Source organism: Paroedura picta, chromosome 6 (assembly GCF_049243985.1).
Source record: "Paroedura picta isolate Pp20150507F chromosome 6, Ppicta_v3.0, whole genome shotgun sequence".
Taxonomy (NCBI): domain Eukaryota; kingdom Metazoa; phylum Chordata; class Lepidosauria; order Squamata; family Gekkonidae; genus Paroedura; species Paroedura picta.
The window spans coordinates 129,067,904-129,212,082 of NC_135374.1; positions in this window are offsets into that span (position 1 = coordinate 129,067,904).

Here is a 144,179-nt window from a genome sequence, read left to right on the forward strand (position 1 = left end):
CTCCACATTACATAAATGCTGTGAAAATCCAAAATTTGCCAAAGTAAATGGCAAGATGGATGAGATGGAAATGCGTACCGCTTTTCACAAATTGTTCTGACAGTTGATCCCTTCCTGTCTCACACCATGGCTCCGGGCAAGAAGGTGATTTATTGGCTCTGTCTGAAATATAAGCAGTAGGCACCAATTAAATTAATTAATACCAATAGAAAAAAATAATCATGCACACAGGTGGAATTCTTCACATCTTCACATCTAAAAAGAGGCTAGGGGAGGGATACTTGAGGCTGGGGGAGGGGAGTCCCCTTCTTTGGGATTGGAATGTAAACTGACCTTTTCCAATCCTGTGGCCATTGTTGAGTTTTGGACAGGAATGGGTGAATTTAATCCAGATGACCATGAGGTATACTACTGTGGGCAATTATATCTCAGAAGAAATAGAGTACCTTTCATACTCAATAAAAGAGTAGGAAAAGCAGTATTGGGATAAAATCCCTAAAATGACAGAATGCTCTCAGTTCGAATCCAAGGCAAACTATTCAATATCACAGCAATCTAGGTCTATGCCCCAACAACTACTGCTGAAGAGGATGGAGTTGACCAGTTTTATGAAGCCCTACAACACCTTCTAGAAGCAACGCCCAAAAATGCTGTGCTTATCATCATGGGGGATTGGAATGCTAAAGTAGGAAGCCAAAAGATTACCGGGATAACAGGCAAATTTGGCCTTGGAGTACAAAATGAAGCAGGGCACAAGCTGGTAGAATTTTGTCAAGAGAATACAATGGCCATAACAAACACTCTTTTCCATCAACCTAAGAGATGACTCTACACATGGACAACACCAGACGATCAACACAGAAATCAGATTGATTATTTGCTCTGCAGCCAAAGATGGAGAAGTTCTATACAGTCAGTAAAAACAAGACCGGGAGCAGATTGTGGTTCAGATCATCAGCTTCTTGTTGCAAAATTTAGGCTCAAATTGAAGAAAGTAGGGGAAAGCACTAGGCCACTCAGGTATGGACTAAATCATATCCCTAACGAATATACAGTACAGGTGACAAATAGATTTAAGGAATTAGATCTGATAGACAGAGTGCCTGAAGAACTATGGACAGAGGTTCGCAACATTGTACAAGAGGTAGCAACTAAAACCATCCCAAAGAAAAAGAAATGCAAGAAAGCAAAATGGCTGTCTGAGGAAGCTTTACAAATAGCTGAAGAGAGAAGGGAAGTGAAAGGCAAAGGAGAAAGAGAAAGATACACCCAACTGAACGCTGAATTCCAGAGAAAAGCTAGAAGAGATAAGAATGCCTTCTTAAATGAACAGTGCAAACAAATAAACAGAAGAAAACAAAAGAATAGGGAGGACCAGAGATCTTTTCAAGAAAATTGGAGATATGAAGAGAACATTTCATGCAAAGATGGGTATGATAAAGTACCAAAATGGTAGGGACCTCACAGAAGCAGAAGAGATTTTAAAAAGGTGGCAAAATTATACAGAGGAGCTATACAAGAGCAAGCTTAACACCCCTGATAATCACGATGGGGTAGTTATTGACCTGGAGCCAGACATCCTGGAATGTGAAGTCAAATGGGCCTTAGGAAATCTGAGCAGAAATAAAGCTAGTGGTGGTGACAGCATTCCAGTTGAACTATTCAAAATCTTAAAAGACGATGCAGTAAAAGTGCTACACTCAATATGCCAGCAAATTTGGAAAACTGTGGCCACAGGATTGGAAAAGGTCAGTTTACATTCCAATCCCAAAGAAGGGAAATGCCAAAGAATGTTCAAATTACCGCACCATTGCACTCATTTCTCATGCTAGCAAAGTTATGCTCAATATCCTACAAACTAGGCTCCAGCAATATATAGACTGAGAACTTCCAGAAGTACATGCAGGATTTCAAAGAGGCAGAGGAACTAGAGATCAATTTGCCAACATATGCTGGATCATGGAGAAAGCTAGGGAGTTCAAGAAGAACATTTACTTCTGCTTCATTGACTATGCTAAAGACTTTGATTGTGTGCAGCACAGCAAATTATGGCAAGTTCTTAAAGAGATGGGAATACCAGAGCATCTTATCTGTCTCTTGAGAAACCTATATGCAGGTCAAGAAGCAACAGTGAGAACCGGGCATGGAATCACTGATTGGTTCAAAATTGAGAAAGGAGTTTGGCAAGACTGTACGCTGTCGCCTTTGCCTATTTAACTTGTATGCGGAGCACATCATGAGAAAGGCGGGGTTAGATGAGTCACAAATTGGGATCAGGATTGCAGGGAGAAATATTAACAACCTCAGATATGCAGATGATACCACTCTAACGGCAGAAAGCGAAGAGGAATTAAAGAGCCTGTTGATGCGGGTGAAGGACGAGAGTGCAAAAGTTGGCTTGAAACTCAACATCAAAAAAACGAAGATCATGGCATCCGGTCCTCTCAATTCCTGGCAAATAGATGGGGAAGAAATGGAGGTAGTGACATATTTTATTTTCCTGGGCTCTAGGATCACTGAAGATGGGGACTGCAGCAAAGAAATTAAAAGACGCTTGCTCCTGGGGAGGAAAGCTATGGCAAATCTAGACAGCATCCTAAAAAGCAGAGACATCACCCTGCCAACAAAATGGCGTCTAGTCAAGGCTATGGTCTTCCCAGTTGCAATGTATGGCTGTGAAAGTTGGACCATAAGGAAGGCCGAGCGTCAAAGAATTGAGGCTTTTGAACTCTGGTGCTGGAGAAGACTCTTGCGAGTCCCTTGGACTGCAAGGCGAACAAACCAGTCAGTCCTAGAGGAGATCAGCCCTGACTGCTCCTTAGAAGGCCAGATCCTGAAGATGAAACTCAAATACTTTGGCCACCTCAAGAGAAGGAAGGACTCCCTGGCGAAGAGACTAATGCTGGGATCGATTGAGGGCAAAAGAAGAAGGGGACGACAAAGAATGAGGTGGCTGGATGGAGTCACTGAAGCAGTAGGTGCAAACTTAAATGGACTTCGAGGAATGGTAGAGGACAGGAAGGCCTGGAGGATCATTCTCCATGGGGTCACGATCGGTCGGGCATGACTTCGCACCTAACAACAACAAGCTGCACCGACCTTTTATTCCAATCCCAGATCGATTAAATCCCTACCATCTGCTCTGAAATCGATTTCCGTTTTGATTTGGGTCGATGGAAATTTTCCATCTGCAATCTTCAAGCCTCGAGCCGCTTTGACCCTATCTTTTAACCGGAATATCAGGGAATGCTTATTTTCCAGGATATCCAACTAACGTAACCCGGGATTCCAATATATTAAAGTGTAGATGTCCTTGGCTTCGGATTAACTAGCACTCCTCCTCCCCCTGCATTTCCAATGGTGACGTAGCCCGGGGCAGTGTTTCCTGTGCAGCTGGCTGGGGGCAGGGGGGGAGCGGGGCTGCCAGGCAGGCAGGCAGGTGGACATGCGCCGGGTGTTTCCCCCCTCGTTCATAGTGTCTCCTCACTGTAGCCGCTGTGGGGGCAAGGGGCGCGACCCGGCGTGGCACATGGAAGGAGCCGCACTTACAGTGCCGGCCAGCCTGAGCCTGAGCCGCATCCGCACAGAGGCAGGCTCGGGCCAGGCGCCCTCCTCCATTCCCCGCTGGGGGCTGCCGGCTGAGTAGTGGCTCTGCCACTTCCTCGCTTTCCTTTGTGTGCATGAAGGGGTCCGAGGTGGTGGGGGAGGGGTGGTGGGGGAGGGGTGGTGGGGGAGGGGTGGTGTGATCGGGAAGTACTAAGGAGGGCTACAGTTTGGTGGGGGAGCCCACCCAGATGCAGATGGCGAAAGTGACGGAAGGCTGATTCCGTTCAGGGAAACTGTTTTTTGCAGATCACTCACTATGTCTGGGCCAAATCGAATGGAGATCACTAAGAATGAAAGCAGGAAAAATCAACCAATGCAGAATAGGCATTTTTTTAAAAAATCAGAAACAATGTTTTCATGAGAAGATTTTTAAAAGCTTTCCCACCTCTTATATGACCATTGAGATAGAATGTTGGCAAATCATTTGCAAACAGCTTATCATATTAATGGGTTTATAGTGGAACTTCATGGATGGGAAATATTGTCCAACTTGTTCCTCTAATTCCCACAGAACCCAGGTCTGAACCACTCTGCTAACTATATTGGACATCTGCCTACTCTGTACTATCCCAAGCCTGATCTTGTTGGATTTGATGGTTTAAAAATGATGCCTATCCAACTTCAGACAAGTTTTGCCTAAGCAAAGACCTGAAGGACTGGGCACCTCTGCAATAGTCACCAGGATCATGCTGTTTTGGTCCATCTCCATAGAACTTCCCTGGTTCAAACCTTCATTTTTACGCACCTTTCTTAGTTTCAGCCTGGATTTTTCTCCTTCAAGGCACTCCCAGTGCTGACACTCCCAGGAATTGACTGTGTTGGCTGGGTGTGAGATCGTGGACTGATGAACCGCCTAATTCCTTATGCTCCTTTCAGAGGCTTGTGCTCTACAAGTTCTTACAGGCTGGCGATCCCTGGTCCAGAAGTGCACCTGAACTCGACCAGGACCAGAGCCTTTTCAGCTTTGGTCCCTGCTTGGTGGAATGAGCTCCCAGAAGAGCTAAGGGCCCTGACAGAACTTACACAGTTCCACCGGTGCTTTAAGACAGAGATGCTTTGCCAGGCATTTGGTTGAGGTCAGGGCAAGGTTAGACCTTGGGCCCCTCTGCTAAGTACCAAATTTGTCACCAACTCTGAGAAAATACGTCTTGTGGTTTTTTTGTGGTGGGTGGGTAGATTGGGTTTTATTTTGTTTTCGATTATTGTGTTTTTAGCCTTCTTGCCAACTGCCATGGCCAGGAGTGGTTATATGTAGGGATGTGTGCTTCCGTGTGGCTTGGCAATTGCCAGGGTGGCTGCAACGTGGTGAGACACACATCCCTAGTTGTATGCTGTCCTTTCACAACTTTTTGCTGTTGAGAAACACCTGAAACATTCTTCAGGCTTCAAGGAGCCCCTAAAGCGGTGCGATTGTGCAGAACATGGTTGGGAAGCAGAGCCGGACACACACTAACCCAGGGCCTCTCTGCTTTCCACCCTCTCCTGGCCCATTATCGGCCATTTTGGGAGGGGACGGGAGGGGCCAGTAAACAGGACCATATATGGTCATATCATCCAATAAATGTTTAACAAATTTAGAAAATGTATTAAAAATTAAATTACTCTTACCCATTCAGGAAACCATTCCAGGGCTGTCAAGAAATACCAGGGTTTCAGGAAAACCTGGTTTATACCCAGAATCAAACTTTGTTGGTCTTAAAGGTGTCTCTGGACTAAAACTAATCATTTTAAGATCTGTTTCGTCATGTAAACCCATTTTATTATTTTGTTGAAATTTTAAACCCTATTTTTATATGTCTTATACATTTTATGCCAATAAAAGGTTACTGACTGACTGACTGAAAACTGTTTGACTATCTACCTGAAACTCTAACTTATATGCAAAGATAAGATGAGCCCCTCCCCATCTTTGATATCATACCTGTAAGTGTGTGTGTGGGGGGGGGGAGACTAGTGTTCTGTTTGAAGAAGAGTTGGTTCTTATATACTGCTTTTCTGTATCAGAAGGAGTCTCAAAGTGGCTTACAATCACATTCCTTTCTTCTCCCCACAACAGACACCCCGTGAGGTAGGTGAGGCTGAGAAGAAATACTGCTAGGAAATACTGTGAGGAAATACTTTGAATGCTTCTACAACTAAAAATTCACCTCCAACTTTCTTCTTCTTTTAGGGTTTAATCCTGAAGGCAGACATAAAACCTGCTACTGTTTGATAGTGTTTGAACATACTTTATTTAAAGAATGCCATAGCTTTCATGTGCACTTTATCAAGTTTGGTGTAGTGGTTAGGAGTGCGGACTTCTAATCTGGCATGCCGGGTTACATTCTACGCTCCCCCACATGCAACCAGCTGGGTGACCTTGGGCTCGCCACGGCACTGATAAAACTGTTCTGACCGAGCAGTGATATCAGGGCTCTCTCAGCCTCACCCACCCCACAGGGTGTCTGTTGTGGGGAAAGGAAAAGAAAGGCGACTGTAAGCCGCTTTGAGCCTCCTTCAGGTAGGGAAAAGCAGCATATAAGAACCAACTTTTCTTCTTCTTCTTCAGTAATCTCAGGGCTCTCTCAGCCTCCCTCCCTCACAGGGTGTCTGTTGTGGGGAGAGGAATGGGAAGGCGACTGTAAGCCGCTTTGAGACTCCAACTTGTCCTTGTTAATGTCTTTTATTTTTATAAAGATTTTTTTTAAATACATTTCATTCTAACGATCTCAATAACAATTAGCAAAAAAAGGAGATGAAGGCAGTGCAAAAATGCTGGGGGATCATAAACGTGGTAGCATCGTCAGCTTTCCCACTCTCTGTTGTGCTAATATTTGGAATTTAATGCTTAAGCAAGCCATTCTTGTTCGACTCATGGCTGCAGCTGTCTGGTTAATTCCCGTGGGTGGGTTTTTAAAAAAATGTCATTAAGGTATAAAACAATGCCTTTCAATACCGGCATAATAGATACTTTTAAGCATCCTTTTTAGGGGTAGTGGTGAAAATGTCTTAAATAAGAGAAAATTTAATATCTATGAGGAACAAAGCAATTCACAGCTTTGAAAAGCCTTTGGAATAGTGGCAAAGCAGCATCACATTATGTATTAAATCCCCCATTAAGGTTCATTAATGTCTGGTGATAATGGGAGAAGGTTTGAAAAGTAGATTTGCAGTGAGTTTGTAATTTCTCATTTTCTGTGGTTTTGTATCTCATTTTCAATACACCTCAAGTTTTAGTTTTCCATATCTAGTTAAATCAGCCTTTTCCAACTTTTTGACTGTGGAGGAGTGGCTGAAATAATGTTCCAGGCTTTGAGGAGCCCCAAGAGTGATGTCAGCCAGCCAGAACTCCCTGCTGTGCCTCCCAGGAATGCTATGTCACCAGATGACGACCATTGCATGGATCTCTGTAGCCAGGTGCTCCTGGGACAGATAAGGCATTAGTAGCCTTGCCTGGTGTAGGTGGAAGAGTGGACTACTCTCATGACCTGGACCTCCATAGAAAGGGAGGTATCCAGAATCACACCCAAATTCCTAGTGGTGTGTGAGATCTTTAGTTGCACCCCATCCAGGCAGGGTAGATGCACTTCCTGATCTGGCCCTTTCCTACCAAGCCACAAGGCCTCCATCTTGTCAGGGCTGAGTTTCAGCCACTTTTGATTGAACCAGGCTATCATTACTACCAAGCAACTGGCAAAGGTCTGGGGGGGGGGGGGAGTTAGGGCAGCTGCCCATCAGGAGAAACCTCTCCAAAACTCTGTACCAGCTGGGCAGAGGACAGAGGAGGATGTTCAACAATATGATGCTTTGATGCTTTGGGCTGATCCTGCGTTGAGCAGGGGGTTGGACTAGATGGCCTGTATGGCCCCTTCCAACTCTATGATTCTATGATTCTATGATTCTATAATATGGGGGAGAGTATTGTGCCCTGTTATGAGCCTCTTGTAGCGCAGAGTGGTAAGGCAGCAGACATGACTCCTAACCCACCCCGTATGGAGTCTGCCATGAAAATGCTAGAGGGTGTCACCTCAAGAGGCAGACATGACTTGGTGCTTGCACAGGGGATACCTTTACCTTTACCTTTTATTGCACCCTGTGGGGTCCCACAAGTGAGTTGGTAACTGTGCAACTGTCTCTCCCCTCCCACCGCCACCCTCTGTGTCTGGTTCTGAAGCAGTCCAGACACTGCAAGGCTGTCCTCCAAATTCTCATCCCAGTGAGGCAGTGGACCAACAACTCATGGTTGACACCATCAAACATTGCTGACAGATTGAGTAACACAAGAAGGGCTGACCCATCTCGATCCAGCTGGAAGCAGATATCAACCATCAGGGTGACAAGTACTGTTTCCATCCCATGGCCTGGTCAGAAGCCCAACTGGAATGGGTCAAGGGCCAAAGTTTCCTTCAAGTATGCTAGAAGCTGATCTGTCATGGCCCTTTCAACCACCTTCCCCAGAAATGCTAAATACAAGATGGGGCAGTAGTTGGCCAGGACATGAGGATCAAGTGATGACTTCTGGAGCAGGCAGACCACGTGGATGGAATACCACCAAAGAAGTTCAGGATTGCGATGCAGAGGCAGGCAATGGCAAAGTACCTCTGGCTGGCTCTTGCATGGAAATCCTTATAGGGCCATAGATCAGCTACAACTTGATGGCACATTCCACCACCACACATCTTAATTTACTCTGATGTGTGCCTGGCCTCATAGTGTGCACCTAGAATCCATATTATAATATGTTCTAGCAAAATATCGGTTTGATGCCAGCTCAATTGTAACAGCATCTCCTAAAGAATTCTGGGAATTATTCAATGTGTGAAGAATGAGCCCTGCTGAAGTCTGCAGTGGAGATACATGAAGCTATGCATGTCTGTAATAACATGTCTTCACAGAGTCCCTGATCGTTTGCTGCCTTCAATAAGTAAGATATAAACAAGATCAAATAATATAACATTCTTGGGGCTAAATCCTATGGGCTTATTCCACTAACAGTAGCAGTCTACCTTCTGTAGCAGAACCTCTATATGACTTCTTTGTTTTGACTGGCATTTCCTTAGTGATTGCACCCTCCGGCCATAGGTTTTAATTGCTGCTTTTAGACATTTACATGTTGTAATCGTTGTTTTGTTTTAATTGTTGTCCTCACATTTTTGCATGTGGAATCATAGAATCATAGAATCATAGAGCTGGAAGGGGCCATACAGGCCATCTAGTCCAACCCCCTGCAACGCAGGATCAGCCCAAAACATCCTAAAGCATCCAAGAAAAGTGTGTATCCAACCTTTGCTTGAAGACTGCCAGTGAGGGGGAGCTCACCACCTCCTTAGGCAGCCTATTCCACTGCTGAACTACTCTGACTGAAATTTTTTTCCTGATATCTAGCCGATATCGTTGTATTTGTAGTTTAAACCCATTACTGCATGTCCTCTCCTCTGCAGCCAACGGAAACAGCATCCTGCCCTCCTCCAAGTGACAACCTTTCAAATACTTAAAGAGGGCTATCATGTCCCCTCTCAACCTCCTTTTCTCCAGGCTGAACATTCCCAAGTCCCTCAACCTATCTTCATAGGGCTTGGTCCCTTGGCCCCAGATCATTTTCGTCGCTCTCCTATGTACCATTTCAATTTTATCGACGTCCTTCTTGAAGTGAGGCCTCCAGAACTGCACACAGTACTCCAGGTGTGGTCTGACCAGTGCTGTATACAATGGCACTATGACATAGTGTGATTTTGATGTGACTTTACTTAAGTTTTAATTCTTTGCTTGGTTTACAAGATGCATTTTAATTATGTGCATTTTTAAAATGTGTTTGCTGCTTTGGTGGGCCTGATGAGTGCTGAAAGCTGGGGTAGAAACTGTCTAAATATATCAAGAGTGTATGGGTGCCATGAAATGACTCCTGCAGGAGGTGTAGCCAGGCACAAAGTGGCTGCCACAGCTTACCTTCAATCACACTGCGATGATCTTTATGCTGTGGTGGCAATTCCTCCCCCTAAAAATCTGTGCTGCCAATCAAATCTCCAATGGCCAATCAGAATGTGTACTGTGCAAAAGTTCCACCTGGCCCCACCTACTTTCTAAAAACTCTTGACGGGTACCAGGAAATGTGCTGATGGGCCCAGGTCACCAGCAAACATCACATTGGGGGCGCTCTGTTCTAAGGTTAAAGATACAATGGCTTCATCTAAAAAGTCATGCTGGACATTCATGCAGCAAAATAGGAGAGGAAACTGGCATATCAGAGTCTTGTGAGAGACTGATGCGCCTCTTGCTTATTGTGCATCTGGGGCACAGAACTGGGAGTCCTTAAAGAATTGTAAATTCACACAGCCGAGTAGCAGATGCATGCCTCGTAGCCAGAATAATTCCCTTGCCTGCCCATGCCTCTACCCTTCTTCATCATAGTTAATAATATTAAGCATATTCTTAACTGTACATAGTTCACCCACATCAGATTGTGTGCTGGTAATGAAGAGGATATGTCACTCGCAGGAGTCTATTAGCACCTTATTGGTTGTCCATAAATAAGTAGCTCCTAATGCACCAGGCGGCATCTGTGAAGAAACTATTAAATAGTGGAGAAAGATAATTAGGATGTGAGACAGAGAAACACCACCAACCCACAGCAACATCAATAGCTCGACGATTAATGTATATTGCATACAAACTAGGGAGGCTGAAACGTCCAACCAGCTTCCCATCTTGGCTAATGCAGGGCTGGCCTTATTCTACCTGTTCAGCAACCCAAACATCGTTGTTGCTCCAGATAATACATTTACTTTAATATTTAAAGGTAAAGGTATCCCCTCTGAAAGCACCGAGTCATGTCTGACCCTTGGGGTGACGCCCTCCAGCGTTTTCATGGCAGACTCAATACGGGGTGGTTTGCCAGTGCCTTCCCCAGTCATTACCGTTTACCGCCCAGCAAGCTGGGTACTCATTTTACCGACCTCGGAAGGATGGAAGGCTGAGTCAACCTTGAGCCGGCTGCTGGGATTGAACTACCAGCCTCATGGTCAGAGCTTCAGACAGCATGTCGGCTGCCTTACCACTCTGTGCCACAAGGGGCTCTTACTTTAATATTTACTTTAATATTAAGCATTGTGTGTGCAAACCACTGCCAAGTTGCAGGCAGTTTATGGTGACCCCACCAAGGGACTTTCAAGGGAAACGGGAATCAGAGGTGGTTTATCATTTCTTCCCTCTGCAGAGTCTTCCTCAGTGGTCTCCCTTCCCATTATTGACCCTGCTTAACTTGTGAGGTCTGATGAGATTGGGCTCTGCCATGCTGACTTCCCTCCCAGTGTTAAGCAATTACAATTTAGGAAAGTGACATTCAGTAAATAATAAAAAGGGATTAGACAGATTCATGAATGGTTGGTGTGGTACCAAAAAGAGAGAGAAAAGAAAAATAAGTGGGTTCTAGATCGAATCAAGTCTGAACTTTCCCTAGAAGCTAAAATGACTAAACTCATGCTGTTGTACTGATGTAATGTCATGAGATTGTAAGACTCACTGGGAAATAATGCTAGAAAAGATTTAGGAGGCAGCAGGGGGAAAAAGGAAGACCAGACAGGAAATAGAAAGACTTGATAAAGGAAACCACGGCCCTCAGTTTGCAAGGCCTGAGCAAGGCTCTTAATCAGAGGACATCTCAGAGCTCTTTAATTCATAAGATCACCATAATTCAGAAGCAACTGGATATAAGTTAACATACAAGTCTCGATAGAATTTGATAGAACTTGATAGAACATACATGTCTATGAGTTTGTAATTCATGCTTTTAGTTAGCCTCTGTGTGAGACAGGATGCTGGGCTTGATCATAGAATCATAGAATCATAGAATCATAGAGTTGAAAGGGACCTCATGGGTCATCTAGTCCAACCCCCTGCACTATGCAGGACACTCACAATCCAATTGCTCATCTACTGGAACCTGCCACCCCTTTGCCTGCACAGAATCAGCCTCTCCGTCAGATGGCTATTTAGCCTGTGTTTAAAAATTTCCAAAGATGGTGAAACCACCACCTCCCGAGGAAGCCTGTTCCACTGAGAAACCGCTCTAACTGTCAGGAATGTCTTCCGGATGTTTAGATGGAATTTCTTTTGAATTAATTTCATCCCATTCGTTCTGGTCTGTCCCTCTGGGGCCAGAGAGAACAATTCTGCTTCATCCTCCATATGGCACCCTTTTAAACACTTGAAGACGGTTATCAGATCCCCTCTCAGTCGTCTCCTCTCTAAGCTAAACAGACCAAGCTCCCCCAACCTTTCTTCATATGTCTTGGTCTCTAAACCCCTCACCATCTTTGTTGCCCTCCTCTGGACATGTTCCAGTTTGTCAACATCCCTCTTCAATTGGGGTGCCCAAAACTGAACACAGTACTCCAAGTGAGGCCGAACGAGAGCAGAGTAAAGTGGTACCATCACCTCCCGTGATTTGGACACAATACTCCGTTTGATACAGCCCAAAATCCCATTTGCCTTTTTAGCCACTGAGTCACACTTCTGACCCATGTTCAATGTATGGTCTACTAAGACTCCTAGATCCTTTTTGCACATGCTACTCCCCCCCCCCCCATCTTATATTGGTGTGTTTGGTTTTTCCTACCTAAATGCAGAACTTTACATTTGTCTCTATTGAACTTCATTTTATTCAGTTTAGCCCACGTCTCGAGCCTTGAGATCTTCTCATGTTCAGATCTTGCCATCACACCAAGTTGTGAATTTACATCTCGCTCCCCCTTTGTGTCTAGTTTAAAGCCCTATTCACCAGGTGTGCAAGGGTTCTCCCAAAAATACTTTTTCCATCCCTTGTGAGGTGCACACCATCTCCTGATAATAGCCCCTCATATAGACATCGTTGACCATGTTCCAGAAATCCAAATTGTTCCAGTCGACACCATTGACGTAGCCAGTCATTTACCTGCATAATTTTTCTCTCTCTTCCTATGCCTCGGCCATTTACAGGAAGGACTGATGAAAACACAACTTGTGCCCCCAGGTCCTTTACCATTTCCCCCAGATCCGCAAAGTCTTTTTTAATATGTTCCATCCTCTGCTGGGCAGTATTATTTGTTCCTACATGGGTGAGGAGGAAGGGGTCATGATCTGTGGGCTTGATGAGCCTGTCCAGCCGTTCTGTCACATCCTTGATGCGTGCACCAGGTAGGCAGCAAACCTCTCAAAACAACAAGTCTGGTCTGCACACTTCAGCCTATACACATCTTAGCAAGGAATCCCCAATTACCAGTACCCGTTTCTTCGTACCCTCGGGAGCAGAGCTAAAACTCTTTCTTGTGGGGGATTGTGAAGTGGTTCCTGAGCTTTGTGGGGTTGGTGGGGGAGAAGACCTAGAACTCTCACCTGTGGGGGACTGTGACTTTTTTCCTGGTCTACGTTGGGGCTTATTCTTCATGGGGGATTGCACATACTCCTGGGTTCCTGAATCAACCTCTTCAGGCAGACCTTGGAACCGATTGCTGAGCATCAGTGGGTCAAACCTTCTACTTATTCTTCTGCTCCTATGTGTAACATTCTTCCAATTATGACCCTCCTGGATTAGGTTCTGATTTTGTTTCGATGCACCTCTGTTCTAATCTAGCAGGGTTCTTTTTATTCTCTTAACAAATTACAGATGGTTTTGGTTTCATTATTGTGATTACTATTTTATGCAGCACATCTTGTTTCTATATTGCAAATTGTAGATAGCTAGATCTCTCTATACCCCAACCATTTAAAATCAACAACAAAAGAAAGTAATTGTAAATTAATTCTAGTCATGCTATTTTCCTGCAGGACAAACATTTACAACATATAGTTTGATAACTGAGGGTCTTAGACTGCAACAGGAGCTCAACCCCCCCCCCCCAAACAAGCACTAAACTTTGTCTAGGAATTGGCTATTGATTTAGAACAGTAGTTCTCAACCTTTTCTTCGCCGTGACCCTAACTTCAGCACTGAAGTCCAGCAGGGACCCAGCGAGAGGAGGTGACAGCTAGCACTCTAGAGGCACTTCCACCAGCCTCCCCAACCATGGCCATGGGTGACCCCCCTGCAGGAGGTGACTGGAGGGGGGTGAGGGCCCTGGCCGGGGAAGGGGAAGGGGGCTGCTGCTGCCACCGCCACCACATCTACATTGCTCACTGTCCCACTCTGGGCTGGGCTTGGGCATGCATCTTGCTCCCTTGGCTCTCCGTTTCTCTCCTTTCTCCCTTCTTTTAACCATGGAGGGGGAGGTTACATGGCGGCCCTGCTGCAGAGCATGCAGGGCTTGCCAGATGGAGTCGGGTGGGATGGGGTGACTTTGGACCCACGGGGGGAGGGGGTCACATTTTTGCCAGCTCTGAAAGAGCTCAGCAAAGCGTTTCAGCGCATTCCTCAGCAGGCGCAGCTGTGACCTTCCAGTGTGCCGTGGCTCCACCACCTCCACCCACCTCCGCCGGCCACTGGTTGCCGCCCCTGTCTGCCTCCACCATCATCCCCCACCTCCACACATCGCCGCACACCGCCTGCTGCTGCCACCACATGCCTCCACATGCTGCTGCCTACCACTGTGGTAGCGGGCAACCTGGTGACCCTGGGGAAGGGGCCAGGCGACCCAAAATGTAAGGTTGACTGAGCTTCCCTCCTGGTCCTATTAAGTTCCACTTCATACCCCAGCAGTTGCCTTGCAACTGCTTTAGTCTGGGGGTCATGTATAGCAGTGGTCCCCAACCCCTGGTCCGGGGACCCGTACTGGTCCGTGGATCATTTGGTACCAGGCTGCAGCTCCTCCACATCCTCCTCCCCAGCTGCTGCCTTGGGGGCTGCTCTGCTACTCTGCTGCTGACTCACCTTTGGTGCTCTCCAGAGGCTAGCATGGCTGGGGCTCCCCCTTGGCGTGGCACTGTGCAGCTGCTGCTGGCAATGCCCCCCAGTGGGTGGCGGGAAGTCAGGGGAAAGCAAGTGGAGCAGGGGCTCAGGCGGCAGCAACACCCCTCAGCAGAAGACTGCCCCCCCCCCCCGGGCCTCAGTAAAATTGTCAAGCGTTGACCAGTCCCCCGGTGATAAAAAGGTTCGGGACCACTGATGTATAGCATCAGGCGGACCAAATGAGATTAACTTTGTTGTCATCTAGGTCACACAGTTGAACACAACAACAGTATGGTCTATTGCCTTGTGTGAACTCATTGTGCTACCCTGTTGCAGACGCTTCTATCATCCCAGTGGTTCTGTGACTCAGGACTCCCTGTTGAGACTCATTAAAGCAAAATTTGCTGTGTAAGACACATGAGGCTTGGAAAGATTGTTTCGGTGGTGGCAGTCCTGTAAGCTTCCCAGATCCCAGATCCCTACCTTCATTCCTATAGGAACCCAATATACTTAGCAGCCTCAGCTGCTAGAACATTCTTTGCCACTGAGGACTCAGGCAAGAAGATGAGCATGTATCTCATTACTCTTTTTTTTTTTAAGCCTATCTTTTGCAGGGCCCTGAGGCAAACTGAGGCTATCGGGGCCAACGATTTGCATCTTACTGACAGGATGAGACTTGTAATCTTCACCTTGCTGCTTCTGAGCCCTCGGGCTAACACTCATGTGCAAATAATGAGGCATTTTATGGGACGTTTGCCGGTAAGTATAGCTGAGTGTGTTCTTGCAATTGGAGAAGTTCTTTTTCCTGGCAATCAGACTTTCAAATTTGTCTGGACACACCAGGATTTTTTGCCATTAGGGTTTTTAAAAAGAACAGTGTTTTAGACAAAAAAATTTAATATCTAACAGTATTAACATTTAACATTAAGGGGAAGTTAATCCACTAGTGTGTTTTTCCTGCTCTTTTGGTATGGCGATCTTCTGTCCTATTTAGTAGTGACATTCTAGGTAGGGTTCCTCAGTTATTTTTTATTCAGAGAGATTTGTATGAAGGCTGGAACAGGAAGGGAGCGAGCAGGAAATTCAGTGTGGAATTCTTTGAGCATGGACGCCAGTAATTGATACGCTCCCCTGTGTGATTGTGTGTGACAAATTGTGCATATTTTCACACACACTCCTGGGTTGCTGGGAAGTCCAATTGATGGAAGTAACATACATACCTATGTTAACAATAGTTTGCATGACTAGAAAAAACATAGCATTGGTAAGTGGGATTTACTGGAGATTATTTGGAGGGAGGGGACACCTTCTGACTCTTAACTGGCTGCCTGAATACATCTCTTCAAGATCTCTGGTTCTGAGGAGTGGATTGAGAAGAGAATATACAGGAGTATATATTCGTAGATAATCCAGTCCAGGATCACTGAAGGATGATGAAGAAGCTAAACCACAAGATTACCTTTTAACAATTTATTTTAGATTGCAGAGTTCTCTGGACACTTTATGAGCTCCAGGAGGGGAGAATATTATTTTTATTAGGAGAAATCAGTTCAACAGTTCTAATGTTTTTATTAGAGGAAGTTGTGTGTGTGTGTGTGTATGTGTGTGTGAGAGAGAGAGAGAGATGGTTTCTTTATACCCTGCTTTTTACTACCCAAAGGAGTCTCAAAGCACCTTACAATCACCTACCCTTCCTTTCTCCACAACTGACACCCTGTGAGGTAGGTGGGGCTGACACAGCTCTGAGGGAACTGTCCTGTGAGAACAGCTCTAATGGGACTGTGACTAGCCCAAGGTCACCCAGCTGTCTGCATATGGAGGAATGAGGAATCACACCCGGTTCTCTCTTAGTCACTACACCATGCTGTAGAAGTTAATGTTTTTATTAATATTGTATGATTGTTTTGAAGTTAGTTATTACCTGCTCTGAGCCAACCAGGGAAGGGTGGGATATAACAACAACAAAAATTATTATTATTATTATATTATTGATCTTGAATCTAACTACTATAATACATGGCCCAATCCTTGAAAACAATCCAGAAACTGCAACTGGTGCAAAACCCACTGAACAAAGTTGGGCAACCCTAATCTAAACTGTAGCCATAGCTACAGGAATCTGCCCTGTGATTGTGTGTGGTTTCTTACTAATTTATTGCAAGTGATAATAAATGCTTTGGAATACACTTTACTGGAATGACAATAGTGAGGTTGCCATTCATAAATAGTGGAACCCAAAATATTTGTGTACTAGAAATCAAGCCCGCTGTAGAAGAGATACAGCGGGTGCTAGCAGGGAGTGGGTGGCTGGGGGAGGGCACCCCGTGGGAGCGGGCCCCCCCTAAGGGAGGGGAGGAAGGCAGGCAGGCACAGAGAAAGGTAGAAGGAGATAGAGAGAGAGGGGGAGAGAGAGAAAGGAGAGTAAGCAATGTGAAATAGAATGGGAGAGAGGCAGAAGAGAAACAGATGGATGGGAGGGAGAAAGAAGAGTAATGGGTGGGTGGATGGATGAAGAGAAGGAAGGGGAAAGGGAAGAAAGGCAGAAAGACAGGAAGGGAGGAAGCGAGAGGGGGGGAAAGAGGCAGAAAGGTGAGAGAGAAAGGAAGGAAGGAAGGAAGGAAGGTGCAGTATAAAGGGATGGGGAAGGAGGGGGTAGGGATGGCGAGGGGGCGAGTTTTGGGGAGCGTGGGGGACTGGGTCGGAGTAGAGATGGGTGGTTGGGTGGGTGTCTGGTGGGGGGGGGCAGAGGGTGGGCACGGGGTTAGTGGGGGAGGGGGAGGGCCGGGGGAGTGTAATGGCGGGCTGGGAAGCACAGGCGCCGCGTCAGCGACGTGAGCGGCATGCTCCTCGGGTCCACGGGAGCGGCTGGGTTCATGGGGGAGGGGGAGGGTTGGGGAAGGTTGTTGCCAGCCAGGGAAGCACAGGCACCAGTGGGGTGGGTGGGTTGGGAGGCTTTTTGCGCCTCCTGATTCGTCAGTCCAAGGGCAAGGCGCCAATATCAGTTTAAAACACCTTTATGGCACCTTTCCACCCAATCAGAGTGCCCAGGTTCGAGAATATTTAAAAAATACACACGTTCAAACTCTTATACAATTAAAAATACTGTTAATGTTATACAATAATACAATTAAAACATACATAAACAACATCACTAGAAGGTTGGCCAATAATTGTTATTGTTTTTTTAAAGTCTTCTCCTGTTGGTAGGGTTGCCAGTTCCAGATTGGAGAACTTTTGGAGATCTTTGGGGTAGGCAGGGTTGGGGAGGGGACAGAGATTTCAGTGGGGTATAATGCCATTGAGTCCACCTTCCAAAGTGGCCATTTTCTACAGATGTTTCTCGTTTAGCTTGTGGGTTCCTAACTTTTGTTCAGGTTAGGTTTCGGTCCCCTTTTTTGGTTTCGCATTGATTAATTTCTGGACATGACATCATTCCATAGTTCTTTTCTGGTACAGATAAGATACTCCTACCTGAAATACTACTTGTTCCTTTTTACAACTGACTGTGACTCTGCTGTTCACTTGTTTTGGAAAACCTTTAATTTTTCTATTGCCTCTCATGGTTCCTTCATTTATTTGTATATATCATGTGGCCCATTTTGACAACCCTGCCTGCTTTCTTCTTACAATAGCAGTGAAAGCGCACTCAAGTGCAGGAGGAACTGTGTTTAATTATGATGTTTTCCAAGAGTCTCCCGATACCCATAAAGTCAGAACCAGTTCCACCAGGAACTCACACACTAAAATAGGGGCCCTTGATACAGAACAACATGTTTCTTGCCAGATGATGCTGAGGAAGCCAACACAAGGTGAATCACGCCATGCACAAGATAAATGAAGGTGGACTGTGTGGTTCATGTATACCAAAGAATTAATGAGTAGCTTAGGGAAGGAAAGGAAGGTTTGTTTTGGCCTTGAATCACTGAGCAGATGTCTCAGGTCACTCGAGATACTTTTACTCAGCATTTCCCTGGGCTTAGCCTTGAGATGCTGGAGTTCAGTAACTGGAAAGGCAGATGTATTAGTGCATTCAGAAAAGCAGCTGCAGATGAACCTGCAGAGTTATGAATTACGATTGCAAGCTCTGGGTTGGGAAATATCTGGATATTCTGAGGATGGGCCCTGAGGAGGTGGGATTTGAGAGTGGGGGGGACTTCAGTGGGGTAAAATGTCATAAAGTCCACCTTCCAAAGTGGCAATTTCTTCTGTTTCAAAAACCAGTTGCACCACCTGGAGATGGGCAGTTATGCTAGGCAAATGGGGGTCCTGTCACCCCAGTACTGTTTCCCTGCTTAAAAAATGCCCCATATTGCTTTATGCCTTGTTAGTAAACAAGATATGAAATATTGAGCTTGCCTTTATTCCTTAATATCTAGAGAGCAAAACCAGCTCAAGACACCCAGCCTCAAAGATGTTAAAAGGGTTTAACCAAGGCAGGGCCTTTTCAGCCCTTGCCCCAGCCTGCTGTGATGCTTTCCCTGGTTAAGATCAGGACCTCAAAGGACCTTGGACAGTTCCTCAGGGACTATAAAATAAAAGCTGTTCTGCCAGGCCGATTGCTAAGGTTTAAAAAAAAAGTATTGAAATCCCTGTTCAAAACACCAGCCAAATTATATTTCAGCCAGAATATTCAATCTGGATCAGCCCTCCCTCTACAAGAGCAGAAGCAGTTAGAACTATTTCAAGGGATCCATTATGTTTTGAATATATAAAATATGATAATACTGTTGTTGTTTTTCTTGTCGTTGGAACTGAAGGAGGTATTTCCAATCATAAGAATGGCATAGGGAAGATTAAAATGGGATGGATTCTACATTGAATACAGGGATGGGGGTACCGTCTTCGGGAGCACCTATTATTATTATTATTATTATTATTATTATTATTATTATTATTATTATTATTATTATTATTATTATTATTATTTTGATTTATTTCCCGCCACTCCCAAATAGCTCGTGGTGGGTTACAGTGTCTTAAAACCCCATTAAACTCCCATTAAAAGACTTAAAAACATCACAGCATGGCGGCACAATAATAAAATCCCCTTCCTACACCCCTTCCTAAAAAGGGGGGGTGGAGGAGAAGGAGGTCAATGGTGTCCAAGAAGAAGCCCGGGGGAGACCAGTCAATGTACCACCGCAGACCCAGCCTCAACCATAGACCTGGAGGAAGAGCTCCGTCTTGCAGGCCCTGCGGAACATTGAAAGGTCCCACAGGGCCCGCAGCTCTCCCGGGAGCTCATTCCACCAAGTGGGGGCCAGGACCAAAAAGGCCCTGGTCCTGAGGCCGGGAACGTGCTTCCCTAGGGCCTAGAAGTGGATTCCCTTGGACCAATCATTTTGAAATTCGGAGGGGAGTCAGGGAAGAGCCTCCCAGAGCTACCCTGAAAGTTTGAAAGCTGTACCTCAGACTCCTAAGCCCCAGGAAAGGCAGGAATGCAAAAATTCCCTTTATAGTCTAAGGCAGCATTGACTTTCATGGGTGCTGAAGCCGAGGTGGCCAATCAGCCCATTCATGCACAAGCCTACTTGTCATCCCTTAAGGGTTGGCGTTCAAAAGCACTATGCATCTAGGATTATATGCATAGACATTGCAACAAAGAAGTATGATTTTAAAAAAATTAGAGGGCATAGCAGGACTTTTAAATTGCATCAGAATATGGAGGAAGGGGATTGGTTGCCTGAATTGATTGACAGGCAGAAATGTGATGTGTATAAGGCACATTGCTGTCTTCTGCCTCTTCCAGCAGCAGCTGAGGAGGGTAAGACGTGCAAAAAGAAGGCAGACAAAAGTGAGAAAGCAAAAAGGTAAGGAGGGCCTCGGTGGTGTGATATAATTTAGTGCTTTGCCATTCCATGGACATGACGCTATGTGTGGAAATGCCCTAAATCAGTGGTCCCCAACCTTTTTATCACTGAGGACTGGTCAACGCTTGACAGCCTTGCTGAGGCCCACGGGGGGGGGGGGTAATCTTTTTCTGAGGGATGTCACCACCGCTGCCTGAGCCCCTGCTCCACTTGCTTTCCCACCGCCCGCTAGGTGGTGCTACCAGTGGCAGCTTCGCAGTGCCACACTGAGGGGAAGCCCCAACCATGGCAGCCACCAGAGAGCACCATAGGTGAGCCGGCGGCAGAGTGGCAGGGCAGCCCCTAAGGCAGCAGCCAGGGATGAGGACAAGGAGGAGCCGTGGCCCGGTACCGACTGATCCACGGGCCGGTACCAGTCCCCGGACTGGGGGTTGGGGACCACTGCCTTAAGTGACTTCCCCTCATACGTGATCCATGGCAGGTTTTGACATATTCCTGGATTGGAGAGACTTTGCCTCCAAGGTTGTGGTGTCCTCCTTCCACAATCATCCTGGTCTCCTTGGCTCTTTGCAGCCAACACATCCTGATTCAAGACTAAATAACCACATTGGGGCTGAATTGCAGAAATGAATGGCATATTCTTAAAGCTCTGCATCAGGTTTCAATGTAAATCACATGTGTCCATCTGTTTTGTGGTTATCTGCATTTATTTGAATTTTATTCCATTAAAGGTAATTGATATCTACACGTCAAAATAGCGAACATACCTGGGCCTTCTGTACTCACCCAAAATATAGATAGGCTCACTGCCTTTCTAATCTCCATCCAATCCCGAGAAATACCAGGGGTGAGGTTAAGGGATATAACCAGCCTCTGACATTGATGCTATGTAATACTAGATACATCAACAACAAGTCCTACACTCTGCAATCATATTTTGCAGAGTACAAGGTGGATCTGGAGTGTGTGACTGAGACCTGGGTGAAAGAGAGTGAGGCAGGTGCCCTGAAAGATTTTGCTCCCCCAGGGATCTCAGTCCTGCATTAATGACTAATCTTATGAGGGGGAGGGGGAGGGGGTGGCTATCCTGGTTCAGGAGGATTCCTCCTTCAGAGCACTCCCCATGCATTCCTCATGCCAATGATTCCAGAACTTGAGTGTGTTGGCCTGGGGTGGGACATAGTTGAGAACTTGGCCATCTGGCTGGTGTACCATCCACTGAATGTACCAGCATATGCCCTGTCAGGCATGCTAGGCTAAACTTTATTCAGTGCTTTAAAAGAACAAACTTAAAGTTACAATTCTACAAAAGTTTTATATAATTGCAGGAATGCTGCTGGAAATCCAAAATCCAGATGAGGCAAAGCCTGAAGTTTGCTTGCAGCTGCTTGTTCACTGGACCCCAACTGGAAACTATTTGCTGCACAATAGCTTAGAGGCCTCTAGACCAGTGGTCCCCAACCTTTCCGAGGCTGGGGACCGGCAGGGCATCGGGCCGCGCCCCCGCGGACCGCGCCCGTGCGGGCCACGCCCGCGGATCGGGCCGCGCCCGCGGGCTGCACCCACGGATCGGGCCACGCCCACGCCGCGCCCGCGGATCGGGCCGCGCCCGGGCCGCGCCCGCGAGCCGCGCCCGGGCCGCGCCCACGGATCGGCCCGCGCCCACGGGCCGCGCCCGCGGATCGGGCCGAGCGGGCGTGGCCCGCACAGGCGCGGCCCGGCCCTGATTCCCTCTCCCCGCCTCCCGCAGTAAGAAGCTTCCCGGGCCGCAAGCTTGCGGCCTGGGAAGTTTTTTACTGCGGGGGCGGGGCGGGGAGAGGGAGCCGCGGCCCGGTGCCATGGCCTTTGCGGCCCGGCACCAGGCCGCGGCCCGCAGGTTGGGGACCACTGCTCTAGACAACATTCATAACTAATAGTAATCTTCATGGTTTTATTACAGAGTGACTGCTCCTAAAACAGTCCTTTACATGTTTTAGGAGAAGTAACTCTGTAATAAAACCATGAAGATTACTATTAAGATCTGAATGTTATCTAGAGGTCCCTAAGCACTCATGCAGCAAAAGGTTTTCGGTTGGGGTTCACTGAGAGAGTAGCTAGAAGCAAAATGCAGGCTTTATCAGTTCCTCATTGGGATTTTAAATTTCCAGTGGCATTCCTAACAACAATTTTGCAGAGCTGTAATGCTATGTTTTTTTTTAATGCATTGGACAAACTTTCTCTATATTGTGTAAATTCTTATTAAGTGTTGTCATTACAAAATGGGTTTTCCTCTCTTTTTTACAGCAACAGTACATGATGTATCCCATTTGGTATCTTTTGACCTGCTACAAGCAGCAGCCAAGTGGCCACTGTGATTTCCAAGACTAATTGTCCCGGGGGACTTTAATGTCTATGCAAATGCACCTGCCTCTGGTTCAGGCCCAGACCTGGTGGCATCCATGGCCATGCTGGGGCTCAGATAATTTGTTACCAGTCTTACCCATCAAGCAGGCCATTCCCTGGACTTGATATTTGGTGCAGGGCTAGAGGTAGATCTGATAGTGACTAACGTGGTGCCATGGTCAGACTAATATGTCCTGAAAGCTTGACTATGGATTCCATGCCCCCCCTGCCGATAGAGACATAGAACCAGAAGGATTCCTGAATGCTCTATGGGACCCACAGTCACTCATGAGATGGTTGATGACTGGCACAGCTGATGTCAGCCGTCATCAATGAGGTTGCTTCCAAATGCCCTGTCTCCTCCCACTTTAAGCCAGCTCCTCGGTACATTGATAAACTGTGCAAATAGAAATGGGAGCTGAGATAGCTAAAGCAAGGACTCACAACAAAGCTTTGAGAACATTTCATAGGACACTTACGAGGGCCTATGAAATAGTAGTGAAGATAGCTAAATATGAGTTTTATGTCTCCTCCATTGCATCTGATAGCTCATGCCTGGCTCAGTTATTTACAGTAATTTGCCCTGCAGTAAGGGTATGTGTAGCCAATTGAAGATGATCTATGAGGCTTTTGCGAGTTATTTCGCAGATACAATCTCATCATTCCACCACAACCTCCCTTTGACAGGCCCCATGGCTGCCTTTGGAGGAATGGTTTGACAGTTTCAGATGTCTTATGCAGAATGATGTAGACAGACTGCAAGCTTCAATAAGGCCTATCACTTGTCCACTAGATTCCTGCCCCATGTGGCTCCTAACAAACAACAAGAAGGTAAGAGGAGCTCTATAGGAGATCCACAGTGACCTTCCCAGACACTCTGAAAAAGGCAGTAGTTTGTCCCTTGTTGTGGAAACCATCATTGAACCCATGGGACCCAGTCAATTACCACTCAGGTTGGCATCTCACATTTCTGGGGGAGATGATTGAAAGGGCTGCTGTGGACCAACTTCTAGCATTCCTGGATGAAAGATTGGTTCTGGATCCATTTGTCAGGAAGCAAGCAGTTTAGACCCCGTAGAGTCACTCCACAGACATCACTCTCAGGCTTCGAGTTGAAGCTTTAAGTAAAAGTCTTTATTCAGAATAAAAGTCCAATCCAGAATGGGCCAGCGCATTTTTTTTCTCCTGAAAAACTCTTTTTGGATTGCTTTCTTTTGATTGACTCTTATGTCTTGTAGCTTTGGAATGGCCATTTCAACATTGATGTCCTTGTCCGGCAAATACTGTTCAGAAAAAAATAATGAGTTCTTGTCACCGGTCTTGTTTTCTAAAAGTTTCTAACGCTCCTTTTTCCTGTCTCCAAAACTTCAAGTTTCTCTTCTGCTTGCAGTTCTTCAATTCCGATCCCCTGATCTTGTAACTGATTAGTGACAGTAGCTATCTTTAGTCCATCACTTCTTCCTTTAAATTCTTTCTTGCTGTTTTGGATTTCCTTAAAAGTATCCTTGAGCAAATCTTCTGTAAAAGCTTTCAAGTCCATGGTCTGTTTTTCCAAAAGATGGACCATTTGACTCCTTGTTATCACAGGCATATTGATAGCAGGCAGTGAATTTTTCCAAAAGGGATAGTCAAATTTTGTTCCGAGCCAGAAGAATAGACTTTTCAGGTTACCGGGTTGCCTTTCAGTGACCGTCTTGAAGCAGAAATAGTGAAGGCTCTCGTCCTGGTGTCTGGAAGTCTTCGGGAACTATATATCTTGCCATTGATCTCCGAAACATAAACAACAAGAAGAGAGGGGTTCTGCCCTTCAGAAATGCCTTGGCCTTGATCTCCGCCTGTCACAATGTCTCTCCCAACTCTAGATAGCCTCAGCTTGTGCTGAAAGAGACCATAAATAAAGGAAAGAGGGGGAGGAAAGAGCCCAACTCACGGCGCAGCGATAACGGTGAGCAAAAAGAGACTCCAGAAATCTTTGAGTGTGATGATAATTGGACACCAAGCAACGAGGTAAAATCCAGTCTACGAGACGGAGGGTTTTTCTTCTTTTTTTATATAAAATAAGGAATTCAGAAAGATGGCGACTGAAGTCCTCTTGTCCCATAGCATAGGCAGCTTAATATCTGGGAAAAGAAACATTCCCCAAGGATCAGAGATGGCCCCAGGAGCTTCTACAAGCTTCCCTGGGTAGAAAGTGCGGGAAGTTAGTGAACCTCATTCTCTTCTGTTGACTGCTACAGCAAATCAACACCTGCCTGGCTGCGGAGTCCCCAAACAAGTGGACTCTTCAGGACTCCGACTAGCCCTGCCTCCAGTGTTCCAAAATGTTTTATGTAAAGCATCCAGAGCTGTAGGGAAGGACAGTATAAAAAGATGGATGGATGGATGGATGGATGGATAGATAGATGGATAGATGGATAGATGGATAGATAGATAGATAGATAGATAGATAGATAGATAGATAGATAGATAGATAGATAGATGATAGATAGATAGATAGATAGATAGATAGATAGATAGATAGATAGATAGATAGATAGATAGATAGATAGATAGATAGATAGATAGATAGATAGATAGATAGATAGATAGATAGATAGATAGATAGATAGATAGATAGATAGATACTGCAAGGCCCAGGGAAGGTAGCAAGGTGATAAGAGCCAGAGAACAGAGTGGGCGTTTGACATGCAGGCCGGCAAGAGATGGGAGGGGCACTTCCCAGAGGACCCAGGGAGGTGTCATAGCCGAGCAGGAGATCCGGGAGTATGAGGGGGATAAAACAATCTTGAAAGATGACTTGGGGTACTTGTGGATTGTAAACTAAACATGAGCAGGCAGTGTGATGCAGCGGTAAAAAAGGCGAATGCCATTTTGGGCTGTATCAACAGGGGCATCGCATCAAAATCACAAGATGTCATAGTCCCATTGTATACGGCACTGGTCAGACCACACCTGGAGTACTGTGTGCAGTTCTGGAGGCCTCACTTCAAGAAGGACGAAGATAAAATTGAAAGGAGAACGACAAAAATGATCTGGGGCCAAGGGACCAAGCCCTATGAAGGTAGGTTGAGGGACTTGGGAATGTTCAGCCTGGAGAAAAGGAGGTTGAGAGAAATATATTTGAGAGAAATATATTTGGCGTGGCCAAAGTTAAGATGCACCCACCGCGAGGTCTCTTTTTCCCTGTGATACCCTTCAAATTGGAGGACAAACTTCTGTTCCCATTGTGTCGCACATGGGCAGATGCTAAGCAGAGGTGAGATGTCTGCACTCGTCTCAGGAAAGGGCTCTAGAAGGGACATGGTGTACTGTAGAACTTATGAAAGCTATAGAGAAGGGGTACAGGATCATGTCAATGAGTGAGGTGTGGCATTTTGCATAATGCTCTGAAGAACTGTTTTCAGAATCTATTAAGCTTCACCTCCGCCAAAAACAGGAGGCTTCTGGTTATCCAAGCTGGTGTAAAGATGATGAAAAAAAGGCAAAAGACATTGCAGATAACTTAGAGAAAGAAGGTATTCAACTGTGAGCCGATCACATAGCTGTGAACCCTGCAAAGCAGCAAATTGTAAAACTTTTTCTAATTTCATTGTGGGGAAAGTTTGGTCAGCATTCAAACTTTGTAAACACCTGGGCCTATTCTGCATCTCTTGATTTTCCCGCTTTTATTCTTGCCGATCTCCGCCCAATTCGGGCTCGGGCATTATGAGTGATCTGCAACAAACATTATTTCCGAAACGAAACAGCTTTAACATACTTGCGTCATCTGCATCACGTTAGTTTAAATCGATTCCTGACGTTCTGACGTACTTTCCACCAGAGTGCGCCTGGATATGTTTTTTTTATTACCGTATTTGTACACTTTTCCATTTCTGTGCTGTCTCAAACAATCTAAGCTCTCAAAACAGAGCTGAACAGAGCTGGAAATCGATTTCAGTGCAGACGGGAGGGACTGAATCGACCTGGGAGTGGAATAAAAGCTCCATGCAGTTTACATCCGGCATAGTGAGGGATGCAACCCAGCTTTTAGAATTTGCCTTTTCTCCAGCCTATGATGTTTCTTGCTTTTATATTATTGATGATGCAAGTGTCTCCTGGAAACATGCAAAAGATACAGTTACTTTATCAGGCAATAGAAACGTCCTGGATGCCTGTTTTACAATGGCTTATGCCTGCCTAGAACCTAGCTTCAAGATCGTTGCTTGTACCATGATACTGATTCTGTGATTTTAGGACTGGAATCCTCTTTTAGGGGATTATTTAGGCGATCTCACAAGTAAGACCCCACCAGATGAACATATCACAGAGTTTATGTCGGCTTGTCCCAAAACCAACAGATATACTCTGTCAGGGTGTAAGGCATGCATGAAAGCAAAAGGCATCATGCTCAATGTTTCAAACTCACAAAACAAACAAACAAACAAACAAACAAAAACAACCTTTGAGAACTGGTTCTAAGTTATGGCTCAGAGCAACGTCCTAAGGAGAGCCCAGTCCAACAGCCCTCCATCATAAGAAACAAAAAACAGTTTCTCATATATAATATATTAGGGGCTGAGTGCTCCTAAATATATGAATGAATGAATGAATGAATGAATGAATGAATGAATGAATGAATGAATGAATGAATGAATGAATGAATGAATGAATGAATGCTTGCTTGCTTGCTTGCTTGCTTGCTTGCTTGCTTGCTTGCTTGCTTGCTTGCTTGCGAACAGAGTCTACCTATGCTACTATTTTTACAGGAACTGTCCAGAAGACACAAATCCGCGAGAGATTAGCCAGTTGTCCAAGAGAGACTTTCAACAATTTGCTACCCACTATCAAGCCTCTATTGAGTTCTCAATAAGCAGATCTATTGTAAAAATGAAATGTCTTTTCTGAAAAAAATAGTGAACATAAGCAAGGGTTTCCTTTCTTAGAACTGAAAAACTAAATTACAAGCATATTTTATGCTACCCTTGCAGCAGTAGAATAAGAGTTGGTTTTTATACCCAACTTTTCACTACCCAAAAGAGGTTCAAAGTGGCTTAAAATCAACTTTCCTTCCTATTCCCACATCAGACACCCTGCTAGGCAGATGAAGTTGAGAGAGCTCTGAGAGTAACTACTCTGCGAGAACAGGTCAAACAGGACTGTGACTAGCTCAAGGTCATGCAGTTGGCTGTATGTGGAGGAGGACTGGGGAATCAAATTCGGTTGCCAAAATCACCTGCTGCTTTGCTGTCATGCTGCAACTGTAAAAAGGGAGCCACATGACTCAGCTCTATTTCCAACTACCAGAGGCCTGACAATGGCATGCTCAAGAAGGTTTTTGGGATATGAATGTTCAAATTTGTGATGCTGATGGATTTGGAAGCTCCCGTCCAAAATGGGATCTTCCCAATTTGAAACTTCACTTAATTCAGAACACGGCTCAGCTGTTTCAAATGCAATTGCAGTCCCACAGGGGCTTCTCTCACGAGACAGTCTGGTGTATTGATTAAGAGCAGCAGCTGCTTGATTCCCCATGCCTCTTCCACATGAAGCCAGCTGGGTGACCTTGGCCCAGTCACCTTTCCTCTCAGAATAGGGATGTGTGATTTGGCTCAGATAAGCCTGAAAATACTTGAATGGATGCTGATTCTGGTATATCCAGGCATATCCAAGCCAAATTGTAATCCTCATTAGTTTAAATGGACCGAATCAGAAAATGCCCAAATTGATTTGGGCTTGATTTGGCTGATTCAGACCATTTAAACTTTAAAGAGAAACATACCTTCTTCCCATTCTCTCTGTCTCTTTGTTAACTGGTCTTTCCTGCCTTTTCCCTGGTTTTGGTTGAGTGGTGCACTGTGGTGTTGCCAGGATGATTTAGTGGTTAAGAGAGGCAGATTCTAATTTGGAGGACTGGGCTTGATTCCCCCCTCCTCCAAAGGAGGCCTACCTTGGGCCAGTTACTCTCAGCTCCATCTACCTCACAGGGTGTCTGTTGTAGGGAGAGGAAGGAAAAGCAGTGGTATGCAGTTTTGAGACTTTTTGAGGAGAGAAAAGCAGGTTATTAAAAAGTGGGGTATAAATTTGAGAATAAATTTAATACATGTAGGTGCTTTTTGAGAGATTATATCATGGGGGAGGCAGTGGGACTTGGAATGCTTTCCCTTGTTAAATCACAGATCTCATAAAGTATGAAAGGATGCTAGTTTCTGCATTAGAGAAGAATCAGTTTTGCATTCAGGATATCTGTTTTATTGATTAGGTACTTTAATCAACTGTATGCAAGCAGGTGCTTGAAGGACCTGCATCTCCCATATGAACCTACCTATTCACTCTTGTTATCTTTGGAGTCTCCACCCCCCACCTCCACTCCCCTTTTGAAACTTGAAAAGAGAAAGGGCCTTCTCAATTGTGGAACCAAAATCATGAAACTCTCGCCCCTGTCTCCCTCTATTAGTGTCTTCTGCCAGCAGGTGAAGAAGATTTGTGTGTGTGTTTCTATTATACCAAATAAAGGTTATAGCCCTCCTCCCTGGTGCTGACGTTGTTATTTTTGAGTGTGTTTTTAATGAATAACTAGGGGCACAGCCCATAATATCTAGGAATAAAAGAGGCACTAGGACCCACACCTGGACTGTATTCTTCCTGGGTGCTGGCCCTACTCCCCCTGCTCAAACTTGGGATCCAGCGTGGGGCAGTATTTAAAGATCAGCGGACTCTAATCTCAAGGGCTGGATCTGATCCCCCACCCCACCTCCATGTGCAGGAAGCTGGGTTGCCATATTCCAGGTGGAGGCAGGGAGATCTTCAGGAATAACCACTGATGGTAGATGAGGTGAAGGAGGTGGGGACCCTAGGGGGAAGTGACCATGTCCTCATAGAATTCCTTTTGAGATGGGGGCAAGGAAGCTTGTAGCCAGACGCGGATGTTGGATTTTCGTAGGGCAAACTTTAATAAACTCAGAGACATGATGAGTGTCATATCATGGACGAGAATGCTGGAAGGGAAGGGAGCATGTGAAGGGTGGGCGCTACTCAAACAAGAGCTATTGCATGCGCAATCCATTACTATCTCAGAAAGACGAAAACACTGCAGGAGCTCAAAGAAGCCTATTTGGATGAACACAGAACTTCAAGAGGAACTAAGAAAGAAAAAGGAAATGTTCAGGAAATGGAGGGAAGGACAGAGCTCTAAAGAAGAGTACCTACAGGTTACTAGGCACTGTAGATCAATCATCAGAAAGGCGAAAGCTGAGAGTGAGCTAAGATTGGCCAGGGAAGCCCATTGTAACAAGAAAATATTTTTCAGTTATGTGAGGAGCAAACGTAAAGTAAAGGAGGTAATAGGCCTACTGTTGGGTGCAGATAGACAAACTCGGAAGAAGCAGAGAAAGCAGAAAGGCTCAGCGCCTATTTTACATCTGTTTTTTCCCACAGGTCAAAGGGTTTAGGCACATCCTAGAGATCGCAGTAGCCAAGGGATAGTGCCGGGGTGGCAGGTTGACATGGACAGAGAGGTTGTCGATAGGCATTTAGCTGCACCGGATGAGTTCAAATCCCCTGGGCCTGATGAAATGTTTGAAGAACCTTTTATTACCCTTTTATAATCCTTATGTATCCGCTTCATGCTGTGTTACAATCTTGCAAATGTTTCTCTGTGCTTTGTTATCAGGAAGGGATGACTGTCACCCAAAGTCAGACGGCCCGGCGAGGATCTGGAAGATCGCCCAGAATGGCACCTGTGGAAGGGGGGAACTTCTCCCCCTGGGAATGAGGGGCGTTTGGGCAGGAATGAACCATTGTTAAAGGCTTGCTTTCCATGTATCGATCAGAATTTACTACAGACGTTGAAGTGATCAGAACTTCTAGCAATAAAGCTTTCTATTAATCCAGATGTCTAGTTGTTAGTCTGTCTGACCTTGACAGGAAGATGGAAGGAAAAAAGGAAGATAAAAGAGAAAGAGAGGGAGAAGGAGGGAGAAAGATAAAAAAGTAAGGAGGGAAGGAAGAAAAATGAAAGGAAGGAAGGAAAAGAGAAGAAGGAAGAAGGTAGGGAAGGAAAATGGAAGGAAGAAAAAACAGACAGAGGAAGGGGCAGGCAGGCAGGCAGGCAGGCAGGCAGGAGGGAAGGAAGGAAGGAAGGAAGGAAGGAAGGAAGGAAGGAAGGAAGGAAGGAAGGAAGGAAGGAAGGAAGGAAGGAAGGAAGGAAGGAAGGAAGGAAGGAAGGAAGGAAGAAGGAAATCACAGGGTAGGTAGAGGAGTGCCCAAATGATTCCCTGTACCCTCTGGGATCGGCAGGTGACCTTTTCTCCATCTTCCATGGCCCATCTTCCATCTTGGGGGCTGCATGGAGAAGTGCGGAAATTCCATGCTGACCCCTATGGGGCTAATATGTGGCCTTTTCTGCATCTCCTGACCCCCTGACGTAGGACAGCGCAAAGGCTGCGCTATGTCCCATGGGTCTTTCAGTGGTGTTGGACTCCTTCTCTTAACCCCCACCTCTGGGATCTGGGGCAGTCGTAGAGGCCATGCTTGGTATCCTGGGGCTGGAAGGCAGGCTGAGACTCTTCCGCCCTCCCAGATACTCCAGTCTCTGTCCCAGCTTACCTTTGAGAAGTGGGCTGGCAGAGGGGCTGCTTTTCTTCCAACAGGAAGGAGGAGGAAGCCAGTGGCAGGGCAAACCCAACACTGGCCCTCTATGAAACAGTGGATACTCCCGAGGGCCAATCAAGTATGTTGTGAGTTGTCACTCATGAAACTTGAACTTTATTATGGTTAAAGAAAAGATTATTCTGGTTAAAGATTTTACAATTGTAAATGTTGTTATAAGTTGTTCAAATGTTTTAATGTTTTTAGAAGAAGCAGAAGAGTTGGTTTTTATACCACATTTTTACTGCCTAAAGGAGTATCAAAGCGGCTTACAATCTTCTTCCTTTTCCTCTCCCTACAACAGGCACCCTGTGAGGTAGGGAAGGCTGAAGATCCCTGATATCACTGTTCGGTTAGAACTGCACTATCAGGGCTGTGACTGGCTCAGGGTCAACCAGCTGGCTGTATGTGAAGGAGGAGCAGGGAATCAAATTCGGCTCGCCTGATTAGAAGCCGCTGCTCTTACCCACTAGAAACTGTTTTGAATAGAAATTGTTTCACATAAAAATAATAAATAGAAATATGGTAAGTTTAGAGTATGTTTGTTATACCGTTCAAATGCTTGAAAAGTGGTAGTTTAGAAATAATTCAGCAAAAAAAAGGGGGGGTAAAAGTTCACTTAGGAGAGACACTGGAAAATATGTGTGCATTTGAGTTACTGCATCTCCTTGCATTATGGTTCTGGCAGTAGAGCGGGTGGTCATGTATTCACCTAGGGCCTAGTCTGCACACATAGGATAATGCACTTTCAATGTGCTTTGGCAGCTGGATTCTCCTGTGCAGAACAGGAAAATCTACTTCTAAAGTGCATTGAAAGTGCATTATCTATTGTGTGCAGACTAGGTCCAGGAACATCATTGGAAGGATAGTGATGCCCATCGCTTAACATTGATTTCAGAAAGTGCTCTAAACATGCATATTCTTTCAGTGGCTTGCTGCATGTAACTGCTTTCTCCCCTGCTGGTTGATAATTATTATGCAGAAAACCCTCCCCCTCCTGTGCATAAATTAACATACATTTATCCATGTCGCCCAGGGATACTCCCTGTACCATTGTCAAATATTAGGTCAGTTTTCATCATTCTGTATCCTTGAAGACATTTTATTTTCTACTAAACTTTTATCTCTGTCAATTCATCCTTGTCAAATATGATTTCCCAGCTGACAGTGCACAGTTTGTCAGAGTTAATGCCAGACAGTAGTTTGAAAACAATTTTTGAAAGTTTCTTGTTTTTCCTGCCCTTAATTTCCTCATTATGTTGTTGTCCATAGACTCACATAATCATTTTAATTGGAACAATTCATTTAATGAAACTTCCTTAAATGCTCTAAATATATGAAATTGAAAGAACCATGTGCATGGAGTGTAATGAATCCTATTTCTATTCCCTTTCATTCTGTTTAGCATTGCAAAACGTAATGATGAAATGTGAGCATATAAATACAAATTATTATTATTTGTTTCCATATGCACTGCTACCATGACGTTTGTTTGAGAAAACTGTTCTCAGCATGGGCATGAAAATGATCTCATATCGTTCCCGGCCCCAGGGAAGCACGCCTGGCCCTGACGAGGGCCGGGGCCTTTTTGGTCCTGGCCCCCACCTGGTGGAACGAGCTCCCGGGAGAGCTGCGGGCCCTGCGGGATCTTTCAACGTTCCGCAGGGCCTGCAAAACGGAGCTCTTCTGCCAGGTCTATGGATGAGGCCGGGGCTGGTAAGATAGATCTACGCCCCCCCCCCCAGGATCTGGGATCTGAAGTGAACATCATCGGGACCTCCTTCTCCACCCACTACTAGTGAGGGGGGGGTTGGTTTTACTGATTTTCCACCATGTTGGTAATGTTTTATGTCTTTTAATGGGGTTTAATGGGGATTTTAAGACACTGTAACCCGTCACAATCCGTAAGGGAGTGGTGAAAAATAAATCAAAGAATAAGAATAAGAATAAGAATAAGAATAGGAATAAGAATAAGAATAAGAATAAGAATAAGAATAAGAATAAGAATAAGAATAAGAATAAGAATAAGAATAAGAATAAGAATAAGAATAAGAGAGGCAAAGGTAATTTAATAAGTCAATTTTTTTATAGCAGAATTTTTATTTTCCAAAATTAAAGTTGGTACAGTACGAATAATCTACATTATTAATACAGAAGGTTATGCTCTTTGTTTGATACACTTAATTCCGTTTCAGTCCCCTTTTAGATTATTTTCTTAAGTAATTCAGATAAGGGCCCCATTGTTCTTGAAAGGTCTCTTCTGTTCTTCCATTGACTATCAGTGTCAGTTTGGCCATCTTGACAAAGTCAGCTAGTTTGTTCAACCAGTCTTCTATCGAAAGTAGTTCTTGCATTTTCCATTTCTTGGCCAATTCTAGTCTTGCTGCCGTCGTCGCATAGAAGAATAAGCTTTGTGTGTGAGTTGGGAGGCACTGTGGAGGGATACTTAATAACATAGATTCAGCTTTCACAGGAAATCTAAGACCCCACATTTTCTACATAATGGTGTGTATTTTTGCCCAGAACTTGTAAACTTTTTCACATCTCCACCACATATGAAAGAAAGAACCTAGTTTATCATCACATTTCCAGCATTTATTATCACAGTTTTTAGCAATTTTGGCGATCACTTTTGGTGTCGCGTACCACCTGTAAAACATTTTATACCAATTTTCTTTAAGTATTTGACTGTTAGTATACTTAGGTATTCTAGACCATACTAGTTCCCATTGTTCCATTGCCACATTTGTCTCAATATTTTGCATCCATTTAATCATGCATGACTTGACCTGTTCCCTTTCCGTCTCATACCTTAATAGCAGTTTATATATTTGACCCTGCAAGTGAGGCTTGTCTTGGATTACCAAGTTTTCAAATTCTGGTATTGGAGCCTCTAAATTTAACGGTTGCTGAAACTCTGCTTTGAATCTAGATAGTAATTGGTTGTACTCTAACCATTGAATTTCTACTCCTTTCTTTATTGTTTGCATATCCTTAAACTTGCCGTTTTTTAATATTAAGTCTTTGTACTGGAGACAAGTCAGCCTTTTCTGTTGAGCTTTACCAAAGTATGCTTCAATTGGTGATTTCAATATTTTAAAAAGTATTTTAAAAGCAACTCTTGGCCTTTTCCCACTCCAGATAAATTTATTGATCACTGATTGCCATTTTCTCAGCATTTTCTCCTGGATCTCTATTGGTAACATTTGGAACAAAAAGTTGAATTTAGGCAACGTTCATCTTGACCGCGGCCATTCGAGCTGACCAGGACAGTTTCAAATCATTCCATCTTTTAATATCCAGTTGCATAGTCTTCCATAGTTTTTCATAGTTACCAGTGAAAAGTTCTCGGAAATCTTTGACTAGGTAAATTCCAAGATATTTCACCCATTTGGGATTTATCTCACAGCCTGTTTTTCGGTTGATGTTTTGCACATCAGGATCTGTGATTCCCTGTAGAACAATTTTTGTTTTGTCCTTATTTATTTTATACCCTGAATAATGACCAAAGTCTTTCAATAGCTCCAGGAGAGATGGGATTAACGCTTTTGGATTCATGACGGTACAAACTACATCATCTGCATAACATTTCAATTTAAATTCCTGATCTTCGATTTTAATTCCCATAATCTCCTTTGTAGCTCTTATCTTGGTTGTCAGCATTTCTAATATCAAATTAAATAACAATGGAGACAAAGGACATCCTTGTCTGGTGCCTTTGTCTATTTTAATGGATTGTTTTGTGAGCATTCCATTTATTAATATTCTAGCTTCTTGTTCTGAGTATATTTGTCTGATAAGTTCCAGAAAGGTGCCACCACAATCGGTTGCTTTCAATGTTTCGAACAAAAAGTCCCAACTGACATTATCAAAAGCTTTCTCTGCATCCAGGAATATAAATGCAGCCTGCAACTTTTCTTTATGCACGTAGTCTGCCACATTCAAGACGAATCTTATGTTATTCCTCATTAGCCTTCTTGGCATAAATCCAGTTTGGTCTTGGTGTACAATGTCTCCAATACATTTTTTTCAGTCTTTCTGCTAAGATTTTTGCCAGAATTTTATAGTCCACGTTTAGCAGAGAAATTGGTCTGTATGAATTGGGTGAGTTCGTGTCTCCTCCTTCTTTATGAATGAGTGTTATTGAAGCCTGTTGCCATGATTTTGGAAGAGATTTTTCAGGATTATCTATAACCTCATTCAATAGTTGAAGTAAATGAGGGGAAACAACATGGCTCATCTTCTTATAATATATTGCACTTAATCCATCTGGCCCTGGGGCTTTTTGAGCTTTTATTGCCATTATGGCATCATTTATTTCTTGCATTGTGATTCTTTGATTTACAATTTTCCTGTGATGATCTGTGAATTTGCTCATTGATATTTTTTGGCAAAATGTTCCAGGGTCTATATTTTGTTCCTTTTTTATATATATGTTCTGAAAAAATTGGGTGAGACATGAATGAATTTCTGCTTCATTATTATAGTCCAGGCCTTCGTGTGTTAGCTTTGTGATACTGTGCTTTTGAAAGCTCTTCCTCGGTCTTTGAGCTAGCCATCTTCCAGGTTTATCTGCCCATTCAAAAAAAAATTGTTTGAGATAATCAAGTTTCTTCCTCATTTCTTCCACCTCTATGTTATCTCTCTGTATTCTTAATAATTTTATTTGTTTTGCTAATCCTCTTGTTTGATATTCTTGGTGTTGCCTTTCTGTCTATTGTAATTTTTCTTTTATTTCACTCAGAGTCTTTTCCTTTCTTTTTCTTATTGTGGTGTTTAGTCGCAAAAATATGCCCCTCATATATGCTTTGCTGGCGTCCCACACCGTGGCCAGAGAAGTGTCTGGAGTGGCAAAGTCGATTTTTATTTTGCTTTGAAACCCAAATCAAGGACTTCTACTGTATGCCCCATGAATTTCAAAAGAAGAAAGCCATATGGGTGTTTAGTTCCTTCCCCTTGAAAGCATTGTAGTCCACACAGTGCAATCCTAATTAGTTTTCCATTCTTCTAAGTCAGAATCAGAATCCCACAGGGCTGGAAGAGACCACACACTTCTGACACTTTGGAGCTGATCCTGCGTTGAGCAGGGGGTTGGACTAGATGGCCTGTATGGCCCCTTCCAACTCTATGATTCTATGATTCTATGATTCTATGATTCTATGATTCTATGATTCTATGATTCTATGATTCTATGATTCTATGATTCTATGATTCTATGACAGGTGCTCATCCAATCTCCTCCTAAAATCTTTCAACAAAAGAGACTTCAACATCCTCTGAGGCAGAATATTCCACCTACGAACAGCCCTCGCCATCAGAAAATTCTTTCTAATATTTAAGTGGAACCACTTTTCCTGTAATTTGAATCTCCTGCTCCTAGTTCTCCTCTCTAAAGCTGCAGTAAACAAGTTGGCCCCCTCTTCAACAGGTCTACCCGTTATGTAGTTAAACAGAGTTATCCTGTCCCCCCCCTGCCCTCCTTTCTCCAGGTATCTCAGCCTCTCTTCCTAAGGCAGGGATTCCAACCCCTCCACCCTCCTAACTACCCTTCTCTGAACACATTCCAACTGATTAGTATTCTTCGTGAACTGTGGCACCATTGAGGTGCTTAGGACTATGCTTAGGATGGTCAGCTCTGGGTTGGGAAATACCTGGAGGTTTTTGGGATGGAACCAGGGGATGGTGTGATTTGGAGAGAGATCTCAGAAGGGTATAATGCCCTAGAGTTCACCCTCCAAAGCAGTCATTGTCTTCAGTGGAGCAGATCTCTGTTACCTGGAGTTCAGTTGTAATAACAAGAGATCTCCAGATACCACCTGGAGGTTGGCAACCCTGACTACACAGTTAAATCTTCTTTGCATGGATTGGATCTTAGCTTGTTTTTTTTTTTAAACCACAGCAACAAAACCTAGCTTATTCGGGGAGAAGAAGTGGATAGATGCAGATGATGCTCTTCTTAAGCAGCTGCTTTCATGCCCACAATCCAGTCAAGTTCCCCTTTTATAACTGAATCTCTTGTCTTGTCCATTCAGATCAAATGCCTGTTGGGGCTTCAAGATCTTGTATATCCTTCATGAATTTATGCGCCTGCATTCACTAGCTCCAAGCATTTCCGTTGCCTCTGATCATCTGAGCTCCTTCTTTTATGAAAAATATTTAAGATCTCCCCATGACTCCCTGCCTCACTCCTTGCCCATTAACTGCTTTTGCACCAGGCAGCTGTCCTTGCTGCGGTTAGTCTACACCCCCCTGTGGCGTTATTGCAACAAATCCTTTGGAAAAAATTGGTAAGGGCTCCGAGCCGATACACAAAGCTGGGGTGTATATAATGGAGACCCTTGATTGAATGGCGTTTGAAGAACAGATCCCTGTAGGAAGCTGGTTCACACTTTGGTTTGCTATTCTTCTCTGAGGGCAACAGCTTTGGAACTCGTTTCTGTTTGCAGAAAAGAAGATAAAGGATGTGGGGTGTCTAGGCTTGCCAGCCTCCAGGTGGTGCCTGGAGCAATCCCAGAATTATAACTGGTCTCCAGATGAGAGTGATTAGTTCCCCTGGAGGAAATGGCTGCTTGGGAGGTTGAACTCCCTGACACTGTACCCTACTGAGGTCATTGTTCTCCAATAATCCACCCTCTGTAAACTAGAGATGCCAACCTCCTGGTGAGGCCTGGGGATCCCCTGGAATTCTAACACATCTCTAGGATCAGTTCAATCATATGACCATTGCCAATATGACTAGTGGTAGCCAAATTGGGACCCCAGGGGACAGCCAGTCCTTGGGGGCATCTGGCACTGGGGACTTTTCGGGTTACAGCTCATCCCCGGGAGACCACAGGGACCCAAGAGGGAACGCCCAAGCGGGAAAGAACAGAGAAGCAGGCGTAAACACAGACCCTCCTTGGGTGAATCTTCTTCATGGGAAGGAGAAGAGGATCTGTGGGAGGGCTGGTATTTGCTCAAAGGCACCTATATACCAGGCTTGCTGAGATGGCTCTTGAAGAGGAGCGATGATGCAGCATGGCTGCTTGATGAAGAGGGCATGGCCAAGGCAGATAAGGAGTCTCCAGTGTGGTACAGTGCCAAAGATGCCTCTCCTGGTATTCACTTAACACCAAAGATCATGGAAAGGGCTCTAGAAGGTTTTTTCGTGGATGTTTTTGCCCTGTTCAGGGAGTAAGGCAACGGCGGGGACACTGGGAAGCATAGGAGACCCGCGGGAAGGAGAAGGTAGGTGTGGAAAGGACATTTGACAATTTGTTGCGGGGCCTTACTGAGTACATAGCCCTTGTTACAGCTGCCTATCCCGAATGGTGGCATTCATGGAAATACCTTTCCCATGTGCTGGAGGTGAGGGCAGGCGAAGAGGCAGCCCTGTAATATGACAGGGAGTTCAGGGAGCTTGGTTCACATAACCCTCTCGCCCACTGGGACCTGAAGCACCATGTTCAGGTTGGCCCCAGCATGCAACAGCAAAAGGAGAAGGGGAAAGTGCAGCACCCAGCAGGAAATGGGTGGGATTTGTCTGCTGGGATTCAAACTGGTCTGACTGTAAGCGCAGGAGGTGTTGGTTTGAGCATAAATGTGAGGGCTGTGGTGGGGCCTATGCATTGACTACATGCACCCCAGGGGCAGGGAGTGGCCCCTTTCATGGGACCTGGCTCTCCAGTAAGAAGGACGGAGGGTCGGGTGGCACAGGGTCCTCTGCTGCAGGAACAACTGCCTAATCCACCCTTGGTGCTTAGGAGTGTGGCACCTACGCCCATCAAATTGGGGCCACTAATGGATTGGCTTGAGGTCTACCCCCAGAGGCAGGATGCCCTTTACCTTGCCTAGGGGTTTACTGACGGGTTTGGAATCCTTTACACAGGGGACCATGTTTCCACAATTTGTGGGAATTTATGCTTGGCCCAGGAATACCCTGGCATTGCTGCCGAAAAATAGCAGAAGGAATGCCTGGTAGGGCGGATGGCGGGTCCTTTTGGCAGTCCCCCACTGCCTAGCCTTCAGGTATCCCCATTAGGAGCCGAAGAAGGCGGCTGGGCAATTCCAACTGATCCCCCATTTGTCCTATTGGCATGGTGGATTGGTCAATTATGCCACACCTTCAGCGATGTGCTCTGTGCGCTATGCCTCCTTTGATGAGGCGGCGGCCATGGTACGTGCCTGTGGGCCAGGAGCCCTACACGCCAAAAGTGACACCCAGTTGACATCCATCACAAGGATCTCCAACTACTGGGAATCAAGTTTGGAGAACACTGGTATGTGGACAAAAGCATGCCCCTCGGTTGCTCGGTGGCCTGTGCAGCCTTTGAATAATTTAGCATGTTCCTGTAATGGGCAGTGAAGTGCAAGGGTCGGTTTCAGGAAGTCACTCATGTGGATTATTTTTTTGTTTGTTGGCCCTGGGCCTAGTCTGCACACACAGGATAATGCACTTTCAATGTGCTTTGGCAGCTGGATTTTCCTGTGCAGAACAGGAAAATCTACTTCTAAAGTGCATTGAAAGTGCATTATCTATTGTGTGCAGACTAGGCCCTGGAGGGACTGCAGAGTGGGCTGTTCAACTGGGGATTTTTGGTGGCAGGTACCTCCAGCCTGCCAGCGGACAAATTGGTGACAGGGGGTTGATTCCTCACTCCTCCTCCACATGCAGCCAGCTGGGTGACCTTGGGCCAGTCACAGTTCTCTTAGAGCTCTCTCAGCCCCACCTAGCTCACAGGGTGTCTGTTGTGGGGAGATGAAGGAAAGGCGAATGTCAGCTGTTTGGAGACTTCTTTGGGTAGAGAAAAAGTGGCACATAAAAACCAAGTCATCTTCCTCTTCTTCACTTTGGTGGGCACTAGGAAAGGTTTTGGCAGACACCATGTTGGGGAACCCTGCTGTACTGACAAGTGTTACTTATGTGTCTAATCTAGGATCATTGTCCATGAGGTCACGATTGGTCAGACGCAGCTTCGCACCTAACAACAACCCCAGTTCAAGCACAGAGTGTTTTTGTTGCCACTTCAATGCTACCTAATAAAGAAGTCTGATTTTACAATAATGAGTCTACAGCAACGGGGGGAGGGGATCCTCACCAACATAAGCAAATGTCTGCTTCGAAAGGGGACATCCCTTGATTCTGTCTATCTGAAATTTAGCCATGTGACTATCCTCGGGCAGTACTGCAAACCCTCTGATTTGTGTCTGGTTTGCATGTAAAGCCAATAAGGCAGAGACCTAAGAAAGTGGGAGGAAGGGGAATCTTCCATTGAAACCCAACAGAAATAATATTGAATCCTAATTATGAAAATGAAACAGCAATAATGAAAGACATAATAATGAAAGCAAGCTGCACGAAACCACCCAATAATGAAACCATTTGGGGATTAATAATGAAAATTTAGAAAAGAAACCAGCTTCCTTTCACTGGTCTAATAAATCATATTAATGTCACATGTCTAACTCACCATGGTAGGGTTGTCAGCTCTGGGATGGGAAATACCTGAAGACTTTGGGGGGTAGAACTGAGAGTGAGCAGGATTTGGGGTGAGGAGGACATCAGTGGAGTATAATGCTATGGAGTCCACTCTTGAAAGTAGCCATTTTCTCCAGGGGAATTGATCTCTTTTGTCTAGAGATGACCTATAATTCCAGGGGATCCCCAGGTCCCACCTGGATGCTGTCATCCCTACTTTACAAGCATTGCAGAGCAGTACTTTCCTGCTTCACTCTCATGCTGCAGCTCACCAAGTCCTGTGACGTTTTGGTCTTGCATGGGTTTCGAACTTGGGTCTCACATAGGGTTTCTGATGGTTGATGGTTGACTGGCATGTAGTAATTAGGCTCAGAAAAAGACACGACTCAACTTTTGGCAAAAACAAGGCCACAGTTTTATTTAACAATCCAACCAGGGTTGGCCAGGCACGAGTGGTAGAGTAACCCCACGCAGCCGTCCGGCTGCTGACATGGGCTCAAGGGGCGCCCTGGGTCCGCCTTCCTCCCAGCCAGGAGGAAGGATCCCTTGCCCCTTGCAGCCCTCCACCCGGGAAGAGACTGGTGATGGTTGTTGGGCGTCCACCACACCCAATCATCCCATATCTCCTGGCTCCGAGCCCCTGGCCTTCCTGGCCAGGTAAGGCCATGCTCAGAGTTAGCCAGTCTCTTAAGGAGACCCCCTCCTCAGGGCCCAGTACACAAAATGGACCCTGGCATAACTATTCTACCTCTACAATTGATCAGTCTCCAGTGGACAGCTATCAGTTCACATGAAGAAACTGTCTTCTTTAGTAGATGGACTCTATAGTACTATATGCTATGGATGCTTACCCCTCCCCAGTCCTCCGCAGGCTCCACCCACAAAATCTGGGGGGAGTTCCCAATCTGGAGCTGACAGCCCAACGCCACAGCTCCTCCTCTGTCACTCTAACCATGCTGACTCTGTGAAACTAGTAGTTTTATTACCAAATTAAAGTTGCCATCATTTTTATCAAATACTACTATTAATAATATAAATTTTAAAGTATTAATAGGATATATCTGTATAAGCTTGCACATGAGAACAAAATGATTGTGAAGAAAAAAGGAGTGCCACCTAAATGGCACACATCCAGTTTGCAGCTTGTGCCATTTTAGAAGAGGGTTTGCCTTCTCTCTAACACGATTTCTCAATTAGGATTTTGCGAAACCTGGGGTTTCTTCACAGCCCTGAAAGCGTTGGGCCAGCGCCATGCATGATCGGTCCCATTCCCCAACCTGCAGGGACCACTGTCAGTTCTGTGGAGCTGTGGAGCTGACCGGGGAGTCCCCCCATCCCCACTGTGGTGGGAGAATGGCATGCCACTCCCTGCCATTGTGCGGTAGGAGCCCCATTCTCCCGCTCCTGCGGGGAATGGGGCGGGGGGAGGGTCAGCACCCAGGAAAGCCACAGTGCAGGCATGCGTGCAAGCGCCCTTGTATTCCTGGGTAGAATGGGCTTTGCCCCTAGTTTTTAATATATTTTAAAACATTTATTGTGCAATATGACCGAATTGGTCACGTCAACCCACTTACCCCTTCCAAAATAGCCAATGATGGGCCTGGAGGGGGTGCGGGGGGAGGGGCCCGTTATTGGGGAAAGAGCTATGCTTTCCATCCATATTCTGCAAGACTGTGCAGCGTCTGGGGTTCAGTGGAGTCTGAAGAATGCATCAGGGATTTCTCAATGGTAAAAAAGTCAAGAAAGGCTGCTAAACGAGGAAAGGGAAAATGGCTTACAAGACAGTGCCTACCACCTATGATTCTTGCAAATTCTGGGGCGTGGGTGTGGGTGTGTGTTTTAAAACCCAGCATTTTAAAAATGCATGTCTACTTAATTGGGACACCTTTTAAATTAATCGAGTATTTTAAATCAATTAACTGGAGCCATGCTGCTTGTATTAGTAAAAAGGAATAACGGTTCAAGAGGGCCCCCAGATTATATTCAGTGTAACAAAGACACCTCCAGTTGGAAACATAGATAATTATAATTTTAATTATGTAGTTTGTGGGGGGTTTTTTTAATTGGATTCTTATTAATTAACTTATACACACAAATTAGCATTCTCATGCTTTCATATGCAGAAAAAGATAACCTAGAAAGCACCCCCCCCCCCCTCTTTTAAGGAATTTGCATTCTTCTGAAATGGAATGTGCTACTGGGAAGATGCAAATAAAGCAAACTGCCACTTATATCAAACTATCATAAATACCAGTTGAAAACTAGTAGGAGCAAGAAGTATTGTTGGGTACCTCAGGCTTGAAGTGGCCTAATCAATTTCTCCCATTTAAAAAGTATATTTGTTCAGGGGGCAGAGAGGTGCTGGATCATCCAGAGGTTTCCATTTGCAATTTTCAGCACAGCTAAATTTTTGATGAACTCTCTTCCTTCCTAAAATCATCGAATCACAGAGTTGGAAGGGACTTCCTGGGTCATCTAGTCTAACCCCTGCACTATGCAGGACACTCACAACCCTATTGCTCATCCCCTGTCACCTGCCACCCCCTTGAGCCTTCACAGAATCAGCCTCTCCGTCAGATGGCTATCCAGCCTCTGTTTAAAAATTTCCAAAGATGGTGAAACCACCACCTCCCGAGGAAACCTGTTCCACCAAGAAACCGCTCCTTTTTGAACAGTTCATAAATATTCTTAATGGTTCAAAGGAAAGAAAAGCAGATGTAACATATATGTTCTCCTACTGCTTTATCAAGGCTGCCTTCTCCCAAAATATGATTTTTGCTCGAAGGGAAAACAACAACATACAAAACAGGTTCTCTTTCACATAGCCAGGAACCTTGTGTGTGGGTGTGGGTGTGTGTGTGTGTGCGGGGGGGGGGGGCTCTAGTTCACAAACTTGTACTACCATGGCTAAATAATAGGACTGGAAAATTCTGGGTTGGGAAATTTATGGAAATTTGGGGGTGAAGACCAGTGAGGGCTAGGTTTGAGTAGCAGTCGACTGCCATAGGATATAAGAACATAGAGACCAGCTTATAAAGCAGGCATTTGCTCCAGGGTTACCAGATCTGGCTTGGAAATCCCTGAAGATTTTGGGATGGTGCTGGGGAGGGCTGGGACTTCAGTGGGGTCTGGTACCATTTTAATCCACCCTCCAAACTATCCATTTACTCCAGGTGAGCTGATCTCTGAAGTCTGGGATCCCAGGTTTCCCCTGAAGGCTGGCATTCCTACTCTAAGAAAAATTGCCAGGTCCCTCAGAGCAACCTGCAAGGGAAAGACTTGCCAGGAAAAAGTCCAGGCCACATTAAAAGCATCACACAGGAAGTGATGTCATCATGCTATGACATTCCTATGCTGCTTTGGTATTAAGCAATAACCCTCTGGTTCAAACTGCTTCCAACAAAGAATTTTTGCCCAAACATTACCCTGGACATTGCTGGTGTCATGATGTCACTTCCTGTATTACATCGACTATGTGACCTGGACCTTCCTCTTCCTCCTAGTAAGTGCTAGTCAACTGATTGGAAGGGAGGGAGGTGGAGCCTGTTGGTAGGAGACCTCCATGAGGAAGGCTGGTGATCTTATCCCCAGGAAAACTCATATCTGTCATCCGAAGATAAGTTGTAATTCTGTGAGATCTCCAAAACCCACCTGAATGTGGGAAAGGAAGCCTTGGTTTAATTACTGCTCAGTACTTTGAATGAAAACTTTTACTGTATTATTTTGGAAGGCATCAGTCTTCGGCCTAGGTTGTTAACTGAGGCCCATTCCGCACATGGACCAATTGCTTTCACAAAGCAATAACAGTATTTTAAATAGTGGAATCTCGGCGCTCTACATACCTGCATTTCTAGTGGAATCCAGTAGTATTTCATTTGTTCCCCACAGGTTTCCGGTCTTGCAAAAATTGCTAGAAAGGAAGCAATTTTTTCTGTGCTTGTTCCCGCCCCTGGCCATCAATCAAACGAACAGCCAATGGGCGGTTATTATGCTCCCAAAAAGCCCCTTTCCCTTTAAGCACAGTTAAAAACACACACACACGTTTCAATGAATATGCCTTGATTCTTCGTAACGTACAGACCCATCTAGCTGGCGTGTGAGCTGGCAAGTCATCGTTACCACGCTCCCCCGAGTGAAAAAAAATCCTCCCCCGCACGGGCGCGATTTTTGCCCGAAATTAAAGAGAACTGGCAAACAGGGGGCTGTATTGTGCTTGAGGACTTAGGGGAGCTTTAAAGCACTTCTGTGGAGGAACTGTAGCCGGAGAAGCCTCGCTGGGTGAATGAAGGCTCGCTGGTTCGTTGTTTCCCCCGCTCGCTCCGAAGAAAAAAAAATGGCGATTGCTTCACCGGAGGTTCGGAGGAGAGAGCCAGGAGGAGGAACTTTGTTGTAACTGCAACATTGAGAACGCACATGTCTTTTTCGCAAGTGTTGCAGGTTGTTGGCAGGAGTGTAGCGATTTTCTGAGGGTGAATCCTCTTTTCCCGATTCCCCGGAAATCGCTACAACAAAGCGATTTTAGCGCTAGTGTTGCAGGAGTGTTGCAGATTGTGTGTGACGTCATGCAGAATGTCAAATTTGTAGCGTTTACCATTTGTAAGACATCTGCTACTTTTAACTCGCGCGGAATGGACCTGAAATTTACCACCATGTTGAAAGTGGACACTTTGCAATTGACCCATATTATTTGTATTTAATTAGAGCCTCAGGAGCAAAAAAATACAGAGAAGAAGAGTTGGTTTTTATATCTTACTTTTCACTGGCTGAAGTAGTCTCAGTGTGGCTTACAATTGCCTTCCCTTCCTCTTCCCACAACAGATACCCTGTGAAGTAGGTGGGGTTAAGAGAGTCCTGATAGGATTGCTCTGTGAAAACAGCACTATCAGAACTATGATGAGCCCCAGGTCACCTAGCTAGCTGCATGTGGAGAAGCAGGGAATCAAGCCCGACTCGCCATATTAGAAGCTGCCACTCTTAACCATGACACCAAGCTGTAGTGGGGCAGCGAGTCAAGTTGCTGCACTGTTCTACGGTAGCCAGGCTTGCTGGTCTGGCTGGAGGTCCACAGCTTTCTGGACTCTCCTCGCTCCTCCAGCTCCCTCCAAACATTTCTTGAACCAGTAGAACACTGCAATTTAAGGGGACATGATGATGTTACCCAGGAGTGATGTCAGCCCACTGGGGTCATGAGTTTTTGGACAAAACTATTTTTGGACAAAACTATTATTTTAAGCCAATTTTACCGTAGAGTTTTATTAAAAAGCTAGAGCATCCCCACCGCACAATGTCTATGACATATCATCACTTCTGTGTGACATCAGCACACTGCAGTGCTCCTCCCCCATCCCAGAGACTCCTGGAAAGCTCCTCCCCTTCTTCCACCAGCAGCATCAAAGCACCTGACAACATTAGCTATTGTATCTGATCTTTCTCCTTGAGTCAGTCTGTCCTGATAGGGGCACAGGCCTCCAAGTGGGACCTGGAGATCCCCTGGAATTGCAAGCTCACCTTCAGACAGAGATCTGTTCCCCTGGAGAAAATTTCTGCTTTGTAGTGTGCACTCTATGGCATTTCATTCCACTGAGGCCCCTGTCCTCCCCAGGCTTCATCTTCAGATCTCAAAGTTTTCCAGCATGGATTCAACCATCCTACTCGCACCCCCCCCCCCCCCATTTACCACTTGTGGCCAGGGAGGGATGTGGAAACCCTAGTCAAGCAGCAGGAAAGAGAATGGCCAGAGTTTCACTGAAGGACTGCTAATTTCTTTGCAGTCTCAAGCCAGAGAAATAAAACATCAAGGGCAGCAGGAGGAACTATTGAAAAACTCACAGGGGAAGAGCTTGTCTAGGCTTCTTGCATTGAACATTTTGGACTTGCCTTAGTTCAGAGTGCCATTTATGAAGGGCACAGAAGTTCATGTCTTTGCAAATGTTACTATGTACATAGCCATTATCATTCAATTTTACCTGTAGTTGCAAGTTGGGTGCATGATAAATGTCTGTGACCTTGAAAACTATAATATCTTTAATGTCTTCTTTTTGAAGCCATTTCATAATTACTTGCCAAGACACAAAGGCACTCGAAACCCAATCCCTCTCCCCCAGATCTCTAATTGGAAAATATCATTTTGGAGACAGAGCTTCAAAACCAAGGCTCTGCTAGATTACACAACAGGCAAAAACAGCTGGTGGCCCGGCAGTTAAGAAGTTTGTGGAGAAGGAACAAGCATCATGTTGACCTCTTTGCAGCTTCTGCTCCCAACTCTAGGTTCAAAAGCCCCATTGAAGGATTAGAATAATAAGAAAAGAAAAGAAAAGAAAAGAAAAGAAAAGAAAAGAAAAGAAAAGAAAAGAAAAGAAAAGAAAAGAAAAGAAAAGAAAAGAAAAGAAAAGAAAAGAAAAGAAAAGAAAGATTAGAATAATCCCTCCCAGAATGTATCTCTGAAACCTAGGTAGCACTGTGTGTGAACGAGACCTTGGGGTACTTGTGGATTGTAAACTAAACATGAGCAGGCAGTGTGATGCAGCGGTAAAAAAGGCAAATGCCATTTTGGGCTGTATCAACAGGGGCATCTCATCAAAATCACAAGATGTCATAGTCCCATTGTATACGGCATTGGTCAGACCACACCTGGAGTACTGTGTGCAGTTCTGGAGGCCTCACTTCAAGAAGGACATCGATAAAATTGAAAGGGTACAGAGGAGAGCGACGAAGATGATCTGGGGCCAAGGGACCAAGCCCTATGAAGATAGGTTGAGGGACTTGGGAATGTTCAGCCTGGAGAAAAGGAGGTTGAGAGGGGACATGATAGCCCTCTTTAAGTATTTGAAAGGTTGTCACTTGGAGGAGGGCAGGATGCTGTTTCTGCTGGCTGCAGAGGAAAGGACACGCAGTAATGGGTTTAAACTTCAAGTACAACGATATAGGCTAGATATCAGGAAAAAGTTTTTCTCAGTCAGAGTCGTTCAGCAGTGGAATAGGCTGCCTAAGGAGGTGGTGAGCTCCCCCTCACTGGAAGTCTTCAAGCAAAGGTTGGATACACACTTTTCTTGGATGCTTTAGGATGCTTAGGGCTAATCCTGCGTTGAGCAGGGGGTTGGACTAGATGGCCTGTATGGCCCCTTCCAACTCTATGATTCTATGATTCTATGATTCTATGAAACCTAGGGCTATCAGATTTAGGGCTGGAAATGTCAATGGAAGAAGAAGAAGAAGAGTTGGTTCTTATATGACACTCTTATCTACCCGAAGGAGTCTCAAAGTGGCTTACAGTCACCTTCCCTTTCCTCTCCCCTGTAAGGTGGGTGAGGCTAAGAGAGCCCTGATATCACTGCTCGGTCAGAACAGCTTTATCAGTGCTGTGGCGAGCCCAAGGTCACCCAGCTAGTTGCATGTGGGGGAGTGCAGAATCGAACTTGGCATGCCAGATTAGAAGTCCACACTCTAACCACTACACCAAACTGTTATGTCATAGAGTCTACCTTCCAGAGTAGCCATTTTCTCTCGGGTACCTGATCTCTGATGCATGGAGAACATCTCCGGTGGGTTGATAAGGAGGCAATTTGCTTTAGGGTTGCTAGGTCGCCCCTGACCACCATTGGGAAATGCAATGGTAGGGTTGCCAAACCCAGGCTGAGAAACTCCTGGAAATTTTTGAACTGGAGTCTGGGAAGAACATGGATCTCATTAGGAACTCCCAGGTTTCCTCAGGAGGTGGTGGGTTCTCCATCTTTGGACATTTTTAAACAGAGGCTGGTTAGTCATCTGATGGAAAGGCCGATTCTGTGAAAATTCAAGCGGGAGGCAGGTTACAGTGGATGAGCAATAGGGTTGTGAGTGCAGGGGGTTGGACTAGATGACCCAGGAGGTACCTTCCAACTCTATGATTCTATACCTGATCTCTGTAGTCTAGAAAGGAGCTGCAATTCCAGAAGACCCCCAGGCTCCATCTGGAAGCTCTCATCCTACTTTGCTCTGCTCCCTTGAAGCCCCCTGGGACAACTCAGGTCTCTTGAGTTGTGTGCCCCCAGCCATAGAATCTTCATGCTTGATGCCATGGTAATTCATCTATCTCTGTAGAAAACCAAATCAAGGTTGGAACTGTTTTATTTTTTTAGATATCTTCTTGTCTCACTGACAAATATGTATAATTTCTTAGTCAAATTGCTTAGAAATAACAGGCACTTAGCTGAGTGTACCTGCTGCCAATCTGTGGATAATAACAGACTCCCAGGAATCCTAGAAAAGCAAATAGTCACCATTCTGAACAAGAAAAGAAAGAAAAGCAAAACCCCAATGACCTTATATTTGGTTAGTGGCATATTATACTTACAGGAAGCATAACATAAGAGGAGGACGAGGAGGAGGTGTCGAGGTGCTGTGTGGTTGTGTAAATTGTTCGCATAAAGTTCCTCTATGAGCTTTCTATCACAGTGGAGAGAAATGAAAAAATTTATATCCTCCTTTTTCCTGCATCTTATTACTGTCACTATATAACGTTATGCAGCATTTGGGACCCGTTTCCTCCAATGGGCAGCAGCCTAGTGGTTTTCTTGGTAAGGATCACTCCCCTGACTGTTTAGTTCTGCATATGTCAGTTCAATAAGAAGCCCCCTCCCCAATTAGCCTTTCAATGAAAATGTCATTTAATACATAATCGTAACTCTCTGTTGGCTTTCATATCAGAGAAACAAGACCGAATAAAACAGGAACTTTTTATTTGGCCAAATTGTCCGTGATGCTTTGAGGTGAGAATTTTATGGAATCACATGCAATTTGACCCCTGCCTCTTGTTTCTCAGCCCTGTGCTTCTTAATAATACACCCTGTCAGAAGGAAACTACAAACAGATAAATAGCTTTCTTCTTTGCTAAGGGATTGTGCCACATGGCCTATGTATAATGCAACACTTTAAAAAAGAAAGGCAATATTTGAATGACCTTAGTTATGGTGGTTCAGAGGACAACGTTAGAAGGAAAAATTTGGGATGGCCTGGTCATTTTGGGCTTCCACAGAATTGGGCAATCCTGTGATTTAGGCTTTTTAAATATATATATATATTTGACACAGAGGATTACAAATAACAAAAAAGATCAAAGCATAAAGAACAAAATAACAGGCACCCTACATCACGTACATTCCACTTTAAAAATACATTCAGATTACTATTGTTAGTATTGATTTATTTCTCTTTAATTTCTCCATCCCACAATTTTGGAAATCATAAACCAGAAACTATGCATTCCACTTTCTTTAGACCATGTATATCTTTCATTATATTCAAATTCTAAGTAGGTCTACATTTACTTTCTTTAATCTCCAGAACCACAGGTCATCCAATAACTTCTTTCTCTTTTGTGTAAAAAATCAATAAAAATCAATAAAGGGTCTACATTGCTTCATACATGAAGATACTGTTGTTTCTCTAACCATTGGCAAGTTTGGCTAATTCTAACAAAAATTTAGGTCTTTTAAAATACATTTAGGCAATATCTAAAGTGGGATAAGGGTAAAGTGACCAAACTTAAGGGAACCTAAGGCGGGACGCGCCACCGCTGCTGCTGGGCCTCCCCTCGACTAGACTCAAGAAGGGTGGTGGTGGTGGCAGAAGGGCTCCCTCCCCTTCCCCCCCTGACTGGGCTCAAGAAGGGTGGCAGCACAGCACGGCGGCAGCCCCCCCTCCCCAACTGGCCTCAAGAAGGGCGGCAGCAGCAGACGGGTCCATCTTTAAAGGGAGGAGGAGGCAGGAAAGGCAAGCAGGAAAAGGCTGCCTGAGTAGGCGGCCACAGAGCCGGCAGGGAAGTAATCCAGGTAGTAAAAAGTTCCCTACAGCAGCGGTTCCCGGCAGGAATAATGGCGCTGCACAAGCCCCACCCCAGAGCCTGGGCGCCTGCATGGGGGCCTCCTGAGCCCAGCCTGCCTGCTGGACTGCCTGCTGTGCTGACATGTGGCGCGTGGCCAAAAAAAAAATTGGAGAACGCCAAAAAAAAAATTGGAGAACACCAAGATGCCACGGGACGTGGGACAAATGCCTCAAATGCAGGACTGTCCCACCAAAGGTGGGATGTCTGGCCACCTTAGATAAGGGCAAACAAAGAAATCCTTGTTAGGTATTGGGGGTATAGAAGTTCCAGGAAGCAGGCATGTCAGGTCTTGGGGATCTCACGAAATTGCAGTTACTCTCCAGAATATACAGAGATCTGTTCTTCTGGAGAAAATAGATGCTTTGGAGAGTGCGGTCTCTGGCATTGAACCCCCTGGAGTCCCTGTTCTTTGGAACCTGGATCCAGCAACCCTACCCCACATCCCACATCAATGGTTATCCTATTGAGAAGTCCTTCTGACAAGTTCATCCATGTACAACTTTTTGACCATAGATAACCCCCTGAAACATACTTCAGGCTTTGAGAAACCCAAGCAGTGGTGTGATTGTGCAGAATATGGCTGGGAAGCATAGTTGTGTACATGCTCATCTGGGGCTTATCCCCTTCTGACCTCCTCCTGGACCATTATTGGCCATGGGGGGGGGCAGTTCAACATGAGTATATATGGTCATATCACCCTATAAATCTTTAACATTTTTTTTAAAAAATGTACAAATGTAAAAAAAATTAATTCACTTCTGCCCATTTAGGAAATCTTTTCAGGGCTGTTAAGAAATAAAGCCTGCTTTAGTTACATAATTTGGCTGCATTCTTTAGTATGTTAAATTTGATGGTGACTTGGTATCTAATGAAGTGTGCTTTGACTAGTCTCAACAGCTCATGCTGTGAAAATATTGTTATTGCTGGATTTGCATCCTGGTAATGTGGTTAAGAGCAGCAGCCTCTAATGTGGAGAACCAGGTGTGATTTCTCCAATCCTCATCCACATGCAGCCAGCTAGGTGACCTTAGAGCCATTTGGAGAACCTTCACTGACATCCTTTCTTAGATTAACTACCATGCAAGTCATTCTGTGGGGGGCCTTTGTGGAATATACTGTATATACTCACATATAAGTCGGGTTTTTCAGCACATTTTTTAAGCTGAATCAAAGAATCCTAGAGTCATAGAATAATAGAGTTGGAAGGTACCTCATGGGTCATCTAGTCGAACCCCCTGCACTATGCAGGACACTCACATCCCTATCGCTCATCTACTGTAACCTGCCACCCCTTTGCCTCCACAGAATCAGCCTCTCTGTCAGATGGCTATCTAGCCTCTATTTAAAAATTTCTAAAGATGGAGAACCCGCTACCTCCCGAGGAAGCCTGTTCCACTGAGAAACCGCTCTAACTGTCAGGAACTTCTTCCAGATGTTTAGATAGAATTTTTTTAAAATTAATTTCATCCAATTCGTTCTGGTCTGTCCCTCTCGGGCAAGAAAGAACAATTCTGCTCCAACCTCCTTATGGCACCCTTTTAAATACTTGAACATGGATATCAGATCCCCTCTCAGTCATCTCCTCTCTAGGCTTAACAGACCAAGCTCCCCCAGCCTTTCTTCATATGTCTTGGTCTCCAAACCCCTAACCATCTTTGTTGCCCTCCTCTGGACATGTTCCAGTTTGTCTACAACCCTCATCAGTTGGAGTGCCCAAAACTGAACACAGCACTCCAAGTGAAACCAAACCAGAGCAGAGCAAAGCGGTACTATCACCTCCCGTGATCTGGACACAATACTCCGTTTGATACAGCCCAAAATCCCATTTGCCTTTTTAGCCACTGAGTCACACTGCTTACTCATGTTCTACTAAGACTCCTAGATCCTTTTTGCACGTGCTACTGCCAAGACAAGTCTCCCCCATCTTATATCGGTGTATTTGGTTTTTCCTACCAAAATGCAGAACTTTACATTTGTCCCTATTGAACATTTTATTCAGTTTAGCACACTTCTCGAGCCTATCAAGATCATCCTGTATTCTGTTGCTGTCTTCAGTTGTGTTTGCTACCCCTCCCAGTTTAGTATCATCTGCAAATTTAATAAATATCCCCTCTAATCCTTCATCCAAATTATTTATAAATATGTTGAACAACAACAGGTCCCAAGACGGATGCTTGGGGTACTCCACTGGTCACTCTTTTCCAAGAAGATGCTGAACCATTAACAAGTACCCTCTGGGTATGATTTGTAAACCAGTTATTGATCTACCTGACAGAATTAGGATCCATACCTCATTTTACCAACTTGTCAACAAGAATATCATGTGGAACCTTATCAAAAGCTCTACTGAAATCCAGAGAAACTATGTCGACAGCATTTCCCTGATCCAGCAAGGTAGTCACTTTCTCGAAAAAAGAGATAAAGTTGGTCTGACATGACTTGTTCTTGCGAAACCAATGCGGAGTCTTAGAAATCACAGCTCTCAGTTCCAGCTGCTCAAGGACTGAGTGTTTGATTATTTGTTCCAAAATTTTGCCAGCTACAGATGTCAAGGTGACTGGTCAATAATTACCCGGATCCTCCTTTTTCCCTTTCTTGAAGATGGGGACAACATTTGCCCGCCTCCAATCGTCTGGCATCTCACCTGTTCTCCAAGAAGTGTCAAAAATAATGGACAGAGGTTCAGAGATGACATCTGCAAGTTCATTTAGTACCCCTGGATGCAGTTCATCTGGCCCAGTATAGAGTCCCCCTCAGTTTATATGTGGGTGAGAATGAGTAGAGGTGCTGGAGCACGGCTGAGCAGAGAAGGCAGGAAGAGGCCTGCAGATCCTGGGGAGGGGGTTGGAGTGATAGGCAGCAACAAAGCAAGCAGGAAGGCACCTTGCTGCTCCCGACGGCTCACCGTGCTTCCCCCCTGTGGTTGTCTTCTGTTTGGGATCTTCACTGCCTCCTCCATGCCAGATCACCACCAGGACCTGCAGTGGGACACTAGCAGGCCACTAAGAGCAGCAATGCCAGGCCACCAAGCCGGCCACATCAATCCACTGCTGCAGAGATTGATAAAGCAACGGAAGAAAACTCCCGCAGGGAAAGAAGGGGAGTCTTGGAGCCTGAGGACATATTTAGAGGTTTACAACCCTCGACCTTGCCAGCCTTCCAGAAACAAAACTAGCAGGCATGAATCAAGGTTCATGACACCAATGCCCTCATTTGTTACCACGCCACCACAATCCCCCCCCCCTCCAACACACATATTCAACCTCATGTCCTTACAGACTGGTCAACCCCTCCCCTTACTCTTCCCAGTGCCAAGCTCTCCCTATCTTAATCACTCTTCTTTTCTACCTCCCTCTCTCTTTGCTATTTCCCCCCTTCCCCCACTGCTCGCACCCATTGTATCAGCTACAACGGGATTTAATTCTAGTCTTTCAGTAAAGAGATTTTCCTTCAATGGAGTGTACTTATTGGAAGTAATCTACAGAACCTCTAGCCATACAATTCATGCACACATGCTTGGGGGCGCCATGCTGCAGAAGTCTCTTTAACTGACTTCCTTATGCCTGTCACCATGTGTAAATAGCCCTTATTGAAATGGATATTAAACTCTTAATTGAAATGGATATTAACCATTTTTAAACTCTTACTCTTCCCAGTGCCAAGCTCTCCCTATCTTAATCACTCTCTTCTTTTCTACCTCCCTCTCTCTTTGCTAATCCCCCCTCTCCCACACTGCTAGCACCCATTGTATCAGCTACAACGGGCTTTAATTATAGTCTTTCAGTAAAGAGATTTTCCTTCAATGGAGTGTACTTATTGGAAGTAATCTACAGAACCTCTCGCCATACAATTAATGCACACATGCTTGGGGTCGCCATGCTGCAGAAGTCTCTTTAACTGACTTCCTTATGCCTGTCACCATGTGTAAATAGCCCTTATTGAAATGGATATTAAACCTGCAGATGTGAATTTATTAGAAATTGTATAATCTCTTTTCGGTTTAGAAAGGAAATCTCTGGAAAGCTTACCAAAAAATCGAAGCCACAAGAACACAGCAAGCTAGGATGAAAAACTTGGAACAGAATCATTAATAAATCACACATAAGAGTCAGAAGCTCTAAAATCCAATCAACTATTAAAAGTTTGGGAAGGTGAAAATGATTCATTGTGGTGCTTAAAAGGAAACAAAAATGTTACAGAAGCCTTCCAGCACAGTGTTTTGAAATACTTCTTTGTTCAATGAGTAATTAAAATGTGGAATTCACTGCCAGAGCATGTAGTTATTGCCACGGTCATAGACGGCTTAGAAGAAGATTAGACAGATTCATGGAGGAGAGGTCCATCAATGGCTACTTGCCATGGTGATTAAAGGAAACTTCTTCCAGAATTTCTGAATTAGCAGTGCCAGGAAGCAATATCAGGGAAGGCCTTGATCTCTGTGCCCTTTTGTTGGCTCTCCAGAGGAATGGGTTTTGAGACTGGATCATGGACTAGATGGATGGCTGGTCTGACCTAGCCAGGTTCTTCTTATCTTCTTAAACTCTTCTTAAACTCTCAACCTTCCTTTCAAATAGAATTAAAACCACTGCAGTGTAGTGCTCTCCCCTTTCCAACCCTGACAAGCATTGCAGAGGGGGGGGGGAAGATCATCACTGTGGATCATATTGAAAATCATTGAATGAAATGGGAAAATCAAAAGGGTTATCATTACCCTCCCTGCCTACCTCCACCAAAAATCTTTTTCTTTGTAATGCTCTTTGGCTTTAAGCCTTAAGCCATTATATCTTATCACACGGGGGAATCATAAAAGTGTATTAGTTTTAATTTTGTGTTGAGTTGCCAAGAAATAGGATGCCGGTGACCTGGTAATATATGGGTCCACATCCCATATAATAGAAAAGATAGGTCTTAATTTACATTCATAAGCTCCATCTTCTCCAACAGCGGTTTGATCCATCGCTCTCTCTCCTTGCTGCAGTTTGAGCATTTGAAAATTAGGTGAGCCAGGGTACCCATCTTTCCTGTGTTACAAAAACAGCTCTGTTTGAAAAAGAGATTCCCTTTAATTTAATACCTCAATATTGATATAGGGTCATATATTTTAAATATGCTGGTCAAATAGCAGGGGGTTCAAGGCCATGGTATGCCAAATCTTTTTGTTGGTTTGTACTGCTAGAATCTGACATCAGAGGCTCTTTTTTGACCTTCCAAAATGCTGTTCTTTCATTCTCCATTGAAGAGAATAAGACTGGAGAGATGCCAAGTTGGTTCTGTCTCTGTTGGACCACCTTTGTCCATTTACTTGGAAAGGGATCATCATTTAATCTGAGTAGGAGTTTAGATCTGTTGCTGAAGAGAATCTTGATTCTGAGTCTGGACAAGTCACTGATTCCAATGAGAAAACTGCAGCCACCAAAAATCAGACAAGTGGGTGATTCTGCACTTGCGTTGTTTTATCCGTTGTGGATCCTGCTGAATTCAGATTGCTTTGAACTCAGGTATTCCTCTATTCCCCCCCCCCTTGAAACAGAACAGGGAGGAGTGCCTATTGCAGCAGGAGTCTCTTTCTTTTCTTGAATGTGGAGGGGGGGAGTTTTGGAGACAGCACAGGAGAAGGAAATAACAAGAGGCAACTCTCTGCTGAGAGAAGTTAGGGCTTCTGGAGCACAGTCACTTTAAAGGGAAGCCTTGCAACTGGGAACCAGGAAGTCTTTGCTCCGATTTGCTCCGAGGCATGGAGCAGTGAGTTAATTCAAAAAAAGCAAGAATCTGCACATTAACTCATGCCGTTTTTTTAAATATCGAGGATATCACGGGGGAAAAGTAGGGTCACAACGAATCATTCATGCATGTTGCAGAGAGAAAATGTAAAGCACCCCAAATCAAAATGGAAATCCAATTCATTGTAGATTGCAGGGATTTAGTTGATCTGCGAATGGGTAAAAAGCCCTGTGCAGACTACACTCTGGTTTCAATCCCCCCATGGTAACTGACTTGAAATGGATCCAGATAGTCACTGTTTTATTTCAGCAGCAACAGCAGTAGCAAAAGGATCCACAGTTACGGAAACAATCAAAATTTGGGCAAAATTTGAGAATGGAGCCTAAACAGGCAGAATGCAATCCCAACAGCAGCATCTACTCCTCCCCCCCCAACCCCCCCCCCCAGCAGATGGGGGCCTGCTGCCCTGAAACTGCCATGATTTCAGAGGCATTGTTAAACCACTCAGCCTTGCATGCCCTGCAGAAACTAAACAAGTCGGGTGCAGGAGTCCTCCAAGAGTTCATCCCATAGCCACAACTGAGGAGGCCCTTCCCCTGGTGAAATCTAGCTGAGCTAGCCTGGGGCCAGGCATCTGCAAATTACTGGCTGATTGCAATTCCAACCCTGACAGACTTCTCTTTCCACTTATTTCTTACATCCTGCTTTCTGAAACCGGCTTGTTTACTCACTACCCCAAGTATATTTACTCAGGAGCCAATCCCCTTGATTTCAACTTGTGTGCTAAGTATTCATAGGACTACATTCGTCTTTATTTTTAATTGATTTTTATTATTTTTGTACAAAAAGTCATGACCTCCATTGAAATGCAATGTAACTTGCAAGAAATAAATACATATTTACACACCATATCAATAGAAGTGTCAGACTTCGTACACTTTATAAGGTAAGCTATTTACACATGACAACTCCTCTAATCTTACATTTCCATCTGGTTTAACTTTGTTCCATTATAAAATAAATTCTGAGTAAATATACTTTGCAAAGAAGTTAATTATTTTTCGGTTTAAGTTGCCAACGCTTCATTTAAACGTTCTACCATGTATGTTTAGCTAATGCTGTGTGGGCTACCTATTTAAGTTGACAAAAATGTCACTAGCATTGGGAAAATATCTGTGTCAAATATTGGCAGTTCCACTCTAGTGGTTGTTTGTGCTGTGTGACTGGTCACTCCAAATGGGGTTGTGTGTCTCCGTTTCAGCCTTAAGTCTGCTGGATTAAAACCACCCAGAGAGATGGGTGTCAGCATGTAAATAGCCCTTGTTGGACAAGAATGTTTATCTCATCGGTCCCAGCATAGATTTCCTCATTTGGCTCATACTTACTGCAGTTTTGAGTCTGTCACACTGTATAACCTTCCAGCACAATAGATGTTTTGACAAATGTCAGACTCACTAACTCTGGACATTTATGTCGGACTTTGTAGAGTTTCTCACAATTGCACTTTCATCCAATAAGAAAGATGATAATGTATTAGAATCCAGTGAAAGTTGACCAGTTGGTCTCCAAATATCGAGAGGGACCATCTTTCACCTTCAATACCAGTGAAGAACCAATGTCTCCAGTTCCACAGCATAGGTCATCACTGGTGGAACAAAGAAGAACACAGCACTGGAGGTCACACTTATAAGCAAGAAAGCCCATTGCAACTAGGAATACAATGGGTGCTAGGACCCAGAGGACACCGGGAAGTGCAGATCTCTCTCTGTGTCTCTCTCTCCCTCTCACTGCAGCTCTCTCCCTGTCTCTCTCTGCCTCCTTGGCAGCAGGAGTGATAGGAGGGAATGAGGGCTCGTGTTCAGTCGGGCAGGGCTCTGTGTGTCTCTCTCTGTCTCTGGCACATCTGAGAGGAACATGGCTAACATCCAGGAAGGGAGGGCGGGAGCTGTCGGGGCAGGGCCAATCAAGGTGCAGCCAGTGTTGCTAGCTGCACCCTGATTGGCCCTATTCCAGCTCGGACAGCCGGACATGTTCCACCCCCCCCCCAGGCTGTTTCACAAATATATAGAGGAACCATGGATAAGGATTAATGAAAATCCTTGAGATTTTTTTGGGGGGGGGCAAGTTCCCACTCAAATCCTCCTGCAAAGACCCCAAAGAAACTCATGGAAAAAGGGGAAACTTGCATACAAACTGGTGTTCCCAACTGCTTTGGATTCCTGCTCACCCCCCCCACCCCCCGCTGCGCCATGATCATGCTTGCCCTCCTGCCTGCCCATCCCCCTCCTCACCACTTCTGCTTCCTACTCATATGACTGCCCAATGCTCTGCCTGCCATCTGCCTATTACCCTGCAACTTTGCTCCCCTAACTGTAGGGAGCAGTTGAAGGCACTGTCTCCGCTGTTCTTCCATTCACTTGCACAGTTACCACTTTGATGTTAAATTTAGAATGCTTTTTTGGGGGGTGGCTTCCAAGGAAGATCACATAGACCCATTATGCACAGCAGCAGCCATGCCAGGCTGTGGTTGGGCATTGTGTTGGAGCAGCATGCCCTGGTGCTTCTCATGTATGCACTGGGGAAGGAATCCCCCAGCGTATGCAGACTGTCATGCACACGCAAAATGCCGGATCTGGAAAGCCTGGTATGCTGCCTGGAGGTGGCAGCAGCATGGGGAGTGGGGGGCACAGGGCCCCTACCGCATGATGGTGGGGAGTGGCATGCTGCTCTCCCACCAAGGTGGGGGTGGGGGGATGGCCCGGCCGGCTCCATGGCTCTGCGGCTCCCCAGTTTCATGGAGCTGACAGGCGTGTGGTGTCCCTGTGGGGACACCGTAGGTCGGGGGAATTATGTAGGAACCAACCTAGTCCCCGCTGGCGCCTGCGGCATCCCAGGGCTTTCTGGAGTGCTGGGCCGAGCAAGGGCAGGGATGGCGGCAGCATCATGCACAATTGGGCCTGCCCTGCTGCCAGCACCCCGGATTACCTGCCCTGTGCAGAATCGATCATGGTGAGAACAGGCAGGAATAACCACATCATTGCAGGAAGTGCCGTGGACATTTTACACAGCACACCACATTGATTCAGAAGCACAAAGAAGCAGTAAAAAACAGAAGAAAGCAGCTTTTGTCAAGTGTGGTTCAACTGCGGTTCAACCTCATTTCACTAACTAGACTCAAGCAGGTTTGTACGAACAGTTAAATATGTTCTGCTAGCAGTTGCTTACTAAAACTAATATTTTAGTAACTTGTTACTAAAATGGAATATAAAGGCAGTTTGAAACTCCCCATAGACATGCCTGGGGGCATGTTAAAGATGAAACATTAAAGGTTAAAGATTTTCCCTGCCTGTAGTTCCTTAGACCTTTAAATTCAAGTCAACCCTTTCCTCCTGGATTACTCTGACTTAGATTCTGCTTCTTGGTCCTAAAGACTGTAGTGTGAGGTTCCACTTGTTGGTTACTCCCCATGAGCAGACTTCATTGAAGGGAAATCTTTTTACTGATAGACCAGCAAACTGATAACCACAGTGTTCATGGTAAGGCTAAAGATCCTACTTCTACAGCCCTCTAATCTACCCTATACCCAACGGTTTTGGTGCAAAGGCATTTTCCGGAACAAATGGCTGGGACAGATGCAGGCAGCAGCAAAGACAGTGGGAAAGATGGTCATTTCAGAGCTGCAAACACAGGGCCCCTCCATAACCCCCCCCCCAGGTAGCTAGCTACATCTGCACCTGTGTTAATCAATCAGCAATGGATCAAATGCTCACACAGCATCAAAGACCACAATGATATGCATATAGGACAGGAAACAACCCACAGTAAGGTAGGTCAAGCAAGTCAAGCAATACAAGGTAAAAGTATTTTAAAAGTATCTGTAACAACAGGAGCTTCTGTAACAGCGGGAGCTGTAATATAGTATTTCGCTAAGAGCTAAATGGGTGGAGAGTGGGCATGGCCTGTCAGAGGCAGAGCCCAATCGGGATGTACAAAGCTCTGGAAAGCGTCCCGATTGGGCCCTGCCTCTGACAGGTCACACCCACTCAGGACTGTGGGCCAATCATTGGGCCTACAAACCAACCCTAATTGCCTTCTATGCCTTCTGCTGCGAGGCACACCAAGACATGCAGCGGGAGACAGAGAGAGAGAGAGAGAGAGAGAGAGAGAGATCTGCACCTCCCAGTGTCCCCTGGGTCCTAGTACCCATTGCATTCCTGCTTACAATGGGCTTTCTTGCTAGTATAAATATAATAATAAATAAATGGTTATGACATCAGAACAGTCCATGGAAAGGCAGGTCAAGCAATACAGGCAATACATGGCAAATGTAGAACATGAGGGCATGCTGGGATATGGCTTTTATTTATGCAAAAGTATAACTTCCTGCTCTATTGAAATCAATGAGCCTTCAACAGCCCCCCACCCCCCCGCTCCGCTGTCTCAAAGATGCCATTTCCAATTTTAGGTGCTCTCAAATGGCTAAGGAAAATCAAAAGGATTATCATATTAGTTGACCTTGAGATTAATTCCAAGCATTCCGCGGCAGGTAGATGTGCCACTCATTTTCAGTTTGAGAGAAAACTCATTTTTCAGTTCCATCATATTATCCAGTGATTGGGAGACTTTGTGGCTGAACCCTCTGAGATCAATATTTCATTGCTTAAGGCATTTATGAGAATCTTCTTTCTGGCTTTCTTCCTTCTGCGAGAGAAGTCAACATTGAAAAACTTCTGTGCACTGGTAACTTTTTCATAGCTTAGATGGCATTTGATTTTTTTTTAAACCCTCAGGTTAAAGGGGGGGAGGGTTGAATAGAAAATCTATCTGGATTTACTCATGTGCACGATTATACAAATGATTTTACTGTCATATAATCAATTGAATTCTGTGCTTAAATCAAATCTGCAATTTTTTGTGTTAAAGATTTTTGTTTTGGCTGATGAAGAATAAAACTGTTCACATTGTTAACAACTACTACACTAGCCAGAGCTGTCACTAACCTACACTAACCAGAGCTGTCACTACACTAACCAGAACTAACTTCAGCTGTCGAGATCTAATACTGACAGTTCTTCAGCAAAACCATTTGATTTATTCCCACAGGTAAAGGTAAAGGTAAAGGTATCCCCTGTGCAAGCACCGAGTCATGTCTGACCCTTGGGGTGACGCCCTCCAGCGTTTTCATGGCAGACTCAATACGGGGTGGTTTGCCAGTACCTTCCCCAGTCATTACCGTTTACTCCCCAGCAAGCTGGGTATTCATTTTACCGACCTCGGAAGGATGGAAGGCTGAGTCAACCTTGAGCCGGCTGCTGGGATCGAACTCCCAACCTCATGGGCAAAGCTTTCAGGCGGCTGCCTTACCACTCTGCGCCACAAGAGGCTCTATTCCCACAGGTATGGGTTATAAATAGCTGTGATTGCTTTGTTTTTTTTTTTTTTTAGTTTTTGCATACATGAACAATTTTAGGCTGGGCGAACTTATACAGCTGAATGAGGTAACAGTTAGATGGTTCCCAGCTCTGGACTGGGAATCACCTGGGGATTTGGGGGGGTGGAGCCTGGGGAAGGAGGGTTGGGAAGGATTGGGACTTCAGTGTGGTATAATGCCATAGAACTCACCCTCCAAAGCAGCCATTTTGACCACAGGAAATGATCTCTGTAGCAATTATGTATTTTGGGTATGGTGACTAGGGCTGATGCCTTGGGTATCATACTTGATGAAAGCATCATGGGCCCCATCAAGTCCCCATGGGTGGTGGGAGCTGCACACCCTGACAAGCCCGCACCCACCCAGTGGGTGGAGGATGGCTTAGCAGTGTGCCTGCTGGCCATGGGCAGCCTCGTCCACTGACACTATGAACCCATGGCTGGGAATGGCAGCTGCTCATGATGATGTGATAGCTGATGAAGATTTTTTATTTGAAAGCAGTGTCACCGGAAACTGTTTAATTCTTGATAAGCTAGTCATAAGGGTACAAAATTTGAGTCTAATGACACATTTAAGATGAACAAAGTTTTCTTCTAGGTGTGAGCTTTTGTGTGTGTGCACACTTCCTCAGACAATGAAACAGGCATCATAAGAGTACATATATTAGGAGAGAGTAAATTAGCAGGAAATTAGTAAATGGCATCATGAAAATATCCAACAAATATGTAGCAAAAGGAAGAAACAAACAAACAAAAACAGTTCCTCAGTCTTTTGGGTTCAATTGCCTTTCACAGAAACACAAGGGGAACAAGAATGTTAAGGTTAAAATAAGGAAGTCTTTATTGAAGTTCTTACTACCACAAAATAAATTGGGAACCTTTAATATATTTGTCTGTCAAGGTCTTCATGTTTAGCTCACCTGGAGTCTGACATTCTTGTGAAACGTTGACTGAATTTTTGGAGGACAAAGGGTTTAGGAACAGCAGCCAGAGGCAGCTAACTTTGTGTCGCATAACTTTGTGTCACAGGTTTGGCAATGAAGGCATGGGGGCGGGGAGTAAAAATGTGAAATCCACATTGACCTGGAACAGCACTTCCTCTGTTGTCATGTATTAACACCCCTCCTGTCCCTGAGATTTATTGGTGATCTTTTCATCTTTGGGACACATAAGGAAAAAGCCCTGGAGAAATTTCACCAGTAACTTCCACCCCTTCATCAGCCTAAACACGAACCAATCCACTGGAGACTAGAGAGAAGAAACCTTGAAGGAATTCATAGGGGCTTTTTGCACGCCTTCAAAATAGCACAATGGTTGCCAATTGAAAACGCTACTGATTTGCTGTTTTGCACAACGTCGTCGACAATCTGCCACACACCTGAAACCAATCTGCAAAAAGCGCTTCCTTGTAGCGCTTTCAGGGAAATCCCCAAAAGTGGATTCACCCTCCGGAAAGCGATACACTCCTGCAACCAATCTGCAACACTAGCGAAAAAGACCTGTGCGTTAACATTGTTGCGGTTTCTACAAAGTCCCTCCCCCTGGCTCTCCTCTCTGATCTTCCGGCGAAGCGATCGCCATTTTTTTTTCTCCGAGCGAGCGGGGATAAACGCACCAGCGAGCCTCTTTCTGTTTAGAGGCTTCCCTGGCTTCAGTCCTTCCCCTTTAGTCACTAAGCACAAACCACAGAAAAGCCCGTTTGCTGATGTATTTTCCCATTAATTTTTACACATTCATTCTGCCGAAAATCGGGCCCGTGAGAGGGGGGGGGGATTTTTTTTTTTTCACTCGGAGGCAGCATGGCAACGATCAAACGATCAAACGACAGCTCAAACACATTAGGCAGCTGGATGGGTCTCTCCGTTGCAACGAATCTACACAGATTCGTTACAATGGGTCTGTTTTTTTTTTTAAAAAACCTTTCTTAAAGGGAAAGGGGCTGTTTGGGAGCATGCTAACGGCTGCCCATTGGCTGCTTGACGGCCAGGGGCGGGACGAGCTCGGCAATAGCGCTTCCTTTCTAGCGATTTCTGCCGAGACCGGAAGCCTGTGGGAAACGCTACAAAACGCAACTGGATTCCACTACAAAGGCAGGTATGCATAACGATGAATTCCACTATTTTAAATGGCGATTTTTCATTCAGTGACCAATTTGCTACAAAGATCCCGGTACGTAAAGCCCCATAGTCTGAGGAAGAGTGCTTGCACTTGAAAGCTAACGCCTTGAATGAAACTTTGTTGGTCTTAAATGTGCTACTGGACTCTGATTTTATTATTCAGTCTGCACAAGTAATATATTTTCTGAACACCTCTTTACAAATACACAATAGAAGCATAAAAGCCACCTTATGCCGGAAGCCAACTTATTGCCAAATATATCTATATGCCTCCAGTCACCATCTTAAGCACACCAATTGACCCATCATCTATACCAGGGATTCCCAACTATGGTTCCGGGGAACCCTGGGATTACGCAAGAGCTCCCCAGGGAAAGTTCAGATGGCACTGCCATCACTACATGTCACTGGAGCTCACTTGCTCACTTGAGAGCCAGTTTGGTGTAGTGGTTAGGAGTGCGGACTTCTAATCTGGCATGCCGGGTTCGATTCTGCGCTCCCCCACATACAACCACCTGGGTGACCTTGCGCTCACCACGGCACTGATAAAACTGTTCTGATATCAGGGCTCTCTCAGCCTCACCCACCCCACAGAGTGTCTGTTGTGGGGAGAGGAAAGGGAAGGCGACTGTAAGCCGCTTTGAGCCTCCTTCGGGTAGGGAAAAGCGGCATATAAGAACCAACTCTTCTTCTTCTTCTTGCTCTGTTTCTGTACAAGCCTAGTATCTGTCTCCATAATGGAAAAGGTAAATGATTGAACAATTGATTGGTTGGTTGGCATCCACAGCTTACTTCTGTGCTCTCTGAAGGGGCATATCACGACTTCTGGGGTTCCACAATGACCATTTATGCACTGGATGTTTCATGCCAGGCTGCAGGCTGAAGTTTTAGTCATGGCAAGTTGCCCCACCTCTTCCTGCACCTCTTCCGGAACGCAACAACGGCAAAACCCAGAGTATCCGATTATGCACGTGGCTACTCCGGAGCCGCTTCTGATTGCTCCCTGGTCCTGGGAAGCTCTACTTTCCTCCACATCTCGCTAACACAGCTTTTTCGGCGGCATACGTTGACTCTGCGCCCAGTTGCCACCTGCAGTGTGCATAATTGGTGATTTTAGCTGCCGCCATTCCACCCCGAATGCGGACCTTCCACTCCGTGCATAGAGCTAATGTTAGCTCTAATCTATCCGTATTTTGAATTTGGGAAGATCCATCATGGAAAACATACTGGTTTTAGCTCCCTCCAAGAATCAAGAGCCAAGAGCACAACCCCAATGAGAGACCAACTTGGACTGTGCTTGCTTTCCTTCTGCCCCCTCTGCTTGCTCACTTATTTCACAAACATTTTTGAGGAGCGAGGGCTACCCCAGCAGAGAAAAGAGCTGGCTGCTAACAGCAGAGGCCTGCTGGGAACTATTTCAAGAAGAAGACAAAGAACAAGGTAAAGATGATGCCAAAGATGAGGTAGATAACAAAGAAGATGAAGAGGATTAAGATGAAAAAAATGAAGACGAAGATACCTCCAAGCAGCTTCAGATTGTCTTCCCTTCCTCTCCCCACAACAGACACCCTGTGAGATAGGTGAGGCTGAGCACTAATAGGACTGCTCTGTGAGAACAGCCCTAAGCGAACTGTTATTAGCCCAAGGTCACCTAACTGACTGCATGTGGAGGAGTGGGGAATCAAACCTGGCTCTCCAGATTCAACTCCGCCACTTACAGTCCGCCACTCTTAACTGCTACACCACACTGTCTTAAAGCCTTGAAATATTGCTGATCAAATTCAGGAGCATTTACTGCCTCTTAAGCACTTAGGAGTTGTAGCTGGTGGTCTCAGACTGAGGGGTCCAGTTAATAATTAGTGAGATAACTGTATTTTATAAAATGGATGAGACACACAATCAATGCCAACAGCAGACACATCCCACTTTATAGCAAAGGTCTAAAAGATTTCCCTGTATGTTGTTAAGTAATATATTCCAACTGCAGAGACTGTCTTCATGCCAAAGCCCTTCGGGCAGTGAAATGGCCCAGGGAGGGGCCAGGGTTGAATAGTAGATAAAGGAATAGTAGATAAAGGAATAGTTTGATTAAGGTATTCAGTCTTAGCAATGTTTCTGTGATGTCTAGTTCATTATTCTTTCAATAAAGAACTTTCTTTTTCATAAACAAAGAATGCTTATTGGGAGTAATCAGAGGTCCTTACACAAGTATTTCTTTGCCCTGATCTGGATGGTCCAGGTTGGCTCATTTTCTTCCCCCACCATAGCTTTCCCTCTGGATTTTATGAGTAATGCACCAGAATAATGTATATAGCCCCAAATTACTGAATATTGTTATATCCTTATATATATATTTTGGGTAGTAATAGCATTGCCCTGACCTGGATGGCTCAGGCTTGCTCAGTCTCGCCAGATCTCAGAAGTTAAGCTAGGTTGGACCTCTCAGGAAAGAGGCACTCTCCTACCAATGTGGTAAGATTCTAAACTGCTTAAAAGGTTTAGCTCATAAAGAAATAGTATGTATCACAGATGGTGTGTTTGATTTATCCTCTGTGACATATCAATAAGGAGCCATATCCATAGGAATAGAAAAGCACATGGTATATTAGTCAGGAATCCAATTATAGCAGCTAGATATAGAATTTAGATATGCTAGATAGAACAGCTTAGATATGGAAACAATAAATAGCTTCAGGAGAGAAAAAGATAGGCAAAAATTGTTTTATAATGATGATAGAAAAGATTGCAACTTGTAAATATGACAACTTCATAAAGACCTGGTCTCCTTTTTAGAGTTTTTGAACTTCTCTAATCTACTGAATATGGTAAATAAGGAGGTAATAAGTTTTTTTTCTTCCTCCTTGAATAACTAGACTGTTATGTGTGTGTGTATATATAAAATTTCTATTAATTTGCTGTTAATATAATACATGTATAATGTAAAGTATGCATGTTTGTAACTTTAAAACAAAGAATTGACGAGATATTGAGTGTGCTGTTTGTTTTAGATCCAGAAAAGCCTTTGAGGCAAAGAAAAGTTGACCTTTATCTTCCCCCAATGCCCTTTTCTCTAAAGTCAGGCATCTCCAGTATTCACTGGGATATATATATATATATATATATATATATATATATATATATATATATATATATATATGTGTGTGTGTGTGTGTGTGTGTGTGTGTGTGTGTGTGTGTGTGTAACTAAAGATAAGCACTGTTTCTAAAACCTTTGTATGTATGAAATTGGGGGCATTCATCATCATATAGACTGCCAGGTATTACGGGCAAGCTCAACATTTACAGGATTGGTGAGTCTTGTTTTCTTAGCTTTCAGCTGGGAGGGGGGGTCAGCAAAGGCTAAAAAGTGTGTAAACCCCAGCAAGAAATATTATTGTTCCCAGATCCAGAGTTCAAATATGCAAAGAGGGACAAGGTACCAAGCAGCTTAAAAGAATAAAATAGTTTTATTGCAATGACAGAAACAAGCTTTGTGAGTATGAGAGGATAGAGAAAAAGCACCCTAACTGTCTTAACGGTTCTGTGTCCATTCATTCTGTTCCAGAGGCAAGCAGGGAGGAAGTGTGCTCAGAGAAGCAGGAAGCCTCCAATGGAGCCAATCAGGACGTAGCAGGAGACTATTTGAAAAATACCAGGAAGCTCCTCATCTAAATATGCTAATTACACATGTAGTGCTCCTTGTGCTCCCTGTAGGATATTCTTCATAAGATGTGGGTTTTTCTCAGTTGCCTCTTATAACATTATGCTGAGATCAGAATAAAGAGCTGATTAAATTCCCAGTAGTCTTGGCTTCCTTGAACCGATGGATTTTACAGCTTAAGGGAAACTGATTTCTGGAGTCCTGAGATCAATTGTAATTCTGATAGAACTCTAGGTCCCATCTGGAACTTGGCAACCTTATGCTGAACAAACTTGGAATGCTTTACTTACATGTAAAAGGCCTCAGTTAGGCCTACTATGTATGGCTGCTGAAATGGCGGCATGGAGAACGCGGAGGAGGAAGAAGCAAAGCAAACCGCTTACGCACGGGATGGAATGTAATGGCGACAAAACCCAGAGTATCCAATTATGCACGCGGCTACTCTGGAGCCTCTTCTGGTTGCGCCCTGGTCCGGAGAAGCTCCACTTTCTTCCGCATCTCGCTAACGTGGCTTTTTCAGTGGCATACGTTGACTCTGCACCCGGTTGCCACCTGCAGCGTGCATAATTGGTGATTTTAGCCACTGCCATTCCACCCCGAATGCGGACCTTCCACTCTGTGCATAATGAGCCTTAGAGACTATCTCCATGCTCCCCCTCCCTGAGAAAGGTAAAGGAACTGCTGGGGAGAAAATGAATCTTTCTCTCTTGGTTGCATTAATGCTTTTGTGAATGAATGCTTCCTAAGGAACGCTTGCAAATGCCTATTGAACTTTTTTTTTCAAGCATTCAGCTCTGCTCAGGAAGATCTTGCACAGTATGTGCTACTGTTACATGCAGTTGGAGTGCTGCATTTGGATGTCTAAAAGGGGCTTGTAAAGATTCCTCCCAGATCCTGTATTATATTGCTGTGGAAAAAGAGGCCAGAAAAAAATCCTACTTCTCTGAGCTTTATTCTTCTTACATCTCTGCAGATATGTCTGTTGATTACAGGACTGCATGACTGCCCTACCAAAGGGCTGATTATCTCAGCGGACGACAATGCTTTGAACTAAGTGGATGGAAATTTGAGTTGAGCATATATGTATTCAAGCAAACACAAGGCGCTGAAGACTCCTTTAATCTTGTAAATCTTAGCTTGTGCAGGTGCTCAAATGAACAACAAATCAGTGAGAAAATGACGAAGATTCCAAAAGCTACGCCAGCCTCCAGGTGGGACCCAGAAATCACTCAGAGCCATTTCGCACGAGGGAATTTCAGCAAAATCATTACCAGATGCTGTCACTTTAAAATCATGGTTTTAGATGACGTCATCAGCCTCCCGTCCCAGTTTCGCTCCATCTGCCAATTTGTAGCGGAAGCAGGGAAATCGGTTAAACTGCATTCCTCTGCGGAAAATCCCAACAGATGGCGCAATCACCTGTTAGGTTTCAGTGAGGAGGCATCATCAGGACTCATTTCGCCATGGAGATGTCCCTCCCTTGCTCCCGCCTCCATGGCTTCCAGGGGATGGGAGGCGGGAGTTTTTTAAAAATGGAGAATGTTGAGTAGCAACGCATAATCGCAAGTCTCTTCTGAACCCTTTCGATTATCTGGCTGCCCCCTTGCTCTTTATTTGAGTGTGTGTGTCACATTTTATGTTTTGTTCTTTTTCATTGGGGGTCGAATCTGGTAGCTGCAGTCTCTAAAAACAGATTCTCAAAACTTGAAGATGGAGCTGTGACAGATAACCTATGCCTCTGTGAATAAATGATACTGCGTTGCAACGCATAAATCTTTGTTTAAAAGAAAAAAAAGAAAAGGGGAGGGGAACAGGTTGCACACGTGGCTGTACGTAGCTTGGCGAAGCTGATTGGTTGGCCAGAATGCTGAGTAGCAACACATACTTGCAAGTCTTTTCAGGACCCTTTCAATTATCTGGCTGACTCCTTGCTCTATATGTGAAGGCGTGTCACATTTTATTTTGTGTTCTTTTTCATAGGGGGCGCATAGATCTCCAACAAAATACCCCCCCTTGTTTTGTGTTTGTGAATGGCAGGAAACTACTGGTTCCCCCCCCCCCAGGGTTGACAGGTCACCTCTGGCTGCTGGAAGGGGATGGGCGGGTGAGGTTGCCAGATCCAGACAAGTTCACTGCCAGTGAAGGGCAAAGACCTCAGTTGGAATCAACTCTCCAAGGCATTTTTTTTACTCCCCCCCCCTCCACACACACAAATACACCCTCCCTCCAAAATAAAATGTCCTTCTCTCACATACTCTGCTGCCCTTGTGGTTTGGTTTTTTTGTTGTAAATTACTGACAAATCTTTTGGCCCCAAAGCATCACCTCTTTGCTTCTGACAAGGGGCTGCTATTTGGGGAGATTTGCACCCTGTTCCTTGCCCTACTCACAAAGGCCAGATTGATTCATTTTTATGGAAGCAACTCCTTACCAGCTAAGCACAGGGGAAGTCCAACAGGCTGCAGTCTCTACATATGTTTGCACTATGAAACTATCAAAACTTGAAGACAGAGCTGTGACAGTTAACCAATGCCTCTGTGAACAAATGAAATTGCGTTGCAACAATTAATTCTGTGTTTTTAAAAAAGAAAAAGGGGAGGAGATGGGCTTTGCATTGCTAGGCAAGCCGAGGCTGATTGGTTGTCTGGTTGACTGGCAGGCTCGAGGTTGAGGGGGGGGGGAGGGAAGTTTGTGGCATTTTCATTGCTCCTTGGCAAGAACCAGAAGTAGGTGAGGAATGCTGGAGGAGAAACAGTCATACTAGGAGAACGAAGTTTTGGGGCAGGTGTGAAATGACGAAGGAACGCTACAATACACAGCAATGGAATATTCAGTGTTGATTACGGATTTCTACCAGCTGTGCGGAATGACCCTCAGAATCTCCAAGCTACAGAGATCAGGTTCTCTTGAGAAAACAGCTCCTTTGCAGAACGGATTCTATGGCTTTATATCCCACTAATGTTCCTTCCCTCCCTGGGCTCCATCAAATATCTCCCAATTTCCCAACCTGGGGTTAAGGGGCTAGAGACTTGTTGAACAATCTATATGCAGTATGTATTACAGATTCACCTTCTTGATGTCTAATTTTTTGTTTTTGAATTCCTGTTACAAATTCCTTTCACTTTGGCTGCAATTCGTACACTGATACACACAAGTAAATCCTGTTTAAATCAATAGTAATTGCATGCATGGAAGTAGGGGGGTGATTTTATCCAGGCATACAACCTTATGAGAAAGAAGCACTTGAATGTAACTTAGTTCACGGCTACTGAACCTAAACTATTTCAGGAAAGTCTTGGAATGTTTAGTTTTAGGTTTTTTTTTTAACTGTATGAATTTAGTAGCATCAACCAATTAATTTTAAAGGGAAAAAAAACTTTTGTATTTTAAAGCGAAGTCTAGTTTACAAGGACAAAGGGGTCATACTAGGTTACCAACTCTAGCTTGAGAAATCCCTAAAGATTTGGCATTGTATGTGGGGATGAAGTTTGGGGAGAGGATGAACTCTAGTGATTGTGGCCCCAAAATATTTGGGCTCTTGAGCACATCTAGAATTCTGACAAAATTTCCGCCACAAAATGGCTGCTGCAGGAGGTGGAGCCAGCCACGAAATGTTTGTAACAGTTTATCTTGAGCCACACAATGTGTAGATCCTTGTGCTCTGGTGGCAGCTGCTGCCAAAGCAACATTAAAAAAAAATCTGCACAGCCAATCAGAAGCTTTGCCTGCCAAAGTGCTACCCACTTCCCCAAAACATTTGGTGAGCACCAGACAAGGTAGAATCCATGGGCATTATGGTGGTGACCCTTCTCTACACCCCCCATAAGCTCCAGGGGAACTGATCTCCATAATGTGAAGATGAGTTGTAATTTCAGAAGAATTCCAAGCCCCACTAGGAGGCTGGCAACCTTTGCTCACCTATTCATGCTGCCCCTTCACTTCCTCCTGCCAAGCCTCCTTACTCTCCTCACCAAGGGAATAGCGCACTGCCAGCCAGAATAGACACCCTCCAGGTAGGGCCTGGATACCTCCCAGAATTACAGCAGACCCAAGGAGAAAAAGGATTCTGGAGGCTGTGGAGGATGGACTATGACCTTTTGCAATGCTGACTTATCTCCTGGCGTAGTCAACCTCCAGGTGGAACCTGAAGATTTCCCAGAATTACAACTGGTCTCCAGATGATAGAAATAAGTTCTCTTGGAGAAAATTACTGTAAAACCATGATTTATGATTCTGCTATATAGCCTAGATCCTGCTATTCACAGGTCTTGGTCTGTTATCTATGTATGCATCTTATGTAGCCCTTTAATATGTAGTCCAGTCTTTTCACTCAGGGTCCTGGTCACTGTTTGGCGTAGATGTGAATGTAGCAAGTCTAAAGCCTAGGCTCCCTGCCCCCACTGTGCTACACTGTTATCTCTCACTAGAGCCTCTTGTGGCGCAGAGTGGTAAGGCAGCTGCCTGAAAGCTTTGCCCATGAGGCTGGGAGTTCAATCCCAGCAGCCGGCTCAAGGTTGACTCAGCCTTCCATCCTTCCGAGGTCGGTAAAATGAGTACCCAGCTTGCTGGGGGGTAAACGGTACTGACTGGGGAAGGCACTGGCAAACCACCCCGTATTGAGTCTGCCATGAAAACGCTGGAGGGCGTCACCCCAAGGGTCAGACATGACTCAGTGCTTGCACAGGGGATACCTTTACCTTTACCTTTACCTTTACCTTTACCTTTACCTTTACCTTTACCTTTACCTTTACCTTTACCTTTACCTTTACCTTTACCTTTACCTTTATCTCTCACTAAGAGCCTCTTGTGGCACAGAGTGATAAGGCAGCAGACATGAGAGCCTTTTTCTTAATGTCCATTTACAATTCTTTTTTATTACAACTGCTGCATGATACATCAACTGGTTCATTTCAGATACATTTGCTGTAGGAATTGTTCCAATAACTGCATTGATATTTTCAATGTGTCTTGCAACTTCTTTCTTTGGTGATAGTCTAAGCAAAGGTACAGAGCCAGGGTGGTAAGGCAGCAGACATGCAGTCCGAAGCTCTGCCCATGAGGCTGGTAGTTCAATCCCAGCAGCCGGCTCAAGGTTCCATCCTTCCGAGGTCGGAAAAATGAGTACCCAGCTTGCTGGGGGGGTAAACGGTCATGACTGGGGAAGGCACTGGCAAACCACCCCGTATTGAGTCTGCCATGAAAACGCTAGAAGGCATCACCCCAAGGGTCAGACATGACCTGGTGCTTGCACAGGGGATACCTTTACCATTATCTCTCACCAGGGACCTTGCGCACCAACAGATGCTGGGTGGAAGACTGTTTTGTCAACAAGGGATCTTTGCGCCCAAGCCTTTTGGCATGGGGGGAGGGGCTGTGGGTGAAGGGTAGATAAGGTCCTAATTAGTTAGGATTTTTCATTTTAGCAAAGGCCCTTATGATTCTATGATTCTATGTTAAGTTTGTTTTCCTTTCAATAAAGAGATATTCTTCTAATGAAGTCTGCTTATTGGGAGTAATTGACAGTTTCTCTCTATGGCTGCTTTGGAGGATAGACTCTATGGCATCACATCCCTGCTGAGCCTTTTCTTCCGCAACTGCCCCCCACCCCTTTTAAGAATGTCCCAACCCAGAACTTTCCTAGCTGCAAGTATGCTGAGGTTCTTTTTTGTCTTATCTATAATTCAACAATTAAGGCAAGCAAATACTTCCTTATGGAGGGATTTCCTGCTCCACCCCCATCTTTACTATTTCCCCTGCGTTTTTGCTGGATGAATCTATAAGAATCCACTGACTAGAGGTCTGGAGGGAGGGGATAAAAAACAAAACCCCTGATCTATGAGGTAGAGAAATGTTATGGTTATCAAAGACTATTGTCCTGACCTAACCACCATTTATTCACCCTGTTTGGAATGAAGCCCACACTGAACAGTGATCCCAATTGTTTGCTCGTGCCCATTTCATCTTCTTCCTTCCAACCAGAGAAGACCAGGAAGGGCTGTGGCTCAGTGGCAGAGCATCTGCTTGGCATGCAGAAGGTCCCAGGTTCAATCCCCAGTATCTCCACTTAAGAGATCTGGCAGGAGGTTAAAGGGAAGACCCTTGCCTGAGAATCAAAAAAGGTTAATAGAAAGGGAAATTTCTGTAAACGCATTGAGGGTGCAACCTAAAATTACTAACATATAATGTAGATATAAAATACCAGTATTTATTAATAATGCAATATAAATTAAAATCACCCAAGGCTCTAGGTATAGCCTGAGATAAAATCTGATCCTATAAACATACTAATGTCTTAGTGATCAGTATTCTTCAACCAAGTAGGGAGCCAAATGTATAAACTTTACCAACAGACCAAAGAATTCCCCCCCCCCCATCTTGGGAAATAATGGAGATCAATTCTAACCCTATCAAGAACCCCTTTTTGAAACTCGGAGTTCTTGAGGACAGGCTCCTGCAGCCTCAACATGGTGATAATAAGCCTAGGTGCGAATAGGACGGGAAGGATGGGAAAGGAGGAAACCAAACAGGATGGGGGGGAGGGAAGAAGGGAGAGGTGTGGAATGTAAGGGCGGCAGGCATATTCAGAACACCACAAAGTCAGAGGGCCTTGGGCACCAGAACAGAATGTCTCTGGGTTATATCAAAGCATGAAGGCAAAAGCATGAAGGCAAGAATAATTCATGGCAGAAAGACATGGGGGTTTCTGACACTTCCCAGTGCCCAGAAAAAAATGAAAAAGGGAACTCCCCATAGACTTTAATGGTGCCTGGTTTCATTGGCTCTGAATTGATTTAGATTCGACTGAATTGATTTGGCTGAATCTGGGGAAAAGATCTATGGGCCGTTTGGATGAGTCAGACTCAGCCCAAAGAATTTTGGAACGAATCTGAAATGGTTCAGTTTTTTTCCTTGCACATGTAATGTGTCATTGCATGCTTCTGTGTAATGACCTTTGTATTCCATGGTGGTCGCCCATCCGAATACTGACAAGGGCTAACCCAGCTTAGTCTCTGGGATCGGGCTAGCCTGGGTTATCCAGGTCAGGATCAAACAGGTAGCAGAGAGGAAGCTGAATGTTTCCTTTCAACAGTCTTCCATTTGACAGGGAAGAAATGTATCCTATAAATAGCATGGGATAATAAGGGACGCCTCGGATAAATTGTTCTCTTGAAGTACCTGTAGACCAGGGGTAGTCAAACTGTGGCCCTCCGGATGTCCATGGACTACAATTCCCATGGGCCCCAGCCAGCAAACACAGGGGCTCATGGGAATCGTAGTCCATGGACATCTGGAGGGCCGCAGTTTGACTACCCCTGCTGTAGATTCTGCTGTGAGTTCTCGTCTGCATAATCAAAGTTGAGTGGAATTCTTCTGCCGATGGAATTGGTTTTCTGAGAAAGGCCACGTTGTGGCTTCTTGTAGGGTATGCAAGAAGCATCCCCACCTCAGTCTTATTGCATTTCTGATTTGTACAGCTTTTCATTGTTATAGTTGCTGTATAAATAATACATATTGCTGTTATTGCATCAATTCCGCAAATGGGAATAGGTGCTTGTGTTCCACATATTTCTTGTTCTTTTGCTATACCTACTCCACTTCAAACAATATTGAGCTATATTTTAGATGATCTTTGAGATGGCAGGCTGGCCAAATACCAGGGCGAAAAAGGTGGTTTTATAATCTGTTAGAAGAAGAAGAAGAAGAACAACCCTGCAAACTTGTGATTCAGCACTCCTTCAAATTACCCTCAAAATGTAAGAAGTGACTGGCTGGTTCACTGAAATCAGATATATGCAAATACATAGAAGAAGAAGAACAACAACAACCCTGCAAACTTGTGATTCAGCACTCCTTCAAATTACCCTCAAAATGTAAGAAGTGACTGGCTGGTTCACTGAAATCAGATATATGCAAATACATAGAATATTTTCAGTGACAATATGCAGGAGCAGCTGGCAGTGATACAGTGGGACCCGAGTAGAGACGACCAAGAAGAAGAGTTGTTTTTATACCCCACTTTTGACTATCCAAAGGAGTCTCAAAATGGTTTACAATTGCCTTTCCTTCCTCTGCCCACAATGACAATCTGTGGTGGGACTGAGAGAGCGCTGACAGAACTGCTCTCTGAGAACAGTTCTAAGGGAACTGTGACTAGCCCAGGGTTACCCAGCTCACTGCAGGAGGAGGAATCAAACCTGGTTCTCCAGATTAGAGGCAGCTGCTCTCATCACACCCCACCTAGGGTTAGATCAAGAGTGGTCACCGTGTTTGTCTGTAGCAGTAGAAAAGTGGAGGACCTTAAAGACTAATAACATTTGTGGCAGGGTAGGCGCTTTTGTAGAGCCTCTTGTGGCGCAGAGTGGTAAGGCAGCAGAAATGCAGTCTGAAAGCTTTGCCCATGAGGCTGGGAGTTCAATCCCAGCAGCCGACTCAGCCTTCCATCCTTCCGAGGTCGGTGAAATGAGTACCCAGCTTGCTGCTGGGGGGTAAATGGTAATGACTGGGGAAGGCACTGGCAAACCACCCCGTATTGAGTCTGCCATGAAAACGCTAGAGGGCATCACCCCAAGGGTCAGACATGACCTGGTGCTTGCACAGGGGATACCTTTACCTTTACCTTTTTTGGTGCTTTTGTGGGTCACTGGTCACTTCTTCACATACATCTAGAATGTGAGTCCACCTGTCCCTATATCCTGGAAAGTGGAGTGATTTCAGATGCCGAATGACAATAGCAGTTTTGACTTGCAGATTGTTGGTAGGCATGGAGAAATCAGCATTATTGTTGAGATAGGATACCTAGGTCTCTGTTCAGTCCAGGAGGATGTCTGGTCTTGAGCTGCACGATCAGCAGTCTCTCTAACTTGCCTTGAGAATTTCTTTGAAAGAGAACTGCTACGCTGAGATCAACAGCTGAATGTCCTGGGAGGTTAAAATGTGAGCAGTTATGTGGGCATTAATGTTCATCCCATGAGTCAAATTTCGTTAGCCTTTAAGGTGCTACTGGACTCTAATGCAGTGTTGCCAGCTCTGGGAAATTCCTGGAGATCTGGAGAGCAGAGCCCGAGGAGGATGAAATTTGGGAAGAGAAGGAAATTCAACAATGCACTGTAAAGTTCACCTTCTGGAGCTGCCTTTTTTTTTTCTTTGAAGCATACAGTTCAGGTGCAATGCGTAGAGATCTTCAGCCACCACTTGGAAAATCTTCAGCCACCAGCCTGAACTAACCTCATTCCACAACTAGGCTGTTACTATGCCATATTTTGTCTCAGGATACTTGGCTTGGCAGAATGGGAACTTATAGAATCATAGAAACATAGAGTTGCAAGGGGCCATACAGGCCATCTAGTCCAACCCCCCGCTCAACGCAGGATCAACTTCTGTCTGGACAAACCAGCCTGCACACCCTTCAAGTTAGTCTTATTTACAATGCACGGAGACAGTAAGGTGTTGTCGTGAAGAGCTCTAATCTATAGAGCCAAGTTTGATTTCCCCACCCCTCCTAAATACAAAGCCAGCTGGGTGACCTTGGGCCAGTTCTCTCAGAACTCTCTCAGTCTCACTTACTTCACAGGGTAACTGTTGTGGGGAGAGGAAGGGAAGGTGATTGTAAACTGCTTTGAGACTCCTTCTGGTAGTAAAAAACAGGGTACAAAATACAGCTTTTCACAGCCAGATCTTGACAACCCAAAAAGCTGTCCATGTCAGAGGTGCACATCAGTTCTGTCAATTGACTTGTCATTATGTGAGGGAGGTCTGAGAGGATGTGGGTCCCCTGGGAGATCGTGATTTGATGGTGAACACTGTACAAGCTAGCAGCTTGTGTGACCACAGGTATGGTCTTGGAGAGATTATGTGAGATGGGATTGGCTGAATTGTCTGGGGTGCATCTGAACAAAAATAGAACTTTCTGGTCAGTCAAATACCAAGGTTCCATCTACAGTTCCTGCCAATACCCAGGCAAATATTAGCCTTGCCAGCAGAACTGCTATCTGGAGTGTTTCCGAACATTCCAGGTCACCACTTCCTGTAGTTTTGCAGTGTATTTTTCAATGTGTATTTGGCTGAAAGATATGACTCTTGAATTTGGGACCATATTTGGCTTGTAACGTATCACAGTAGGGCACATTGTGATCTGCGTAAATAAATGTCAAGTGTTTTTGAGTTCAGGAAGATACAAACAAGAGGAGCACTCAGAAACAACAGAAGGGCCCCATGCAGAATCACAAAGGACAGCCATGTCAAAAAGGCTAACAGACTATGCTCAAAACAAGGAACTCAGATAATAAACTGCTTCTAAAAATAAGCAGGTGCCCCAATGAGAGTAAGATGTCCTAAAATGGCAGCGATATGAAAAGTGGGAGGAAAGGTAATAACTTTGAAAGCTTCATTAGCTGTCTTGCTTTAAGAAGCTTGGATTTGTGACCTCCAGTTAAGACTGCACACTCTGGTTTGGGAAATTCCCGTAGATTTTGGGGGTGGAGTTTGGGCAGGGAGGGACCTCAGCAGAATATAATGCCAAACAGGTTCACCTTCCAAAGCAGCCATTTTCTCAAGGGGAACTGGATAACCATTGTAATAGGAGATCTCCAGGAGCTACCTGGAGATTGGCAAGCCTCCCCAGAACACATCAGTGTGGGAAAAAATGCCTCTGTTCGGAGAAGTCTTTCTGCCTATCTTTTGCCAAGGATATCCCGTAAGTATCGTTCCAAGGAGTCTCCAGTTCTGAGTTCTGACATGTAACTCGAAAACTTTATAATATCCCTTTTCTGGCTCCCAGGCACTTTATTTATTTTACAAGAGTGTCAGGTTTTCATTTGTTTTGTTTCTAGGTGTTAGTTATCTGATGATAAAAGACACTTGGAAAGCAAATAGAGATGGGGGGGGGGGGGCGAGAGACCGTTCCCAAGCTGAACATCTTTCTTCTTTGATCTCCTTTAAGCTTAAGAGTTGTATTCTGGCAAGAGAATTTACGTTGACTGATTAATGGGTTCATATTTTTACAGTGGGTGAGCACAAAGGAGACAGACAATGTTCCACCTAAAATATGATTGTGTGGTCTTAAATGCTAATAGCTGGAATCCAAATTAATGATGTTACAGTACTAGGGAAAAAAAGGTCAGCTTGACAAAACAGAGGGATTCCAAAACCACTTGCATTTCCATCATCTCTTCTCTGTTGTTTCTAAATATGCTCCTCCTGTCCCCAGCAACCATCTCATGTCAAACTGTATTATTGGATCTACAAGGACAAAGACTTCTTTTCTTCATATCAGACATCTTCCGTTGAGTTTCTACTTCATTGTTTTTATGGTTGCTCGTATTATTAGGGCAATGATGATATTGGTTAAGATTCCAAGGGGCTGTTTTGCGAGTAAAGAGGCAGTTATTGTTGGGATTTTGAGGGCCATTCCGCAGGAGTTCAAAGTAGCAGGAGTGTGGCAAATTGTAATCGCTACTAATTTGCAGTTATGCACGACATCACACACAATCTGCCACACTCCTGAAACTGATCAGCAAAAAGCGCTTCGTTGTAGCGCTTAAAGGGAAATCCCAAAAAGTGGATTCACCCTCCGAAAAGCACTACACTCTTGCAAGCAATATGCAACAGTTCCGAAAAAGACCTGTGCATTCCCATTGTTGCGGTTTCAGCAAAGTCCCGCTGGCTCTCTCCTCTGAACTTCCGGCGAAGCAATCGCCTTTTTTTTTTCTTGGAGCGAGCGGAGAGCAACGAACCGGCGAGCCTTCATTCACTCTCCGGCTTCTCCGGCTGCAGTCTCTACACAGAGCTGCTTTAAAGCTCGCCTCAAGTCACCAAGCACAACACAAGCCCCGTTTGCTAGTTCCTTTTATTTTCAGCAGAAAATCACGCCCGTGCATGAGGGGGGGATTTTTTTTTCACTCGGGGGAGAGTGGCAATGATGAATCACCAGCTCATACACCACCTGTCAGCTAGATGGGTCTCTCCGTTGCAACGAATCAATGCAGATTCGTTGCAACATGTGTTTTTTTTAACCTGTTCTTAAAGGGAAAGGGGCTTTTCTGGAGCATGGTAACAGCCGCCCATTGGCTGCTCGTGTGATTGACAGCCAGGGGCAGGACAAAGCTCGGCAAATATCGCTTCCTTCCTAGCGATTTTTGCCGAGACCGGAAACCTGTGGGAAACTATTGAAACGTAACTGGATACCACTACAAAGGCAGATATGCATAACGACGAATTCCACTACTTAAAATTGAGTTTTTTCTTTCCGCAACCAATTTGCCACATTGATCCTGGTGTGGAATGGGCCTGAATCTAGATGTGGTCCTAGGTGACTCTAGAAAAGTAGAGACAGAGTTACATAGTGTTTTGAAAGTATGCAGTTATTAATCACCTTTGTGCATGAGGCATAGATCCAGACTTACAGCACTTTGAGCTTTAGAAGAGAGATAATCTGAACTGGAAAGATTATTTACAAATCTATAACTATTCACATTATAATAAAGACAGTTTCTTGCGATGGGGCAGCATGACCCACCACTTCCTGTGTACTAACAGGGGAAGCAATCCCCTGGCACACATGGTCTACCCTGGAGTTGTGTGTGCACATGAACAACTCTGGGGCAGAAAAGGTCCACTGTGGAAAAGGTCCACAGCATTGGCAGGGGGGGAGGGGGCAGGAGAGTTTCACTGCACAAAGGTGGGTTAACGTCACAACGCTATCCCACCGTTGTGAGGGTGAAAAAACACCCCATTCAGCTCTGCAGCACTATAAAGTGCCGTGGAGCTGAACAGGGCATTTTCTGTCCCTGCTGTGGTACCTTAGGCAGGGGGATGATGTATGCACAGGCCAGACCACGCATAGCCACTGATGGCGTCCGCATTACAAAGGTGAATGCTGATAATTCAGCATTCCCTTAACATAAGGACATCAGAGGCCCAAAAGTGAGTCAGGAACAGGAGGCGGTGGGCAGTAATCAACAGCATGCATGAGCAGGGATTTGCCCTGCTGTCATGTAGGCGCCAGTCCCGGTCATTGCTTAGCTTCCAAGAGCTGATGAAATCATGCTAGCCTGCACCATCCATGTCAGGACAGGTAACTGAAGGAGTTTTCTGTGAATTCTCTTTTTCCACTGCAAGAGACCGCCACGTCCTCCTCACTGCCACCCCCCCTCCCCCGGTCTGAAGCTCCTGATATCCAGAGTCACAATTTTGGGGTGGGAGATTTCCTGGGCTGCTCCATGAGGTCCCTGCAGGAAAGTTGTGTTCCCCAGCAAATCAAATCTCCTGATTCTTTAGCATCCAGTCAGATTTACTAATAAATATACCCTTTCTTCATGTCTCCTAGGAGAAATGGATGCTTTGGAGGTGTACTCACTCAGTGTCATTGCACCCAACTGAGGTCCCTGTCCTCCTCAGACACCATTCCCAACCTGGATTTCCCAACCTGGATAGAATCACAGAATCATAGAGTTGGAAGGGGCCATACAGGCCATCTAGTCCAACCCCCTGCTCAACGCAGGATCAGCCCAAAGCATCCTAAAGCATCCAAGAAAAGTGTGTATCCAACCTTTGCTTGAAGACTGCCAGTGAGGGGGAGCTCACCACCTCCTTAGGCAGCCTATTCCACTGCTGAACTACTCTGACTGTGAAAGTTTTTTTCCTGATATCTAGCCTATATCGTTGTACTTGTAGTTTAAACCCATTACTGTGCGTCCTTTCCTCTGCAGCCAATGGAAACAGCATCCTGCCCTCCTCTCTGACCTTTCAAATACTTAAAGAGGGCTATCATGTCCCCTCTCAACCTCCTTTTCTCCAGGCTGAACATTCCCAAGTCCCTCAACCTATCTTCATAGGGCTTGGTCCCTTGGCCCCAGATTATCTTCGTCACTCTCCTCTGTACCCTTTCAATTTTATCTACGTCCTTCTTGAAGTGAGGCCTCCAGAACTGCACACAGTACTCCAGGTGTGATCTGACCAGTGCCGTATAGAATGGGACTATGACATCTTGGGATTTTGATATGATGCCCCTGTTGATACAGCCCAAAATGGCATTTGCCTTTTTTACCGCTGCATCACACTGCCTGCTCATGTTTAGTTTACAATCCACAAGTACCCCAAGGTCTTGTTCACACACAGTGTTACCTAGAACTGTATCCCCCATCCAGTAGGCATGCTTTTCATTTTTCTGACTCAGATGCAGAACTTTACACTTATCTTTATTAAATTGCATCTTGTTCTCATTTGCCCATTTTTCCATTGTGTTCAGATCTCGTTGAACTCTGTCTCTATCTTCTGGAGTATTTGCCAGTCCTCCCAATTTGGTGTCATCTGCAAACTTGATGAGTAGTCCCTCCACCCCCTTATCTAGATCATTAATAAATATTTTTAAAAGTACCGGACCGAGCACCGAGCCCTGAGGTACCCCGCTACTCACCTCCCTCCAGTCTGATGAAACACTATTGACAACAACTCTTTGAGTGTGGTTATCTAACCAATTCCCTATCCACCTATCTGAAAATCCAGATTGCAGTCCTTCAATTTATCCATCAGAACATCTTGGGGAACCTTATCAAAAGCTTTACTAAAATCCAAGTAAACGATATCAACCGAATTTCCACGATCCAGCAAACCTGTTACTTGGTCAAAAAAGGAAACCAGATTGGTCTGACAGGACCTGTTGGAGACAAATCCATGCTGACTTCTATGTATCACCAAGTCAAGTCAAGTCTTTATTATTATGGTACTAAACCAGTAGTCAAATTACAAGGTACATAAAAACATCTGGCATTAACAAGATAAAAGAATCATTGATAACTTAAATATTATAAAATATCACCAAATTGTCCTCCCAATGTTTGCAGATCGCTCCCTTTAATATCTGCTCCATTATCCTCCCCACAACAGAGGTCATACTCACTGGTCTATAGTTTAACAGAGGTCAGACTCACTGGACTGTGATTTTGTGATTCTGTGATCTTGCAAGGAATAGTCTTTAACTGAAACAGATTAACTGAAACACAAACCAATGTTTTAAACAAAGGTCTCTCCTTTGTTCCTGTACCTAAATACAATGCCTTTCATAATAGAGTAGACCTTTTTAAATTTACATGTCTACTCAAATTGAAATAGTATTTTTCACAGTCTACTGAGTTAGCACAGCCAGATTTAGAGCAAAAACAACATTTATACCCTTAATAGAGGTACCTGAAATAAGCACTTTTGAAAAAATGGTACCCAGGGATTTTGAGAAACTTAAATACAAGATAAGAAGTGCCCCTTTCAATCTTACTCAAGAGGAATTTAATACTTTGCAACAGTTACAATCTGATCCAGTTATTACTATAAAACCAGCTGATAAAGGAGGAGGTATAGTCGTAATGAACACAGAGGATTATAGAAATGAGGTTCTTAGGCAACTGAATGATAGAAAATATTATAAACCTGTTAATTATAGTTGCATTAATGATATCATAAGAGTGATCAGAATTGTAATACATGAGGGTTTGGGACTTCGCTATCTTAATAACAATGAAGCTGCTTTTCTTGAAAACAAGTACCCAAGAATCCCTCACATATATATTTTGCCAAAGATACATAAACCTGACCATCCACCCATAGGCAGACCTATTATATCACAATGTGGATCCTTCTTGGAACCTTTAACCAAGTTTATAGATTTTCATTTTCAGAAGTTGCTTCCAACTCAGGACACATTGTTAAAAGACACTACTCACTTCATCAACCTTATAGAAAAATTACGGGTACCAAAGGGAGCAGTATTACTGACTATGGAAGTCACATCCTTATATACCAACATTCCACTAGAAGAAGCAAGATTAGTAATACAAAATTTATTAGACAATAGACATTCATGTATGCCACCTACACACTTTTTGCTAGATTTATTGGATTTGATTTTTAAAAATAATAATACTTTGAATTTGAAGACAATTTATATTTACAAACTCACGGAGTTTCCATGGCCCCCACCATGGCGAACCTCTTTATGATCCACCTTGAAAACCAATGGTTATCTATTACCAATGTCTTATATATATATTACCAATCCCTTTAAGTCTGATATTATTTTCTACACCAGATTCCTGGATGATATTTTTCTTGTTTATTTGAATTCGGACTCCATAGAACAATTCATACAATGGGCTAATAGCCAGCACTCTACAATTACATTTATAGGTCATCATGATACGGTAGAAGTACCATTTTAGACCCATTGGTCACTTTAAACCCAGTTAGCAAATTGACCACTACATCATTCAAAAAACCAACAGATCACAATACACTTCTTCATTTCAACAGTTTACATCCTCCCCACCCTATAAGGAATTTACCCTATGGGCAATTTTTGAGACATAAAAACATTAACTCTCACTCCTCTTCCTATGAAAATGCCAGTAATGAATTAGGTAAAGCCCTGGCACATCGGGGCTACCCATCATCCATCATCAGGCAGGCAAAAATTAGGGTAGATGCCAAGGAGAGACGTGGTTTATTGCAGTACAATAAAAAAGATCTTGAAATCCAGAAGTTATTTTAAACCCAACAAAGTTTTGGAGAACTTGCAAAACCAGCTCCTAACTCATAGAATCATGCCAGGTTCGATTCTGCGCTCCTCCACATGCAGCCAGCTGGGTGACCTTGGGCTCGCCACGGCACTGATAAAACTGTTCTGACCGGGCAGTGATATCAGGGCTCTCTCAGCCTCACCCACCCCACAGGGTGTCTGTTGTGGGGAGAGGAATGGGAAGGCGACTGTAAGCCGCTTTGAGCCTCCTTCGGGTAGAGAAAAGCGGCATATAAGAACCAACTCTTCTTCTTCTTCTTCTTCTTATAACAAGTATAGGAGGTATGTATTGTTTGAGACTGGAATAATGATGGTGTTAAGATAAATATGTTCTCTTCTGTTCTGAAAAAATGGTTGACAAGCATGTACTAATTGTATGCTTTTATATTTAGGAAAAACAACCACTGATAACAACCACTGATGAAAATACCTTTGAAAACGGTTTAAATCTGGAGGCCGTTTTGGTTGTCCTATTAAAAGAAGACATACGACATTTCTATTTACATTTATTGTTTAATTGTTTAAATGTTTATTATAGCCTAGGATAGGTTCTTTCTTCTGTTATTATACTCATTTCGATCCGTCCTCTTTTCATGAGCTACCGCTGTCAAGCTGACGGGTCGATAATTACCCGGATCATCCTTTTTCCTTTTCTTGAAGATGGGGATAACATTTGCCCGCCTCCAATCGTCTAGCACCTCACCTCTTCTCCAAGAAGTGTCAAAAATAATGGACAGAGATTCAGAGATTACATCTGCAAGTTCTTTTAGTACCCTTGGATGCATTTCATCTGGTCTAGAAGACTTTGTTTCATTTAAAGAAACTAGGTGTTCGTGGACTGCTCCAACAATGATCCTAGGCCACCATTCGCGTCCCCCGTGTTGTGTTACGTTTTTCGCCACATTGATCACTATTTCCCTCACAAGAGAAGACTCCAGAGGAATAGGAGTTAAGCAGTTCTCTTCATCATCTTTAAACCATCCCACGGCGCGGGGCACTGCGGACTAAATAAAGCAGTAAGGGCTTGTGGGGACTAAATAAAGCAGTAAGGGCTTGTGGGGAGGAGTTAGGGCGGGTTCGGTCCGGGATAAAAACTCAGAGGAGCGAATCAGGAGCCACTTCGCGGCTCCTGATTCGCTCCACTGAGTGGCACTCCAGGGCCAAGTGTCCACTTGGCCCATCTTGGGGACAGCCCGCCCATAACTCCACACTCTGCCCAACCCTTGCCAGATGGCTGCCGGGCAGGAGCCTTGCCCCATGGCCCAGGACTTCGGGGAAAAACCTTCCCCTCCGCCACCGCATACCCTACCCCGCCTACGGGCCTCCAGCCGCCACCCCAGCCCTTCCCACCTCCACCCCGAACGTCCGTCCCTGCCCGCCACAGCCCCTGCCCGTCCCACACCGCTCGACTACCCACATCCCCAGCCCCCGACGGCCGCGGCCTTCCCACCCCCACTCCCCCACTTGCTGCTCCTCGGCTCGCGCCTTTCTCCAGGTCCCCGCTGCTGCCAAAGGCCACAACCTTCCACCGCTGCCTCCCCGCTCCCTACGCCCTTCGCCGCTGCTGCCGACAAAACATTCCACCCACCCAACATGGTGATGCGGACTCGGGGCGCGCCACCAAGCCGCTCCGTGGTCCGTGCCACGCCGCCCCCACCGCCGCAGCTGTGTCGCCACCCCTGCCGCCCACAACATGGCCGCCCGCCTCAGCCCAGGCTGCACAACGACCTCCACAAACCTCCTGCCGACTGAGGAGCCGCCGCCGCCGCCGCCGCCCGAAGGTAGGCCGCTTCCCCGCCACGCGGTCCGAACGACACCATCCCCGCTCCCACCGCGCCCTTCTGACCCGAGAGGTAAGACCCAGCCTCAATCCCGGCCCCGCTGAAGCCTACCGGGATCGCAGCCCCATCCACGCCCCGGGCTGCCTCTCACTCTGAAGACTTTCCCTCTCGGCGGGGGGGGGGAGGGAACATCTAGCGCCCATTTTATTGCAGAATAAAATGGGCTTTTTATCTAGTCTATTATAATATCACTTTCTTGTCCTCACAGTGGTCCCATGGTGTCCCTATTATTTTTCTTGCTTGAAATATAACTAAAGAAGCCTTTTTGTTATGTTTAGCATTTCTTGCTAGCCTAAGCTCATATTAAGATTTAGCTTTTCTAACACTCCCCCTACAATTATTGATTATTTGTTTATACTCATCCTTGGTAATAAGGATTTACCTTCCATTTCTTAAATGACTGTTATTTATTCCTCAAATCTTTTGACAAGTGCTTATGGAGCCACCTTGGCTTCCTTAGGCTCCTTCCCTCTATTCTTCTCAAGGGAATGGTTTGTGATTGAGCCTTCAGTATTTCACTTTTAAGAAACAGCCCTCTTGGACTCCCATCTCTTTAAGTCTTTCTGACCACGGGACTCTACGCAACATACCTTTAAGTCTGTGAAAGTCCAGTCTATACATACAACTACGTAAAGGTTTTCTCTTTCCCACCATTGAAAATTCCAAAAGCACATGGTCACTGCTACCAAGTGTGCCCACTCTTTCCACCTCATCTACCAGTTTTTTCCTATTGATGAGAATCAAGCCATAAATAGCAGAGCCCCTGGTTCCCCTCTCTACTTTCTGGGAAATGAAGCTGTCGGTAAGTCAAGAATTTAACAGGGTTTGCATTTTTAGCAGAGTTGGTTTTCCAACAGATATCTGGGTAATTGAAGTCACCCATGACCACAGTTTCCCCCTATTTTGAAAATTGTGTAATTTGGTCTAGCAGTATCTCATTCAAGTCCTCTGACTGGCTTGGTGGTCTATAGCAGACACCCACAATAATACCACTCTCATTTCCTATTCCTTTTATATTTACCCAAATACAGTCACCTGAACTTTCATGCTCGGGTACCTATATTTCTTCACAAGTATAAAGATTCTTAACATATATTGCTACACCTCCCCCCTTCCTTTCTTGACTGTCCCTTCTGAATAGATTGTACTCCTCAATTTTAGTACTCCAATTGTGAGTATTATCCCACCAAGTTTCTGTGATTCCTATTAGGTCATAGCCCCCTTCCTCTATTACGACTTCTAGTTTCTCCTGCTTGTTTCCCATACTGTGTGCATTAGTGTAGAGACATCGTAGTCCATCCTTTGTGTGCCTCATGGTTTTGGTTTTTGAACTTCCCTGTAGCATGGAGATAGCTGCCAAGGCCTCCTCAAGCAGTGCAGCAGTGGTACGGCCGCCTCCTGTGCTTCCCCACTGCTGTGAAGGTGAGGAGAAGGGGGGCAGGTGGGAGGGAGAAAGGACTCTGGGTGCAAAAGTTGAGAAGGATGAGGGAGTCTGGGTGGGGGAGGGGAGATGGGAAAGAGAAGGGAGCCTGGGTGGGGTCAGGTGGGCGGGAGGAATCTGGGTTTGTGTCTGAGGGGGGAGAGACCAGGGTGGCGGTCAGGTAAGTGAGAGGTATGGGTTCTGAGGGCAGGAAGGAATGAGGGGAAAGAGTTTGTTTGTGTGTGTGTGTCTGTGTGTCTGAGAGAGGAAGAGGGGGAACAAGGAGCCCCTTGTGGGATTTGAGCTGTCACTAACTTTTTATACCTGTCTTTTCACTACCCGAAGGAATTTTTATGTGGCTTGCCATTACCTTTCCCTTCCTGTCCCCACAGCAGACACCCTGTGAGTTAGGTGGGTCTGAGAGAGCTCTATGGGAACTGTTCTTTAAGAATAGCTCAAAGAGAACTGTGACTGACCCAAGGTCACCCAGCTGGTTACAGATGGAGGAGCAGGGAAGCAAACCTGGCTCTCCAGATTAGAGGCTCCTGCTATTCACTGCTACTCCATGCTCACTATCTGGATTGCACCCAAGACTGGAAAAATTCAATGCAGCTAGTTGGGGTAGGGAATGTCAACTTTGGACATTGTTCAACAACTTTGAACACCCAGTCCCGTGTAAGTCAGTTCACAAAAGAGTCTCTGTGACACATGTGAAATCTGTAAAATTTACTTGATGTGGCAAGAGAGTTTTCTGACCTTGGCTAATGGCAGCCAGTGAACTGGAATTCCTCTGAAATATATCTATATTCACATATCTATTTTCACATTCATGGATTCCTGAACAAACAGAGACAGCTTTAGAGAGAAATCTGTTACTGCTCTAAGATTCACAAAGTCTCTGTGCTTCATTCTGCTTCGATTTGTTTGACACTCGCAGGAGGTTTTTATTATTTCATTTTCTGCTAGAGTTATTTTTAATCCATTTGTGCACACGAAACCATTTGCAGGCATAAGTGGATGCTATGCATATGGTGAGACGACTGCTTCTAACCTGCGCATTTTGACTGATGGTGGTTCTGGCAAATTCCTTTTAGAGGTGGTGGGAAGCGCCGGTATTTGGTTCCAGTTGGACTGTTTAGCTTTCGAGTTGGAAGAAGTTAACTTGGGGATATTACTCAAGGGTTGTTGTTGTGCAGAAGTGGAGGCATTTGGCTCTTGAATAAATAATGCAAGGGTGACATTTCGGAATTCATAACGTGTTGTGCATCAAAACATCTTGGCTTCATACCTGTCTAATTGAACACTTGGTATTTGAGAAATACAGAACAAAAAACAAAAATTTTGTTTTTGCGTGTGTCATTTCATTTTCCAGAAAAGTTTGCCCTCAACAATAGTTTTGTTTGCCTTGAATACAATCTGGATGTGAACTCACAAGGAACTATACCTGGACTCAACCAGGGCCAGCACAATCTCTGTCCTGGCTCCTACCTGATAGAATGAGCTCCCAATACAGAGCCCTGATGGAGCTAGCACAGTTCCTCAGGACCTGCAAGACAGAACTCTTCTGCGGACTTATGGTTGAAACAACCACATCTACTGGGCCCCCTCCTAAAGATGCCCCCTGACTGCAGTCTAGCTCTAGAAGATCTGACCCAACCTGGGACTGCTGATGCTGTTACTGTTGCTGACAACAACTTCAATTGTCACTCCATTTAATTTTAAATTTAATTTCAAATGGTTTTTTTTTAAATTTTGATTGTTAAATGTTTCATGTTATTATTATGCTATTTAATATGAGTCACTGAGAGGGAGATATAGAACTATAATAAATAAATAAACACACATGGATCTACCTTCCATTGTGTTAGCACCTTGATTTGCTCGGGCTGGTATTGTCAACTGAGGTGGAGAGTGGTTCTTGGGGCGAGGGCTTCCAAACTGCTTATTACCTTTACACTGGAAGGTGCTGGGGAGTGAAACCTGGATGTTCTCCATGCAGAAAAGATGCTCTGCTAGTAGACTGCCATCCTCCGAGTTGGGACTGAAGATCTTCTGTAAAAGATCTTTTACAACTGATTTTCAGACTACCGAGATCAGTTCCTCTGGGGGAAAAATGGCCCCGTGTTAACGTCTATCCCTACCACAAACTCCATCCTCTCCAATTTCCAGCCCTGAAATCTCCAGGTGTTTTGCAACCTGGAGATGGTAACCCTATATGTCACAGAAGGTAGAACCCTTCAAAGTGGTATCTGACCAAGTGTCAGAATCCAGGGCTTCTGCCATATGGTTTGTAATTGATTTCTGTGGTTGATGTCTGATCTGCCTGACCTGGGATGTTTTCCAGTTCCTGTACTACTTCATACCTCAAGGTCAAATATCCTAACTTGTGCTTAATGGCTTGAGCTTCCCACAACATAGCTATGCTGGTATTCACCCTCCCTTTTGCCTCCCTGTACTTGGCACATAGCTTGTAGAGATGTTGGTCTGCCTTTGAAACCCAAGTCATCAGTTTCCCATGGGAGGGCGGGAAGGGGACAAACCTGTGTTTTATATATGTGAACCCCAGTTCTCCTTCTGTTCCCTGCTGGAGAAAAAAAAACTTTCCAAAATAGAAGTTTTCTTGCCTTCAAGTCTAGAACTCTGACAAAAAGAGGACTTTGAATCCCAAAAGTTCATACTCATTCCCCTACCCCCCCAAAAAAATCCATATTTCCACTCCCCCAAAAAAACTCCATATTAGTCTCTAAGGTAGGGTTGGCCAAACTGTGGCTCTGCAGATGCCCATGGACTACAAATCCCATGAGTGTGGGGCTCATGGGAACTGTAGTCCATGGACATCTGGAGAGCCACAGTTTGGACACCCCTAAGGTGTTACTGGACTTGAATCTCACCATTGTACTGCAGACCAGCACAGCTACCCTCTGAGAATGTTCAAACTACCACACCATTACACTCATTTCTCATGCTAGCAAAGTTATGCTCAAAATCCTACAAGCTAGGCTCCAGCAATATGTGGACTGAGAACTTCCAGAAGTACAGGCAGGATGTCGAAGAGGCAGAGGAACTAGAGATCAAATTGCCAACATACGCTGGATCATGGAGAAAGCTAGGGAGTTCCAGAAGAACATTTATTTCTGCTTCATTGACTATAATAAAGCCTTTGATTGTGTGGAGCACAACAAATTGTGGCAAGTTCTTAATGCGGAGCACATCATGAGAAAGGTGGGGTTAGATGAGTCACAAATTGGGATTAAGATTGCCAGGAGAAATATCAACAACCTCAGATATGCAAATGATACCACTCTAATGGCAGAAAGTGAAGAGGAACTAAAGAGCCTGTTGATGCAGGTGAAGGAGGAGAGTGCAAAAGTTGGCTTGAAATGCAACATCAAGAAAACAAAGATCATGTCATCCGGCCCTCTCAATTCCTGACAAATAGATGGGGAAGAAATGGAGGTAGTGACAGATTTTATTTCTATGTGAATGTTAAAAAATATTTTCTGTAAACCGCCCAGAGCTGTAGGGAAGGGCGGTATAAGAATATAAATAAAATAAATTTTCCTGGGCTCCAAGATCACTGCAGATGGGGGCTGCAGCAAATAAATTAAAACACTCTTTGGAGAGCAAGGCGAACAAAACGGTCAGTCCTAGAGGAGATCAGCCCTGATTGCTCCTTAAAAGGCCAGATTCTGAAGATGAAACTGAAATACTTTGGCCACCTCATGAGAAGGAAGGACTCCCTAATGCTGGGAGCGATCAAGAGCAAAAGAAGAAGGGGACGACAGAGAATGAGGTGGCTGGATGGAGTCACTGAAGCAGTAGGTGCAAACTTAAATGGACTCCAGGGAATGGTAGAGGACAGGAAGGCCTGGAGGATCATGGGGTCACAATGGGTTCCTGGGGTCGCAATGGGTTGGATACAACTTCGCAACTAACAACAACAACACTGCAAGCTGATCTTGCAAATCAACGGTTTGATTGGGGGACTCTGATCTTTTCCCCCCTTTTGCCTTCACTTCTTCCTCTTCTTAATCATTTCTTCCAAACTATAATTTTGGTTTCTGTGGGTGGGTTAGGTTTTGGGGGTGCTCTGCCAAGGCCTAATATCACAACTATCAGAGAATTCTGTTCCAGACAGGGAATGTAAGAAACTAGTCCCAAATCTAATCTAGCTAGCTGGATGAACTTGACTCCCAACTTGCTGTAGGCAGGCAAATACAAGACAGAGGGGACCAGGAAACAGGAAATTGTCCTTAATGGACCCAGCCTAGCCTTAAAGAGACAGCATCAATGAGATCAGAAAGAGGAGTGGTCAGTGTCCCTACCTCTCTCACAGACTCTGTGATAAGGAATCATCTCGTGCTGCAGGCTGAGGCAAGAAGCATCACACAGGGCACAGCTTCCCAACTCAGAGAGCAGCTCCTGGGATAAGACAAGAAGAGGCATCCCATTAAAGGAAATAACACCTATGTGCAGTATGGTGTAGCACTTCCCGCCCCACCCCCCATGTCCAGGCATGTTTGTGCTGCTCACTACGGCAGATATGCATGCAATTCCTTCTCTATGGATGCAGGAAATATGGAACCGATGGCATTCAGCCTTCCTACGTTGCCTCTTGTAAGAGGTCCATCTTCTTCTCAGCATCCCAAGATTTCATTGGCCCCCTAAGAGCATGAAGGAAAGACATACTTAGACCGCTCCTCTACATGCAGCCAGTTGGGTGACCTGGAGTTCATCACAGAAGAAATAAATGTGGCACTATGGGGCTTCCTGTTGTGGAAGGGGGTTAGAACATGCCAAGCTTGATGGTATCACATATTGGGAGTACACTGTGAGGCTGGAACATGTTTACATTTTAAAATGCTTCTAAACTGCGTTTTTATACTTTGTTTTGAGGTACCCGGAAGTGGCGTCAGCTGGCCATGCTCTGTGCCACACAACCTGGAAGTGAGAGGAGTATCAAGTAACAAAGGCTTAAATGGTTAGTTCCTTCCGCTTCCCACCCTGCCAGGGCCCTCATTGGTCACTTTAGGACCAATTCAAAGAGTTGTTGTGAATCGCATTCAAAGAGTTGTTGTGATTTGGTGTTTCATCAGACTGGAGGGAGGCGAGTAGCAGGGTACCTCAGGGCTTGGTGCTTGGTCCGGTACTTTTTAACATATTTATTAATGATATAGATGAGGGGGTGGAGGGACTACTCATCAAGTTTGCAGATGACACCAAATTGGGAGGACTGGCAAATACTCCAGAAGATAGAGACAGAGTTCAACGAGATCTGAACACAATGGAAAAATGGGCAAATGAGAACAAGATGCAATTTAATAAAGATAAGTGTAAAGTTCTGCATCTGGGTCAAAAAAATGAAAAGCATGCCTACTGGATGGGGGATACGCTTCTAGATAACACTGTGTGTGAACGAGACCTTGGGGTACTTGTGGATTGTAAGCTAAACATGAGCAGGCAGTGTGATGCAGTGGTAAAAAAGGCAAATGTCATTTTGGGCTGTATCAACAGGGGCATCACATCAAAATCACAAGATGTCATAGTCCCATTGTATACGGCACTGGTCAGACCACACCTGGAGTACTGTGTGCAGTTCTGGAGGCCTCACTTCAAGAAGGACATAGATAAAATTGAAAGGGTACAGAGGAGAGCGACGAGGATGATCTGGGGCCAAGGGACTCACTGTCCCTATGAAGATAGGTTGAGGGACTTGGGAATGTTCAGCCTGGAGAAAAGGAGGTTGAGAGGGGACATGATAGCCCTCTTTAAGTATTTGAAAGGTTGTCACATGGAGGAGGGCAGCATGCTGTTTCTGTTGGCTGCAGAGGAATGGACGCGCAGTAATGGGTTTAAACTACAAGTACAACGATATAGGCTAGATATCAGGGGAAAAAAATTCACCGTCAGAGTAGTTCAGCAGTGGAATAGGCTGCCTAAGGAAGTGGTGAGCTCCCCCTCACTGGCGGTCTTCAAGCAAAGGTTGGCTACACACTTTTCTTGGATGCTTAGGATGCTTAGGGCTGATCCTGCGTTGAGCAGGGGGGTGGACTAGATGGCCTGTATGGCCCCTTCCAACTCTATGATTCTATGATTCATCCTAAATATTCTTTTGAGGTATATGAGCCCTGCTGTCTGGTATGATTGCCTTTTACTTGGATTCACTAATCCCGGAAACATGAAGTGAAGTGGATTAATGGGCATTCTTTCAGTGCATTGTTTCAACTTGTTCTAAAGAAGAAGGCAGGATGAAATTGCTTTACCCTCAGGCTCAAGAGAGCAAACTCCATCAGCAGAGTGCCTATTTACATAACTGTTAGCACTTTCCATTTTTCAGTTTTACCTGATAATATATAATATATATATATTTTATTACTGAACTAACACAAGATGATAAAGAAATAAAATGCTTCTCGAAAACCAAGCCAGTAAAACCCTCGATGAATGGGAGTTGTAACCAAAAAGTTAGTGACGCGTTTAATTTTACTTCAGTGACGGGGGGGGGGGGGGATAGAAATTTCAGGAATCTCTTAACACCCAAACATTTGAAATATTGGAGCGCAATTATATTTAAGTCTGTAGATTCATATCGTATTTCAGGGGGAAATGTTTCAATAACAGTAATATCACTTGAATGGCCTGAATAATTCAGACTTCTCTTTAGTGTCTCCTCTTACTTCTGCAATAACAGGTACAAGAACATTATGTGTACTTTTAAAACTGCCTTGAAGTATTGCAGTTTGGGGGGCATTGACCACACACTCAGAGAAGGGGGAAGCAAATTGTTTGAGGAGTGACTTAGAAGCCAAGGGAATGAATGAGCATTACCAGCTTGTCTAATTTCTTTGTCATTTCTGCCAGTGTAGGTTCTGTGGGGCTGGATCAAGAATAAAAGTACAGGACAGATTAGTCTCAAATCAAATTTCTTTGTGGTCATAAATCAAAGACAAAATATTTCAACAATAAGGTCAGCGTACAAATCGATATTTATGGATAAAGTATTATCAGAAGCAAAACAAAATGTATGATATATGATATATAGAAATAGAACTAAACCCAGTAATTTAATTTAGAATATCACAGATCCTAATAATATGATATTTGGACCCTTATGAACTGTTTAGACTGAGGCACAAAACTTACAACATGCCTCAAAATTGAAGTGTTTTTATCTACCAAGAGTTTACCAAGACATATTCCATCAGAAAGTCCTGACAGTTTGTTTAATAGTGTTAAAATAGTGCAATGCCACTGCTCATTGTAGAGAAGGCAATGGAAACTAAATACAGAAGGGTTGGTTTTTACACTATGCCTTTCACTTTCCAAAGGAGTCTCAATACAGCTTATAATTGCTTTCCCTTCCCCTCCCTACAACAGACACTCTGTGAGGCAGGTGGAGCTGAGAGAGCTCTAAGAGAACTGCTCTGTGAAAACAACTCTAACAGGATTGTGACTAGCTCAAGGTCCTCCAGCTGGCTGCATGAGGTAGAGTGGGGAATCAAACCCATCTCACCAGATTAGGTCACTGCTCTTAACCACCACACCACGTTGGCTTTCATGCTCCTTGGTCTCAATTTCTCCAAGGGCATGTGGGGAAATCCTCTCCGAAAGTGGAATCCTATTTGCCATCCATCCATGTATTAAAAGTTCTTCTTGCAACCTATTGGGGTAGCACCTGCAGATCTCCTGCTATTACAATTGACCTCTGGACAAGCAAGATCCACCCCCTGGAGAAAATGGTTGTAAGGAAGTTGTTTCTGTCGCACTGTGCTCTTCTAAGGCCCCTTCCTCCCCACCCCTGCCTTCCCCATTCCCCACAATCTCCATGCATTTCATAGCCCCAGAGCTGGCAGCTCTGCATGGATCTCAGCCTTCCACTGAACTTTATTTATTAAAATGGTTTGGATAAAGTTTGAGGCCTTCCTTGCAAGCTTTCTTCTAGTTTAAGTGGCTCTACCAACGGAGCAGCCTTTCTCAACCTATTTACCACTGAGAAACATCTGAAACAATCGTCAGGCATCAAGAAAATCCAGAAGTGGTGTGATTGTGCAGAATATAGAATCATAGAATCATAGAGTTGGAAGGGATCTTCTGGGTCATCTAGTTCCAACCCCCTGCACTATGCAGGACGCTCACAACCCTATCACTCATCCACTGTAACCTGCCACCCCCTTAAGCCTTCACAGAATCAGCCTCTCTGTCAGATGGCTATCCAGCCTCTGTTTAAAAATTTCCAAAGATGGAGAGCCCACCACCTCCCGAGGAAGCCTTTTCCACTGAAAAACTTCTCTAACTGTCAGGATGTTTAGACGGAATTTCTTTTGAATTAAATTCATCTCATTGGTTCTGGTCCATCTCTCCAGGGAAAGAGAGAACAACTCTGCTCCATCCTCTATATGGCACTCTTTCATCTCCTCTCTAGGTTAAACAGACCAAGCTCCCCAAACCTTTCCTCATATGTCTTGGGACGTATGATTGGGAACCACAGCTGTGTACAGGCCCACCCAGGGCCCCTCCCTTTACCTCCCCCTCCAGGCTCAGCACTGGCCATTTTAAGAGTTGTGGGCAGAGAGTTGGTTAACTCCCACCCATTCATGAAATCTTTCCAGGACTGTCAAGAAATCCCAAGATTTCATGAAACCCTGGTTGAGAAAGCTTGCGCTGGAGGAATAGCCGCATTGGGGAGCCAATACAACATCTTGAATGTAATGGTGGATGGATATGAACTGTTCAGAAAAAACAGAATAGATCGAAGAGGTGGAAGAGTGGCACTGTATGTGAGGAAAGGGCTTACCTGTCAGGAAATGCTAGTGAAGGAGACCATATCTGCAGTGGAAAGCATCTGGGTGAAAATAAGCGAGGGGAAAACAAACAGTGTGGTGGTTGGTGTCTGCTACCGACCGCCTGACCAACGAGAGGATGTGGATGCTGCACTTTGTGAGCAGCTTGAGAAAATATCCAAACGGCAGGACCTTGTCATCATGGGTGACTTCAATTTCCCAGATGTGTGCTGGGAAACTAACTCTGCGAAGCATCCTCAGTCATGCAAGTTACTGACCTGCCTGGCTGACAATTTCATTTATCAAATGGTAGATGAACCCACAAGAGGTTCAGCCATACTGGACTTAATACTGACCAACAGGCAAGAGTTGGTGGATGAGGTGAAGGAGGTGGGGACCCTAGGGGGAAGTGACCATATCCTCATAGAATTCCTTTTGAGATGGGGAGCCAAGGAAGCTTGTAGCCAGACGCGGATGTTGGATTTTCGTAGGGCAAACTTTAATAAACTCAGAGACATGATGAGTGTCATACCATGGACGAGAATGCTGGAAGGGAAGGGAACATGTGAAGGGTGGGCGCTACTCAAACAAGAGCTATTGCATGCTCAATCAATGACTATTCCAGAAAGACGAAAACACTGCAGGAGCTCTAAGAAGCCTATTTGGATGAACAGAGAACTTCAAGAGGAACTAAGAAAGAAAAGGAAAATGTTCAGGAAATGGAAGGAAGGACAGAGCTCTAAAGAAGAGTACCTACAGGTTACTAGGCACTGTAGATCAATCATCAGAAAGGCCAAAGCTGAGAGTGAGCTAAGATTGGCCAGGGAAGCCCATTGTAACAAGAAAAGATTTTTCAGTTATGTGAGGAGCAAACGTAAAGTCAAGGAGGCAATAGGCCCACTGTTGGGTGCAGATGGACAAACTCTAACGAAAGATGCAGAGAAAGCAGAAAGGCTTAGTGCCTATTTTACATCCGTTTTTTCCCACAGGTCAAAGTGTTTAGGCACATCTAGAGATGGCTGTAGCCAAAGGATAGTGTCTGGGTGGCAGGTTAACATGGATAGAGAGGTTGTCGAGAGGCATTTAGCTACACTGGATGAGTTCAAATCCCCTGGTCCGGATGAAATGCACCCGAGAGTACTCAAAGAACTTTCCAGAGAACTTGCACAGCCCTTGTCCATCATCTTCGGAACCTCTTTAAGGACTGGAGATGTCCCGGAGGACTGGAAAAGAGCAAACGTTATTCCGATCTTCAAAAAAGGGAGGAAGGATGACCCGGGAAACTACAGACCAGTGAGTCTGACCTCTGTTGTGGGGAAGATAATGGAGCAGATATTAAAGGGAGCGATCTGCAAACATCTGGAGGACAATTTGGTGATCCAAGGAAGTCAGCATGGATTTGTCTCCAACAGGTCCTTCCAGACAAACCTAGTTTCTTTTTTTGACCAAGTAACAGGTTTGCTGGATCGGGGAAATTCGGTTGATGTCATTTACTTGGATTTTAGTAAAGCTTTTGACAAGGTTCCCCATGATGTTCTGATGGATAAGTTGAAGGACTGCAATCTGGATTTTCAGATAGTTAGGTGGATAGGGAATTGGTTAGAGAACCGCACTCAAAGAGTTGTTGTCAATGGTGTTTCATCAGACTGGAGAGAGGTGAGTAGCGGGGTACCTCAGGGCTCGGTGCTCGGCCCGGTACTTTTTAACATATTTATTAATGATCTAGATGAGGGGGTAGAGGGACTACTCATCAAGTTTGCAGATGACACCAAATTGGGAGGACTGGCAAATACTCCGGAAGATAGAGACAGAGTTCAACGAGATCTGAACACAATGGAAAAATGGGCAAATGAGAACAAGATGCAATTTAATAAAGATAAATGTAAAGTTCTGCATCTGGGTCAGAAAAATGAAAAGCATGCCTACTGGATGGGGGATACGCTTCTAGGTAGCACTGTGTGTGAACGAGACCTTGGGGTACTTGTGGATTGTAAACTAAACATGAGCAGACAGTGTGATGCAGCGGTAAAAAAGGCAAATGCCATTTTGGGCTGTATCAACAGAGGCATCACATCAAAATCACAAGATGTCATAGTCCCATTGTATATGGCACTGGTCAGACCACACCTGGAGTACTGTGTGCAGTTCTGGAGGCCTCACTTCAAGAAGGACATAGATAAAATTGAAAGGGTATAGAGGAGAGCGACGAAGATGATCTGGGGCCAAGGGACCAAGCCCTATGAAGATAGGTTGAGGGACTTGGGAATGTTCAGCCTGGAGAAAAGGAGGTTGAGAGGGGACATGATAGCCCTCTTTAAGTATTTGAAAGGTTGTCACTTGGAGGAGGGCAGGATGCTGTTTCTGCTGGCTGCAGAGGAGAGGACACGCAGTAATGGGTTTAAACTTCAAGTACAACGATATAGGCTAGATATCAGGAAAAAGTTTTTCACAGTCAGAGTAGTTCAGCAGTGGAATAGGCTGCCTAAGGAGGTGGTGAGCTCCCCCTCACTGGAAGTCTTCAAGCAAAGGTTGGATACACACTTTTCTTGGATGCTTTAGGATGCTTAGGGCTAATCCTGCGTTGAGCAGGGGGTTGGACTAGATGGCCTGTATGGCCCCTTCCAACTCTGATTCTATGATTCTATGATCTTCTGTGTAGGAGACCTATTTGGTCCTCTGAAATCATATATTCTTGAACTCATTGCTTCTATACCTCTTACCTGGTAGTATTTTTATACCAAGTTTGTTGCCACTGATTCAGAGTAGACCTGTCCCATTAGTAAAGGGTTGAATGGGCTGTACGGCTCACCCGGCAGGCCCCGTGGCTTGGTGTATGGGAATCCAAAATGTGAAATTACTATCTACAGTGGGGGTCGCTCAAGTCGTGCCTGTCAGCACCTTTTGAGAAAGTGTTTTGAGAAAGTAGGTGGGACCAGGTGGGGCTTTTGCCCAGCAAGTCTTCTGATTGGCCATTGACGATCTGATTGGCTGTGCAGATTTTTGATAACCTTGGCCTGGCAGTCATCGTCACCATAGAAGATTTTTCACTATGTGGCTGAAGGAAAGCTGCGGTGCCATTTTGTGGCTGGCTCCACAGCCCATGGCAGCCATTTTGTGGCTGCATGCACCATACTGTATCAGAATCCCAAAGGTCCTTTTGTTTTATTTCATGCCAAGCACCATTTAAGTTCCAGGCTCAGAATATCATATGGGAATATAATGGACAGGAAGATCTACTTAGATACACCTCATAATTTTTCAGGATATGTTTGCATGGATCACATTTTTATGGTTTTATTTTAAAACTTCATCTGGATAATGAAAAAATCTTCCCCTTTAATGGTAGAAAATAATTTATCTCCCAAGGCTTTCCACGATACCTTTAGAAAATAAAATGCAATTTGGTTAGTTTGAAACAGCATATTGTGATCTAACTGGCATAATTTTAAATGGCTCCAATAAAAATTCTAAATTGCCATCATCACAAAAAAACATCTGACAAAGCCATATAAGTAAAATGGCAGCTTCATTCATGCTCAAAGGGAGCATATTTACTAATTAAAATGAAAATTATAATGCATAACTACTCCATAAAACTATGTCATTGTAGCTATGAAATAAAAGCTGATGTGGGCCCTAGGGTTGCCAATCTCCCAGCAGGGCCTGGAGATCACCCAGAAAGAATTACTGCAGATCTCCATCCTATAGAGATCAGTTCCCCTGGAGAAAATGGTTGCTTTGGACAGTCCCTGTCCTCCACTGGCTGGTCTACCCAAGTTCCAGTAATTTCTGCAACCAGCACTGGAAAGTCTAGGCCAGCCTTCCTCAACTTTTTACCATTGAGAAAACCCTGAAACATTCATCAGGTTCAAGAAGCCCCAGAAGTTGTGCAATCATGAGGAATATGGTTGGGAAGCAGAGCTGTGGACACGCCCACCTGGGGTGGGTCCCCTTCTCACCCCCTCCAGGTCCAACACTGGCCATTTGGGAGGGGGGTAGACCAGCATCACCATATATGGTCATATCATCCAATAAATGTTTTACATATTTATAGGCAAGGCCTGTTGCACCCAGGAACACAATGGGTGCTAGGATGCACGCTGATACAGTGTCCTCCCTGGGTGTTGGTCCCCTCCCCTTGCTCCCTGCTTGAAGTTGAGATCCAGCATGGTGGAGTGGTTAAGAGTAGCAAATTCTAATCTCAAGGGCTGAAGTTGATGTCTGACTCCACCACCATGAGCAGGAGGATGCTTCCCTTCCTCTCCCCACAACAGACACCCTGTGAAGTAGGTGGGGCTGAGAGAACCCTGAGATTGCTGCTTGGTCAGAACAGCTCTAACAGGGCTGTGGCGAGCCCAAGGTCACCCAGCTGGCTGCATGTGGAGGGGAAGTGGGGAATCAAACCCAGCTGGCCAGATTATAAATCCACACTCCTAACCACTACACCAAGCTGGATTGCCACCCTCCAGTCCTATAGATCTTCAGGGATAACTAGTGATATCCAGGCATCAATTCCTCTGGAGAAAACAGCTGGAAGGAGGAAGGAAAGAAATAAAGAAGGAAAGAAGACAAGACAAGACAAGACAAGACAAGACAAGACAAGACAAGAAAAGAAAAGAAAAGAAAAGAAAAGAAAAGAAAAGAAAAGAAAAGGGAGGGAGGGAGGGAGGGAGGGGGGGAGGGAGGGAGACTCTCTTGCCCCCCCCCCAATTGGGGGGGGGGGTGTGGAGAGGCACCCAAATGCTGCCATGGACCCTATGGTCCATCTTCCGCTTCCCCCCTCCTCTCAGGGAGATGCACGGTACACGGTGGTGTGTTGAAAGTCCTCGCTGTCCCCTGTTGGCTGGCCTTTTATTATTATTATTATTATTATTATTATTATTATTATTATTATTATTATTATTATTATTATTATTATTATTATTATTATCTTTCGATTTATTGCCCGCCACTCCCTTACAGCTCGTGGCGGGTTACAACATTTTGAAACCCCCAATAAAATCCATTAAAAACCAGCAACAATTACAATATAACTTTTTGCATCTTCGGCCCCTCAGTTATAGAGAGTGCAAAGGCCAAGCACAGTCCCATGGAGCTTGCAGGGTGGGTTGACCTCTCCTTCCACCCCCCCCCCACCCCCAGGATCTCAGGTGGGCATAGAGGGGCTCTTTCTGGCCAAGCTAGGAGGAGGAAGCTGATGATGTCACAAAAACAGAACAGACAAAGAGGGGAAATAGCTGGAGCCTGGAACTGGGCATCCTCTGGACAGATCCCCACCAATCAGCCTGGTGGCTTTTAGTTCTTACGGAACCATTTTGATCTGGTTTGCTGCTATACATATAGAAGTCTTCTGTCCCAGACGTATATCCATGCAGTGCTACTAGCCACTCTCACTGTTTGGCAGTGGGGTGCTCACATGGTGAGAATGCCACCTAAAGTATCGATTTTGTTCGCGTGGTAAGTCACGGTTCAAGTTGTCTGTCTCTGGAATGCCAATCATCATGATATAAGCAGTAGCCTCAGTCATTGCAGCAACGCATTAAAGACATTGCTGGAATCAGCTGAAGGAGCAAACACTTGGCTAGCCTTAGAAGCCCAAAGTTAGGTGTATTGAAAAAGCCTAATGCCTTGATGAAGCAGACTAATTTTGAAACATAAACGCATCTCTTCCCTGTTACTGCAAATTGATTTTTATGAGCAAAATAAGTTCCATGATGTGGATCATTTTATACATGATGTACAAAGAAATTCTGATTTGTGTTTAGCTGCATTTGGAGGGTCAGTGCTGCAATCTGGCAGAGTTGCCGTAAGCATTTATAGTTTGGTGCCAACTCATGTTTACGGACTGGATCAGGGGTAGTCGACCTGTGGTCCTCCAGATGTCCATGGACTACAATTCCCATAAGCCCCTGCCAGCATTTGACAGTGGTGTAGTTTAACTGGAATCTCACTGCCTGAGTCTGGGAGATTCAGGGTTAAGCTGAAATCTCGTTGATTGAGGCTGAAGACCTCGGGGCTAAGTTGAAATCTTGCAAGGCTGATAGCCTCAGGGTTAAGTTGGAACCTTATTGGCTGAGGCTGGTAGCCCTCAGAGCACAGCCTTATCCTATATGTCATTGGTCCCCAACCCCTGGGCCGTAGCCCAGTGCCGGGCCGTGAAGGCCTCAGCACCGGGCCGCAGCTCCCTTTCCCCACCCCCCCCTGCAGCAAGAACCTCGCCAGGCCGTGAGCAAATCGGCTGCCAAAGTGGCTGATTAGCCTGTGGCCCGGCATGCTTCTTGCTGTGAGAGGGGGGGAGAGGGAAGCGTGGCTGGTGGCACAAACTCACAAGCGCGGACCTGCCACGCAGACACGCAGTTGCGGACCTGCCACGCATGCACGTTTGCGCCTGGTGGAGCTGCAAACACACACACGTGGCAGTTTTTCGCATGTGCAGAGCCACCGCGAATGCGCGTTTGCGGCCTCGGGAGTGCAAATGCTCATGGGCAGCAGGCCCGCACATGCATGCATGCGCAAAACTGCCGCACATGTGCATTTGCAGCCCCACTGGGCACAAACGCACAAGCACAGCAGGTCCATGCATGCGAATTTGAGTGGGGGCTGCCGCGCATGCACGGCGGCCGGGTCACCCTCTCCCCCACCCCTTGGCAGCGGTCCGCAATACAAAAAGGGTTGCGAACCGCTGCTCTAAGTCACAGACATTATGGTCTTAGGATTCCCTGACCCCGGTAATGGCAGAGATACTCCACTGAAATGCTCACATTTCTGTCACTGATGAGCTGGCTGGTGAGGGTGTTATCCCCTGCCAGGCAAAGCAACCTCCATGCCTTCCCCCAAGGGTTCAGTCGGCTCCATCTTGCAGGCGTTTCTGATTGGGGCCTGGCCATGTCCGTTCTCTTATCATTTTCAAGGGATACTTGATTACATGGGAAACGTGCTTGTCTAGGAGTGTTCAGCTGTATCTAAGGCATTCGTGAAATTTATTTATTTGTTTGTTTGTTTATATACCACCCTCCCCGGAGGCTCAGAGCAGTTTACATAAAACGTATAAACAATACATGAAACAATCCATAACATATAAGTAACTGTAACAACAATAATAATAACTAGAAATTGTAACAGTGAAAACAATGCAATAGTGCAGCACTGCAAACAGGACCAGGATGCAGTGATGGAGTTCTGGGAGGGAGGGAGCAGAGGACCTTCAGACAGTGTTGGTTATGCCAAATGCCTGGCGGAAGAGCTCCTTTTTGCAGGCCCTGCGGAACTGTTTTAGCTCCGTCAGGGCCTCATCTTCTCTGGGAGCTCATTCCACCCGGTGGGGGCCAGGACAGAGAATGCTTTGGCCCTGGCCGAGACCAGGTGGGCAACTTTAGGGCCACGAACCATTAGCCGGTTGGTGGTGGCAGAGCGTAAAGCTCTTTGAGGGGCATAGGCAGGGAGGCGGTCCCTCAGGTGCACTGGGCCCTGACCGCGTATGGCCTTGAAGGTAAATACCAGAACCTTCAGTCTGATCCGGAATTCAACTGGCAACTATTGCATTTGATGGAGAATGGGCTGGATGTGGGACCTCCACAGTGTTTTTGTGAGGATCCAGGTCAAGGATAAGGGCAGGCCTGCATGGAGCGAGTTACAGAAGTCCAGCCTAGAGGTGAACGTCGCATGGATCACTGTGGCCAGGTGTTCCGGGGTCAGGTAGGGCGCTAGTAGCTTGGCTTGGCGGAGGTGGTAAAATGCCAGCCACTCTACCTTTGCAACCTGGGCTTCCATTGCGAGGGAAGCATCCAGGATCATGCCCGGGTTCCTGGAGGAGTGAGCCGTAGAGAGCTGTACCCCATCAAGGGTAGGCAGACGTGCTTCCTCCTTATTTCTAAATTTCTTCTAATCATACACACACACACACACAAAACATGGGGTTATTTGCACCTCAACCAGGGCCAGAGCTTTTCTGTCCTGGCCCCACCTGGTGGAACAAGCTCCCAAAGATCAAAGCCCTAATTGAACTAACACAGTTCCACAAAACCTGCAAAAGGGAGCTCCTCCACCAAATATCTGGTTGAGGTTGACCGAAACAAAACAACATCTACCAAGCCCTGAAAATCCCTCCCCTGAACCCATGTGACAGATCTGACCAACCGTGGGTCTGTTAGATTGTTCCGCATGTTAGAATGTTATTTTCTCTGTTTAATATTCCTGTTATCCTTCATTCATTATTATCAGTGAGCTTGATGTATTGTTCTTTTACATTCTATGTGAAGCATTAGGGAAGGGTGGTATACAAATGTAATAAACAAGCAAGCAAGCAAATAAATAGACAGACAAACAAACAAACAAATAAATAGGTCCTCAATGAAACCACTTGAATTAAGCAGTCATGACTCAAAATTAGGGTTACCAACCTGCAGGTGAGGCATGGAGTAATCCTGAAATGACACAAAATCTATAGACTACAGACACTAAAGCACCATTGTAAGACAAAGTCCTATGCATCACATCCCTGTAGGATTGCCAGGGCTCCACAGCCACCAGCTTGGCCTTGCTGAGCACCCTCCCCAGGCATTAGCTTCCTATATCCAGGGTCTTCCCAAGTTGGAGTTTACTCTGGATTTTTGGAATGTTTAGATAAGAGTGGACCATGGTGCTTTCACACACGCTAAGGCAACTCACTTTCAACTCACTTCGGCAACTGTTTGCTAGTGGATTTGGCCACTTCACACAATAAACTGCAGTTCCAAAGGACGTGGATTGGAAGTGTGTTATTTAGTGTGTTAAAAAGGGCCCCATGAGGAAGCGTCCAGTGACAGAATTATTTCCAAATCTTGTTCAGTTTTCAGGCTGTATCTTTACATGTCACATGAGTTCACATCCTTCTGGCTGAGAAGTATATTGTTAGTGTTTTATCGCACTGGGCAGTGACTTGTCCACAGCCGCAACGGAAGGCCTTATTTGAATGACACTTTCCCATGTCCATTCAACAGGCTAACACCACATGCACTCACAAAATTATGGACATACGCCATTAATTTAGCCCATCTAAAAGTACCCATGAGGGGTGACTATGCTATAAACCCACAGTGGTTTTATACCAGTTTAACTATCCTCCAAGAATCCTTGGAAATTGGTGAGGTTGCTGAGAATTGTTAGAGGTCCTGAACTCCATCATTGAATTACATTTCCCAGAGTTCCCTGTTGTTACTATTATTAAAGCAATTTAAACCTGCAGTGTAGCTTTCCAGAGTTCTCATGGTTCTTTGGCCTAGTTTTCTCTGAGGTGGTAAACATGTCTGTGTTATACTACTTCACTACTTTTCTCTGTAGGGGGGAACTTAGATGCTGAAGGTTCCTTTGCGATGAAACCTAAATGTAAAAGAGAAATCTAGTCATAGGAAATCTGTGATCAAATCTCTCTGGGATAGCCCAGGCAAGCCTGATCCTATCAGATATCAGGAGCTAAGCAGGGCCAGTATGGATTGCTATTTGTAAGGGAGACCTCCAAGGATTTGGGCAGTAGTTTGTTGAGACTTTTGGACTTGGCTTGATCCTGAGTCCCTCCAGAGAAATAGAGCTGCGTAGTAGTATAATGTTTCAGATGTATGTTGTTATTTGTTACCTGTGTAGATGAAGTACAGGTACAGACTCACAGCACTTTGAGGTTTAAAAGAGAATGATCTTTACTGGAAAGTTTATTTGTCAATACATGTCATATTCATCTGATTCAGAGTGGTGCAGGGTAAAGAAAAGCTTAAAGAGTGGTTACAAAACATTGTTAGCCTCTATGGCTAGGCTGCAAGCATACTACATGCCCAAACATCAGCAGATGGAGAAAGCCAAGAGCCTAATGGAGGATTGCTTCATTGCTAGCAGATCTTTCTATTCCTGAAAAAAGAGGAAGTGGGTGCCCCCCCCTTAAACAAAGGGAGGTCATGATACAAAAAGGTCATGATGCAAAGGAAGGAAATGGCAAAACCCCTCTAGACAATCTTCAGATCTCCTGGCTTCAATACACATGCCATACAATAAATAGAGCGCAACAGTTTAATTTTAACTTAACTATTTACTGACAAGGGGGCTACTAATCTACCTGGGGGTAGGTGTTCTTCCCTCTCATAATTTTCTGGAAGTCTAAAGTGTCTTCTCCTCCCACTTCTCAAGTTGTCAATCAGTGCAAGCCACCAATCCCTTCATAGTGGTTGTATTTGGGATTCAAACATCTGCCCCCCCCCCGAGTCCGAAAATTTGATATGTTGAATTTGATGTACATTTGATGTATTCAATAGTGGTAATGCTGACTTTGCTCCTTTGCAATATTTTTGAAACTCAATTCTACGTAAGTGAAATTCCCACTTTGTAAGGCAGTGGTCCTCAACCTTTTTATCACCGGGAACTGGTCAACGCTTGACCATTTTACTGAGGCCCGGGGAGGGGTAGTCTTTTGCCGAGGCACGTCGCCGATGCTGCCTGAGCCCCTGCTCCACTTGCTTTCCCGCCGGCGCCCCTAACTTCTCGCTGCCTGCTGGGGGGGGGGGGGTGCTGCCAGCAGCAGCTGCGCAGTGCTACGCCAAGGCAGAGCCCCAGCCATGGCAGCTGCTGGAGAGCACCAAAGGTCAGCCGGTGGCAGAGTGGTGGGGCAGCCCCTGAGGCAGCAGCTGAGGAGGAAGACGAGGAGGAGCCGTGGCCCGGTGCCGACTGATCAACGGACCGGTCCTGGTCCCTGTACCGGGGGTGCTTTCATGGATCGAGTTGGCTTGTAAAAAGAAAAATGTGTTTGTGAATATATGTCTGTAATGCTTTCATGAGACTTACACTGATGTGTAAGACCTCCAAATTCTCCCCTGACAAGTTTCCTTCCTGTCCCTCTATGAATGTTGCAGTTTCTTCTGTCCCAAAATGGTGGTAGAAAGTGCTGTCAAGTCTTAGTTGATTTACAAAGATTCCATTGGGTTTCCAAGCCAAGAGATGTTCAGAGGTGGGTTGGCAATGCCTATGTAGTAAACCTGGAATTCCTTGATGGACTCCTAACAAGGTAATAAACAGGGCTGATCCAGCTGAGCTTTTGAGACTAACAATATTGGGCTAGCACCAAAGGCTAGCCTGGGCTATCCAAATCAGGGCAATCACAAAGTACTCCATATAAAATTGGTCCTTCATATCTGATGTTTTCCATGTACACAAGAGCTATGATGCTGCGGAGAGGTCCTGCAGATACAATTTCCCTTTACCTGTCTTCACCTCCCTTCCCCCATCCAAATCTAACTTCCCCTGATTGACTTTATTATATACTGTTACAGAGTTCTGCTTTCTTTCTGTGTTGGAATTGCAATCAGCAAGTAATATGGCAAAGTCAGCCTTGAAGGGCTGTTGTTAAGCTATTTAAGCAACTGAAGTGTACTTATGTGCTCCTTAGTGCATCAAGTGGTCACAGGTGAGGTTGCAATGGAAAAACCCCAAGCACACATTTCTTTGTTTAAGGTGGGCTCATGCCCACTTCCTTTTTGTTCAGGAAGCAACTATTAAGGATCTCAGCTCTCTCCATCCCCTGATGTGTGAGATGTAGTCTGCCTGCAGCCTCACCATTAGAGGCTTGCAATGTATTTTCTTTTTAACTACTTTTTAGCTTCTGTACTCTGCTTCAGTAGGAGACTGAAAGATGAATATATTTCAGTAAATAATCTTTCCAGTTAAGATTTATTCTCTCTGGATCCGTGCCTCATCCACAAAGGTAACTAAGAACTGCATACTTTAAAAATGCTCTGTTACTCTGCAGCACTAATTTTCTAAAAGGAACAAGACTAGTTCAAAATCCCAACATTCTGTAGTCATGATTCTGGACCACTTCCTTGCTTCCGTTGTTCATTTTCTGTCTCTGACTTGGAGGCACACTTTATATGGCATCCTGCACTTTTAAGATGACATGGCATTTTAATTTGGATATTAGTTTCCATGTCAGCTGCTGTAATGGTTCCCTAGGTGACAGTAAGTTTGAAATTTCAATCAGTTCACTGGCATGGTGCTCCAAAATTTGTTTCGATGATTGTTTAGCACAGGCCTAATAAGCGCAATCAAGCTTGTAATGGAAAAAGAAGTTTATTGAGCAGTCAAGTCTCATGAATTGGAAAGGCTCTTTTTTTCTTTTTTCTTTTTGGACCATTGTTCAGGGCTCAACAGGTTGGGAAGTCTTCACTCTAGCTTTGCCTAGGAACATCGGAGTTATACTTCGGCCCCTTTAAGTGTCCCTTCCAGAACAAGGATGCTTCAAAAGCCAGCTGTTGTGGCAGGAATTCTGTTGACTCCAACACTTTTTGAATTCTGACATAGCATGCCACAAAATGGCTGCCATGGAAGGTGGAGGCAACTGGAAAATGGCTGCTGTAATGTATCTTCAGTCACCTGCTGGTAAAGCAGCATTTAAGAAAAATCTGCACAGCCAATCAGAAGTCTTTCTGGGCAGAAGCTCCATCTGGCCACACCCACTTCCTACAAACTTTTGTTGGGCACCATAAAAAAAACACCATCATTCCTATGGAATCCTTGAGCTTGATTGTACATCCCATAATTTTCCAGCTTGCTAACTCTTTCCTAACATTTCTCTACAGTGGGCCATTTTGTGATTCTGCTGTTTGTAGAAAACAGTTCACATTATAAGGGGATGTTTTGTTGCAAAATCAAATGTATACTGCAGTCTTTCAAAAAGATGCCCAAAAGAGATTAGCTTGTTTGTAGCATTTTGAGTTGTCTAGAAACTCACTTCCTTTAAGACATGGACCATTTCTGCATTTGAGACATACCTTTTTTTAACCTTGTTTTGGATTTCCATTTTGGTCTGCCTGCAGAGACTTATGGATTCTGAGAGATTCCTCTGGCACTTCCATACCAACCTTGGTGGAGGACTGGCAGTCCCACCTAATGGCCACTATTAACAAGACTGCTCCTAGGCGCCTTCTCCGCCTTCGCCTCAAACTGGCTCCACGGTATACCCAGAAGCCTTGGGAGAGGAAGAAGGAAGTGAGACGGCTTGAGCGAGTGTGACAGAAGACTTATGATGAGGTGACAAGGACATCTCATTGCCCACTTATGAAGGCATATGAGAATGCGGTGAAAGAAATGAAACAAGACATCTACGCCGCTGAAATCGCATCTGCAAGCTCTTGCCCAGCGTAAGTGTGGCAATTGGTAAAAACCTCACATGATGACTGGCCCAAGGTTACCCAGTGAGTTTCATATTACAATAGAGGATTTGAACCTTGATCCCTCACATCTTGCTTTAGCATGCTGACCACTCCACCTGAGAGGATCTTTAATTACTCCTAATGAACAGGCGTCATTGATGAAAAAGAAAGCTCTTTATTAAAATAATAAGAAAATGGACATCACAGAAACTTTGCTAAGACTGAAGATCCTAATCTAACTACCCCTTTATCTATCCTTTGCCCCTGAACCTTGCCTGTGCCAAAGTCATTTGGGCATGAAGATAGGCTCTGAGTGAAGGTGATCACTGGGATCCATTCCGCACGACTTCAAAGTAGCAGAAGGGTTGAAAATTGTAAACGCTACTAATTTGCAGTTCTGCAAAACATCGCACACAATCTGCCACACTCCTAAAACAATCCTGCAAAAAGCTATTCGTTGTAGCGCTTAAAGGGAAATTGGGAAAAGTGGATTCACCCTCCGAAAAGCGCTACACTCTTGCAAACAATCTGCAACACTAGCAAAAAAGACCTGTGCATTCCCATTGTTGCAGTTCCAGCAAAGTCCCTCTCCCTGGCTCTCTCCTCCGAACTTCCGGCGAGGCGATCGCCATTTTTTTTTCTCGGAGTGAGCAGAAAGCAATGAACCGGTGAGCCTTCATTCACCCAGCGAATCCCTCCACAGAAGTGCTTTAAAGTTCCCCTAAGTCCCCAAGCACAACACAGCCCCGTTTGCCAGTTCCCTTAATTTTTGGCTGAAAATCGCACCCGTGCGGGGGGGGGGGTTCTTTTCACTCGGGGGGAGCGTGGCAATGATAAATCGCCAGCTCACATGCCAGCTGCCAGCTAAATGGTGCTCTCTGTTGCAACGAATTAACGCATATTCGTTGCAACGTGTTTTTTGTTTAACTTTTCTTAAAGGGAAAGGGGCTTTCCTGGAGCATGATACCAACCGCCCATTGGCTGTTTGTTTGACTGACGGCTAGGGGCGGGAAAAAGCACAGGAAAAATCGCTTCCTGTCTAGCAATTTTTGCAAGATCAGAAACCTGTGGGAAACGAATGAAATGCTACTGGATTCCACTAAAAAAGCAGGTATGCGTAATGCCGAGATTGCACTTTTAAAAATAGCATTTCCGCTTTGTGGGACCAATTGGCAACATTGGTCCTTGTGCGAAACACCCTGGGTTTTAGCACCCCAGGACAGTCAGTGACAAAAGATCCAAAACCAAGGCCATGGAGCTGAAGATCAAAGAACCCCATATAACCCTGATGGGTTGCAATCAGAGTTGCTGCCGCTGGCATGACCATTGGCAGGAATTAAATCACAAAGCAGAAATATACAAAATCAAACCACAGAACAGAAATATGCAATGCAACACATCATGACACTGTAGCACGGCAAAGCATCGCGTAAGTATGACAAGTCAAAGTATGGCAGAAGCATAACATGATTATGACACCACCAAGCTGGGGTCAGTAATATGGATCATGTTAACGTATAGCAGAGCAAATACTGCACAAGCCGTGCTGCAGAGAAGCTCTGCAAACAGGCAACAGGGCTATACGGATATTGTTGCATCTGTACAGGAGAAAAACATTGCCTGTTATTGCACATTAAGCCAATTAGCTATGTAAACAGGGCAACAGATTCTGATTTGAGTTAATTTCTCCTATTGTGTGGATGAACTTGCTTGGCTAAATGATTAAGGAGTGTGGCCTCTATGGCTAGTGTTGAGCGTATTGCAAATTATCACAAACAGGATCTGAATTATGCAATTACTGTCCTGCTTTTTGTGTTGCAAATACTTGTGCTATTTTCCAGTTCATTTTGGTGGTTCCAGACTTCTAAAAGGGTTGCTAGCTCTGGGCTGGCAAATATCTGGAGATATTAGGAGTGCAGCCTGAGGACGGTGGGGTTTGGGAAGGGGGGGGGGTGATTTCAGGGAACATGAGGCCTCAAGAACTGCACACAGTACTCCAGGTGTGGTCTGACCAGGGCCGCATACAATGGGAATATGACATCTTGTGATTTTGATGTGATGCCCCTATTGATACAGCCCAAAATGGCATTTGCCTTTTTTACCGCTGCATCACACTGCCTGCTCATGTTTAGTTTACAATCCACAAGTACCCCAAGGTCTCGTTCACACACAGTGTTACCTAGAAGCGTATCCCCCATCCAGTAGGCATGCGTTTCATTTTTCTGACCCAGATGCAGAACTTTACACTTAATTTTATTAAATTGCATCTTGTTCTCATTTGCCCATTTTTCCAAATGAGAACAAGATGCAATTTAATAAAGATAAGTGTAAAGTTCTGCATCTGGGTCAGAAAAATGAAACGCATGCCTACTGGATGGGGCAACCCTACCAAATCCTCTCAGGGTCGGCAACCCTACCAAAATCCATGGTTATTGAACATCCCATTTTTATTTTATCATTTGTGATTGTCCTGGCTTACTCTGTATTACTCACCTTGAGGCCCTCTGAGAAAAGGCAAACTATAACTAAAGTAAAGGTGGACTGAAATACACACCATCTTCCCAGTTAATCGCCCCCAACCACGAGCTAGTTACTTTCCCAGTTTTGATTAGTTACCACTAGCAGAACTGGAGTGTTCCCAAAGGACATTCCTTTTTATCCCATTTGTCCCCAATCACCCCCCTTTCTTTTTTCTTTTCGGTTATACGGATATGCTGGCCACCGAGAAGCACAACTTCATAAAGCATATTGAACTTCTGAATTACGGCCTGACACTGCTTGATTACGGCGAATATGCGAAGAATAAAAGTTAACATACTGTGAGGGTTATTTATTGCTGTAAATTTAAAGAAGGGCACACAAAAGAGAGGGTGTTTTTTTGGAAGGAAAGAAATCTGCCATAAAAATCACAGTGTCATTAACACCAGCAAATCATATTTCCTGGAAGCCAGAACATTTGGAGAGTCAAAACGACCTCTTGATGAAGAGGTTTCTGGAGCAGTACAATTTCTTTCATGGCAAGGCTAATAAAAGAGCCAAGAATAAGTGGAGTCAGATGAAACGAGCAGTCGGTTAATTCTCATTTGATCTGATAGTGAGAGTTATGGAGACTGGGCATTTTGAAATATACCTTAAAGTGGCAAGAGAACAAATTCATGGGTGAGGGGGGCTGGTTTGGTTTGTCATATCTTATTGATGCAGTGGGAGCCAAAGCAATGACATTTCTTCCTCTTCTTTAGTCTCTCCAGTCCTGAAATGGTTTCTCTCCTGTCCCTGCAGTGACAAGCATGGCTCTGGGTATGTCACCTCACTGCTGAGGGAGAGAAGCCCACCATAAAGGAGGTAGGAACACTGCAGGTATTATATTGGGAAACTTGTTATTCATTAGGGGTGGCAACATGAAGATTGGCCAGTGTCCCACAATTGTGTAAATACAAGTGAAAATTGGATTAATGCATCATAAAGCATCATAAGAGACTGATACATCATGACAAATATATGTGAGACCCAATACAGACAACATGTTGGACACTTGCGCACGCAGTTTTGGTTGCACAGCATACGCACACATACCAAAAGAGAAAAGGCACAAACTGGATGCTAGAGCTCAGAAATGCATTATGGTAGGCTATGCAGCTCAGTCTAATGCCTATAGAATTCTTGATCGTGTCACAAGAGAGGTAACCATCTCGAGATCAGTCCACTTCGAGGAAGGCCAATGACCTCAAGCTTCAGAGGAGGCAGCTATCGAAGCAGGAGACCTGATGGTGTACCCAGATAACAGCTACAGCTCAGAAGAAGAAGAAACTGCGAATCCAGACCAGATGCAGCCTGATGCAGAGGACTCCAGACATCCAGTAGAGATGCCTGCAGATGCTCCAGACGTCGCACCAGCGATAGAGGGGGATCCCCGTCCAGCAAAGGGAGTTTCCAGTGTTACGCAGGATGCAGAGGGGGCCTTGGACGAGACACCAGAGATGCCCACTGAGATCCAATCCAACACAGAAACCCAGCTGAGACGATCACACCGCACTAAAAAGATTGTCCCACCAGACAGACTGTCCTACCTTGCAAGAACGGCGGAGCCAACTACACCAGCATCATGGAATGCCGTATCACTACTTCCACCAGCAGAAGCACAGAAATGGAAGGAAGCAGCTCAAGATGAAATATGCTCACTTCACGTAAATAATACATGGACACTTGCAGAACTACCTCCAGGAAGAAAAGCCATAAGTTGTAAATGGGTCTTTAAGCTGAAACATGATGCAGAAGGTCATGCAGAAGGTCATCCAGTGCTACAAAGCTAGGCTTATTGCACAAGGGTACTCACAGAAATATGGTGTGGACTTTGATGAAACTTTTGCTCCAGTTGTCAAACACACCACTGTAAGTACACTTTTAAGTGTTGCAGCCAGCAAGAATATGCATGTTGATCACCTAGAGGTCAAAACTGCTTTCTTGCACGGCAATCTGAAAGAGACAATTTACATGCAACAACAGCAAACTTCACAAGAAGTGAAGCTGACGCATGCCTGTACACAAAGTACAAAAATGAGAAATGGATTTATATGCTGATTTACGTAGATTATTTGATTTTGGCTTATGAGGATCCAGATAACAGCAAGCAGATTGTGCATCATCTGAGCAAAGAAGTGGAAATAAAGAATCTTGAACCAATAAGACACTAACTAGGAATCCAAATACAAAGAGATGAAACCGGAAGTTTCCTTCTCCACCAAGAGCAGAAAATCACAGACTTAGTAACACTTTTGAATCTTCGAGATTCTTCTCATGCACCACTGCCTATGAATGTAAACTACGTAAGTCAAAGAGATACAAGTGAGCTGCTAACAGGCAACATTTGATATCGCCAAGCTTTAGGTCAGCTCCTGTACATATCCACACTGGCTAGACCAGACATTTCAACTGCAGTAGGCCGCCTATGCAGAAAGGTAGAGCAACCCATTGTTAAGGATTGGCATGCTCTTAAGAGAGTTGTCAAATATTTGAAGGGCACTGCAGATCTTAAGCTTAAGCGACCGGCTAGTAGCTATCCCAAACTCGGGATTTTCACTGACGTTGATTGGGCAAGTGATCACGCAGACACGAAGTCAACCAGTGGTTTCCTGATCTTTTATGGCAATGGCATCATAAGCTGGGCTAGCGCCAAACAAGAGACTATAGCTACATCCACATCAGATGCAGAATACGTGTCTGCTGCCCACGGCTGCCGTGAGCTACAATGGATCTGTCAACTTCTGAAGGACTTGGGCACACAAGTAACACTGCCTATACCATTGAATGAAGATAACAAAAGCTGTATTCACATGTCTGATCGAGAAGACGCACAGAAGCGCACCAAACACATTGATGTGAAGCACCATCTAATAAGCCATATGCAGAAGGCTGGAACCATTGAAGTGATTTACTGCGCATCAAAAGAAATGCTAGCGGACCTGATGACGAAGCCACTTCGTGAACCCAGCTTCAGACATATTAGAAGCCAGATGAACCTTGTGTGTTAAGTCAAGGAGTCATCGAGAGGGGGTGTTGGAAAACAGCTCTCTGTGGGATGTCTCCTGACTTGTGGCGTGTAAACAGGACTCTCTTGCCATAGAGTTAGTGAGATAGATAGGACACTGACCACTCTCACCTTTGATCTCACTGACCTGTCCCTAGAGGGTAATTTCCTGTTTCCACGGTCCCCATTCTCTTTCTCCTCCATCTCTCCATGAAGCAACATGATGGCAGGGAGATGCCTCAAGCATCTCTCTCCATCCAGCTATTTAGAATAGAATAGGAACCTTATCTTTACCTCTATGTATGTAGTATTGAGTTCTTTATTAAACAGTTGTTATATTAGTTAAGCACCACGTTTGTGAACGTGTGTTTCTTTGTTTATTGTTTTCACTCCACACGCACTCTGCCAGCTGCTACGTTACTTGCCTCATCAAGGCACCCTGCTAACTTTAAGGATATCAAGACTTTACCAATCCTTAATATCCAACAGGAGGAAGGGGGACCCAGGGTGCCCCTTGAGCCCAAGTTAGAAGAAGAAGAGTTGGTTCTTATATGCTGCTTTTCCCTACCCGAAGGAGGCTCAAAGCGGCTTACAGTTGCCTTCCCTTTCCTCTCCCCACAACAGACACCCTGTGGGGTGGGTGAGGCTGAGAGAGTGCTGATATCACTGCTCGGTCAGAACAGTTTTATCAGTGCCGTGGCGAACCCAAAGTCACCCAGCTGGTTGCATGTGGGGGAGCGCAGAATCGAACCTGCCATGCCAGATTAGAAGTCCGCACTCCTAACTACGACACCAAACTGGCTCTCAGCCAGTTAGCAGCCAGACGGCTGCATGCGGTATTACTCTATCCTTCATGCCAGGCCAACCCTGGTTTGGGTGTTAATAAAGCTATGGCCTTGTTGATGCCAAAAGAAGGTGAGTTGTGTCTTCATTGGCCATATGCCACACTGCCAGGCAATGCTACTTCTGGACATTTTGCCGGTTCACTTCATTGCATTCCGTCTGCATAATGAAAAACTTCAAGGGTAAAAAAACTCTTTGTGTGTATACCGGGGAGTGGGGGAGCAGGACAAGTTTTTAAATTAACCTTGTGAGGCTTGTGCTTTCCTCTGGTTCATTAATTTAAAAGCAACTGTAGTTCTGTTCCTGAAGAGTTGATAACTTTTAGCAGTAACTATAAAAATGATTGGAAACCTCCATGCTTGGAACTGGCTGTGGTAAGAATGCGATTCAGCTGGTCAGCATGGGTTGGTAGGTCTTCCCAACACACTGATTCAGGGCAAGCTTGTTCATGCAACCTGTGGGAAATAAATGTCTTGATCCAAATAAATGTATCTCTTCAGAGATGAAAACTTGGGATATATCCTGGCTGCACAGTGGGGACTTTCACTCATACCTACCGAAGGGCTGCAAACCCACGTGGTGTGGTGGTGGTTAAAGAGCAGTGGCCTCTAATCTGGGGAACCAGTGAGTCCGCATCTCTGCATGCAGCCAGCTGGGGGGGGGGAGTGACATTGTATGGACATTTGAAACAATACATGAAGGCAATTCAAAAGAAGGAGAGTTGGTTCTTATATGCCGTTTATGTCAACCAGAAGGAGTCACAAAGCAGCTTACAATCGCCTTCCCTTCCTCTCCCCTGTGAGGTAGGTAGGGTTGAGAGAGCTCTGACAGGACCGCTCTACAAGAACAGCCCTAAGAGAACTGAGGCTAGTCCAAAGTCATCCAGCTGTCTGCATGTGGAGGAGTGGGGAATGAAACCCAGTTCTCCAAATTAGAGGCTGACGCTTTTATCCATTATGCCTAGCTGGCTCAACCCCAAAAGCGCAATGAAAGGGTAGAAAATGGAAGAAAGCCATTTCCCTCAAAAGTGGCTCAACCATACTTTCCTAACCCAATGCTGGCAAGTTTGTATGAACAGGTAAATCAATTCCATTAGCAACTGGTTACTACAAGTCTATCTTAAATGGCAGAATAAATCCATTAGCAACCAAGTACTACAATGGAATTCAAAAGCAGTTTGTACATGACCATAGGGTGGCTTCCCCATGTTCTATTATTACAGGGCAATGAGAAACACTTCTATTAGCTTTCTTTACACCATGCATAATTCTTCCTACTGGTACAATTCAATGCTTCATTGACATTTCACCCCCCCCCATTAAAAAAACCTGAGCTGCTTTATCCTCACCTCACCTAAGAATATGTTTGACACTATATTTAATCTCATAATCGTTGCTAATGCATAGAATATGTACAATTCTTCAAGAACATTTAGAATTTGGATCCTTTTCATAGAATCATAGAATAGTTGGAAAGCCATCTAGCCCAACCCTGGGCTCAATCATAGAATCATAGAGTTGGGTCATACAGGCCATCTAGTCCAACCCCCTCCTCAATGCAGGATCAGCCTAAAGCATCCCAGATAAGTATCTATCCAGCTGTTGCTCAGAGAGTGGTAGCTTATCACTTTCTTAGGCAGCTTATTCCACTGCTTAACTAAACTGACTGTGAAAAGCTTTGTCCTGTTATCTAGCTGATACCATTCTACACATAGTTAATCCCATTATTGTGGGTCCTCTCCTCTGCTGCCAATAGGAACATGTCTAAGGTGACCAGATTGTCCCACTTTTGGCGGGACATCTGGGGGCACCTGGCAAATTGTACTTACGTTGAAATTAAAAATTATATATTACAATACTATTTTTGCGTTCGATGCGTTCTATGAAACTTTTTGTTGCTCCATAAAGACCAAATTTTAAATCAAACCCCCCCCCCCCCGGTCAATGGTGTCCCGCTTTACCAATGTTAAAATCTGGTCACCTTAAACATGTCCCTGCCCTCCTCCAAGTAAGAACCTTTCAAATACTTAAAGAGAACGATCCTGTCCCCTCTCAACCTCCTCTTCTCCAGACTGAACATTTCCGAGTCCCTGAGCCTTTCCTCGTAGAGCTTGGTCCCCAAGCCCCAGATCATGCTTGTTGTTCTCCTCTGCACACTCTCAATTTTGTCCACATCCTTTTGGAAGTGAGGCTTCCAGAACTGCACACAGTACTCCCAGGTGGGGTCTGACCAAATGAATATTGAGATGACCAGAGTTCTTTCTTGCTCTCCATTATTTAATTTCACCCCCGGGAGTGCAGCAGATGATGCTGAGAATAGTCCATTGGCATCCAGGTCTTGTTGTCCCCAGCTCCTTTGTCAGAGCTGATATGTTGCAATGTAACATCCTGGAAGGATGAAGCTTGCCTGTCTTGTCTGGAAGTGCATTGAGCCTCTGATATGCCTGGCAGGGTGAGTGAGCAGTCGGGCAACATTGGCAGTTCCCATTGATACTTAGTGGCACTGCCATGTAATTCAGCATGACTCCTTTCCCACACAAACTTGCCTACTGTCACCAGGGGAGGAAACAAGAGCGCATGCATTTTGGGTTTTCAAAACAAAAGCAAAGGGAATCCATGTTTTTATCCAGTCATATCTGAAGATAGCAATTGATCAGTGGAGGGATTTTATTAATTCATTTTTGGATTTATATATTGCCCCTCTTGGATGTACTGTCTTCGGGCAGTTAAGAAGAAGAAGAAGAAGAAGAAGAAGAAGAAGAAGAAGAAGAAGAAGAAGAAGAAGAAGAAGAAGAAGAAGAAGAAGAAGAGTTGGTTCTTATATGCCACTTTTCCCTACCAAAGCAGCTTACAGTCGCCTTCCCTTTCCTCTCCCCACAACAGACACCCTGTGAGGTGGGTGAGGCTGAGAGAGCCCTGATATCACTGCCTGGTCAGAATGGTTTTATCAGTGCTGTGGCGAGCCCAAGGTCACCCAGCTGGCTGCATGTGGGGGAGTGCAGAAGAAGAAGAAGAAGAAGAAGAAGAAGAGTTGGTTCTTATATGCCGCTTTTCCCTACCCGAAGGAGGCTCAAAGCGGCTTACAGTCGCCTTCCCATTTCTCTCCTGGCATGCCAGATTAGAAGTCCGCATTCCTAAACACTACACCAAACTGGCTCTCGAATCTAAAAGCTCAATGAAACCAGTATATTAAAAACAAATTAAATACAGTTACATCAGCTGAGGTTACTGGGACTGAGAATAGTTTATAGCCAGCCGAGATGTTGGATGTTAGGAGGGCTCAGAGAGAGAGGGCTGAGAATGAGATATAGTTGGTCTCAACCATAGGCCTGGTGGAAGAGCTCCATCTTACAGGCCCTCTGGAAGTCAGAAAATTTGGGCAGTGTTCTGATCTCACTCAGGAACTCATTCCACCAGGCAGGAGCCAGGGCCAAGAAGGCCCTGTCTCTGATTGACACCAGACCCTCTCTCCTTAGGTCCAGGGATCCTTAGCTGGTTGGGGCTGCTTGATCAACAGGCACTCTGGGGAAACATTCAGAAAAGTGGTCCCTCAGATATGCAGGGTCCATAGCTCATAAGGCCTTAAAGCAGCCTTTTCCAACTTTTTGACTGGAGGAGCCCCTGAAATAAATGTTCAGGCTTCGAGGACCCCCAGAAGTGATGACAACTGGCTACACCTCTCTACCATGCCCCCAGAAGTGACATGTCACTGAAAGTGACATCACCACCTGCACCCTTCACCCTCTTTTCACTCCCTCCTCCAGCCTTAATTACTACTATGGTGGCTCCACCTCACGTAGGCTAGAAGAAGGCAGGAGCTGAAAAGATAGTTAGGACCCCCTCATACCATGCCACAACCAACTCCCCACCTTTGGTCTTTATACCCATGGCCTACCCTTCGAGTCCTCTGAGCAGAGGCGGCCAGTTTCTTAACTTATGGCCAAATTCATTAAGGTAGGAGCAGAAAGACCACGGACCACTTCCAGAGCTCCCGTGGATCACTAGGGGGTCCACAGACACCTGGTTGGGAATCCCTGCCTCAAAGGTTAGAACCACGACCTTGATCTGGGCAGCATGCCAGGTGGAGCACAATGGGCAGACGAGGGTGATGGGGAAAAGTCTGAGTCGCAGCCAAATTATGGAGTCCCCACAGGGTTTTCAAGGCAAGAGATGATCAGAGGTTGCAAGCCTGGACAGCCTTCATTGGTAGTTGACAGGAAACCTCCATTCCTTTAATCCAGAACACAACTTAATCCTGAGATGTCCTTGGGATCTCGCTGTTGTGGGTGTGGATGGAGAATTGGGGAATCTATAGCATACTACGTTAAGTGTGAATTGGAAGTATTGCACAAATTCTGTATCCAGATGATGTGTGTGTGTGTGTCCCCTGCTTTTACTACTTACTGGGAGAGGGAGGGGGTGAAAATTGAATGAAGCATTGAATGGTACAGATTGACAGAATTATGCAAGGTGTGAAGAAGAAGAAGAAGAAGAAGAAGAAGAAGAAGAAGAAGAAGAAGAAGAAGAAGAAGAAGAAGAAGAAGAAGAAGAAGAAGAAGAAGAAGAAGAAGAAGAAGAAGAATTGGTTCTTATATGCCGCTTTTCCCTACCCGAAGGAGGCTCAAAGTGGCTTACAGTCGCCTTCCCATTCCTCTCCCCACAACAGACACCCTGTGAGGTGGGTGAGGTTGAGAGAGCGCTGATATCACTGCCCGGTCAGAACAGTTTTATCAGTGCCGTGGCGAGCCCAAGGTCACCCAGCTGGTTGCATGTGGGGGAGCGCAGAATGCCAGATTAGAAGTCCGCACTCCTAACCACTACACCAAACTGAAGAAAGCTAATATACAGAAGTGTAATAACAGAACTTGGGGAGGCCATTCTATGTCTATTTTCATATTGCCTTTGTATTCTGTCATAGTAACTGGTTGCTAATGGAGTTTTGTTTACTGTCGTTTTAGGCAGACCTGCTGTTGTAGTAATCAGTTGCTAGAGATATTAGAAACTGCTTTCTTCTATTTTCTATCATATCATTGCCCTATTTGGCAAATTCTATGGTTTGAGCCAGCTTGGGGTAATGGATAAGAGCAGCAACCTCTAATTTGGAGAGCTGGGTTTTATTTCCTGCTCCTTCTCATGCAGCCAGCACTTGATCTTGGACTGGTCACAGTCCTAACAGAGCTGTTCTCATAGAGCAGTTCTGTCAGAGCTAATTCAGTCCCACCTACCACACAGGTTGTCTGTTGTGGAGAGAAGAAAGGAAGCTGATTGTAAGCCTCTTTGAGACTCCTTCAGGCAGTGAAAAGCAGAGTTTAAAAAAACAATTCTTCTTCTACCTGAAGGAGTCTCAAAATGGTATACAATTGCCTTCTATTCCTCTCCTCACAACATACAGGCTGAGAAAGCTCCAAGAGAACTGTGACTGGCCCATGGTCAGCCAGCTGGTTGCATGTGGAAGAGTGGGATATTAAACCCAGTTTGATGGATAGTCCCATTGTATACAGCACTGGTCAGACCACACCTGGAGTATTGTGTGCAGTTCTGGAGGCCTCACTTCAAGAAGGACGTAGATAAAATTGAAAGGGTACAGAGGAGAGCGACGAAGATGATCTGGGGCCAAGGGACCAAGCCCTATGAAGATAGGTTGAGGGACTTGGGAATGTTCAGCCTGGAGAAAAGGAGGTTGAGAGGGGACATGATAGCCCTCTTTAAGTATTTGAAAGGTTGTCACTTGGAGGAGGGCAGGATGCTGTTTCTGTTGGCTGCAGAGGAGTTGACACGCAGCAATGGGTTTAAGAAGAAGAAGAGTTGGTTCTTATATGCCGCTTTTCCCTACCCGAAGGAGGCTCAAAGCGGCTTACAGTCGCCTTCACATTCCTCTCTACAAGTACAACGATATAGGCTAGATATGAGGAAAAAAACTTTCATAGTCAGGGGGTTGGACTAGATGGCCTGTATGGCCCCTTCCAACTCTGTGATTCTATGATTCTACACAGCCCTCCTACTCCCAATACGGCAAGAATGTGTCATCAAGCACAGAAATTTTAGAAATATTGTTCCTAAGTAAATTGAAACCGAGGAATTTTGTATTGGTACTTCTGTGGAATTTTCATTTGGATGTTCTTGGAGAGCAAGCTCTCTCAGCCAGGGTTTCATGAACCCTGGGATTTCTTGAGAGCCCTGGAAGGGTTTCCTAAATTATGAGGATTAATTAATTTTGTAGAGATATTTGTTAAAATTGTTAAACGTTTATCAGGTGATGGGACTATATTTGCTCATGTTGACCTGCCCCCCTCCCAAAATGGCCCATAGTGGGCCTGGAGGGGGTGGAAAATGGAGGGGCCCCAGATGGGTGTGTGCACAGCTATGTTTTCCAACCATATTCTGCATTATCGCACTACTATGGGGATTTCTTGAAGCCTGTAGAAGGTTTCAGGGGTTTCTCAACAGTAAAAAGGATGAGAAAGGCTGTTGTAGCGCTTTGCATAGTTTAATTATGTTTATTTGGTCTGTTGTAACCTTCCCCTAAACGGTAATGACTGGGGAAGGCACTGGCAAACCACCCCGTATTGAGTCTGCCATGAAAACGCTGGAGGGCATCACCCCAAGGGTCAGACATGACCCGGTGCTTGCACAGGGGATACCTTTACCTTTACCTTTAACCTTCCCCTGAGGCTTAGGGCAGGATAGAAATACAACAATAAATAAATAAATCAATAAATAAATGGTCTCTAAGAAAGGACTGAGTTTTGTCACAGGGTTTAAAAGCGGAAGAGGGAATTTTTGTGCCAATCTTCCTAATTATCTTGCAATGTTATCATATTTGCTTCGACATTCATCTCACCAGCTGTAGCATGACAGGTTTAGTGCCAGATGGTGCCTTGAAACCCAGGCACATATAGTTATTCACAGGCGCCAAGAGTTAAGTTGCAATAGTCTCCCACTCCCAGGTCGAGCGTCTGAAGACGAGAGAGAAAGGGCAGATTAGAATAGCAACTTTACTGTCACATGCAAGTATGTGCTGATGGTCTCCCACATAAGGAAACACTGAGTTATCAATGGTGACATAACCAGAGCAATCCTAAACAGTTTTGTCATCTTCTAAGCCCACTGTCATCATTGCACTGAGGAAGACCCAGTAGGGTCGAAATGCATTTGGTCTGTTCATATGCAGTTAGATCTGTATAGTTTCTTAATATAGTTTTGACTTTGTTTTTAACCTAATATTGGTGCACTTCAATAAATAATTGACCTAATCTCCTGGATCTGCTCATCTCCAGACTATAAAGATCAGCTCCCCAGACAAAAATGGCTGCTTTGAAGGGGTGACTGTATAGCATTGTATCCCACTGAGGTTTAGGGATGCCAGCCTCCAGGTGGGGTCTGAGAATCCCCTGGAAGTACAGCTCATCTCCAGGAAGTTAAGCTGAACGGAAAGCTCTTTCCTCTCACATGCACCCCTTCTAAAGGAATGCATGTGGGCCCAGAATCCACTTGGTTGCTTGGGTGGTAACGTCTGCCCTTCTGAAGCCTGAGACCTACTGCTGGCAACTGCAGTCCCTGTTGTTGTCTGCAAGGCCAAGTCATTGCCTAATAAAAGTGGATCACCTAGTTTCCCCCAAAGTCTCACGGTCTACTTTCCTGTAAAGTTAACTCCACTTGAAATTCTGGGCCACTTATGCCTTTGAGTTCATAGGAGATTTTATTTACCAGGCCAAGCTTGAAAAAAGTCACTTTAGTTCCCATGTCTCTCCAGCCATTTACTTGTTCCCTATTTACAGATTCAGGCTGTAAATATTCTTTATTTAGATCTTCCCTCACCTTCCAGACTCACAGGACTGATATTGATTTGTCTGTCTGCACCCCAAAATAAAACAGCTGATGGTAAGGTCTGGCTAAAGCCCATAGCTCAGGAGGGACACAGCCACACCACTCCACCCCAACCGCAGTCTGCGAGCATCTACCATCCTCTCTAAATCACTGCTCATCTCTAGATTATAATGATCAGCTCTGCAGGCAAAAATAGCTAGTTTGGAGGCCGAACTGTGAGGCATTGTACGATTTTGAAGTCCCACCTCCCAACATCCAGGAATATTTCCAACCCGGGGTAGCCAACATCCAGGTGGGGCCTGGAGAGATCATGGAATTACAGCTCATCTGCAGACTATAAAGATCAGCTTCCCAGGCAGAAAGGGCTGCTATGGAGTTTGGACAGGGTTGTTGTGAAGAAGAAACATATAAGGCCTCTCATGCAGGTTGTTGTGAAGTTGAAAAACTTCAGGCCTACAGCACAGGGTTGTTGTACAGATGAAACAGGAGGCAAAAGAACCTCCGCAACAGCATCCAGTTTCACCTGCACAACAACCTTATTTGGTAGATCTCAATTCTACAGAGAGTTGCTTTGCTGTTTCTTCTCTCCAACAGCATGGCTGGCCACAGCAGTATTTTAAGTGAGAAGGGGCTTTTCTGAGGCCGCCCTGTCAGCCAAGAGTTTGGCAGAAGGGGAAAGCTCCTCCCCCCTCAAAAGGAAAGCACAAGTGCCCCCATAGACTCCTCTGCATTGCTTTCAGAAGGAAATGCCTCCCTAGCCTCAGTCAGGGGCTGTTAGAGGCTCCTTCACAGCAGGCGTCAAGGGAGGGGGAAGGGAGAGCACTCATCAGCCTCCTGCCAGCTCTGTCAGTGGTCTGAGGCAAAGTGAGGGAAGTTGTTGGATGTGGCAGTTAGGACAGCCTTGGGGTAAAAAGGACTGGTGTGTCCTGTCCAAGCCTATGTTCTCACCCCCCTCGGCAGCCCTACTGACTTCTCCCTGGGGTGGCCAGGGGCAGACTGGCAGACTGGCCAGGCAGGGGGCAGGCTGTGTCGCCTCCCTATTGGCCTGAAGTCCGGGGGGCAGGGCCAGTCCCTTCCAAATGGTCCGAAGATCGGACTGGCCCCGCCCACTCTCCGCCCACCTAGGCCTTAGCTTTTTAGTATACAGCAAAGCTGTTTTAGATGTGGAGTTTTAATTTCTATGTAACCCGTGGCGAGACGGCGAAATGGATAGCGGTGAGTAATAAATCTAATTAATAACAATAACAATAATAACAATAACAATAACAACAATAACAATAACAACAATAACAACAACAACAACAACAATAATGAGATGATCATTTTAAAAAATTAAAACTTAATATTTAATATTTCATTTTCTTATGTATTTTTATCCTTCAAAGCCTCCAGGGAAGAGTAGGGTATGAATGCAAAATTAATAAAAAGTAAAGCTCCTTAATAGGTTTTATCTTCACCTGGGCCAATTGGGAACAGAAAAAGTAAGCTGCTCTTGTCTGTAAAAACCAGTTTTCATAGAATCATAGAATCATAGAGTTGGAAGGGGTCATACAGGCCATCCAGTCCAACCCCCTGCTCAACGCAGGATCAGCCCTAAGCATCCTAAAGCATCCAAGAAAAGTGTGTATCCAGCCTTTGCTTGAAGACTGCCAGTGAGGGGGAGCTCACCACCTCCTTAGGCAGCCTATTCCACTGCAGAACTACTCTGACTGTGAAATTTTTTTTCCTGATATCTAGCCTATATTGTTGTACTTGTAGTTTAAACCCATTACTGTGCGTACTTTCCTCTGCAGCCAATGGAAACAGCATCCTGCCCTCCTCTGACCTTTCAAATACTTAAAGAGGGCTATCATGTCCCCTCTCAACCTCCTTTTCTCCAGGCTGAACATTCCCAAGTCCCTCAACCTATCTTCATAGGGCTTAGTCCCTTGGCCCCAGATCATCCTCGTCGCTCTCCTCTGTACCCTTTCAATTTTATCCACGTCCTTCTTGAAGTGAGGCCTCCAGAATTGTACACAGTACTCTAGATGTGGTCTGACCAGTCCCGTATACAATGGGACTATGACATCTTGTGATTTTGATGTGATGCCCCTGTTGATACACCCCAAAATGGCATTCGCCTTTTTTACTGCTGCATCGCACTGTCTGCTCATGTTTAGCTTATAATCCACAAGTACCCCAAGATCTCGTTCACACACAGTGTTACCTAGAAGTGTATCCCCCATCCAGTAGGCATGGTTTTCATTTTTCTGACCCAGATGTAGAACTTTACACTTATCTTTATTAAATTGCATCTTGTTCTCATTTGCCCATTTTTCCATTGTGTTCAGATCTCGTTGAACTCTGTCTCTATCTTCTGGAGTATTTGCCAGTCCTCCCAATTTGGTGTAATCTGCAAACTTAATGAGCAGTCCCTCCACCCCTCTTCTAGATCATTAATAAATTTGTTAAAAAGTACCGGCCGAGCACCAAGCCCTGAGGTTCCCCGCTACTCACCTCTCTCCAGTCTGATGAAACACCATTGACAACAACTCTTTGAGTGCAGTTCTCTAACCAATTCCCTATCCACCTAACTATCTGAAAATCCAGATTGCAGTCCTTCAATTTATCCCTCAGAACATCATGAGGAACCTTATCAAAAGCTTTACTAAAATCCAAGTAAATGGTATCAACCTAATTCCCATGATCCAACAAACCTGCTACTTGATCAAAGAAGGAAACCAGGTTCGTCTGACAGGATCTGTTGGAGACAAATCCATGCTAACTTCCCTGCATCACCAAATTGCCCTCCCGATGTTTGCAGATCGCTCCCTTTAATATCTGCTCCAATACCTTCCCCGCAACAGAGGTCAGACTCACTGGTCTGTAGTTTCCCGGGTCATTCTTCCTCCCTTTTTTGAAGATCGGAATAACGTTTGCTCTCTTCCAGTCCTCCAGGACATCTCCAGTCCTTAAAGAGGTCCCGAAGATGATGAACAAGGGTTCCTCAAGTTCTCCGGAAAGTTCTTTAAGCATTCTCGGGTGCATTTCATCTGGCACAGGGGATTTGAACTCACCAGTGTAGCTAAATGCCTCTCAACAACCTCTCTGTCCATGTCAACCTGCCACCCAGAAGCTATCCCTTGGCTACTGTCATCTCTAGATGTGCCTAAACCCTTTGACCTGTGGGTAAAAAACAGATGTAAAATAGGCGCTGAGCCGTTCTCTGCATCCTCCATCAGAGTTTGTCCATCTGTACCCAACAGTGGGCCTATTGACTCCTTTATTTTACGTTTGCTCCTCACATAACTGAAAAATCTTTTCTTGTTACAATGGGCTTCCCTGGCCAATCTTAGCTCACTCTCAGCTTTGGCCTTTCTGATGATTGATCTACAGTGCCTAGTAACCTGTAGGTACTCTTCTTTAGAGCTCTGTCCTTCCTTCCATTTTCTGAACATTTCCCTTTTCTTTCTTAGTTCCTCTTGAAGTTCTCTGTTCATCCAAATAGGCTTCTTAGAGCCCCTGCAGTGTTTTCGTCTTTCTGGGATAGACTGTATACCATGAGACTGTATACCATGAAATCTGTGTTTCTGTTTTATTTCCTTGTAAGGATTTGTGTGTGTTTGTGTGCATGTGCTTGAAGCTTGCTGCTGCCAGTAATTCATTGAAATTCATCTATGTGTCTGGATCATAATTTAGCATATGTATATGACCCATGTAAAAAGGGCCCCTAACAGTATCTGGACAAATTAAAGGTGTTATTCTCAGATACTTTTTTTCCCTTTGCTGAGTCCAAAGATATTTTCAAGGCCAAGATGGCATTGTTTTCTGTGCAGTAAGCACTTTCCGCTCAAGGCCATCGTTGTCAGAAAAGTGTACAAAGCCACTGAGATGGACTGGAAGGAACAGTTGGAGATGAAACCATTCCAGATAAATGTTGGCAGGCATTCTGTGTCCTCGGAGCTGCATTTACGTAACTTCTACTTGCAGTTTTAATACAATGATTTTAAGGGGGAAAGAAAAGTTATACCTGACATGGGGCTACTGCTGAAAATGGTGCTGCTTTTTCAAATTCTTCCTTTACCACTTATGGAATTTTGACACTTCTTTATGATTTCACAGTTTGTGTTTCCTTTCCCTATCCCTGCATAATCGGCTGCTACAAATATATTTATTTATTTACTTACTTCACTTATAGCTCACCCTTTTTTCTGAGACTCAAGGCATACTTCAAAGTTTGCGTGTGTGAGTGTGTTTTAGGTGCTATCAAGTTCCGTCTAACTTATGGCAACACTATGAAGTAATGTTCTCCAAGACATCCTGTCATAAACAGCCAGAAGGGGCGTGGTTTCCTTGGCCAAGTCTATCCATCTTACATTGGGTCTTCCCCTTTTCCTGCTGCCTTCAATGTTTCCTAGCATTATTGTCTTATCTAGTGACTCATTAGCCTCAGTTGGTTCATTTTAGTTTCTAGGGAGAATTCAGGCTTTGTTGTTGTTGTTAGGTGCGAAGTTGTGTCCGACCCATCGCGACCCCATGGACAATGATCCTCCAGGCCTTCCTGTCCTCTACCATTCCCCGGAGTCCATTTAAGTTTGCACCTACTGCTTCAGTGACTCCATCCAGCCACCTCATTCTCTGTCATCCCCTTCTTCTTTTGCCCTCAATCGCTCCCAGCATTAGGCTCTTCTCCAGGGACATTACTTCATAGTGTTGCCATTCAGGCTTTAAATCAGCCTTTCTCAATGATTTTACCATCGAGACGGACGGACGGAGGGGCAGGTGGGCGAAAGAACGGGCAGGCGGGCAGACAGATGGGCGGACTGACTGACTGACTGACTGACTGACTGACTGACTGATTGATTGATTGATTGATTGATTGATTATAATGGTCATATAGTATAAGCTATCCAATAATGTGATAAGGCTAAGATTATAGAAACAGTGGAAGCCCTACGGGAATGCCAGAGAGCCTGAACAGAAGAAGAAGAAGAAGAAGAAGAAGAGTTGGTTCTTATATGCCGCTTTTCCCTACCCGAAGGAGGCTCAAAGCGGCTTACAGTTGTCTTCCCATTCCTCTCCCCACAACAGACACCCTGTGGGGTGGGTGAGGCTGAGAGAGCCCTGATATCGCTGCTCAGTCAGAACAGCTTTATCAGTGCCGTGGCGAGCCCAAGGTCACCCAGCTGGTTGCATGTGGGGGAGCGCAGAATCGAACCCGGCATGCCAGATTAGAAGTCCGCACTCCTAACCACTACACCAAACTGGCTCTCTAGTGTTGTTATATCAGAAATCATAGACAACATGTTTTGATTTTGCAGAGTATAAGAGTATAAGAGTATTTCGGGTTCATTAGCACAACTTGAACTTTCAAAGGGCTTTATTAAGGATGACTTTTCAGCTGCCAAATATGGTCAAGCTTCAATGGGGGGGAAATGGCACCCGTACTCAAGCCTGTTTTCAGAAGGTGGAGGTTAAGGTTCTTTTTACCCCTAGACTCTGTGAATGATTTAGAGTGGTCAGTTCATATATAATTTGTTGTAAATTAGGAGGTAAGAAGCACTCAAGCAAGGGAAGGAAGAGATTCATTCAACAGTTTTAAGGGAATCCTATCTGTAGCCTACAACTCTGCTAGAAACTGCAACACCAGACTGGGTGTTAATAATGATTGCCTTGATGCTTATAAGAGCCTCTTGTGGTACAGGGTGGTAAGGCAGCAGAAATGCTGTCTGAAGCTGTCTGCCCATGAGGCTGGGAGTTCAATCCCAGCAGCCGGCTCAAGGTTGACTCAGCCTTCCATCCTTCCGAGGTTGGTAAAATGAGTACCCAGGTAATGACTGGGGAAGGGAATGGCAAACCACCCCGTACTGAGTCTGCCATGAAAACGCTGGAGGGCGTCACCCCTGAGCTGGTCTGGGAACATGGCCAGGAAATGTGGCCAGGGAATACGGCCAGGGAACGCAGCCAGGGAACATGGGTTCTTCCATGTTCCTGGAGATGATGCAGGTGCCAGTGAGGGCTAGGTCAGGCCAGCTTCATGCATAATTGGAGGAGCTGGGCCTTTGGCCTTTGGCCCCAGCTCCTCGCCTGACCTACAGCGTCCTTGCAGGGACACCTCTCACCCCTGTCAGCTCTGTGGAGCCATGGAGCTGAACAGGGCATTCCCCCCACCCCCACCTTGGTGGAAGAGTGATATAACACTCCCCACCATCGCGCAGTGGGGGCCCCATGCCCCCTTCCCCCTGCTGCTGGCTCCGGGCAGCAAGTCAGGCTTTCCAGCCCCAGCATTTTGCATGCATGCACAAAGCGCTGGGGCAGTCTGCATATGCCAGGGGATTCCATCCTCCATGCACACGTGGAAAGCACCGGGGCATGCTACCCTGATGCGATGCCTGGCAGCAGCCTGGTGTGGCTGCTGCCATGCATAATGGGTCAAAGGATCCTGGGAATTCTTCATCAACCTCCTCTTGGTTTGATGCAGATTGCTATGCTCAGAAAAAACATACATCAACTTTTTCATATTTAATTTATTAATTAAAATACAGATATTCCAACTTTTCCTTTTAGCTCAAGTCTTCTTCCAATTTAAGGAAGGAAGAGCTACTTAATTGACAGATGTCTCTTTAGGCTGGAAGAAGGCTATTTGGATGATATTTGGATCATCTCATTTGCTCTCATATATATACATTTATAAATATATAAAATCTTTTGAACTCTGGTGCTGGAGAAGACTCTTGCAAGTCCCTTGGACTGCAAGGTGAACAAACTGGTCAGTCCTAGAGGAGATCAGCCCTGCCTGCTCCTTAGAAGGCCAGATCATGAAGATGAAACTCAAATACTTTGGCCACCTCATGAGAAGGAAGGACTCCCTGGAGAAGAGCCTAATGCTGGGAGCGACTGAGGGCAAAAGAAGAAGGGGACGACAGAGAATGAGGTGGCTGGATGGAGTCAGTAGGTGCAAACTTAAATTGACTCCGGGGAATGGTAGAGGATAGGAAGGCCTGGAGGATCATTGTCCATGGGGTTGCGATGGGTCGGACACGACTTTGCACCTAACAACAACAATATAAATCCCATCTAATGCACATGCAGAAAGCTCAGAACTTTTGAACCACAGTGATTTCCCAATTTCTGCAATGAACAAAGTTTCAAACAGGGTACAAAAAACCGTTTGAAGGGGACATTGTGAGGTCACCTTACTTTGCCATGTGAATGGACATTAGAGGTGTGCAGTTGGATATTGCTGATCTTAAAAAGTTGGGGGCATTTTGATTATTTTGGGATTTATATTCTCCGCTATCTTCACAAACTCAGGGCAGACAACAAAATTGTATAATACATATAGAAACCCTATATAAAATGTAAGGTTAACTATAGATTAAGTACTTCTATTTGCTGTGCTGCCTGGAAGTGACTTAACAAGGCAACAATATATTTTTTTAAAAATGCTTCAATTCTGGAAGGTTTTCACTGGGTTGGATATAGGCAATATGATCTGATGCTGTGTTATGTTTGAACTAGAAAAATGTGCTCAGGATCTTGTAAGGAGATCAATAGAAAAACCCAAGTATATGTCCTGGGAATTTCTTTGTTTAAAGTGGGCTCCGGCTCACTTCCTTTTTCTTCAGGAAAAAAGACGCTCAGATTTGTGTGCTCTGAAGCAAGGAGCAGACTCCATTAAAGCTCTCTGCTTATGTGTAGGCATGTAGTCTGCTTGAGCCAGCCATAGGAGCTTGCAATGTGTTTTCTTTGTAACTACTCTAAGCTTTTATACTCTGCTTCAGTGAGGAGCCTGAAACAGATGAATATGATATATTTTTGCAAATAACCTTGCTGTAAAGATTCTCTCTTTTAAACCCAAAGCATCGTGAGTCTCGATCTGTGCCTCATCCACAAAGGTAAGTAATAACTGCATACTTTCAAAACTGTCTGTTACTCTGCAGGTCTAATTTCTGGAGGGATTTAGGGCAGAGTCTAGTCTGAAAGTCTCAACAGTAGCTGCCTCTTTGCTGGCTAAAGAGCCCTTCAGGATCTAAACCATTATAATTATTGCTCTAATAATTTGAACTATAAAAACAACAAAGTAGAAGCTCTACTGAAGCTGTTTGATATGAGGAAAAGAAATGTTTGTCCTTGTAGATCCAATACTACAGTTCAAAGCTTTATTTTTCTGGAGGGACCTAGGATCAAGTCTAGTCCTAAACTCCCAACAGTAACTTCCTTTCTTCTCATCTTCGACAGGTTGGCTGTTCCATGCTTTCATCATATTTAAAATCTCTTCCACATAATATATTTCTGATAAGGCCTTGGAGGAGGAGCATGTCTCATGGCTTAAGTGAATATAGTGCCACAGCACTTAACACCCACACAGGGCAGCTGTTCTGCCTCCAACTGGCTTTACTGTCTGTCCAGCAGCCATCCAATCACCTCCCATCTCCCACCCCTGACTACTCCCTCCTCCTTCCACTTCTCTCTGTGGCTTGGAGGCTGCAGATCCCTGCTGCATGAAAGCTGCCTCTGCTGGTGAGTTCCCTTCACAGGGGCCTACAGCCTGCGGCCTTTCCAAGTCCTGGGATGAGGGAAAGACCATCTGCAGAGTTCTTCCACCCCCAATCTAGTGCCCGTTGTATTCCTGAATGCAACTGACTTGGCCCCTAGTTATTCAGAAAAGAGGAATAGTAACATACCCTCCAGACCAGCACGAAGAGATTTGGCCCACAGATGGCTAATTGTTCCCACAGTTCTTTTGCTGAGGATCATTTTATGGGTCTGAAGACCCTTCGTTGTTTTGAATACAATTTAAATATTATAAAAAGCCCATTAGTAACAGAGACACTTTCCAAAGCTTTAAAAAGTTTGCCGGATTTATGTGGAAGCAGAGCCCTGCATATGACAGGAAGACTTATATCCAGCGTCTTAGCAATACAATAAGTTCTGTTTAAAATTAGAAATGTATATATAGTCATGGCAGTAAGCACAACGAAAGGGGGAAAGCTCCTTAAGTATAGAATAGTATTTAAGTTCGGGGGGGGGGAATACAATGACGGGAATTCATGCCAGATTTACTTGGAGAAAGAACTTCCAGAAATACCCTGGTCAAGGTTATCATGCTTGTTTGGCATGCTCCCATTAATAATATGGGCCATGAATGAAATTAATAGCTTGGGTCAGATGCTGAAAGCGACAGTGTTTTCTCTACCGATGCTAATGTAGTTGTGGCCAAATGCTCATCCTGAACGTTCGTTACAACTGCTAAAATGTTTTATTAGACATAAAGTGCCTGCTTTCCCATACCTGATTGGAATAACTGTTAAAGGGTACGAATCTCAAAAGAGGCCTGTATTCTGGCAAAAGCACTAAACCGAGATGCCTTATATTTTCTCATTATCTTGATCATCATCATCAGAAGAAGAAGAGGAAGAGTTGGTTCTTATATGCCGCTTTTTTTCTTTTTCTTTTTGCCAAGGGAAGTGTTTGCTGAGTGCTGTGTTTCATAACCGGGAACTGACGCCATGTGAGCTGATCTTGTGGGAAATTTTGGAGGCTCGTAGGGCTGCCACTAAAAATGGAGTTGTCATTTCCCTGCACCTGCCTGTCCCTGAAAATGCTGTTTAGCCAGGAAAGGAGTCTGCTTGCCTGAGTGAAACTGTGCAGACTGTGGAGGATTTTTTCCATCCCCTCCCAGTCTGTGCTTAGCTTGCTAGTTTAAGATGGCAGGCAACCCCCCTTTTTTGGTAGCATTCAGATCCCTTTCCTCAAACCCCACCCGCCCCCAGATCTTCAGAAACTTCCTAACGCAGATTCAACAACTGTGTTCACACATTACATGATGCCTCTGGTGTTAGAGGGCCTTCTCCACTGGGAAAAGAAGAATGTTGTTGCCACAAGTTTCTAAATGGTATTGTAGACTCTTCTTAGGTGCCATTGAGAGTGAAACCCTTACCACATCATGAGTAGGTACTTTGGTGCTGTTTCCAAAATGTCTAACCTACCCATCATCAAATACCCTCTGGTATAAAACCTACCTGCTTTCAAAAATATAGAAAATGAAAGTGCCCTCTGCACCATCTTGGGTAGGTAATTGAGCAGATGACATGACATATAGGAGGCCCCAGATTCAATTACTGGCATGTCCAGTTTTTAAAAAAAATGGGAAGTAGGTGATGGAAAAAGTTCTGCCTGAAGCTCTGAGGAGCACTGAGTAGACAATAGTGACCTTGATGGACCAATGGTTTGGTTTAGTATTGTCAAGACCATGTTCACATGTTCATTGTTCTCATGTTCTTGTCATGTTATGTTTCTTTGACCTGTCATCATGTTTGCCATGTGATGCTCCCTTAAGCTTTCCTTACCTTTAAGGCAGTGGTCCCCAACCCCCGGGCTGCGGCCCAGTGCCAGACTGCGAAGGCCTCGGCGCTGGGCCGCAGCTCCCTCTTCCTGCCCCCTCCGCAGCGAGAAGCTCGCCAGGCTGTGCGCAAATTGGCCACTGAAGAGCCGATTAGCTTGCAGCCCGGCAAGCTTCTTGCTTTGGGAGGTGGGGGAAGAGAAGCTTGCCGGGCCGCAAGCTAATTGGCCGCTTCGGCAACCGATTTCCTTGCGGCCTGGAGGGGCGGGGAGAGGGAACGCGACCGCCGGCATACCGGTGGCTCAAACGCGCATGCGCGTTTGCGTCCAGCGGGGGCACAAACGCGCACGTGTGGCAAGTCCGCGCATGTGTGCATGCACAGCGCTGCCGCGCGTGCGCGTTTGCGCCCCCGCCGGACGCAAACGCGCACGCACTGCAAGTTCGTGCATGCATGCTTGTGCGGGGGGCCGGGTCGCCCTCTCCCCACACCCCAGCGCAGCGGTTCGCGGCCTGCAAAAGGTTGTGGACCGCTGCTTTAAGGTACTTACCTTTAAGGCCATCCGCAGCCTGGGCTCCACTTATCTGAGGAACCACTTGTCTCCTTACGTCTCTTGCAAGGCTCTTCACTCTGCAGGGAGGAATTTACTAGTTGTCCCCAGGTGGAGTGCCTGGCCTTGAAAAGGCCTTTTCGGTCCTGACCCCAATCTGGTAGAATGGACTCCGGAAGAGCTAAGGGCCCTGACAGAGCTTTCAGTGTTCCACAGGGTCTGTAAGACAGAGCTCTTCCACCAGGCGTTTGGTTGAGATGAGGCTAGGAAGAGCTGCTCCCAATCTGTGCGGGCTTGGGAAAGCCACCAGGACAGGGGGTGGGAACAGTCTAATGGGTTATCCTGTTGTGGTTTTACCATCATCTTGGGATTTTACTGGGATATTTTACTGTTTTATGGGATTTTTAAGATTCATGTAAACCGCCACGAGCTGGCTGTTCCGGGAGTGGTGGTCTAAAAATTTTAAAATAATTAAATAACCTGGTTTTTGCCTTGCTTGAATTGTGTAGTAGTTCTTTTTAGATTAGGAGGCCTCTTTCTCATTATATCACTTGAGAGCATTTTATTATTTTGAACTTGTTTGGCTGATGTATTCTTTATTTAGGAATTCTCATATTGTCTAGGCTGTTGTGTACACTTTGTTGTAGGAATCTTGGCTTGGGAAACTGCAAGGCCTGTTACCTTGTGCAACATGCCAAGATTCAACCAGGGGTGGGAAGGGTCATAGGAGAAGAATAAAGGTATGCTTGTAAACTTGTTTTCAGTTTCAGCAAGGAACAACCTTGCTTCTGTTTATCATTTCCCGTAATAAACTTCTTGTCAACAACAAATTTGCTTATTGGGAAGTCAACAGAAGTTTGACAGGTATAAGGCAGCTTCCCGTGTGTTTTTGCATCAAAGGAAAACCCTGTGATCTAATTGTTACCATACACTCAGTCCTGAGACAGGGAACCACAGGGAGAATCTGTGCATTGTTGCTTAGCACACTGTGATATAGTTTGCATGCACTCAGCCTATGCCCAAATGCTCCCAGGTGTTGTACCGATAGATAGACATTATTGCAGGCATCATCTGCCAAACTGGAACCATCTGTGGCCAATGGTTAGTTATGCCATTAGAAGGCCACTGAGGTGGAAAGGCTGCACTGGCTATTGCCCTCATGCAAATATGAGAACAGTGTGCATACGGACAGATTTAAGGGCATCACTGTTATGGGCCCCAGGAGCTATTAAATGATGGGTATCAAAATGCTGAAAGAGCTGCTTTGACTTCTCCCTTGCAGTGATTAATAAAAAAAGTGCTTCTGGTGGTAGCAGAGAAATGTAAGAAGAAACGTTTTTGAAAGAGGGAGAACAATTGATTTTATAGTGTAAGACTGCATTATAACCTGAATGAAGTGATTTATGAATGAGAGGTGAATGTAGTCATTTTGCATAGTCTTGTAGGAGAGCAGGGGAGTGTTACTATTTTCTTCCCAAACAGTGAATTATATAGCTCTCCATTCCTAAAGTCTCCAAAAAGCTCTTAAAAACAATGGAGGGCTTTGGAAATTCAAAATGAGACAAAATCCGTTAATGCCAGTGAGTGTGTGTTTGGTAACTTGGTGCAGGGTTGCCTGGGAAATGGATCCCTTGAGGGCTTCACTGAAGACTAATTTTAGTTTGGGTGTTTTTAACTACAAAGTCTAGCATGACAGCTGTCCTTAACTCACCCTGTTGTCACTGTGTGTGGCAACAACTTCAGAAAATTCTATGACTGTATATATTACATAAAGCATTTCGGGCCAAGATTTGATTATTCCTTTAGTCTGTGTCATGGTCGGTCAAATCCCAGCTCATGTTTGATGACCCAGCAATGGGCTTTCAAGGCAAAGGGAGAAGTAGAGGTGGTTGGCCATGGCCTTCCTCAGCAGAGTCTTCCTTGATGATCCTGACCCTGCTTAACATCTCAGATACAACAAGATGGGGCTATACCAGGCTTTCTCCACTAGGGTTTTATGAAGCCCTGAGGTTTCTTGACTGCCCTGGAAGGGTTTGCCAGATGGGTGGGAATTAATTAATTTTAAATATTTTTAACGTATTAAATATTTATTGAGTGATACGGCCATATATGGTCACGTCAGCATCTCTCCCAAAATGGACAGTGATAGGCATGGAGGGGAGGGACCCCAGGTAGGCAGGTACAGAGCTATGCTTCCCAACTATATTCAGCATGATTGTTTCCTTTCTGGGGTTTCTTGAAGCCGGAAGAATGTTTCAGGGGTTTCTCAACAGTAAAAATGTATATATATATATATACACAAGTTTTTTTATTTTCATAAAGATAGAAATATAGAATGCAATACGAGTTATTAATACAAAGAACAGTAAAATAAAAAATATAATCATCATTTGAAAATGTACGATCCCACATTAACTACACAATGATATAAACTTTTGCCCAAAACTGAGTCTAAGAGCCATCCACATTTCCACTACATTTTTAAAAAAGGCCTATTTAGATATACAAAAGAGAAGTTGTTAATAATCAACCTACTTGAGAGATCGTAGACCTCACGTTAACTGCTTAATACAATCTAAGAGCTATCCTGACAGATATTTCTAGGTTTAAGTTAGATGCTTAACCTTAAACATTTCTTGTAGAACAGTATGAGTTTTGGCCCTGTATCAATACTCTAATGAAGGGAAAAGAAAGTAGGGCTTTGCCTTAAAGATGTACAAAAAAAAGAAAAAAAATTACTTGACCCATTCTAAGACCCATCCTGACAGGTATATTTTCAGATTTAAGTTGAGAGCTTAACATTAAAAGTTTTCTACAGATCAGTGTGAGCTTTGGCCCTATAACAATACACTAATAAAGAAAGAATAAAAAATAAGGGGGGGAAACCCCATTTTATATTTCCAACACTAACGATTATATTACCTATATGCCTACAAAAGAAAAGAAACAAGAGAGAAAAAAACACTGCTTCACCTTTTTCATAAAAATAGAAATATAGAATACAGTATATATTATTAATACAGAGAATAGTAAGTTTCCAGGTTTAGATTAAATGCTTAACATTAAACATAAAACAATATGAGCTTTCGGTCTTCTTAAGGGGGTCTCATCTCGAGGCTTGCTACATCTTGTCGTTCCCGTAGAGTTATATTCTGTCCCATTGGCCTTTGGAGAAAGTGCAGTTGTACTCTTTCCCACAGAATATGCATCGATAAATCTTGAGGCCGTTGCACCTCCTGGACTCCAGTATCAATACAATTTTTTCCCCAAAGAGCTCCTTTAAATTGGTTACTTTCACTACAGATCCATATATCTTTTGATTGATTTTTGTACACTGTTGCTTTGAGATGGCTGTATGTCTTTTTTAAAAGGGTGTCCTTATCTGGGCTGCAGAACTCCGACATCCCCTTTTCCGTCTCCAGAATTTCAAATTTCTCTTCTACTGTTGGTTTTCCACCTTGTTTAGAGCTGTCATCAGCCACTGTTATTGATCCATCATTCCTGTTGGAGACTTCTTCCTTGCCATCTTGGATCTGCTTGAAGATATTTTTGCCCAATCCTTCTGTAAATGCTTTGAAATCTTGGGTTTGTTTCTCTATTAAATGAGCCAATCTTTTTAACATAGACATGTTTTTTACTTAAAAAACAACAGCCAACATCAAACAATTTTACAAGTGGCCAGTAGAGGTCCTCTGTTTTATCCTCTAATGTTCCGGCACAGGCATGTGACGTATTGAAGTCAGTAAGGCAGATATTCTCGTGCTGGAACAGAGTTCTCGTGAGATCTTCCCATTCACAGCTCTTATCTCTTATCTCCGAAAACCAAAACAATTGCAGTAAGAGCTTTTGCCAATTAATTTGAGTTGATTTGAGTCCTTCTTCTGCTTAGTTAGGAGAATTAGCCTGCCTCATAACGAGGTGGCTTCGGGCAGAGCAGAGTAAAATGAGGGGGGAAACAAAGGACTTTGATACAGGAAGAGAGACGGAGGGAAAAAAACGAAAGATACTTGCAGTAAATGATGTTTTGGAACTCAGCCGATGTCCTCCCCTCAGTTCACAACGTTCATTTGCAGTAAATCGTCATGTAGGGTTGAAGCAGATGCTTTAAGATTAAAGAGAGAAAAGAAAGTCTGAGATAGAATATGGCAGTCGTCCTCTGGACCTGAAACGCTGACAGCCTATAATCCAGGGAGATATACTCCCTAAAGGATTGGAGACGGCCCCAAGAACTTCCTGGGTAGAAAGGTGAGGTGGGGTTTGCGTACCCCTCCTCTTTTCTGCCAATTGCTTGCACAATTGACCCCTGTCAGGCTTCAGAGATAGCAGAGCAGATGCCCTGCAACCCTCTCAGAACGACATCTTAGCCGGAAGTCTCAATGTTGAGAAAGTCTTGATTGCCAGTCCCCATTTGAGGATGGGGGATCCCCAGGTTTGGAGCCCCTCCACCTGATCAGGACTATCAGGAAGTGGAAAGAATTCACCTTCGAAAGAGGTAAGAAGTTGGAATTAAACACAACATGTCTATGTCATCCAGAAATGATGTAGGCATGTTGGTGACATCAAGGGGGTAATGCTCTATTTTGGGGCAAATCTCTATGATAGAACCAGCTTGTCACCCCCAATGCCCCAACATGCCTACATCACTTCTGGGTTATACAGACATGTCATGTTTATTTCTGGCTTCCTTCCTCCCTGCTCCGGGTAAGTTCACCCCCATCCCCCACCAACTTGCCCAATGGACCTGGCAGCCCTAAAATGATGCCACCTTTGCTCCCTGAATATTATTTTTAGCCTTGTAAAAAATACGTATAAGAAGGTACACTTGTTATCAAGAGTTCTACTCCAGAATCTTATACTGTGCTTTCCATTAAAAAAGCATGTAAATCATAGAATCATAGAATCATAGAGTTGGAAGGGGCCATACAGGCCATCTAGTCCAACCCCCTGCTCAATGCAGGATCAGCCCAAAGCATCCAAGAAAAGTATGTATCCAACCTTTGCTTGAAGACTCCCAGTGAGGGGGAGCTCACCACCTCCTTAGGCAGCCTATTCCACTGCTGAACTACTCTGACTGTGAACATTTTTTTCCTGATATCTAGCCTATATCGTTGTAGTTTAATCCCATTACTGTGCACCCTTTCCTCTGCAGCCAATGAGAACAGCATCCTGCCTTCCTCCAAATGTCAATCTTTCAAATACTTAAGGAGGGCTATCATGTCCCTTCTCAACCTCCTTTTCTCCAGGCTGAACATTCCCAAGTCCCTAAACCTATCTTCGTAGGGCTTGGTCCCTTGGCCCCAGATCATCCTCATCGCTCTCCTCTGTACCCTTTCAATTTTATCTACATCCTTCTTGAAGTGAGGCCTCCAGAACTGCATACAGTACTCCAGGTGTGGTCTGACCAGTGCCGTATACAATGAGACTATGGCATCTTGTGATTTTGATGTGAAGTCAAACACCAAGACTGTTTTGTTCTTCTTGTTGTTTTCACAAGGGCCTTATTTGGGGTTGCTAGCTCTGGGTTGGGCTGTTACTGGACCATATGGAGGGTGGGATTTGGGGAGAGGGAGAGTCTTCCCCTCTAAAGCTTCCATTTTCTCCAGGGAAACAAGTTTCTGTACTCTGGGACCAACAATAATCCTCAAAGATCTGAAGCCCTCCCCTGGAGCTGGAAATTTGGCTTTAATAGCTCCTTAGCTTGGAACCTAAAAGGTTGACCAGCAGAATAATATATATTAAAAAACAAATATTTATTATAATTCAAGTGCACATATAAAATTTTAAAACATCAACATTAGTCACACACTATTGCACAAATCCAAAACATATTGACATATGGATAAATGATGGGGACTACAAGGTCATGAGACACATGAGAATACACTCAGGCTGAGAGAGGACTTCAATAAGGGTGGAATTAGGAAGAATAAATATTTTAATTGGGAGGCTCCAAGAGAGATATACTTGGACACATTTTATAAACGTGGGAGCCTCTTCAATGATATTTTACCACCTTACAGCCCCCATTATTACATCACATGAGTGTATTGAAATATTAGACCACTGAAGAAGACTCCAAGAGTAGAAGCGTGTTTGTTTTTTGTTTTTAAAAATCTTTTTTATTTTATAAAAGTATGCAGAAAGAAAGAAATAGGTATTGATTACAATATATCCCCATCGTTCTCCCACAGTCCCTGTATCATGCTTGGAGCTTTATTTGGCAAAGAAATCTTGGTAGAAGCTATACTGCTCCTGAAATTCTTCCATTGGCTTTTTGTTGACTATGGACGTTAGTTCTGCCATTTTCGCTAAATCAGCAAGTTTTTCCAGCCATAGTTCAATTGTTGGGGCCATTCCGCACCAGGATCTATGTAGCAAATTGGTTGCAGAATGGAAAAATGCCATTTTAAATAGTGGAATTCATCGTTATGCATACCTGCCTTTGTAGTGGAATCCAGTTGCGTTTCTATCGTTTCCCACAGGTTTCCGGTCTCGGCAAAAATTGCTAGCCAGGAAGCAATATTGCCGAACTTTGTCCCACCCCTGGCCGTCAATCAAACGAGCAGCCAATGGGCGGCCGTTATCATGCTCCCAAAAAGCCCCTTTCCCTTTGAGGAAGGTTAAAAAAAAACATGTTGCAACGAATCTGCGTTGATTCGTTGCAACGGAGAGACCCATCTAGCTAGCAGGTGGTGTTTCAGCTGCCATTTCATCGTTGCCACACTCCCCCTGAGTGAAAAAAAAATAACCTCCCCGCCCCCCCCCCCGCATGGGATCCCCACCAGCACTTCCCTCGGCTGACCTCCCCAGGAGGGGGGGGCTAACAACCATTGTATTCCTGAATGCAACGGGCTTTGCCCCTAGTATTATATATTACCATGCAAATATTTATTACTAGGAACTTTGCATCTTTAAAGATGTGTATTACATGCAACATTCTAGAAAACCCTCACTCTTATCCATATAAAACATCCTTCAGTTTGGGCTCAGTTGTCTTTTGTTGTGTGGAGGACAAAGGGTTAACATCATGCTCACAGCAGTTATTTATGTAAGACTACACATATTTGCCTACTATTCAGATAAACAAGCAGAGGAATAAAATATGATACCAGGCATACAGGGAAATGTTCAGATTAAAGGTTAGTTAAGGTTCATTTTGAAACATCTTTCCAGATCCTCAAATATTCATGCAATCTAAAAATACTTTGCTATCTTCCTTGTGTTCTGCGATTATATATTCATTAATTTTTTGTGAGCAACTCAAGGTATTATAGTGATAAGATAAAAATTAATATATTCACTACTTGCAGATACCTCCTTAAATTAGCAAACAAGCTACCTGCTGATTTATATTTTAGGAGTTATAATAAACCAGAAAATGCCAGCTAAAGAAAATATGTTTTTTTCCTGAAAATTGTGATCCTATCACAAATGTTTTTTCATGCTTTCAAGGACGCTATGAGGCATCTATGAACAAGAGTACCTGAAACAATAATATGCATCGGTTCACAAGGGGAATGAAGAGATGGAGTAAAATTACTAGCTTGTGACCCTATTTTCACCAGAGAGCTATAGGGTCCAAAATCAGTCCAAAATGAGTTTCAAGAGCAGAAACAATAGGATAATATTACCAAAAGGTATAGCAGTAATACAAAGAGGAGAGGGGTAGGAAAATAAGACCCACCCATTAGATACCCAATTTGCTACACAAATCTGTAATAAATTAGAGATCTATTTACATAAAAGCCATTACACCCAAGTGGGGACAAGAAACAGAAGAGTTCTACAAAAATTTAAAAGCTGGGCTAAAAGGCAAAGGTTCCATAATTCAAAGTAGTTTTCAGAGATAGAGAGCAAGTTCAACCATAGTTCTTCACTTGGACTTAGACAAACGGGGGCATAGAAAATCTGTCCTTTTATTTCAATGTTTTCCCACAACACAGCCTTGAACATCCATGCCATGCATACGATGTTATGTTTAGGAGCTGTCAGATGCACACAGCTTATGCAGTGGAATGCTTATGAATCAGACGCACACAGCTTATGCAATGGAATACACATCAATATCCAGGCCTGTTCTTTATTTTTACTGGGACTCACAAGCTAACTCTTAAACCAGATAGCTTGTGGAACAGTTTGTGTTTCCAAATGTCAATAGCAGCAGAAGAATATCTGTAACTGCTTGGTCAGTGGTATCGTATTTGGATAAATGCCTGGGGGGCGGAGAGTGAGTGGGGCGCCTCCCGACCTGCCCCCCACTTGCAGAGCCTAAGGGCTAAGTGGACGGTTGGCCCAATCACTGAGCCAAAGTTCTGACAGGGCCTGGCGACCAGGCCCAGCCAGGGGCAATCTGGAGACATCACTGCCAGTCAGCCCCTGACCACCGCAGGGGCTTCCCTTCCTCTTCCCACTGCCGTTGTATTCCTGGATACAACAGGCTTTGCCCCTACTATTATATATTACCAAGTTCCTACCTAGAATGTTCATTTTGTAGTATCCTAGAACACTCTTGCTCTCACCCAGAAGAACCCACGCTGGAATTATTGCTGATTAATTAGTTGATAAATGATATGCAAATAGAGTGCATAGTGAGGGAGCCAAGTTTGCAGATGCCACTGATAGGTATGCCAACTTCTAAGTAGGGCTTTCTGGAATTACAACGAACAACAGAGATCAGATCTTCAGAAGAAAATGACTACTAGGATGAAATTATGCCCTACTGAGGGTTCTCCCCTTCCCTTCCCAAACCGTGATGTCCCCAAGTTCCAGCCTCAGATCAAAGCCCATAGTCACAAAATATTCCAACTTTCTGAGAAATGCATTATACGGTTTAGAGCAGCCTTTCTCAGACTTTTTTACTATTGAGAAACTCCCAAAACATTCTTCTGGCTTCAAGAAACCCCAGATGTGGTGTGATTGCACAGAATATGATTGGGAAGCAGAGGCCCAACTCCTCCCCCATCCCCTCCAGGCTCATCATTGACCATTTTGGGGGGAGGGCAAGTCAACATGACCATATATGTTCATATCACCCAGTAAACGTTTAACAAATTTTAAAAATATATTTAAAATTAATTAACTCCCTCCTGTTCAGGAAACCCCAGGGTTTCACAAAATCCTGGTTAAGAAAGTTTGGTTTAGAGGTTAAAAAGGATCTCTCCAGAAGGAGTGACACAATAACAGAGGAGATTCCATGGGTGTGTGAACAAGTATAATTTCAAAAATAATCTGGATTGTAGGGCCATAAGTTTATTAGAAAAGTTTGCTCAGTAGCATGCATTGTGCGAAATACACAATAAAATGACTTCAGGTTTGTCTGCCTATCTAGGAGAGAACATCCTTTGGTATAGCCCAATCTTTTCAGAACTCAGAGGCTAAGCAGAATCAATAGTTAGAAAGGAGACCCCCTAAGGAGGCTCTGCAGAGCCATTCCTCTTCCCTTTCCTCTCCCCACAACAGACACCCTGTGAGGTGGGTGAGGCTGAGAGAGCCCTGATATCACTGCTCGGTCAGAACAGTTTTATCAGTGCCGTGGCGAGCCCAAGGTCACCCAGCTGGTTGCATGTGTCGAACCTGGCATGCCAGATTAGAAGTCCGCACTCCTAACCGCTACACCAAACTGGATCTCCGGTTTGAATGGAAAAGAATGGAAAACCTGCGGTGGTCAGGAGCTGACTGGCAGATTGCCTGGCAGATCTCCAATTTGCCCCTGGCTGGGCCAGGTGGGCAGGCCCTGTCAGAACTTTGGCCCAATGATTGGGCCAACTGCCCACTTAGTCCTTAGGCTCCGTGGGTGGGGGGCGGGTTGGGAGGCACTTTGCGCCTGGCTAGAATTCT